Source organism: Papio anubis, chromosome 16 (assembly GCF_008728515.1).
Source record: "Papio anubis isolate 15944 chromosome 16, Panubis1.0, whole genome shotgun sequence".
In the NCBI taxonomy this organism is placed as follows: domain Eukaryota; kingdom Metazoa; phylum Chordata; class Mammalia; order Primates; family Cercopithecidae; genus Papio; species Papio anubis.
Genome location: NC_044991.1, coordinates 72,454,135 through 72,595,272, shown reverse-complemented (window position 1 = coordinate 72,595,272; position 141,138 = coordinate 72,454,135). Strand labels below are relative to the sequence as shown.

Sequence of the window (141,138 nt, the reverse complement as noted above, 5' to 3'; positions counted from 1 at the left end):
ATTTGTGTCATGGGAGTCCTCGGTGAAGAGAAAAAAAGAAGGTGGAGTTAAAAAAGTGTTCAAAGAAATAAGGATGAAAATTTCCCAAATTTGATGAAAGACATACACACACAGATTCAAGAAACTGACTAAACCCTAAGCATGATAAATCAAAGAAATCCATTACAAGACACACCATAAACAAATTTCTGAAAACTAAAGTCTTGAAAGCAGTTGCAGAGAAATGAATCTTACCAATAAAAGAGCAACAATTTAAACTGCAGCAGATTTCTCATCAGAAACCATGAAAGCCAGAAAGAAGTGGCACAACATGTTTAAGTACTAAAAGAAAAAACTGTCAACCCAGAATGCTAAGCCAAGTGAAAAAATCCTTCAGGTATAAAAATCAAGACATTCTCAAGTGAAGGAAAAACTAACATAATTTGTTAACTGAAGAACTATAGTAAGTCCTTAATATCATCAGTAGTTTATTGGAAACTGCAACTTTAAGCAAAATGATGTATAATGAAATCAAGTTTATCATACACTAATTTATATTAACAAGGTAAGTCCATACAGTATATTTCTGGTCACAAAAACAATACCATGCTTCTAAATAAATGCCCAGACACATCTAGTATTAAACGTTAAAATAAATGTGAGCTATACATACACTTAAGAAAGATTAATAAAACAAGAAAGGTAATTATTTACTCACCTGTTGGTGATGTAATTAAAGTGAGGTCATGCTGGATTAGTATAATCAGTGAGTGACAGCAGTCATCATGGTGGTGGGTTTAACCAAGGAATAAATCTTTGCAGAGCAAAAATTGTAATGAGTATCTTCTACCACCATGCAGTTCAAAAACAATAATAAATGTGGCAGGCTGGCTGAGTGCTCTTATACCAAATTATTTACTGTTATGCATTTGTATGATTATTACATACCTCACAAATTTTTATTTTACAATAATTCGTATTCACTTATTCTTCATTTCCAACCTGCTTTTTCCATTTCAGGGTCCTGGGTGGCTGAAGCTTATTCTGGCAGCTCAGGGTGCAAGGCACCCTGGACAGGATGCCATTCCATCACAGAGCGCATGTGCACACGCGCGCGCGCACACACACACACACCCCTCACTCATACTTGGATAATTTAGATAATTTAGATACACCAATTAACCTAATGTGCACATCTCTGGGATGTGGGAGGAAATTGGAGTACCCAGAGAAAACCCACACAGACATGGGGAGAATGTACAAACTCTACACAGACAGTGGCCATGGCTGGGAATCGGTTGTTGGTTGTTGTTGGTTGTTTTTTTTTCTCGTCAACATTATAAAGAAATGACATTAAACAAAATAACATTATTTGAGGACCTGCTGTACCGTAAAAGAATGGCTAAAGGAAGTTCTCCAAACATAAAGGAAATGATGAAAGAAGAAAACCTGAAATTTCAGGAGTGAAGAAAGAAAAATGGAAATAATAAAAATATGGATAAATATGATGGGCTATCCTTCTTCACTTGCATTTTCTAAATTATGTTTGATGGCTAAAACAGAAATTATAACATTGTCTGATGAGAATTCAATTTATGTAATGAAGAGATTTAAGACAATTACATTATGAAAGGAGAAGGGTAAAGGGACCTAAACAGAGGTCAGGCTTCTGTCCCTCACTCAAAGTGGCAAAAGTGTCGATACCAGTAGATGGTCATAGATTATGTTATGTATGACGTAATATGGAAGGCAGCCACTAAAATACCTACACAAAGAGATACACTTAAAAAAAAAAAAAAACCTCACCATAGAGAAATAAAAATGAAATTCGAAAAACTGTTTAACCCATAGGAAGAGTGGAGAAATAGAAGAATGACAAGCAGAGGGAACAAAAAGAAAACAATCAAATGGCAGGCTTAAATCCTAACAAATAATTACATTAACTGCAAGTGGTCTATAAACATAATTTATAATTCTGAGACTGGCAAAATGGAGTGAAAAAATGACCCAAAGTAAGCTCTCTATGAGAAACTCACTTCAGATATGACATAGGTAGATTGAACATAAAAGGATGAAAAAAGACACACCATAGAAAGATTAATTAAAAGAAAGAAGAGTTGGCAATTTCAATATCAGATAAAATAGACTGCTGAGCCAAGAAAATCACCAGGGCCAAAAAAAGACATTGCATAATAATAACAGGGCCAAATCACAAGAAGACGTAGCAATCATACATGTGTATGTACCAAGCAACAGATCTTCAAAATCTATGAAACAAAAATTGATAGAACTGAAAAAAAAAAAAATAGACATCCACTATTAAAGTTGGAGACTTCAACACATCTCTCTCAACACTTGATAGAAATACTAGACAGGAGACTGGGCGTGGTGGCTCACGCCTGTAATCCCAACATTTCGGGAGGCCAAGGCGGGTGGATCACCTGAGGTCAGGAGTTCAAGACCAGCCTGGCCAATATGGTGAAATCCCGTTTCTACTAAATATAAAAATTAGCCGGGTGTGGTGGGTGCCTGTAATTCCAGCTACTCAGGAGGCTGAGGCAGGAGAATTGCTTGAACCCAGGAGGGGGAGGCTGCAGTGAGGTGAGATTTTGCCACTGCACTCCAGCCTGGGCAACAGAGCGAGACTCTGTCAAAAAAAGAAAACAAACACTAAACAGGAAAGCAACAAGGATGTATAAGAACTTTAAAAAAACCATCAACCAAAAGAATTTAACATTTAGAGAATACTTCACACAACAATAACAAGATTCACATTCTTTTGAAATGCCTATGGAACACTCACCAAGACCATATCTTAAGTCACAAAATAAAAGTCAACTAAAAAATTTTTTTTAAAGGGACAGGGTCTTGCTCTGTTGCCCAGGCTGGAGTACAGTGGTGCTGATCATGGCTCACTGCAGCCTTCAACTCCTATCCTCAAGCAATCCTCCTGCCATGGCATCCAAGAGACATGGGATTACAGGCATGACCCCTGTACCCGGCCTCAAGGAATTTTTAAAAATCAAAATCGCACAGCTTATGTTCTCAGATCACAATGAAATTAAACTAGAAATCAATAACAAAAAGATAATAGGTAAGTCTCCGAACATATGGAAATTAAACACCGCATTTCTGAATAATACGTGAGTCAAGAGGTGCAGTTGTGCACTGGGTCACCAAGATGACTCCCCCAAAGTATACTCCATCACACCTGGCCCCTCTGCCCACGACCCTCAATCCAGCTGAATATGACATATCTCCACAAACTGCAACCTGAGCAGTTGGCCATAAATCTGGGTTTAAACAGGGGTACTTATTCAGCACAATGACCCTAACCAATGATGATTCATCAAGGGCTCATCAAAGATCTTGGCTTAATTTGTTGGACTTGTGTAAGATCAGCAAATGTGTATCCCAATTTCAGACCCATTATCGAATACTCGTCCAGTAGCTCTATGTGAAATCGGATCCGTCTTTTTCTGGTGGTGTTTTCAAAACTGGTAGGGATAGGAAAGAAAAGCTTATCCAGGAAGAAAAAATGGGTCAAACATTTAACATCTCATATTAAGTCTAGTAATAATGACTATATGTATTCCTGCTTAAATATACTTCTATTAATCCAAAAATCCCACCACATTTCTAAATAATACAGGTGGGCTGGACTCAGTGGCTCACACCTGTAATCTCACTTTAGGAGGCCAAGGCCGGTAGATCACCTGAGATCAGGTGTTCGAGACCAGCATGGCCAAAATGGTGAAACCCTGTCTCTACTAAAAGTACAAAATTACCCAGGTGTGGTAGCACGCGCCTGTAATCCCAGCTACTCCGGAGGCTAAGGCAGGAGAATCACTTGAACCCAGAAGGCGGAGATTGCAGTGATCCAAGATCATGCCACTGTACTCCAGCCTGGGCAACAGAGTGAGACTCCATCTCAAAAACAAACAAACAAACAAATAAACAAATTTCTAATACTGGTAATTTGTATCTTCTTTAAAAAAAAAAAAAAATGGTTAACCTGGCTAGAGATCTGTTAATTTTATTCATAATTCAAAGAACCAGTTTTTGGTTTCACTGATTTTCTCTATCATCTTCCGGTTTTCAATTTCATTGATTTCTGCTTTGATTTTTATTCTTTCCTTCTACTTACTTTAAGCTTAAATTGCTCTTTCTCTAGTTTCCTCTTTCTGAAGCTTAGATTGATTTTAGATCTTTCTTCTCTAATATATGCATTTAATGCTATAAATTTTCCTCTAAGCATGGCTTTTGCTGCATCCCACAAATTTGGTAAACTATATTTTTCATTTTAATTTAGTTAAAAATATTTTAAAGTTTCTCTTGAGACTTTTCTTTGATCCACGTGTTACCTACTAGTGTGTTGTTTATTCTATAAATCCCTTGGGGATTTTCCAGCTCTCTGTTATTGGTTTCTAGTTTAATTCCACTGTGGTTTGAGAACATATTTTGTATGATTCTATTATTTTACATTTGTTCAAGTGTGTTTTGTGGCCCAGAATGTACTATCTCTTGAATGTTTCATGTGAGCTAGATATGAATGTGTATTCTATTATTGTTGGACGGAGTGCTCTATAAATGCCAGTATATCAAGTTGATTGATGGCGGTATTCAGATCAAATATATACTTACTGATTTTTCTGCCTACTTGATTTATCAATTATTGAAAGAGGGTTGTTGAAGTCTTCAACTATAATGGGATTTGTCTATTTCTCCTTGGAGTTCTACCAGTTTTTGCATCACGTATTTTGGTACTCCATTGTTAGTGACATACACATTATAGGTTGTATGTCTCCTTGGAGAATAGACCCTTTATTATTATTTAATGCCTCTCTTTATCCCTGATAATGTACGTTGTTCTGAAGTCTGCTTTGCCTGAAATTAACACAGCTACTCCAGCTTTCTTATGATTAGTGTTAGCATGATATACTGTTCTCCATCCCTTTATTTCTAGATTATCTGTCTCTTTAAAGTGTGGTTTTTTCAAAGGCAACATATATTTGGGTCCTGTATTTTTTTACACACTTTGACAAGCTCAGTCTTTTAATTGGTATATGTAGGCCATTCACATTTAAAGTGATTATTGATACAATTGGTTTTATATTTATCATGTTTATCATTTTTTAAAATTTGTTGTGCTTGTTCTTTGTCTCTTTTTCTTTCTTCCCTTTTTTTCCCACCTTTCTGGTTTCAATTGAGCTTTTTATATGATTCCATTTCTCTTCTCTCTTAGCCTATAATTATACTTTTAAAAACTTTTTAAGTGGTTCCCCTAAAGTCTGCAATACACATTTATAACTAAATTAAGTCCACTTTCAAATAACACTATACCACTTCAAAGGCAGTGCAGATACCATAAAACATTGACCCATATTCAATTGAATCCACTGATATATAAAACAAATTATACACCAAAATGAAGTGGGGTTATTCAGGGGTGCTAGTCTGTCTGGTCCAATATTCAAATTAAATTAACATAATCCACCACACTAATGAACCAAGGGGACAAAAACCACATGATCATATCAATTGATAAAGAAAAATCATTAGAGAAAATTCAATATCCATTCAGGATAAAACCTCTCAACAAACTAGGAATGGAAGATAACTTTAAACTTGATAAAGGCACCTACAAAAAAGTATGTCTAACGTCATACTTTATGGGGAAAGATTGGATGCTTTCCCCTCAAGATCAAAAATAAGGCAAGAATGTCTGCTCCCACCACTTTTATTCAATGTAGTGCTGGAAGTCTTAATACAATAAGAGAAGAAAAGGAAATAAAAGACATACAAATTTAGAAAGAAAATATTTGCAAATCACAAATCTTACACAGGACTCATATCTAGAATATATAAAGAACTTTCAAAACTCAAAAGTAAAAATACGAACAAACAGGCTGGGCACAGTGGCTCACACCTGTAATTTCAGTGCTTTGGAGGCCGAGGTGGGAAGATGGCTTGAGGCCAAGAAAAAGAAAAAAAATTAGCTGGGCATGGTGGCGAGCGCTGGTAGTCCTAGCTACTTGGTAGGATCACTTGGGTCCACGATTTCAAGGCTTCAATGAGCTATGATCATGCCACTGCACTCTAACCTGGGCAACAGAGCAAGACTCTTTTTCCGGAACAAACATCCAAACAGTCTAATTAGAAAATGGGCAAAAGAGGTGAACAGATATTTCACCAAAGAGGATATAGAGATGGTAGATAAGCACATTAAAATTGTTTGTTTTTGTTTGTTTTTTTTTTTTTGTTTTGAGTCTTGCTCTGTCGCCCAGGCTGGAGTGCAGTGGCGCAATCTTGGCTCCCTGCAACCTCCACCTCCTGGGTTCAAGCGATTCTCCTCCCTCAGCTTCCTAAGTAGCTGGGATTACAGGCACCTGCCACACACCCAGCTAATTTTTGTATTTTTAGTAGAGACAGGGTTTCACCATGTTGACCAGGCTGGTCTCGAACTCCTGACCTCAGGTGATCCACCCGCCTCAGCCTCCCAAAGTGCTGGGATTATAGGCATGAACCACAGCGCCCAGCCTAAAATGTATTAAACATCAATAGCCATCAGGGAAATGCAAATTGAAACTATGGTAAGATATCATTACACACCTATTAAAACAGCTAAAATAAAATAGTGAACATTCTAAAAGTAAGTCAAAATGCAGAGAAGCTGTATCAATGTATGAACATTGCTGATGTTCTGGAAAATTGTTTGGCAGCAGTCATACGCCTTGAAGTTTATTCCAGAGAAATGAAAATTATGTGTGGAGACAAAAACCTGCATAATAGCCCTAAATTGGAAACAAACATTCTTCAATGGGTGAATGGCCAAACTGTGTTATATGTAATTGCACTCAGCAAAAAAGGGACAAACTACTGATACAACCTGAGTGGATATAAAGGGCATTATATGGAAAAGCCAGTACAAAAGCCAATCTTGAAAGGTTACATACTATAATTCCATGTATATAACATTTTCAAAATGACAACACTATAGCGATGAAGTGGGATTTTTAGTGATTGGGGTGAGAGGAAGGAGGGGTGACTGTGTCTATGAATAGCATGAGGAAGCCTTGGGATAATAGAACAGTTCTATACTTGATTGTAATGGTGGCTACATGAATTTATACATGGTTCTGATATTATACCAAAGGTATGTAAGATTTTCTCACCCATTGGAGGAAAATGATCGAAGGGTACACAAAACCTCTATGTATATTTTTTTAAACTTTCTGTGATTTTTAAAGTACTATTGATACATGCAACTTGGATCTCAAGAGCATTATGCTGAGTGAAAAAAGCCAACTTCAAAAGGTCACATACTGTATGATTCCACTCATATAACATTTTTAATACCTTCACTTGCTTTTGTTCATATACTATTATTGAAATGACAACAATTATAGAGTGGATAACAAATTAGTGGTTTCAGGCTGGGCGCGATGGCTCACGCCTGTAATCCCAGCACTTTGGAAGGCCAAAGCGGGTGGATTACCTGAGGTTGGGAGATCAAGACCATCCTGGCTAACATGGTGAAACCCTGTCTCTACTATAAATACAAGAGATTAGCCAGGCATGGTGGCACATGCCTGTGGTCTCCGCTACTCGGGGGGCTGAGGCAGGAGAATCACTTGAACCCGGGAGGTGGAGGTTGCAGTGAGCCGAGATCATGCCACTGCACTCCAGCCTGGGCAACAGAGGGAGACTCCGTCTCAAAAAACCAACCAACCAACAAACAAACAAACAAACAAACAAAATCCAAAAAACAAATTAGTGGTTTCCAGGGATTATGTACTGGATGGAGGAGAGAGGTACAGATGGCACAAGAGAGATCTTTTTGGTGATGAAACACACAAATTAGTGCATGTAAAACTGGTTCAATCTCCATGTGGTTTGTATATTGTACTACTGCCTATTTTCTGCTTTTGATATTGTACTAGTTTTATCTGGTGTTACCTCTGGAGGAAACTGGGTGAAAGGTACACAGGACCTTTCTATTTTTGCAACATCTTTGAATCGATAATCATTTCAAATTTTTTTAAAAATCTTAAAAAGTGAAAAGAGGCCTTTGCATCCCAAAATTCTACTGGGAGGAAGCAAATTGAGAAAACAACTCAATGGCAAATGCACAGAAAAAGGAAGGAATGACTCAGAACAATGAATCCAAAGGGGAATCAAAATCCTAGGAGGATTTTATGTAGAAATCAGTACGTTGATTTTAAAATTCAAAGGAGAGAGGTAGTCTTTTCAAAAAATCATGTTGGGGCTGGGCATGGTGGCTCACACCATGGGAGACTGAGGCAGGTGGATCACTGGAGGTCAGGAGTTCGAGACCAGCTTGGTAACATGGTGAAACTCCGTCTCTACTAAAAATATAAAAACTAGCCAGCTGTGTTGGCACGCATCTGTAATACCAGCTGCTTGGGAGGCCGAGGCAGGAGAATCACTTGAACCCGGGAGGCAGAGGTTGCAGTGAACTAAGAGTGCAACACTGCACTCTAGCCTGGGCAACAGAGAGAGACTGTCTCAGAACAAAACAAAACAAAATCCTGTTGAAATAATTGGATATCTATAAGCAAAAGAAGAACCTTAATCCATACCTTAGACTATACGCAAAAGTTAAACAAAAAATAGGTCAAATATCTAAATTTTAAAAACTAAAACTATAAAATGTATAGAAGAAAATATAGGCGTAAGCCTCTGTGACTTCAGGTTAGGCAAATATTTCTTAGATATGACACCAAAAGCACAGCCCATTTAAAAAAGTGATAGACTGGACTTCATCAAAATTAAGAATTTGTTCTTAAATAGATAGTCAAGAAAATGAAAAGATAAACCACAGGCTAGTGGAAAATACTGGCAAGTCATATATCTGATAAAGAGATCCAGAATTAGTGAAGAACTCTCAACACAATTATATTTAAAAGAAGTAACTTAAAAATGGGCAAAAGAGGCCGGGCACGGTGGCTCAAGCCTGTAATCCCAGCACTTTGGGAGGCCGAGACGGGCGGATCACGAGGTCAGGAGATCGAGACCATCCTGGCTAACACGGTGAAACCCCATCTCTACTAAAAAAATACAAAAAACTAGCCGGGCGTGGTGGCAGCGCCTGTAGTCCCAGCTACTTGGGAGGCTGAGGCAGGAGACTGGCGTGAATCCGGGAGGCAGAGCTTGCAGTGAGCTGAGATCCGGCCACTGTACTCCAGCCTGGGCAACAGAGCGAGACTCCGTCTCAAAAAAAAAAAAAAAATGGGCAAAAGACTTGAACAAAAACTTCATCAAAAAAGACAGATGGCAAATAAATACATGAAAATATGTTCAACATTATTAGTCATTGGGGAAATGCAAACTAACACTACTATAAGATATGATGACATACCTACTAGACTGGCTAAAAACAAAACAAACAAATAAAAATCTAACAGTACCAAATACTGCCAAGAATGTGAGTCAACTAGACCTCGAATATATTGCTGGTGGAAATATAAAATGGTAAAGTCACTTTGGAAAATTCTGGCAGTATCTTCTAAAGTTAAACATATAATTACCATATGATCGAGTAATCGCACTCCTAAGTATGTATCCAAGTGAAATAAAAACTTGTATACCCACAAAAACCTGTACACAAATGTATTTAGTAACTTTATTCATAATCACTGAAAACCAGAAACTAGCCCAGATGTCCTTTAATGATTACATATACAAACTGTAGCATATTTATAGAATGAAATACTACTTAACAATGAAAAAACCCCCAAATTATTGACACACCCAACATGTGCAAATCTTAAGTGAAAGAAATCCAGATTCAAAGGGCTGCATACCATATGATTCCACCTATATGGTGTTTTGGAAAAGGCAAAGCTATGGAGACTGAAAACACACATCAGTTTGTTGCCAAAGCTGGGAGTGGGAAGAGGAGTTAACTACAAAGAGGTGGCTTGAGGGAACTTAGGGGGGTTATGAAGCCATTCCATATATTGACTGTGGTATTCTATGCTAGAATGCATTTATCGAAACTTAAAGAACTGTATACTAAAAAAGGCACATTTTACTGTATATAAAATATACCCCAGTAAACCTAACTAAAGAAATTAAAGAACGAAGTATGAGAGGAAACAAAAGAGTGGATCCACCTTTCTTGGCCTCACCCATTAAGATGGCTAGGATTACAGGAACGTGAGCCTACCAAGTGCCTGGCCAAGGAGATAGAGAAATTCTGGAATCACATGCTACAACATGGAAGACATGTTAAGTGAAATAAGGCAGTCACAAAAAAAGACAAATATTGTATTATTCTAAACATTATATAGAGGATTACCGTATGAGTCAGTCAAATTTATAGGGACAGGAAGTAGAACGGTGGTTGCCCTGGGCTGGGGGAGGTAAAACGGGCAGTTATTTTTAACCTGGATCACAGTAGCATTATTCACAATTTCTATCAGGCATAAAAAAGTTTACAGATGGATATCCATGATGGTTGTACAAAGAGAAGGTAGCTTATACTGTACACTTGAACTACTTATTCAGCCTTAAATAGAGTTAGGGCTTGAGCTGTGCACAGTGGCTCATGCCTGTAATCCCAGCACTTTGGGAGGCCAAGGTAGGTAGATCACTTGAGGTCAGGAGTTCGAAACCAGCCTGGCCAACATGGTGAAACCCCGTCTCTACTAATAATACAAAAATTAGCTGGGCATGGTGATGTGGGCCTGTAGTCCCAGCTACTGGGGAGGCTGAGGCACGAGAATCACTTGAACTCAGGAGGTGAAGGTTGTGGTGAGCCAAGATTGCACCACTGCACTCCAGCCTGGGCGACAGTGAAACTATGTCTCAAAAACAAACACAAAAATGGTTAGAAGGTAAATTTCATGTTATCCATATCTTATTATACCATATTTTTTTAAAAAAAGAGTGGAGGTTTTCACTCAACAGCCTTGGATTTAGTCCCCAAGGCTTACCAGCTGTGTGTCATTTACCCACTTCTCCAGTTTTCTCCCCCGCCACTCTTGGCCCCTACTTTCTATTCCAGCAACATCCAACATATGACATAATTCCATTCCACACTCACATTCTTTAAATTCCCTCTTTTGAGAATGCTCTGCCCACCTCCCCCAACTGGCCCCATACCCCTATGCTTGGCCAACATCTACTCATCCTTCATTCCTCCTCACCTTCTCTAGGAAGAGTCCCTGACGTCCTCAGGCTGGGTTGGGAGGCTCCACCTCTGTGTTCCCACAACCCTCAGTATTAGCCATATCATAGACAATGCTATTTATTTCATTTTCCAAAAAATACTTTTTGGGCACCCACTGTCCACCAGGTACCGTTCTAGGATCTGGTGGCTAATCAATGAATAAAACAGACACAAATACCTGCCATTGAGGAGTCTACATTCTAGGGGTACCTATCCCCTTGGTCTGTGAACTCAGAGGCATGCTCTGCCTATAATGTTGCTGTCCCTCAGTGCCTCGCACACAGTGATTCCCCAGCCCTCGAAGCTCAGGAGATGAGTATCGAGTATAGGTGATTCTGATACAGCCCGCCAGGCACCAGGGCCTCAGAGCAGCATTGTTCAGTGAAGTCCAGTTGATCAGAGCTGAAATTGTGTGCAAGGAAGGGAATGTCCGAGCAGGCAGAGCAGCCAAGGAGTATGGGGGTAGACAGGAGAGAGAGAGGGTGTACCCTCTGTGTCTTCCTTGCCAAATCATCACATTGCTTTCTTCCCTAGGCCACAGCAGCAGTTTAACCCACTACCTAACCTTCACTCTAATAAGAAAGGATATTTATATGTGAGAAGCTGTCCCACAGCCTAGGGTTGGCCCCTCACCCCTCCATTCAGAGCTAAGTACCCCCTGTGCATGTACATCTCTCCCCACTAGAAGTGGAAGGGTGTGGAGTGGGTCCCACATTTGATTGGTTATCTGATTGGCCTACTGAATGGGGTGGTGCCCACAAAAATGTTTTTCACAAGCTCTTCATACTATTCTGATGCAGCCAGCTGGGCACCAGGGATTCAGGGCAGCCAGTGCCCTTTAAAGCCTGTTGTGATCTGCCTAACCCACCACAACTCCCTCTCTGCCTCATCTTCTCCCACCACCATTCATTCTCCTCTTCCCTCTCCCTCTCAGGTGTTTGTTCTAATCTCATCCTGTTGATGAATCTTTCCTAGACCACCTTTTTAATATACCAAACCCTCTACCTCTGCCCTCCCTATTCCCCTTACCCTGTTTGCTGTTCTCCAGGCACTTATTTCCATCTGACGTAGCATTGGCGTGCTGAAGCTGACTCATAAGGGCTCACAAAAGTCTACTGTTACATTTCTAGGAATTCTGCAGGCTGGTTGTTAGGCATGGCCATCAGTAAAATGTAATTTATAGCAACTTCCAATTAAATACGTGACATTAAAAACAAAGGTGAAACATGCTTAAACTTGTCACTCTATTTTTTACCACCTTTTACTATTACCTATGTTCTTAGAATTCTTTATATCTGTATATCTGTACAGTAGAAATATATCATATATAAATCATATATAGATCTGTAAAAAGACCCCCCAAAAACAACAAAAAAGAGAAAACGTAAGCAAGTGTCCTGTCCATAGCTGTTCAATTGTAAATAACAAAAAGAATCTGAAAAATATACTTCCAGTATTCAAAAACTATGGTCCAATTCAGCAAATAGGTCAATGAAGTCATTGATAAATGAGTTAAATTTCAATATCTCTGTTGTTTCACTTTTTCACCTTCTTCTTACTATTTAGTGTAAATGAAAATGCCAACATTAATGTTGGTATTATACTTGTTTATCCACTACAACCATAGGTTGGCTACAAATAGAAGGGTTAGGCAAAATCCAAGAAAAGCATACTGTAAGAAGCAACTCACTAATAGAAGTTACAATAAAGAGTATTATAGGACTTTATTATTTGTTGGTTTTTATCAGTAAAATTTATAATACAAACACATATACATTTTGCTTCAGAGAGCCAATTATTAAACATTTACAAGCATACACACAGTTTCCCCTCCACTAGAGAATGTAAGCTTGAGGGCAAGAATTTTTCTGTTATTCTAGCACTTAGAAAAAAGCACCTGGCAAGGCCAGGCGTGGTGGCTCATGCCTGTATTCCCAGCATTGTGGGAGGCGGAGGTGGGCGGATCACGAGGTCAAGAGATCCAAACCATCCTGGCTAACATGGTGAAACCCCATCTCTACTAAAAATACAAAAATTAGCGGGGCTTGGTGGCGGGTGCCTGTAGTCCCAGCTACTCAGGAGGCTGAGGCAGGAGAATAACTTGAACCCAGAAGGCGGAGGTTGCAGTGAGCAGAGATCTCACCACTGCACTCCAGCCTGGCGACAGAGCAAGACACTGTCTCAAAAAAAAAAAGAAAGAAAAAAGAAAAAAGAAAAAGCACCTAGCATGTAGCAGGCGCCCAGTCAAAACAGGCAACATGACTGAATGGATGAGCATGGTTTGGGAATCCCTGGTTTCATGGGTTGACTATCAGACTTTGTTAGGTTTCCAGCCCACTATAATCTAGCTGGGTTAGATCTAGTGTGGCCTTGAGTACATTATTCAACCTCTTTGAACCTTGGCTTCCTCATTTAAAAAGAGGGGATAATCCTCTTACCTCACAGGGAGGTAGTGACAATGTACACAGCTGTCTGTCACCTATTGTCTGTATTTCTTTCTCACCCTCTACCCCTCACCTCTGCCACATGCACACCTTGGAGACCCAGCCCTGCTACTGTCACATTTCAGTGATGTCACAGCTGCAGGTGGTACAGAGACAGCACCACCATCTGATGCCCAGCCTGAGTGCTGGCTGAACTGAGAGGAGCAGGGTGGGTGCCTGGCACTGGTGTTGCTCCATTCGTCTCTGAGGTCTCACAGCCCCAGCATGAGTCCATCAGCAAAGAAGAGGCCCAAGAATAGCAGGGTTTCCAAGGTCAGACTTGGGACTAGACCCTGGGGGTGAGTCCCTAGAGGGGACCTTAACAAAGAATCACCGTGACAAGGACGGGACTTTCCAGCAGGGGAGAAAAGGCAAAGGTGAAGGGTGAAGGGAGGTCAGGAAAGTTAAAATGGTCTCCAAGTTCTGTCCCCAGACCAAGATGACAAAACTCCCAGCCTAGGATTGGTCAAACCATGCTCGGCCAAATGGAGAGGCACATGGAGGAGTACAGGAGGATTTCTCCAGTGTCTCACTCTGTCACCCAGGCTGGAGTGCAGTGGCGAGCTCTCAGCTGACTGCAGCCTTCACCTGCTGGGTTCAAGTGATTCTCCTGTCTCACCCTCTTGAGTAGCTGGGACTACAGGCACATGCTACCACACCTAGCTAATTTTTGTATTTTTTTCAGTAAAGTCAGGGTTTCACTATGTTGGCCAGGCATCTCAAACTCCTGACCTCAAATGAGCCACCCACCTCGGCCTCCCAAAGTACTGGGATTACAGACATGAGGCACCACGCCTGGCTGATTCCTCTGGGTTTATGTCTCTCTCTTATCCTCTGTCCCTCAGATGCAAGATGAGAAACCGCAGGACAAGACAGAGCAGCCTCTGAGCAAAGTAATTGAGCGGAACCGTCTGAGAACGGTGAGATGCCCTGTTTTGGTCCCAGCTTGGGGAAGCTCGTATACTTATGCAGTGCTGCCCCTGGTTGCCAGGCTGAGTGGCCCAGGGGAGCCAGCAGGCCGGCCCTTGGCTGAGCGGAGCTAGAGGCAGGCAGGGGAGAGGGAGGCTGTCCAGGAAAGCTGAAGCTTCTATTTATCTGGTTTCTCGACCCCGGCAGGTGTTAAAAAACTTGTCGCTCTTGAAGCTACTCAAGAGCTCGAACCGCCGGATCCAAGAACTGCATAAGCTGGCCAAAAGGTGCTGGCATTCACTGCTCAGTGTTCCAAAGATTCTCCGAATCTCCTCTGGGTAAGCTGGGGCCTGGCCCCCATAATGGACCCAAATGCCGTCTTACTGGGAACAGGCATTGTGCTAAGGAATTTAGAGAACAAGTCTAATTTTCACAAAGCCTCTGTGAGAGAGGTATTTATTAACTCTGTTTTACTCTTGGAGAGCTGAGGCTCAAGAGGTGAAGTGACTTGTCTCAGTTAACTCAGCTGATAAGTGGCAGAGCTAGGATTTGAAGCCATTCCTGTCTGATATCAGAGCTGTGGCCATAACAATGGTTGTAGTCATCCGATTGTGGTGCTCACTCCACCGTGGGGCACTGAGACAGGTCACTCCTCCTCCTCCTCCCCTTGCAAGTCAATATAACCCAGACAGTCACCTGCAGACTGACCCCTCAAATCTGAGGATTAACCTTGCTGAGGCTCAGTTTCTTTATTTATATATATATATATATATTTTTTTTTTTTTTAACCATGCCTCCGAGACAAGTTCAAACCGTTTGCTCGTAAGTCACATGAGAGTACTAAGAAAGCTAACATTGATTGGTGCCTGCTAAGTGCCATCTACTATGCTAAGCACTTAAGAATTTTCCCATGTAGTTTATTCGTCACAACAATCCTGTTAGGTAGACAGAATTATCCAAGTTTTACAGATAAGGAAGCTAAGGCTCTGAGAGGTTAAATATCTTGCCCAAATCACACAGGTGGTAAGAGGCAGAAGCAGAATCTGAGCCCATTTGTCTGAACCTAACAACATCTGTGCTCTGTAAGCCACTCTGCTTCACTGCCTTCTACTTTACAGAAGTAGTAAGGATCCCAAGTTGTAAGGATCCCAAGTCTGGCATAGAGTGGGGACTCAATCAGCGGGAGCCATTATTATCATCACAGTATTGCCATTATCTGCAGCCCAAGGCCTCATCTCTCTCCACACCCTTGGCTAGGATGGTGTTGCCACTGGGGGGTTTGCAGGGGGCCCAGTCTGTTACAGACACCCTTTGGGAAAGTCTCAGCATTTAATATTTCTGTCAAGGCCATCTTTCTGGGCTCCTCTTTCTCATTTGGCCTCTAGTTGCAGGCAGTCAGGAAACACAGAGCTAGAAGGATCAGGATCATCTAGCCCCATCATTTTCCAACTTATTATTATTATTATTATTATTATTTTTTTTTTTATGGAGACAGAGTCTCACCATGTTGCCCACGCTGGTCTTGAACAGTTTCCCAACTTTATTAAAGTAGTGAAACCTCTGTTCAAATATCTATTCCCAAGCCCCAGTTGTGTTGTTATGGGCTGGGGGGAGGTATCCTGCCCCCATTCAGTCAGGGGAAGTGACATTGAGACACCTCCTCAGAACCCTAAGGTTTCTTGGAGCACAATTTAGAAAAACTACTGGACTGTTCACCCTCCCACCTGAAGTCCAGAGAGACAGAATTCTAATCTAGTGGCAGATGATGTAGACAATATCCATTCCTAGGGGCCTTAACTACTAGTCATGGCTCTCACCTTCCCAATCTCTCACATCCCTTCTGCCAGTGCTCATCACACCCCCTCACACCAGCACAAGGCCTCTGGGCAACAGAGAAGTGTCTTTGCATGCCCCTCTAGCTTTATTAACAGGCTCCCCTGAGCTGACTACATATCAACTGTCTCGGGGCAAGGCTAGGCAACCAGGGCCTTAGTCCTGCTCTGCTGACTGCCTTTCCTCTCCCTGCCAGGGAAAACAGTGCCTGCAATAAAGCGAAACAAAATAATGAAGAGTTCCAGGAGATCGGGTGCTCCAAGAAGGAACTCAAGTCCAAGAAATTAGAGTCCACAGGGGACCCTAAGAAAAAAGAGTACAAGGAGTGGAAGCCCCAGGTGCAGTCAAGGATGAGTAACAAGGCAAAAACGTCATCGGCGGCAATGCCATGGAAAGAAAAGCATGTAGAGCCTGAGGTTCCAAGGACATCGAGGGATCATGGCTTGAACCTTGGAGCCCAGGGGAGGCAACTACTCACTGAGGGCCCCCAAGTCATCTTCATTAAGCCCTACCACAATAGAACTCCCATGGGGCACATGAAGCAGCTGAATGTAGCCGACCAGTGGATCTGGTTTGAGGGGCTGCCCACACGAATCCACCTCCCGGCACCCCGGGTGATGTGCAGATCCTCCACCCTGCGTTGGGTCAAGCGCCGCTGCACCCGCTTCTGCTCCGCATCACTTGAAATGCCTATGTGGCATCCATACAAGGTGGGTGTGATAACAACACTGCCAGGCTAGGTGAGATGCAAGCCCCAAGCCAGGCCCAGATCTGGGGCCCAGAGTCAGGGCTCAGGATCTGGAGTCTTGAGTGGTGTGTGGATGGCAGTGCTGGGAAGCTCCGCCTTCATGTCCAGAGATGGGGAAGCCTTAGACCGTCATACAGCAGGGTAGTGACTAGGTTGAGGCCTCTCAGGATACAGCTAGGAGACCTGGGGAAGGAGGCGCACTGAAGTGAGCCTTCATTGCCTGAAGGCCTTAGCAGAGGTGGAAACTGCTGTGGCTCTGAATCTCACAGTCAGAGGCCTACATAAGTGGGTTTAAGGATTTCCAAATGGGGGAGGGGGAGATGGTCAAGTAGGGCTTTGCTGCATCCCATTCCCTCTTAGATCAATTCAACTCTCCATTCATGTTTGATTTATTCATGCCTCAAATAAGATTTACTCTGAACAGACTAGGCATGGTGGCTCACGCCTGTAATCCCAGCACCTTGGGAGGTCAGAGCAGGAAGACTGCTTGAGGCCAGGAGTTCAAGACCAGCCTGGGCAAGATAATGAGACACTGTCTCTACAAAAAATTTAAAAATTAGACAGATGTGGTGGCTTGCGCTTGTAGTGTCAGCTACTCAGGAGGCTGAGGTTGGAGGATTGCTTGAGCCCAGGAGGTCGAGGCTGCAGTGAGCTGTGACTTCGCCACTGCACTCCAGTCTGGGCAAGACAGCAAGACCCTGTCTTAAAAAAAAAGAAAGGAAAAAAAGAAATTTACTCTGAACAGAAAGTTCCTTAGCAAAAAAAGAAGAAAATACTCCAGCCCTTTCATGGGAGGATTAAAGTCCCATGAAAGGAAGGGGGTGAGTGCCCACCGGGTCTAGCTTAAAGGGAGGCTTTTCCTTTTTAGCAAAGCCATTTCCAACCTACCACAGACACCACAGCACCCTTGTCCCTGCGCCCGCTCCCCAAACGACCAGTGCCCCCTGGGGACAGTCTTAGCATCTAACACCGAGGTTTCTGCTGGCAGGTTGATGTGACCTGGACGGGAGCCAGAGGTGCGAGCAGAGGGTGGAGATCGCGCAGTCAGCTTAAGGGGAGGGATGGGTGGCGAAATTCACGAGTCTACAAATAAAATCTTCCATATGGCACCTAAGATGAATACTGCTTACTCTGCCTGTTTGTCTGGGGCTAGGAAGGATGAAGGAAGGAGGCCTTCGGTAGAGGGAGCCTGTGTCGCGACTTCAGGCTTCCCCCACCTCCACCCCCTGGCCCCGAAGGTCAGTCTAGAACCAAATAAGCCAGCGAGCTGCACCCCTCCCCCACCTCCACGAGCTGGTCTCCTGAGTGGTGCGCTCTATGAAGTCAGGGAGCTCGTGTGCTTCCTGGATGCAAGGTGCCTCACAATCGCCCCGTGAGCCCACAAGAGGAAACCGCGGCACGGAGGCGGAAAGTAACTTGTCCAGGCTCACTCAGCTAGAAAGTGGCAGGAGCAAGGGCTCCTGGTTGCTCCCCATTCCATTTTCCCAAGAAAGGGGAAAGGTGAAATGAGAGCCTGCTCAGAAGTCACGAGGCAGGAGGAATAGCCCCAGCACCCTGTGGGTCATGCGCGTGCATTGCGACCTGATTGTCAAAAACTGATTGTCAAAAACTGATTGCATTGCGGCTGGTGTCAAAAAGTGGATGTCAGCTGGGCCTCCAAATGTGTCGTGCCTTGGTCACAGATCATAGAAGGCACCGGATCAGGCAGAGGAGCTGGTACTACATCTCTACTGCTCCAGCATGACATGGCAGGTCCACCCTCAATCCGAAGACCTCAACCCCAAGCCCTGGTCGACCCCATCTGGCCGGGGTCACCCTCTGTCGGTAGCAGTCACAGGACCCTAACTTAGATGTTGCGGAGAGGAAAGCCAAGGGAGCCCGAGTTTTCTCCGGACAAAGGCCTCCATATTCCCCAGAGGCAGGCTGCGTGGAGTGGGCGCCCTCGGGAGAGCAGTGGAGCCATTGAGGGGCACACAGCTCTCTGGGGGTGAGGGTCAGGGCAGCGATGAAGATAGATCTCCAGTTTGGGAGAGAGGGAGAACGATTGGATGGACTTCGCCCCCCGCCCCGCCCACTCACACACTCCTCCCCACTATTTTTTTTTTTTTTTTTGAGACGGAGTCTCGCTGTGCTCCCAGGCTGGAGTGCAGTGGCGTGATCTCGGCTCACTGCAAGCTCCGCCTCCCGGGTTCACGCCATTCTCCCGCCTCAGCCTCCCAAGTAGCTGAGACTACAGGCGCCCGCCACCGCGCCCGGCTAGTTTTTTGTATTTTTAGTAGAGACGGGGTTTCACCATGTTAGCCAGGATAGTCTCGATCTCCTGACCTCGTGATCCACCCGCCTCGGCCTCCCAAAGTGCTGGGATTACAGGCTTGAGCCACCGCGCCCGGCCTCCTCCCCACTATTACTGGGCATCAGCAGCCGCGCGGACCAGCCTGGGCAGAGCCACGGTGCGGGGACTGCTTAGCACACGGAGTGGCTGCTGCGCGCTCCCGAGCTCCACCTCCCAGCGCAATCTTCCTGGAGCTCCCCTACGGTGCCTACCTCCGCCCCCACCACCCCGCCACTTCCCGCGCCACCTCCACCCCAGTAACCTCCACTTCCACGGGTCTTCCCACCCAGCTTGCACTCCAGCCCATTTCCTGAACAGTCTCCATTGCGGTTCCCTTGCTGGGTATTTTCAATTCCATCAACTTTCGAAAATAATCTCTACTCACTCTTTCATTCCCTCAACCTTTGCGTGAACTTCTCTCCTGAGCGCGCTGTCAGCGACAGTCAAGACAGCGCCCTCCCAGCTAAAAAAAACCCGACCCTTTCTGGGGAGCCCCCTTGCACTAGCCTTCATGGGGGCCTGCCCAGGGAGCCTCAAGTGGAGGCTGGATTGGGGTGGGCCTGAGTGAGACTGGCAACTTCACTTTGCTCCAGAGAGCTGGAGTTGGGCCCCAGTTGCCCACTGGGAATGCCACCGAGTATAGGGGAGGGCTGTGTGTGAAGGCGGGGACCCAGCATGGCCAGGGCAGCAAGCGGCAGGCCTGGGAGTGAAGGAATCCCAGCAGTAGGCTCCTTCCACCTCATCCCACCTGCCCAGGCACTTAGGCCTCTGGCCACCTGCCTCCCACAATTCCACAACCGGGGTCTCCCCACTACCAACCTCCCTTTGTTTAACCATTTCAACCTAAAGCTCCTCCTCTGGGCCCAGTAACACTGATTTGGAGAGGAAGCCACCCCAGAAATGGCTGCTTAACAGTTAACTGGGAAAAAATTGAAGTGTGTGAATCTGATTTTATATTGAGTGACTTTTTTGAAGTCACCTGACCTCTCTGAGCCTATTTCATGTTTATAAAATAGTGATACTAATGTCTGTTTCAGGGGGTTTTAAGCAAATCAAGCTTGATGTAGGAGAAGCCAGTTTGTGGGGCACTGAACAAATGTTTGGCCTTTTCTTACGCCATACCAGGGTCATCATCATAAAGCCCTGTGGCCAGTCAGTCCTGGCTCCATTTCTCATCAGCAGCTACCTAACTACCCACCTTTAGGGAGCTATCTACTTGTTAACAAGCCAAATGTATGTTTACATTCACAACCTTTTGCTAATACGGCATATGGCATCTAGATCCCTAAGTCTGTCTATCTCACAATTGTCTGGATCACACATAAACGTAACTGGAATGTGAAAAGAGGATGAGGCAGACAGGCCTAGTTTCCTACCAACTTTGTAACGGGGAAAAAGTTGTTTACTCCCAATCCTCAGTTTGTCTGCAAAATGGGGGAAATAGTGGTGCTTACCTTATTGGACTGAGTAAGAATACACATAAATCACTTTGAAGTACATGCCAGATAGGAGCTCAATACTTGGTAGTGGTACCTAGAGGACTGGCAAGACTATCCCCCAACATTTGAAAACACAGGCTCAGAAGAAAAATGTCTCCTCTTCTGTAAAATGGATAGGGGGGCGGTAGCCTAATAATTGCCTAGAATTATGGATCACTTCCTACATGTCAGGTGCTGGGCTAAGCGCTTTACACATGACATCTCATTGCATCTTCACGGTAAAACCAGGGAGGAAACACTTTTTCCATTTTATAGAATTAAGTGTTGACTTACCAGAAAAGAAGGCAAAACAAAACCCAGGGAAATAAGTACCATTATTACGCTCATTTTACATATGAGGAAATCTAGGTAAGGGAGATAACATAGCTTACCCAAGATCTCACAGGTAGTAATGGGACTCCAGGACTTTCTACTCCACTGCAGCTCTCTAAAGCCTTTCAGCATTGGACCCCTATGACTGTGACTTGCCCAGGTAGTGGCAAGGCAGGGATTAAAACCCTCAGCTCCCTCTACTCCCTCCTGCCTCAATGCTATTTCTACCACCCTTTACTACTTTCCAACAGAAAACCTTAAGACGGTGGTTTTTAATCTCTCCACAGAAGAGTTCTCTTGTACGCTGATTCTATCCCTATTCCTCCTGCCCTAGGTCCCCAGGGCCCTGCTTCTGAGATTCCGTGGTCCCCGGGCTGCCAGCACAAGGTGTTCCACACCTGTGCACTGACTGCCCTCTGGGCCTGGCAGAAGGAAGCTACTGACCTGGGAGTCACTGAGGAAGGAGTCCAAGGGGATTCCTGTCCAGGGGAGCCTGTTTGAGCTGTGTACCCTCCAGGATGTTGGGAGTCCCGGAGCTTCAGATTGTACCCCCTGGTGTCTGCTGGCTGCCATCCTGGCTCTCATTTGGCACTGATATGGACAGGGCTGCCTAGAGCGAGGGGTTAGAAGTACCCTCTGAGCCAGACATCCCTTTTTCCTTTCCTGTTCTCCTTTAAGGGTAATAAACTATTCTGAGCATCAGCTATGTAGGAGTCTCCAGTTTTCTTTCTGAATGGCCCGAGTTCACGTGGTGGGTGGGAAAAAGGGAGGTCAACTTCAGACACCTGGAGAGTTAAGAGAGATGCCAACTCAGTAGTGGGCTAGTACTCTCTTATCTAGGTACCACCCTTTATCCTTTGGAAATAGATTTCCCACATTCCTAAGATCACTTGAAAATCTCTGGCCAATGCTGGGCACAGTGGCTCAGGCCTGTAATCCCAGCACTTTGGGAGGCTGAGGTGGGTGATCACTTGAGAGGCCAAGAGTTCGAGACCAGCCTGGCCAACACGATGAAACCCTGTCTCTACGAAAAATAAAAAAATTAGCCAAGCACGGTGGTGCACACCTGTAATTCCAGCTACTTGGGAGGCTGAAGTACGAGAATCGCTTGAACCCGGGAGGCAGAGGTTGCAGTGAGCTGAGATCAGGCCACTGCACTCCAGCCTGGGTAATGAAGGCGGAGTGAAACTCTGCCTCAAAAAAAAAAAAAAAAAAAAAAAAAAGGCCAGCTGGGCTTGGTGGCTCACACCTGTAAAGTCCCAGCACTTTGGGAGGCCAAGGCAGGTGGATCTCTTGAGCCCAGGAGTTCGAGACCAGCCTGGGCAAAGTGACAAAGCCCTGTCTCTAAAAAAATAAAAACAAAAAATAAATAAATAAATACAAAAATTAGCCAGGCATGGTGGCATGTGCCTGTAGTCCCAGCTACTGGGGTGGGGGGCTGAGGCAGAAGGATCATTGAGCCTGGGAGGTTGAGGCTACAGTGAGCCAAGATCACACCACTGCACTCCAGCCTGGGTGACAGAGTGAGACCCTGCCTCAAAAAGAAAAAAAAAAAAAGGAAATGTCTGGCTATATTTAATGTACTGCATATCAGCTTTTCTTAGAAAGCTAATAATGTTTATAAGGTACTATTCATCCTTGGTATTTAAAAAAAATATGACAGGATAACATGATATGATAAGGTGATAGACTATTTAACCAGACTGTTTAACCAGTCAGAACTTATACATCCCTAACTATTGACCTCTTCAAAATGAGCTTATTAATATCACTATCAAAGCCCAAATCCTGGCTCTGCCAGCTCCTAAAAAGTCACCTTGAGTAAGTTCCTTACAGTTCCCTCATCTGTAAGATACAGATGACGTTACTTCTTACTTCAGAGGGTTCTTGTGAAGATGTTGAAAAGAGACATAAAGCACTCACCCCACGCTGCTGGACACCTCTTAAGTACTCAATAGATGTTATTTATTATTAAAATGACAAACATGTCACTGCCATTGCCCTGCCCTCTCTGGAACTCAACTCTAAAAACTGCTTTTATTGTTACTTTAGAAATCACAAAAATCTCATTAAGGTCACATATTTTTGATCCCCAACTATCATGCAGCTCAGTCTCCATAGAACTGAAAAAAAGTTTGGATCACATGACTTTTGGCCATTTCTAAAAATCAAATTAACACTTAGGGGACAGAGATTTGTCATCACAGAAGATATGCAGAAAAAGTGGCACAAGACCTTGAAGTGAATCCCAAAGAGGTGCTCCAACCACAGATGGAGTAACCACCACCACAGCTGGTCAAGGGTGACAGCAGCCCCATGATGGGTGTTCTTTCAAAGTCAGTCACATGCCTGTAGAGTTTGTGTTGTTTAGAGGGAAACTGATCAACCCAGGGAAGGTCATCCCAGCTGGTCTTACCTTCTAGACCCTGCAGCCAGGATTACTGCGCCCCATTAACAAACTGCTTCCTTCCAACTTGGCCAAGGCACCATGAGTTACTGAGGTGCCTCACCCTAGAACCTTCCCAGTCTCTTCCCAGGCATATTTACTCCTAAACTTTCATCCTGTCAGTATCAACTCCCTACTCTGTAGGGCTGACAGCCAGGAGGTCGGATGGGCTTCTCAGGGAGATAGCAAAACTCATTTGTGTTACCATAACACTGACAGCTGAAAACTGACAGCTCTCTTGGGAAAGCTCCCAAGAAACCAAAGAGGAACAGTGAAGGTTTCAATGCAGAAGTGGGTCTAGACTGTGTGCCACTCCACTGAACATGTTCAGAAATCACTAGCAAGTAGGAAAGGAAACTCAAGAATCACGTGGTTCACCTGAGGCATAGCAGGGGACATTGCAAGTGAAGGAGACAGGATGTAAGAGTTCCCTGCACTGAGTATTGTAACCAAATGGAGGAATGACTCTGGGGTCCAGGAAAGGGAGAAGGTGGCCTAATAATTCTTTAAAGTTCCCTTGCCTGGCTGCGCTGATCTCTCTCAATCTCAACCATGGCATTACAAAGTAAGTACAGGCAGAACCGTGGAAAATACTGTATTTATATACACAGGAAGGACAGCTGCAAGCCCCTCACAGAGGAAACTCCACCCCAAAGAAAAATCTTAGCAGCAAATTCCTATCTCCCTCAGCACTATCAGCACAGTCCAGGCCAGAAGGTTGGGCTTCTTGTCTCTGGGAACCCATCATACCCTTCCCGCCACAGAATTCTAAATAAGGCAGGAAAAAGAACTGGAGTCCAGTGGGAGTTGGGTGCCTGGTCATTCCTAGAAGACAGGCAGTGTCTTTATGATGGTTAGACTTTGAGCAACGCTGGGATTCTTCTCTGGGTCCTATGGCCTGCTATGTTGAGAGCTGGCAGCAGGATGGGGACCTGGCAGAAGGAACTGGAAGAAAGTCATAGGTTCTTGGGTGCACACGAACGTGCGTGTAACAGGGCACAGGTTGTGCATTTTCCTTGTGCTTGATGCATCCATCTGCCATCCTCTCCCTGACAGCAGCCTAATACTTGACACCTACATTTCTTTCTGTGGCTCTGGATCCGGAAACCAAGCGTTTCTCCAACATAACTGCTGTGATTTGGCAACAATGCAAAGGTAACAGCTGTCCCAGGGAGGTAAGATAGATGACTAAAGAAGTGGTTTGCTCCAATCAGATATCCTTGATATTTTTTCTCTCTTAAAACAACAAGCTGGTGACAGGTATTGTGGCTCAAAAGTGGCATGGTTCCAATTCTGTTATTACCCTCAAAGAGGTCCCCTTCCTGACCTCTCAGATACCAAGGCTTCAGCAGACAGAGGCCATTCTTGCAGCTGTCATGCTGACTGCTACCTGCCTTCTTTGACAGGCCCTCACTATGTCTCCCACACCAACAGACACTTCACATTTCCAGGGTTCCTCTCAGATCTGGGCTGGACCTCATCTGTAGGGTCTGGGCAGCCCAAGGTGTTAAGGGGCCCAAGTGTCAGCAGGATGTCCAAAGGGCCCGATTCTAGACATTGGATTTAGGGGCTGAGTTGAGGGGTATCTCCTTGAGCTCCGTCCGCATGCACAGGTACTCCCCGATGACAGCCATGAGTGCAATGCACACGGCTTGGACCAGCCACCAGGTCAGCGCCGAGGGGAAACGGGAGCTGTAGAACCAGCAGCCCAGGAGGTGAAAGAAATGGACAGTGACAGTGAAATCCAGACACTGCTTTCCTCGCCGGATGAAGTACAGCAAGCCCAGGGCACTGTGGGGAGAGGACAGCAGTGAGTTGTCACTGGGTTGTCCTGGTCTTAGGTTATTTGGGAGGGTAGGGACAATTAGGATGGCAGCATAGTGGTCAGAAGTGACAAGGTAAGTGTGAAGCAAGGGTTATGATATTAGATGCCTGGAAGAACGTGGCGGGTAATTTCAAGAGTGAAGCTGACTGAGTATGAGCTTGATGATTGATGGCAATTGTCACTAAGGGATACTAGGAATTGGTGGGGATTATGACACCCTGAAGCACACATGTTCTAGCTAAAGTGGGGGCAGTAGTTACTTGCGTCTAGGCAAATCTTATCATGCTAGAAGGTTGGCCTAGAATCAATCAGTCATTCCATTATTCAAGAGAAGCCGGAAATCTGGATTTTTATATAAAATAGCCTGATTTTCAACTAAGTGAAAAAAATGTTTTAAACACCATGTGTGGGCTGACATCTATGTAAGCCAAATAGAACCTATCTGGAAGACAAATTTAGGTCAAAGTCAGCCCACCAGTTTTCAATCTCCAGTGTAAGGACAAGAATAATAATAACGTGCAAGGCATTGTTCTAAGTCCTTCTTGTGAATTAACTTATTTAATCCTTACAACTATGAGGTAGGTAATATTATTAGCCCCGTTTTACTGATGAGGCAACTGTGGTTGATTAACTTGTCCAAAGTCACTAGACTAGTGGTAAAGTTGAGGTTCAAAGCCAAATAAGTCTGCCTCCAGAGCCTGAGACCTTGATCACTATGCTAAACTGCCTCTTAAGAGACAGGCAATGATTATGCGTGACCTTAGACGTCACCGAGTCCAACCCCTCATGGACAAAAGAGGAGCCTGAGGCCCATGGCAGGTAACTTGGCCAATGGCACACAAACCAAGAACAGAACTCAGCTCTCCTGCCTCTCGGTCGAATCCTTTCCTCAGCTCACTCCACATCAGGGAAGTTATCTAAGATGGAAGTTGTCTTGCAGGCAGCACAAACATAGTGACATAAGAGCTTTCCAGGTAAGTCAAAATAGCAATGGAAGGAAGCCCATGATACAGCCGGTCCCAGAACTGGCCTCTGTCACCCACCTTACTCCACCACTCCCCAGAAACAAACGCCAACCTGTCTCATGCTCAAACTTAGGAAGTTAGTCCCAGCGCTAAGAGCCCAAAAGCTGGATAGCCAAACTGGTGATACTCACCAGGTGAGGGCGTTGAGGATGAAGGACATCATGGAGAGCCGGCCTGGAGGGGTGGAAAAGCCCAGGATCTGAGGGGGAATCACAAATGGAAATATGCTGGAGAAGTGACTTGGCAGAGCCCCAGGATCTTAGCAAGCCTCCTAAGGAACAAGCATTCTTCCCGGAGCACAGAAGATAATACCTCCCTTCATTTGTACGGCAGCCTATTTCCAACTAGGTGCTTTCATAGACATCCATTATGGGATTTCATTTGTTTCTCACAGCAGGTGGAAAGGGATTATTTTCATTTTACAAAGGAGGATGTAAAAGCTCAGACAAGTTAAGTTGCCCAAAGTAATAAACACCAAGAGTAAAGTCTAGAACAGCGTTCAGCTGACTATGGCTCCATAGGCCAGGCATCTACTCCCGTACATAAAGTTTTATTGAAACACAGCCATACCTATTCACTTATGTATTTGTCTATAGAAGCTTCTGTGCTACAATGGCAGAGCTGAGTAATTGTGACCTAAAATCCTTACTACTTCACCCTTAAAGGAAAGGTTTGCTGATCCCTAATCTAGAACCCAGGTGGTGTGCATCAGATGGCTCTTCAACAAAGCCCAGCATTCCCACAGCTCTTCCCAGGAGGATAGAGGCTCCTACGAGACTACAACTAGGCACATGGTGGGTGTGCAACCTCCACTATCTAACACAATACTATCAAATGCCAAACATCTGCACCACACTTTCAGCTGACAAAGAAAGGTCTTTGACATACACAATCTTGTATTATCCCTAAAAAAACCTCACAAAGCCATTTTTCTTTTGATTCTTACCGCTTTTTGGACAATAACTTGCCCACAGGCTACACAGAGAACAAGCAGCAGGAGCAAGGACTCCACCCCAGGTCTCCTGGCTTTAAGAACTGTGCTCACCACCACACGCCACAGCTGCCTCTTAGCTGTAACAACTTACAGGCCTCCTTTACATTTTACGAAGTACTTTCTTATTCCTAAACCCCTCTGTGCCTTCTAACATTTTGTTGAGGGTGACATGACAGGCGTATTCTGCCCACTTTTCAGAAAAGGCTCAGAAGGGGAAGCAACTTGCCCAAGGTCCCACAGCTAATATTATATGGTTAGGCCTAGATTGAACACTTGCTTTTCTGAATCCAACGCACATGCTCTTTATATTGCAGTCCACGACCTCTTTGCAACTAGTCTCATGGTTTTGAAGACAGGAAAACAAGTTCACAGAGGTGACATTTGCCCCAGGTCACACAGCTAGTAAGTGGATCTTAAACGGAGGCCTGTCCTGACCCCAAAGTCCAGGCAGTTTGCACTGTACCCGCATGAATGCTCTTTTATCTACTCCTCTCTCCGGTGTGGCACCTGAGAACCTAGCTCAGAGAAGTTAAGTCACTTTCCTAGAGTATCAGAAAGGAAATGTATCACAGTTGCCTGGAACACAGACGTGTTTATTGTATTAACATCCAGGCCCTTTCCTTTGTACTAATCAGCCTCTGCTGTCATTCCATTTTATGGATGAGGCAACTGAGGCTCAGAAACGTGAAATCCCTTTCCCAGGGCTACAAAGCAAGAAGGTGACCCAGCCAGGTCTACAGCACAGTAGTGCTGGATCACAAAGCCTAGTCGGGGAGGCCGAGACCCCACCCGCGCCAGCCCGGGGACCCTACCTCGGCGTCGAACATCTGGTCCAGCGAGGGGCTGCTTCGCACTAGTCCGTCCACCAGCGCCAGCCACAGGCCCAGCGAGCCATAATACACGGTCTGCATGAGGACGATCTGCGACAGGATCAGCAGCGGGTCCCACACGTAGCTGCGGAACTGACCCGCCATGCCCTGCAGGGACACCAGCCGGGCCTCAGCCAGCGGCCCGTCGCCATGGCAACGCCGCCCCGCCCGGGAGGAGGGACTGGAACCAAGGGGTGAGCCCATTCCAAGAGTTAGGGGGAAGGCGGGGCGGACAGACCCATTCTCAGAGTGAGGGGAAATCCAGCCCATTCCGGCTGCGCGGCCCCCGCCCGTACACGAGCTCCTCTGGGGTCTACTCACCAGTGACAGACTCGACGATCGAAGTGTTCGAGCGTGGCCCGGCCTCACCCGCTGGCTCCCAAAACAGCGCTGACAGACATGACCATGGAGGAGAAGCGCTGCCGGCCTAGAGAGGCAAAGCTCCAGCGACCGCAGCGGCGGGAGCGACTCCGTAGGAAAGAAGCGTTTCCGGGGAAAGCTGCGGAGGGGCGGGGCTGAGGTTGCGCAGGCGTAGTGGGTGCAACTTTTGCCTGAACCGCCTGAACAAGCTACTAGCAGCCGGATAGCGAACTGAGCACATGCGCAGAAGGAAGAGTGAAGGCAAACGGAAGTGAGGAACGAAGGCCGCAGAGCTTGCGCGCCCTCTAGAGGGAAATTTCTTTTTAAAGGAAGGCGGCTAGGGGAGAGGGAGGTGGGGTGGATTAGGACGCAGTAATGATGTTTGGGAATTAACGAGGTGATAAACTGTGTCGCTATTTTCAGCCTAAATTCTCAGTGTTTTCTCCCAGTTAGAGTCTGATAGCTTGAAATGGACCTGCAAGCTCTTCCAGTTAGGAGTTTGCCACTGTTCCCGCTATATGGATAGTTAAGCTAATGGCCAGAGAAGGAAAGCAACATACTGTTTCAACGACACAGTTAGTAGCAAAGTAAGGATTAAAATTCAAGTGTTGGCCGGGTGCGGTGGCTCACGCCTGTAATCCCAGCACTTTGGGAGGCTGAGGTGGGCGGATTACCTGAGATCGGGAGTTCGAAACCAGCCTGACCAACATGGAGAAACCCAGTCTCTACTAAAAATACAAAATTAGCCGGGCGTGGTGGCGCATGCCTGTAATCCTAGCTACTCGGGAGGCTGAGGCAGGAGAATTGCTTGAACCCGGGAGGCAGAGGTTGCGGTGAATCAAGATCGCGCCATTGCACTACAGCCTGGGCAAGAAGAGCAAAACTCCATCTCTAAATAAATTAATTAATTAAATTCAAGTGTTCCTCAACACTACAACATTGATTTCGCACCCACTGGGTGGCAGGAAGGCTAGAACATGTACATGTAAGACAGTCCCTGCCCTGAGACACAGTTGAACTACATTAGAAGGCAGAGTAGTGGGTGTTTTAAAATGTGGGTGCCAAATGGGAAAAAGCACAGATTCTGAAGTCGCACCTAGGAGTAAATCCTGACCCTCTCTGCTGCCATGACTATTTTATCTATCTTCCAAATCCGAATGGTGGACAGTCAGTAAATATTTGCTGAATGAGTCAAGAACAGAGAAAGCAACAGCAAGTCAATGACTCACTTATTCCTACTCCAGCGGAAGAAAACCCATCAACTTCACTGAATCTAGGTTCCCCCTCTCTGGAGTGGAAAGAAGGGAAGTAACTGGTTCCAGGAAAAGAATTTGGGTTTTAGGGCCAGCTATGCCACCCAGTGTGACCAGGAAGCCACTTCCTTCTTTAAACCTCAGCTTCCCTGTTTATGAAATGAGGAGTTGGACATGATTAACGTTTTCCACCATTTAATCTACCTTCCAGTAATTATTTTCTTATTAAAAAAAGACTTAGGCCCGGCGTAGTGGCTCACGCCTGTAATCCCAGCATTTTGGGAGGCTGAGGTGGGCAGATCACGAGGTCAGGAGATTGAGACCATCCTGGCTAACACGGTGAAACCCCGTCTTTATTAAAAATACAGAAAATTAGCCGGGCGTGGGGGCGGGTGCCTGTAGTCCCAGCTACTTGGGAGGCTGAGGCAGGAGAATGGCGTGAACCTGGGAGGCAGAGCTTGCAGTGAGCCAAGATCGGCCACTGCACTCCAGCCTGGGGGAAAGAGTGAGACTCCGTCTCAAAAAAAGAAAAAAAAAACTTATCAAAGAGCCATGTAACTGCCAATCAGAATTTCTGAACGGCTTGTGTTAGCCATGTTATCACCTTGAGCTGATACAATTCCAGACAAAAGTAAAGAAACCTGAGACTTTATTGAGAGTATGCGATTGTCCTTATCATTTGGAAATACCCTGAACAGTTGACTTGGACACCAGTTTGGGAGTTACTAAGGCCCAAAGATCTCTTAGGTGCTTTCCAGCTCAACCATTCTTTAAGGCACCTCAATTCAGTTCAACAAATATGTATTCAAATTCCTCTAGTTCACTGATGATGCACATGATCTAGTGTTTCTGAGAAAACATCTGTTTCTTAAGTGTTTACATGATCTTGTTTAATCCTCACGATCAGAAAATACAGCTATTATCCCCTTTTTATAGGGGAGGAAACTAGGCTATGGGGGAGGTGGTGTGACTCTCTAGGTCAGAGAGCTCACAGGGAGCAGAGCTGAGATTCAAATTCAGGACAACTGACTCCAAACATCAAGATGCCTTTTAGTTTAGTTTTGGTTTGGTTTAGTTTGGTTCTTTGAAACAGGGTCTCACTGTGTCACCCATGCTGGTGTGCAGTGGTGCAGTCATGGCTCACTGCGCCCTCAAACTCCCAGGCCCAAGCCTCAGCCTCCCAAATAGCTGAGACCACAGGCATGTGCCACCACACCTGGCTTTTTTTGAAATGGACTCTTGCTCTGTCGCTCAGGCTGGGGTGCAGTGGCATGATCTTGGCTCACTGTAACTTCTGCCTCCCGGGTTCAAGCGATTCTCATGCCTCAGCCTCCTGAGTAGCTGGGATTACAGGCATGTGCCACCATGCCCAGCTAATTTTTGTATTTTTAGTAGAGACGGGATTTCACCATGTTGGCCAGGCTGGTCTGGACTCCTGACCTCAAGTGATTTGCCCCTCTCAGCCTCCCAAAGTGCTGGGATTATAGGCATGAATCACCACGCCTGGCCCACACTTGACTTTTTTAATTTTTCAGTTTATTTTATTTTATTTTTTTGTAGAGACAGGGTATCCCTATGTTGTCCAGGCTGGTCCTGAACCCTGGGCTCAAGCAATCCTCCCACCTTGGCCTCCCAAAGTGTTAGGATTACAAGCATAAGCCGCTGTGTCCAGCTGAGATGCCATTTTAGAATAAAAAAAGAGGAAAGAAGGGAGGAAGGGAGGGAGAAAGAGGGAGATGAAGGAAGGGAGATAGTAAAATAGTCAGGTGCCGGGCGCGGTGGCTCAAGCCTGTAATCCCAGCACTTTGGGAGGCCGAGACGGGCGGATCACGAGGTCAGGAGATCGAGACCATCCTGGCTAACACAGTGAAACCCCGTCTCTACTAAAAATACAAAAAATTAGCCGGGCGTAGTGGCGGCGCCTGTAGTCCCAGCTACTCGGGAGGTTGAGGCAGGAGAATGGCGTAAACCCGGGAGGCGGAGCTTGCAGTGAGCCGAGATCCGGCCACTGCACTCCAGCCTGGGGGCGACAGAGCGAGACTCCGCCTCAAAAAAAAATAGTCAGGTGGTGGAGTAGCAGGAAGTGGAAAAGGGGCAGTGAATCTCTCTGCTCAGTTAGCCCTGAGGTGAGGGATTAGGGAGAAATGGGAGGAAAGGCTTAGGAAAGGCTTAGGAAAAGGGTGACAATAGCCAGGGCCGATGTCTTCCTTGCAGGTGCTGGAATGTGTGGCTCTTCCTGGACTCTGCCCCCTTCACGTCACAGCTGGGCCCACTCCACCCCATCTCCTCCCAATAGGGAAGCCCCTCCCTACCCATTCTGCTGAACTAGAAAACACAGGTAGCTTTCGACATTAGGGCTGGTTGGAATGTCTGATGTCATCCCTGGAGTCCGGAGCTCACCTCTGGGCAAACCCCAATGGGCGTGCAAGCTAACCTCCCACCCTTTCCTTTTCCCTTCAGGAATTCAGTTCTTGGATTCCCGCCTTGCCAAGCTTCAGAAATGCATACCATCCTCTGTCTTAATTTGGATCCAAGAAGGAAACCAAGAGCTGGGGAAAATCATGGCAACCCCCTTGTTTAGCTTCAGTGGCCCATCTTGAAATTTGAACACAAGCAGTCTGCTTCAGGCCACAGAGTCTGAACTAGAGCCCCACTGGCTTGCTATGTCACCTTGGGCGAGTCCCCGGTGGGTCCCAGTATCCCAAACTATCAAATGAAAGAAGAGGGACTTCAACTTGCAGATGTTGTCGTGGAGCTGTGCCATCTGAATCACCTGAGGAACATATTGGATATTCAAATTTCCAGTCCTTGTTTGCAAACCTAAGTCCAAATCTCCCAAAGCAGAATTGTGGAGATCTGCGTATTTAAACAGCTCCCCAAGTGATCCGGAGGTGCACCCACATTTGGTAACTACAGCACAAGATGATCTGTAGTTGACCCTAAACCAGCTCCTTCATCCAACAGAAGACTGTTCTGTGACCTTGGCGAGTCACATTCCGGCTTCAGGGTTTTTTTCCATCTGTAACATGAGGGGTTTGGATTTGAATAGCTGGTCTCCAAGGGTTCTTCCTACGCTGCCAAGTCTGTGGTTCCAAACTTATGAATGAAATGTTAAACTTTAGGTCAGAGGCAGAGTGACGAACAGCCACAAGCTGGGACAAACTGTCCTCTGGGTGGAGGGGAGGGGAGTGCCTCTGGTCACTTGGTCTCTTCCGTCACTCTCACACTGGGGCCCCACTGCGTGCATATAAGGACAATCACTAAGGTCACCTTCTGAATCCACCCCCATAAATCCCTTGGGAAATGTTCTCCCATAGGTCCATAGGCTTGAGAGCCCTGCTCAGATTCGAATCCTGGCTCTCCAGCCGTCTTGCTGTCCTGCTGGGTGACCTTGGGAAAGTTACTTCATGTCTCTGAGTCTCAGTTGGTTTCCTCTTCTATAAAGTGGAGTTCAGAATAGTACCCATGTTATGGGCTGTCCTGAGGGTCAAACGTGTGCCTAGTCCACCGCCTGATGTGTAGTTGGTGATATGTTAACATCAGCAATGATAATATGATTGTTGTTATTTGTTCCTTTGGAATGTGGGAACGGAAATGCCTGATCTCAGATTTATGGCAAGGATCTAACAATGTATCAGACAAAACAAGCCCGGTGGCTGGCCCATAGTAGGATCACATTAAATGTGGTACCTTCTCTTCCTCCTGTCACCCCTACTCTCGTGTTCTCTAGATCCCTCCCTCTCTCCCTTCCTCCCTGGCTAGGCTGCCCTACTGCCCTGCTCCCATGTTTCCTTTCTGGGAATATTTGATGAAGACACTTCAGTAGAAACACGTGTCTCAGGGACAGGTTATGCAACTCTGTGCTCGCAGTTTTTTGGAAATCCCACGTGGGAGGCTTGGAGTTGGCTGCCTGTCCTCTGCATCGGTGACCATCCTGGACTCTGGCCAGTGAGTTCCTCTCTTAGAAGGGAAACTGGAGAGAGAGCTCATTAGCTGCCTGTTTTCTCCTCAGACTGAAAACCTTGTTACCCAGGTTGCTTTAAGTGCTGTTTGTGTCTGTGTTTGGGGAGGAACATTTGCTGAGCATCTACTGTACGACAGGCACTTATATAATTTAATCCTTATTTAATTTCTAAAACAAGCCTGTGAGTTGAGAACTATTAATAGCCCCACTGAACACATGCAGATTCTGAGGCTCAGAGAAGGGGCATTTACCCAAACCCATGCTGCCAGTGAGTGGTAGAGCTGAACTCCAACCCAGGTCAGTTTGACTCCACACACTATTCCTTTTCAGTGTGTAACAAAAAGTGCACTGGAGGCTGGGCGAGGTGGTTCACGCCTGTTCAACACTTTGGGAGGCTGAGGTGGACGGATCTACCTGTAATCAGGAGTTCTCGGCCAGCCTGGGCAACATGGAGAAACACTGTCTGTACTAAAAATACAAAAATTAGCCAGGAGTGGTGGTGCATGCTTGTAATCTCAGCTACTTGGGAGGCTGAGGCAGGAGAATGGCTTGAACCTGGGAGGCAGAGGTTGCAGTGAGCTGAGATCGCACCACTGCACTCCAGCCTGGTTGACAGAGTGAGACTCTGTCTCAAAAAAAAAAAGGGCACTGGACATTACAGTCACATACAGCTTACATCTACCTGACCTTATCTTATTGTCACAACAGCCCCAGGGATGTAGGTATAAACATTGTCCCCATGTTACAGATTAGGAAACTGAGGCTTGGAGAAGGAAGCGACTCACACTCAGTACACATTGAGGTGTGGCGTGTCTTGTCAGCTGGAATAATCAAAAGTTAAGAAACATCTGGAGTGTCTGTCTTTCCAATCTAACTTTCCACCCCAACCTCCCTGTTCTTTCCTTCACACCAGAGGGAGTCAGGAAACTGGTTTTCTGTATTCTGTGTCTAATGATCAGGGGTTTTCCGCAAACCTCTCTCTATGCAGGGTGGATGATGCCAGGCATGACAGCGGGTGGAAGGACCTCTGAGTACAGCCATCCTTCAGCATCCATGGGGGGTTGGTTCCAGGACTCCTGGCAGATATGAAAACCCAGAGAAGCTCAAATCCCTTATATAAAATGGTATAGTATTTGCATATAGTCTATGCAGTCCTCCCACATTCTTTAAGTCATCTCTAAACATCTAATACAATGTAAATAGTTGTGATATTATATTTTAATTTTTATTTGTATTATTTTCATTGTTGTATTGTTGTTTTATTGTTATTGTTTTATTTTATTTTTAAGACGGAGTTTCACTCTTGTTGCTCAGTCTAGAGTGCAATGGCGTGATCTTGGCTCACTGCAACCTCCGCCACCTGGATTCAAGCGATTCTCCTGCCTCAGCCTCCTGACTAGCTGGGATTTACAGGCATGTGCCACCACGCCCGACTAATTTTGTATTTTTAGTAGAGACAGGGGTTTCACCATGTTGGTCAAGCTGGTCTCAAACTCCTGACCTCAGGTGATCTGCCCACCTCAGCCTCCTAAAGTGTTGGGATTACAGACGTAAGCCACTGTGCCGGCCTTTGTTGTTATTTTAGAGACAGGTCCTTGCTCTGTCACCCAGGCTGGAGCGCACTGGCGTTATCATAGCTCACTGCAGCCTCGTACTCCTGGGTTGAAGCAATCCTCCCACCTCAACCTCCTGAGTAGCTGGGACTACAGGTGCACACCATCAGGCCTGGCTATTTTTATTTTATTTTATGTAGAGAAGGGGTCTCACTATGTTGCCCAGGCTGGTCTCAAACTTCTGGGCTCAAGTGATCCTCACACCGTGGCCTCCCAGAAGGCTGGGATTATAGGCATGAGACACTTTGTCCAGCCTCACACCTTCAAGTTTTCTTACCTTGATTCTTGACCCCATCATGTACTAAACTTTCTGTCCCTACCTAGAAATTATTCTTTATTCTGACCTTAAAGGACTCAGGGCTTTGTTTTAAGATGAAAAGTTGTTTTTTCCCACCTTCCTTTTTATCATCATTTATTCATTCAATCATCTACTTGATGAATATTCATTGAGCATTTATTATGTGCCAGAAACTGATCCAGGTGGTATGGATATAAAAATACAGTGAATAAAGAGAAAATTTTAATCTCGTAGAGGAGAGAGATGATAAACAAGTCAATCAACAATATAAAATCTAGCACCAAGGAATGTCAGTGTACTCAGAACACCAACAGTGCGGGATTCTGTTATAACATCAGAAAATGGATGAATACAATATTTATCTCTGCTCGATTTAGGACAGGACACTTGAGAATCAGGAACAGGAATCAGGGCTGTAAGCTCAGTGAGACAGCATGGTGACACAGACAGAATCAAAGAAACCTGCGTTTGAATCTTGTATCAGTCAGCTTTTGCTGCATAACAAACACCCCCACAAATCTCAGGGGCAACAGCAATGGATTTTTCAATCATAAGTTTGCAGGTGGGTTAGGGCAGCTTTGTTACAGTTACAGTTTTGTTGTCATTTCTCCTTGCTCAGCCTGTTTTCTCATCTGTAAAATAGAGATAAAACTACTTACTTCACAGCATCCATGTGAAGATGATGCTCAACACTCCCTTCTGATTAAACATACCCTCTGCTCAGGGTACCTGAGAAGCTAAATGTTCACCCTCTAGGCCGAATAGTAATCCAAAAAGTGGTCTGGGCTGTAGGTGCTCACTTAAGGAATAAGGAAGGCCATTGGCCAAGCCAATGAGTCTTGTGGTCCCCTCCCAAAATTTAGAATAGAAGAAAGAACCAGTAAGTCAGTAAAAGAGAGAGAAGCACACATCCAGGAAAAAGAAGAGACACTCTTAAAGAAAGACAAAGCAGGCTTAAAGAGCAGCCAGCCTGTGGCATCATCTCAGTCCTTGATATTTCCCTTTCAGTTTTAGCCTTTAGCCCTTCTGGTCATCCTACTAACTCCTAAGCCTTTTCTTAAGGAGTCCTGAGTGAGGCATGTTTCCTTGCAATTGCAAGAACTGTGCTAAGACCAAGAAGATGCATATAAGTTACCAGCCCACAGCTTGGCATATAGTAGATCCTCAGTCTACTGTATAGCTGGCAGCTATTGTCCACTAATCAGAGAGCTGCTTAAGAACACGGACAGATCTTGTTCACCAGGATTTATTGAAAACCTTCTCACACACAAGATATTCATCAGATGATTTTTGGATAAATGACCAAGTGAGTGAATTGTTACATCTGAGCCTCTAAGGGAAAATGTCCAAATGGCATTCTTCCAGTTATCCATGCGACAAGTATTCACTGAATGTAAACCTGTGCCAGACCTTGGACAAGGTGCAAGGGATGCATTTGTGAACACGACAATGTTCTTGCCCTCATGAAACTTACACCTAGCAGAGGAAACAGAAAATAAACAAGTAAAAGAATAAGTGCGTGATGGCAGGTAAGGGAAATGTTATGACAAAAAGCAAAACAAGTGGAAAGAGTAATTGGAGATGTTATTTTTAGAATTCTTCAAAATGCCTGTGGTGGATGCTGACTTACTGAGTGGGCCTCGGTTTGCCTATCTTACAATGCGAGTACTGTTGGACTGAATGATTTGAGAGGACCCTTCTGGGCCTAGTGTTCTCAATTTCTGTGGTTATGCAAGGCAGTGCCTGGACATTCCATAGCCCCTGGAAACTCCAGGCTGTCATTAGCTGTAGCTGGAGAGAGATTTACATAAAATGAGGAAGACCAGAAAGGGTTGGCACCGTTCCAGGAGAAAGCCCCACAGCCCAATCCCTTTTCTTTTCTGAAAACAGTAATGTGATTACCTGTTATTTACCATGTGTGAGGAGCTGCTGGGGAGGGGAATAAATCAAGACTCTTATGGGGAGGCCCCCTTGATTATAAAAATAGATAACACTTTGATGCTCCATATTATGCTAAGTACTGTAGTCTTAACATTCTTATGATGTTAAGAAGTATAATAACCCTAAAATTACATGGGGGGACACATGAGAAAACTGAGGCACAGAAAAGAAAAGTGTCTTGCTCCATACCAGCCAGTCATGATTGCAATCTAGGTCTCTCTAACTTTGAAGACTCTGCTCTTAACCTAAAACTAACATGAGTGAGAAAGGGATGCCTGCCCAAAGAGTGGGACAGATAGAGTCCTAGAAACCTCAAGGCAGGAAGAAATGAGAACTAAAAGAAGAGGAAGGAGGCTTCCAGGAGAAGGCAGCATTTAAGGTGTCTCTGGATGTACCAGGTGTGCACCTAGCCTTGGTTAACTGTGGGCTAGGAAGTCTGAGAAAAAGGGGAAGGACACCTTCACTTCTGTTATAGGTTGGATCTCAGCTCATTTTTTAGCTCCATGGGAGGGGGGCTGCCTGTGGATGTCTTGGATCATTTCCTTTTGCTTGAAAGGAAGCTAGGGGGAGGATGTAAAGTGTTTGACCAATGCCATCTCTCAGACTCACTCACTCTCAGGTTAGAATATACAGAAAGGGTGCTGAACCCAACATAGGTACCTGAGTATGTATTATGCGCTCGCCACTTCACCTTACTCCATTCTCCTGATTAGTTCAAGAGGGAATTATCTCCATTTTAGGGAGGAGCAAAGGACTCACAAACTTTCCTCCAGTTGGCAAGTCCTGGAAACAGGATTTTAATGAAGAACTTCTGGCTCTAAACACTGTGGGTTTTGTTTGGTTGGTTGGGTTTTTGTACCTCAGCCCCATGCAGGAAATTGGGAACTCCTATTCAGTATTACAAACCTTTGACTACTGCATTTTGTTTTTTGGAGGCCAAAGAAGAACCCAATAAAACTTCTCAAAGAATCTCAGGTTTTGGACAAATTATTGTTAACTCTTTGGGGATCAGGATCACCCAAAAGGAGGATCCCCCAAACATACTCTTTTTGTGGATATAAAGAAAGAATCTGAAGTTTCTTGCCCCAAAATAATGTATGCAGAGACACATAACCTAGAGGAGTACTGACCATTCATGTGTCCTCTGCCCCCAGTCATGGAGCCCAGGTTAAAAACCCATACATCCACAGATAATTATATTCAAACATGTTGCATCCCTTTAGAGATTCTCAGAACTTGGGGAAGGAGAAATTATTAATTATTTCCTTAATTCCAGGAGGTTAAGATAGTGTTATAGGAGAACTTCCATTAACTGTCTAAACAATCTGTTTTCAGTTTTATGTTTTTTGTTTTTTTTGCTGGTGTACTTTCTAAATAATTATTTTAAGACTATGTACTCCTTGGCACAATTTTTAATTGATAGCTTAACATTTTTCTTTTTTTTTTTTTGAGACGGAGTTTCGCTCTGTCGCCCAGGCTGGAGTGCAGTGGCCGGATCTCAGCTCACTGCAAGCTCCATGCCTCCCGGGTTTCTGCAGCCGTTCTCCTGCCTCAGCCTCCCGAGTAGCTGGGACTACAGAGGCGCCTGCCACCTCGCCGGCTAGTTTTGTATTTTAGCTAGAGAGGCGGGGTTTCACCCCGTGTGGGATAGTCTCGATCTCCTGACCTCGTGATCCACCCGTCTCGGCCTCCCAAAGTGCTGGGATTACAGGCTTGAGCCACCGCGCCCGGCCGGAGCTTAACATTTTTCATCAAAAGTTTACATAATTGCAAAGGTTGTAATTTCTGGCATATTGTAAATTTATACACTTAAAAGTAAAACAATTACATCACTCTTTTAAATGTATCCAGTTAAATTAAATGCCCTAGGAATTCGATACCCACAATCATCCATTTAAAAAATAGATGAACACGCTCTTTTCTAAGGATCAGACATTTTGTATCATTTCTTTTTCTATTTGAACTCAAATTTCTGCTCCATGGTCCACCACAAAATTTTATCATAATGTGTGTGTGTTTTTTTTTAATGCATCAGAGGCTTACTGATGACTCTTTTAAAAAGTCCTACAGCAATTTAAACAGCTTTATTAAGGTACAACTGGCATAAAATAAGCTATACATATTTAAAGTATACAATTTGACGTAAATATATGCTTGCTGTATTAGGCTATTTGCATTACTATAAATACATGAGACTGGGTAATTTATAAAGAAAAGAGGTTTAATTGGCTCACAGTTCTGCAGGCTATACAAGCATGGCTCCAGCATTTGCTTCTGGTGAGGGGCTCAGGAAACTTCCAATCATGGCGGAAGGTAAAGGGGGAGCAGGCATCTCACATGGCAACAGCAGGACCAAGAGACAGGGAAGGTGGAGGTCCCAGACTCTTAAACAACCAGATCGAGCATGAACTGAGATTGAGAATTCATTTATCACCAAAGGGATAATGCTAAACTATTCATGAGGGATCTGCCCCAGGATCCAATTACCTCCAGGCCACACCTGCAACAGTGGGAATCACATTTCAACATGGGATTTGGAGGGGCAAACATCCAAATCACATCACTCTCTAAACCGTCCTACAAACTTTGGTAAATAATTATTAAATAGAAAAAGTAAAATTGTTTAAGAAATACCTGTCTTAATTAGGTGGCTGGGGCAATTTTTCTCTCCAATTAGCTCACTAAAACCTCCATGAGGTTGTGTATAGTGGCTCATGCCTGTAATACCAGCACTTTGGAAGGCCGAGGCATGCAGGTCACTTGAAGTCAGGAATTTGAGCCTGGCCAATGTGGCGAAACCCCATCTCTACTAAAAATGCTAAAATTACCTGGGCGTGGTGATGTGCACCTGTAATTGCAGCTACTCAGGAGGTTGACGCACAAGAATCACTTGAACTCGGGAGGCTGAGGTTGCAGTGAGCAGAGATTGTGCCACTGCACTCCAGCCTGTGTGATGGAGTGAGACTGTCAAAAACAAACAAACAGACAAACGCCTTAATGAATATTGCTAGAATGAAATTGGTTTTAGCAATAATTTTATTTCTATCTTTCATTTATTATAGCTGTCAAACCATGTTGTGCTAAAGCCATCTTGTAGTGATTCCTGAAAGTCAATTTTTAGAAATTTTGTGCCTGGGTGCCATGGATCGTACCTATAATCCCAGCACTTTGGTAAGCTAAGTTGAGAGGATTGCTTTAGCCCAGGCATTCAAACCCAACCTGGATAACATAGTAAGATTCTGTCTCTACCAAAATAATAATAATAATAATAATAATAATAATAATAATAATAAGCTGTGGGTGGTGGCGTGTGTCTAGTCCCAACTACTCAGGAGGCTGAGGTGGGAGGATCTCTTGAGCCTGGGAGGTCGAAGCTGCAGTCAGCCATAATTTTGCCACTGCACTCCAGCCTGGGCTACAGAGAGAGACCCTGGATTTGTTTGTTTGTTTGTTTGTTTTATGTCAGCCAGTTGTTAAATATAACTGTTGCTAAAAATTAAATTATATGAACATACAACTATGTTAAAAACAAAGGAGGCTGGGTGCAGTTGCTCACACCTGTAATCCCAGCACTTTGGGAGGCCGAGGTGGGTGGATCACGAGGTCAGGATATCGAGACCATCCTGGCCAACATGATGAAACCCTGTCTGTACTAAAAACACATAAATTAGCCGGGCGTGGTGGTATGTGCCTGTAGTCCCAGCTACTCAGGAGGCTGAGGAGAATCGCTTGAACTTGGGAGGCAGAGGTTGCAGTGAGCCGAGATTGCGCCACTGCACTCCAGCCTGGGTGACAAAGTGAGACTGCGTCTCAAAAAAACAAAAACAAAAACAAAACCATAAAGGAAATAAATACTCAAAACTCATCACTTACTAATTATCTCACTACAGTTTACTGTTATCTATGCTTTTGAGATTATTTGCACCTATTGTATCTGTGTGGTAGAAATATATCTTCCCAGCTCCATGTTCAGTGACATCTCATTGGTAGCTTGAAACCAGCCATTGCTGGTGGTATTTACACTACAGAAATTGGCAAATTAGCGCTCGCTACTTCCCCTAGCCAATTGTCAAACATTTGCCAGCACACTACTGGCTGTAAGTGCTGAGAAACTTTCTTCACTTATAAAAGTTAGTAGGAACAGAAGAACTCTTGTTACAACAATGTGACAATAGATAACTAAAATCACATAGTTATCTATTCTATATTTAATGATCTATCTACTGACAACTAGATTAGGCCACCCTGCAATTTTGTGGAAAGCAAAGACTGCAAACCATTTAACTTGCAAAAAGATTTCTTATTCTGGCATGAGATTTCTTCATTTTCTCAGTTTTGTTCCAAATCCTAGGGAAGCATGTTAAAAACCACTGAAAGTAATTGCTTACCTTTAAATCTGTGGAAACCCCATGGTCAGCATTTGAAGCTTGCTTTACTGCCAAGGTTCTCTGCCACAAGAGACTTTTATTCTTTGATAATCAAGGGGTGGAAAAAGGGAAGTCACTACAAATTCTCCACTCCACAAAGTGTATGAATTCATAATATGCCAACAGAGACCAAAATGCCCTACTTCTAAGGCTATGTTACACCCTTAGAAAGATTTATACGTAAGTCAGGGAGAAACAGGGTTAGGCTTCTTTTGTACTTTGATCATCATAGGATGCCCACCTTCACACCCTGCGATAATTCCAACAGTACCTGTGCTTGGGGCCCCAGATAATTTTACAGTCTCCATATAGCAACCCCCTCCACTTCTTCCCCCAACCTGCTCCCACCAATGCACTGTTAGGAGGATGACGAGTAAGGAGGACACACAATTTTCACTTATAAAGAGTGGAAGCTGACCTAAGGATGGAAATAAACTTGCAGACCAGTTCTCAGAAAGATCAAACTTTTAAGAAAGTTCAAAATCTGGAAGATGAAGCCCTTAGAACAGACGTCAGCCACTCTGAGACCAGCGTCAGTGGTCACTAAGTGGTCTCAGAGTGGCTGAGGCCCACTGCCTATTTCTGTTCAGCCCACTGCTAAGAATGGTTTTTACATTTTTATTTTTTATTTTTTTGAGACAGAGTCTTGCTCTGTTGCCCAGGCTGTAGTGCAGTGGGGAGACCTCAGCTCACTGCAACCTCTGCCCCTCGGGTTCAAACGATTCTCCTGCCTCAGCCTCCAGAGCAGCTGGGATTACAGGCACAGGTAACCATGCTTGGATAATTTTTGTATTTTGTAGAGATGGCGTTTCAGCATGTTGGCCAGGCTGGTCTCAAACTCCTGAGCTCAAGTGATCTGCCGCCTCGGCCTCCCAAAGTGCTGGGATTACAGGCATGACTCGCTACATCCGTCCTGCATTTTTATTTCAAAATGTTATTTATCTATTTATTTATTTATTTTTGAGACAGGGTCTCACTGTGCAGTGAGCAATCATGGCTCACTGCAGCTTTCATCTCCCTGGCTCAAGCAGTCCTCCCACCTCAGCCTCCAGAGTAGCTGGGGCCACAGGGGTGCACCACAATGCCTGGTTAATTTCTTAAAAAACTTTTTGTAGAGATGGGATGTCATTATGTTGCCCAGGCTGGTCTCCAATTCCTGGGCTCAAGGGATCCTCCTATTCCTTGGCCTCCCAAAGTGCTGGGATTACAGGCCTGAGCCGTAGAGCCCAGCCGATTTTTGCATGTTTAAATGGTTGGGAAAAAGGTTAAAAGAATAATAGTATTTCGTGACACATGAAAATTATATGAAGTTCAAATGTCGGTGTCTATAAATAATGTTTTATTAGGACCTAGCCGCCCTCATTCCTTTAGTATTTATGGCTGCTTTTGAGCTAGGACGCTGGAGTTTGAATAGTTGTCACAGTGATCTTATGGCCCGCACAACCTAAAATATTTAGCCCTTTACAGAATAGTTTGCTGTCCCCGGTCTTAACACTGTTCACATCCCATTTGGGAAGTTCTGTATCTTCAGAGGGGAGCACACCCTGTTTGAAGGCTGGTCTAAACTCGACACCCTAGGCAAGTCCTTCCCGTCCCTGGGCCTTAGTTTCCCCAACTGTAAAATGGGGTTAGACGCAGTAATCTCTGGGGACCTGCCTAGAAGTGGGTCAAATAAATAAAGGAGGTTGTAGCTCCTGGAGGGTAGGACTAGGGGTTGACTAGGAGCCGGGGGGGCGCTGGCAGGGTGGGTCCCTTGGGGTTTCCAACTCCGCGGGCGGGCGCAGTGCCCCACAGGCCTCGCTTCCACTGGGGAATTCCGGGCGGGGTGCAGGCGGCGGGGCGGGGGCGGGCCGGGGCGGGGCCGGTAGGCCGCCTATAAGATGGGTGGCGCGCCCGCCTGGGGCCACTTGCTGCAGCCTGCGCGCCCTCTCCAGTCTGCGGTGCCATGGCCCCCGCCCGTCTGTTCGCGCTGCTGCTGCTCTTCGTAGGCGGAGTCGCCGAGTCGGTGGGTGCTTGGAGGTCCCCGGGGGGGCGGGGGGCCTCAGGCCGGTGCCTCCTTTGTTCCTCGGAGCGTGGGATGGGGGAGCAGATCAGTGGGTACGCCAACCCCAACCGGACACCGGGGCCCGGGAAACTTTGTTGGAAACTTTGCTCCGGGGTCACGGGCCATCTCCGGGATGGCTTCACGCGCCGTGCGCCCCTCGCCTGTTGCTCTTCCCGCCTCCCCTGGCCCTGCAGGCTCGTTAGTGACTAAGCCGGTGTCAACTCTTCAACTCCCACACCCTCGTCCCTTCCCTGGTGACCCTGGGGCAGGCTTGGAGCGCTGAATCCCCTCCTCGCTTTCTAGGCGCCCAGAGCGGACAGCTTTAGGATCCGAGATGGCCTGGGGATCCGGGGGCTGCGTGTACTCGGAAGGGGGAGGGGTTTAGGGTTGTGCGAGGCCCTCTCTCACACACCAGCGAGAACTGAGCCCTGACCTCAGTTGTGGCCCCAGCTCTGTCATTGACTTGTGACTTAGGGCAAAGTCCTGCCCTTCTGAATCTCTTCCCAATACTGCACCACGGATCTGAGGGAATGGGGCAAGAGGGGACTGCTACTGCTTTAGGGTTTCTAGAAAGTTGGGAACTCTGCTCTTTTCAAGGACAGAGGAGAGGAATGGTTTAGACTCAACATTTAGCCAGGAGCTGAGCTTCTGCTTTCTGCAAGAAGTGTGTTCATTCTTTCTCAATTGCAGATAAGAAAATTGAAGCATCCACCTTGAGTGAGGTGAAGAGGGTTGGGGGAGAGAAGGCCTCTATCAGCCCAAAGAAACATTCTCACTGCCCACTGGTCCATGTCATAACTGTCCCTGGGCCAGCAGAAGCTCTATCCATCCCCACAGCCAGCTGAGGAGGAGGGGGTCAATCTCATCTGGGAGACTGGGGGCATGGGAATTACTGGTGAAGGCAATCTGTCCCCCAGTGCCTGAGCTTTGTGCCCCTTTTGTGCCCTTTAGCTCCAGTTTTCAGAGAGAGTGAGTCCTTGCAGTTTAACCATTAATGTTAATTTCTTTGAAAGCCTTGGGGCTCCTATTCCTCTGAATTTACTTAGGGGAAGGTTGATTCTGCCTGCAGGCTCTTCTTGAGGAATGAATGAGACCCTAGGCAATACTTCAGCACAATTCCAGGCATGCCATGATGATTGCAAACATTTAGCGCCTTTGTGGGGGGGCCAGACATTGTTCTAATAACTTTCTAATGGGTATATCAAGGAGCTTAATTCCAACAACAATCCTACTGTGTATTGTTCTTAAACTGGTCCTGAGGCTAGAGAGGTTAAGTAACTTGCCCAGGGTCACACAGTTAATAAACAATAAACGGTGAGTCAGATTGAAATTTAGGCAGTCTATGCTTTGTGCTACTCCAAGCGTCCCATACTTGGTAACTCAAGACGGGTTTAGAATCGGTTGAGATTTTAGGCTGGAAGGCAAAGGAATTCTGAGGTGGGAAGGAAACAAGGCCAGTAAGGTGATGACTTAACCTAAACCAAGGGCTACCTTGCCTGAAAGGTTAGTGGCTGAGGACCCAAGCCTTCTGCCTCTGGCGCAGTGCTCTGAACTAGGCCCTGAAGGATGTGTTGGGGTCAAGCAACTGGGGAAGCATCCGAAGGGATACCTCCTGGGCAGTACAGGGAAAAAGAGGAAAGGACCCAGGAGGTTGCTGAGGTCACCATGTGCCCAATCACATGCCAGTTTCCTCCCGGGGCTGTGAGTCTGCAGGTGCTTCGGGGTGCTGAGCAGACAGCTGTGTCCTGGGGACATTCTGAAGGATGTGGTTTGGGGGAAGGGGACTGTGTCAGTCCTGCCTGGGTGACCCATCAGCTGGAGGAGACATCAGCCCTGGGCAGCTGCTTCCTGAGAAAGGTATCAAGTCTCATCCTGACCTCAGCTCTCTCCTTCCTGGCTAATATCACAGACCTCCTGCCTGTAACTGGGGCACAGGGCTTCCCCTTTGGCCTATCCCCTCCCTCTTTTCTAGGTTGTGGTTGGAAAAATCAGACCTAGTCACAGTTGGCTTGGACTGAAGAGATGATCCAGCATGTCCTTTTCTTTTTGCAGGTAGAGAGAAGTGAGGAGGCCCAGGGAGAAGGACTTTGCTAATAGCAGCTAGGATTGATAGAGTACTTTTTGTATGACAGATCTGGTGCATTTTATCCTCACAAAAAAGACCTATCACATGGGGATTCTATTATGCCCACTTTCCAAATGTGACAGGTAAAATGGTACTACTTTGAGTTAGCAGAGAGCGTCCAGGACCCCAGGATCTCTGACTAGTAGTCCTCCCATTGTGAGTGGTGTTCCCCCCACTGTTCCATCATTCCCCTTACCACCCCCATGTTTTGGAAGGGAACCCAGGCTCAGTACCCAGCTGTCCTCTCCTCTGTTTGGCTGGGCTTGCTATACTAAACCAGTTCTTCCTGTCCAGCTGGGAGCATTCCCTGATCTGCCTTCCTGCCACTCCCTCTCAGGCCAATTAAAGGCAGCCTTGTTTAGGGAGTCCCCTCCACCCAAAGGTGTTTCTACCCAGGGGCAAAGCCTACTGACTTGGCCCCAGGCCCAGGCAGTTCTGGGGAAGTGTCCCCCACCTATCAAGTGTACTTGATAGTTTAAGGACATTTCTGGTCTTCTACAGCGTCCTCTTCTTGAGCGGGGGTGGGGCGGAAGCCTAGGGACTTCTAGGACCCTTGAGTGAACAGTGAGAGCTCTTGGGACTTCTCGAGCCCAGGGAGTTATCAAACATTTGGGCCATGATTTGGAGGGTTCCATGAGGTTGGGGGGAGGCTTCTTTCCCTGCTGGGCTGACATCCCTCATCATAAAATGAAAGATTTGAACAGGGTGGCCTCGAGTCCTTTCCATCTCTGAATTTGATTAATAACTTAAGTACCTACTATTCAAAAGAGGTCTCTCTCTTGAAGGAATTAAGAAGGAATGAACATACTCCACCAAATTCTGAATCCCCTCCCCCTCCACCCCCACACACCCAGGGCAGGAACTCTGCTCTATTTGTTTTTGTGAAATACCTGTCCCCTAGTTAGTACTCAGGAAATGCTTGTATGAATGTAACTTTATTCTAAATGGTTCATTAATGTTATTTATTTCTAGTATGAATATCTCCCCGTACTGCAAGGTACTATTTTCTCTATTTTTACAGGAAATGGATGCTCAGAGGAATGCAGTGGCTTGCTAAGGTCAGAATCAGGTCCAACTGATAGGGCAAGGTGTCTGGTTTGAGTGTCCTCAGAATATTCCAGATGAGGAAATTTGCTGGGTTTGAAGGTAGATACCTTAGGTCCTACTTCTGCATTGCTGGGTGACCTTGAGCAAACATGCCCTATTTCTGGGTCTCAGTGTCCCCAGCTCTAAAATAAGGAGGCTGGATCATTGCCTTCTAAGGTCCTTCCTGCCCGGAGAGCCCATTGATGAGGGGAGGGGCCCTTTCCTGGTCTCGTTGGTAAAGTCTAAACAAATCCCAGTCTCAGAAGAGAAGTGGGGGTGAGGGGACATTCGGCTCCTGCCATCCCCAGCTCCTAGAAACAGAGGGCTTTTCCAAGGACTTTGAGTGCTGAGCTTGCCTGAATGGGGAGCTGGGGAAGCCAGGCTGGGCTCCCAGCCCCAGCTCCCTGTTGGGAAAAGTTGGCTCCTAGCTGTCCTTCAACCTCCGAGACTGGACAGGCAGGTATGATTTCCAAATGATGGCTTAAAATTGGGGTAAGGGGCTGCACCGAGCGCTGTGAGTCACTGCATGCTAGCGTAGCCTGCCTGAGTCACCCATTTCCTTTCAAACTCTTGGCTAATAGGACAGCTGTGTGGTGGGGGTGTTGGAATGCGCTCAGAGTTTTACCTCGTCCTTTGGGAGTCATTGTTTCAGTGTCCAGGGCCTTGAGGGGACATACAGGAAATGTTTGTACTAGGGCCGGCACTTTCACGTGTGGGCTTTGACATTGTACATTGCCTGCGTGTGGACTTTGACATTGTACGTTGTGCAGCCAGTCCTCAAAATTGGGCTTTAGACCTCTGCAGAGCAGGTAGTACTGTTTTCCCCTTTAAGGCAAAACTGAGGCTGCAACTGGCCTGCATTTTTTCATCGAGCAAAAGCTGGTACCGTTCAGGTTTGGTTTGACCCCAGGATTTTCTGATATTTGTGATGACCCCTCTTTGCTTCCTGGGGGGCCAGAGGGCATTGAAACATTGGCTTGGTGTTAGGCAGACCTAACTCCAGACGTGCTAAGTCCACCTCTTACTAGTTACATGAACTCAGTCCTGCTACTCAACCTCTGAGCCCCAGCCTCCCAGTCTGTTAAGAAGATCATGATACCAGTGTGGCGAAGCTTAAAGGAGACGACAGGCCTCTAAATAAAGGCACCTAGTACCATGCCTGGTAGGGAGGAGGTGTTACTTAGTGACAGTTCCCTTCCTTGCCCAGGCCACCTTCATGCCAGGGGGTCCTATCTCCTCCTGGAAAGCTTTCTCCCATTCCCTTTATCCCCCTTATCTACCCCCACACTGGGAGGTGGGAAGGGAGAAGTCCAGGGTGGGGCTGTTGGAGTCCGAATCTCCTATTTGTTTATCTTAAAAGTGGGCTGTTTGCTAATTATTGAATGGGTTTATGTTTAAACAAGAACCAGTTCTGGGCAGCCCCACCTCTCCTGCTGGGATTTGCTGGAGCCTCGTGCTGAACAGTTTGCAGCCTGGAGGGAGAGGGGGCAGGGGGTTTAACAAGGGTAATGGACCACTCTGGACACTGCCCAGGACTTGGGGTCACCCTCCTGTGCTGGAGGGGCAGAGTTTCTACTCTTAAGGAGGCTGAGTAATTGCAAATAGCACTTTGGGGGGTGAGGTGTTGGTGGACAGAAAAGGTACAGTGTTCTGAAAAGCCAGTTTCTCGTATATTTTCACTGCATGGTGCCCTAGAGAGGGAAGAGAGAGAACACGTATGTCAACAGTTGGGGTCTCATTTAACTTTAGAAGAACAAGCCTGACTTCTTGGGCTGGTTTGTCATTAACAGTGGTGACCTTTGGGCGCATTCTTGAACCTCACTGGGGCCTCTCTGGTCCTGTCTGCTGAAGGCTGGGTGACTGAAAAACGGTACAGAAAACTCCAGTCCCTGTCCTAGCTCTGCTGCTCACCCAGGGACACACACAGTTAATACGTCACTTTGTTGATGTGAACCCTAGTGTCCTCTATAAAACACCTGTGGCACTCAAAGGTCATAATCGGTGTTTGGCAAACTTGTAAAGTTCTGGCTTTATTAGCACCTGGACAAGGGTTCTTAACCTCGCCAGAGTTTAGCTTTGGGGAGGTGGTGTCTGTGCATGTGTTGAAAATGTAAACTAAGAGTTACAGTTATTGAGGTTTAGACCTTTTTATCCTTTTCAGGGGGCTTCAGTACTCCCCAAAAGGTCACTCTGATCTCAGCAGTTCTTTCTGGCTTTGACCTTTCTACAGTCATCCTTCCTCCCTCCCCCACTTCCCAGCCTTGTTCATGCCTCCCGTTTCCCCCAACCCCCACCATCAGCCCAGACCTTCCTATTCAGCAGCTCCCACCCCTTCAGGCTGCGTCTCACCCCTCCCCCGTCCTCCAGGCCAGGGAGCTCGGCTGCTCCAGTTTTCTCTGGCACAGTAGAAGAGGCTGCTGGTCAGGTGACACCTGGGGTAATGGAAAGGGGAGGCAGGGAGAGGCTGGTATGTGTGGAAACAGTGACTTGGTGAAGCCCAGCAGTCAGTGGCCGGCCTGCGGGAACTGGCGGTGTCACTCCAGCCTCTGGGCGTGGGGGCAGCTGTGGCACATGGCTGGCCCGGCTACCCAGAGTGGGGATACTCCTTGCCTTGGGGAAGCCCTGCCGGAGCCGTCTGTGAGACAGACTGACCTGGTCTGGAGGATGGCTTCTCTGCGGGGTGGTGAGGGAGGCTGGGAAGAGGCAGGAAGCCAGACCCAGGGCTGATCTAATCAACTGAGACAAGGCTGCAGCGTGGGTTCTCTGCTCTGAGAACACAGGAGGTTTGTTTACATCCCAAGAGCCTCCCTAGCCCTCGGATCCAGCAGGGATTTCGGATCTGCTGCCTAGATTACAAGCTCCAGCTTCAATGCACCTCTGTCTCCGAGGCCCTGAGGGAGCCAGCCCCCTCCTGGCTGTCTCCACCAGTAATCGGAGCAATGCCCAGCTTGGTTACCGGGCTGGGACAGAGGGAGGCTTGTCTCTTTGAGACCTTTTACAGATTGGGAAACTGAGGCTCAGAGAAGGGAATTGTCCACGATCATCCAGGGAGTTGATAACAAAGGTGCTGGATCAGCTCCTGGCAGGGAGACGTCCAGAGGCTCCTGAACCCTTCCCCCATTTCTAGCTGGTACCCTAGGATCCTGGAGTTCTTGCTATGGGAATGGACTGCCTTGGGGCTTGGTGAAAAGCTGGTTGCTGGCAGTGCCAGGCCTGGCTCTCTCCTGAGTGATTGTGTTCAGAGTAACCCGACCTTGAAGGCGACATTTGAACCCTCACTCCACCCCCACCCCAGACCTGGTTTAACCATTCAGGCAGGCACCAGAGCACCAGACCATGGATTGGTGTGTAGTTTCTTTTTACCTTCTAAATACTTTTTTTTTGTCCCTGGGGACCCAGGTCCCCAAGTAGAATTTCAGGTGTTTCTGATCACCTGTCGTTTTTATTTTCGGGGAAAATAAAAATGGTCTTTACCTCTATCTGCTTAGGACAGGTGGTCAAAGCTGTGTGATCTTGGGCAGGTCTCTGACTATCTGCATCTTTTTTTTTCCACAGTCTGAAGGGACCTGATTGGTTGTTGAAAAGTCTCTGGGCTCAGAAGCAAAATGATAACCCATTATAGGTTATATTCCTTTACAGTTTGCAAAGCACCATCTCCCTGTCCCCAGGCTAGCTTCCTTCCAGCAATAGAACTGCCTCTGCAAGTTTTCCCAGGCCTCTGATCCTTTGAGCACTAATCCCACTGGCCAGGAGGAAGGCAGGTAGGGGTTAATCACAGCCACTATTCATTGATCACCTGCTGTGTACCAGGCCACGTGCTGGGTCCCTTGCACACACACAAATGCATTCCACTTACTCCTCATCACCCTGCAAGGTGCTACCAGCCCTAGTCACAAAAGAAGAAACCAAGGATTTCAGAGATGAAATAAACTCCCAAGCTCATATAGTTAGGAAGTGGCAGAACTCACACTTGTGAATCTGCCTTGATGCACGACCACTCCGGGTGGTAGAGTCACAGTTGTGGGCCCCAGGTTTTAGCCATTCTGGGGAATGTCTGGCCCTTAAAGAAGTGGGTGGGGTGGGGAAGAACAGTTACTACTAGTGTACACTGCTGGGGGTCGCCTGCCAGAAATCATTCTGGTGGGTCCAGGTGTTGGAGCCCCAGGTACTTGCCATCCCTCTCCCCACTAAATTTGGCTTACCCAATTATTACCCTTCTGGTCTTGCCTCCTGAAAGAAGGGTCAGGTGTGTCCCCAACCCTACCTCCCCTGGGGGAGCCAGGTGGGGGGAGGCTCTCATTAGTTCACAGTTATCCAAGCCCAGACCCTGAACTCCTCCCTGGTGCCCCAGCCAAGTTTCTGTTCCTTTGTTTAAGCAATATCACTTTCATCATTGTTTACTCCTGGGCAGGAGCAGGGGTGCCCTGGAGCCCTGGCCCAGGCAGTGTGTTGTGGACTGGCGGGTTAGGCTGGAGAGAAGTGAAGAGTGGGTGGCAGTGAGAAGTCTAGTTGTGGTTAGGATGTGGTCTTGAGAAAGATCTGGATTTGAATCCCAGCTCTATTGCTTTCTAGTTGCATGACATTGGATAAGTGACTCAGCTGAACCTTAGTTTTCCCGTCTACAAAATGGGTAGAGCACCTTGCAAAGCTATTTTGCCAATTAAATGAACTCGTATAAACGAAATACCCAACATGGTGCTTGGCATGTAGTGGATACTCCTTTTAGTCACTCATGCTTTTCCTGGAGTGACAGAAGCCATAGGATTTGGGGATAGGGTTGGGATAGGATCTTTTTGTAGCTTCATGCCTATAGCCAAAAGACTAGATGGGGAGTATAACTGTAATGACAGCTGCTGCCTGTGGATTTGCTGAGACCCTCAGGGGCAGCCAAGACCCTCGAAGGGGAGAGAAGGTAATTCCAGTCTGGGAACCAGGAGACCTGGGTTCTAAGTCCATCTCTGCTGCCAGCTGCTTGGATGACCTTGGCAAAGTCCCTTGTCGTCTTGTCTGTTTGCTAGGTTATAAAATCAGATACCTTCTGTTGGCAGGTGTTAGTTTCTATAGAACAAAAGAGCACTTGCCCTCCCTTCTTTCTCCCCAACAGTCTGGGGAAGAATCTAGGATCTCTAAACCCCAGCCACTGATCCCAGATCCCCACCAGCCACAGGGCTGGCAGGGTCTGTGGGACCCAGGCCCACTGCCCTATTTTTTATTTTTTGGAGACAGGGTCTTCCTCTGTCACCCAGGCTGGAGTGCAGTGGTGCAATCATAGCTCACTGCAGCCTTGACCTCCTGGTCTCAAGTGATCCTCCCACCTCAGCCTCCCGAGTAGCTGGGACCACAGGCATGCACAACCACATTTGGCTAATTTTTGTAGAGATGGGGTTTCACCATGTTGCCCAGGCTGATCTCAAACTCCTGGGCTCAAGTGATCCTCCCACCTTGGCCTCCCAAAATGTTGGGATTAAGCCACTGTGCCTAGCCACCACTGTCTTATTTAGTTGGTAATTTCTGTTGTGTGTTCATGAAAGGGACAAAGATACAAGGAGACTTGAGGGCCCAGAGGGTGCCTTTGCATGTACACACATGAACACACATGCCTGGGCAAAGGTGGGGTGAGCTGAGGAGAACAGACCACATTCTTAGGCAGGAGCAGGGCGGGGTCCATCTCTGGTCAGGGCTGGGTCTGGCTGCTGGGTGGCCTGGTTCTTCAAAGCCATCCCAGACTGAATGGGCTTTATCTGAAAAGAGGGCGGAGGAGAGGAGGGCCGCTGGTGACTTCCCAACCTTTACAGAAAAAAGAGCGATTGCCCACAATCCCACAAGGCTTGGTCCCGTCTTGCTGGCCTAGTCCTAAATGGCTCTTACCCACTTGGGAGTTTCCTTCCTTCTTGTCAGAGGTCATGGGTGGAGAAGGGACCAAAACAGGGCAGAGAGGGGACTTCCAGAGCTGAAGGAGAGATTTAATTCCCTCTGTCCTCCCATCACCACTGGGAGCTGGAAGAAGTTTCTTCCCAGCCCCTTGACTTGCTGTAGGAGGGAAATCCTGGGCTCATCTAAATGCAGCCTTTGAAGACTCCATCTTTCCAGAACTTTGGAATAGTATCGAATCCCGGCCATGCCACGGAGCCCCGGGGTGACTTTAGACTAGACTAGTTTCTTTTTTGAAAACTGAATATAAAAATGAAAGGTTAAGGATGAACAGGTGCCCACAAAGAAGGCTGAACTGGAAATAAATCTTGGTTTCAGCATTGGTTTTGCTGCTGACTTGGCTGCAAGATCTTCACACCCCACTTTCGCTCATAGCCTTCATTTCTTTAATGTAGAACGGAGGTAATTCCTAACAGCCAATGGGCATGCTAATCCCATGGGTTGTTTTGAAATATCTCTTAGCACTTTCACATACTGAAGAGAGGCTGGATGCATAAACAACATTCCGTGGCTCCCAGGGGCAATGAGGAGTGGGAAAAGGTCTCTCAGCCGGAGACAAATCTCCTGATGGAACTACAGCCCCTATTGAGGACTTTCACCTGGTCAACAAGTGGCCAAAGTGTACCATTCTTTCTTTCTCCTGGCTGGATTTGACCCTCCCCCCCCCACCGACTTAACAGGGCTCCCTTGGAGCCTGGGGCAGGCTGGTGGCCCCGTGTGCATATGTGTTCATGCATGTGTTTATGTGTTTGTGGTTAAGGATCCAGGTGAGTGATGCCTGGGTTCTGGTCCAGTGTGGCTACTTCCTGCTCGTGTGGCCTTGGACAAGTGACTTTACTTTTCTGAGCCCTTGTTTCCATCTCTGCAAAAAGGGACTATTCAAAGGACCTAGAGAGGCTGTGTGCTTGTTTAAGGCCTGTCACTTGGGTTCTTGGGGGATTTGCCACCAGAGATGGAAGTAGGAGCCCAGGGACCCTGCCCTTAGGTATAGGCACTTGGGCAGCCACGGGGAGCCTTCCTCCTGCTCTGCCAAACCAAAGCCACAGGCACGGGCTATGTGCGGGGGCTTGAATTCCAGCACCAGCAGCCCAGCAGCTCCTGATTCCCGAGTCATGAAGTCATCTCTGACCAGGACTTAACCTCTCTGGCTTTCCACCCCCACGGGTGCCAAGCGTTCAGCAGAGATTCTCCCCACGCCCTGGGGAGAGAGTGATTCCTGGCCACTGCCTTTCTTGCAGCCTGACCCCGCTCCCTTCCGAGAATCCAGCGTCCTCCCACTGTGGGGGTGGAAGAGGGGCATGAGGGTCAGGCTCCACCTGCCTCTCCCCGGAAGCCCAGGGGGAGAGTACAGGAGTGGCTCCGAGGCAGCTTTCCTGGGCCTCTCCTGCAATGACAGTAGCCTTATCTCAGGGACAGATGCTCCTTCTCACACCCCCTTCTTTGTCAATGGCAGTCTCAGCTGAGTGAAGGACAGGCTGGGGTGTCCGAAACAGAGACCTGACCTCTTTCTATCCTGAATTATGTAGCGAACGCTCTGTGTGACCTTGGGCAAGTCCTTGCCCGGTTCCAGGCTCAGATTCAAGTTGTGTGGAACGGGAGGACAGGAGCTCCTTGGGTCCTGGAATTCCGTGATTCTAAGCAGACTCCCAGCTCCCGCAGTTATGGGGTCTGGAGATGGGAATGTCTTGCAGCGGGAGGGGCATGGTGTATTGAACTTAATGAAAAACCCCAGCTCTCCTGGCAGATACTAGGCACTTTAATGTTTGAATTAATTAATAGAATAATGAACTTTGCTCAGAGCAGCTGTTCTCTGGGCAAACAGAAGCCTGAGCCCAGAAGCTGGAGGAAGGGTGATGGGCATCCAAATGCTTCCTGTGCTCTTGAGGGTGCTTTGTTCCCACTCCGTGGAGCTGCAGGATGGGAGCAGGGTACCTGATGTACTGTAGGGCTGCCCGGGACCTTTGACACTTTCCTTTGGCAAGCTGTTTGGTGGGAGCGGACCTGAGACTGTGTCATGATCAGCTGTGTCTCCATGGGGTAGTGGCTGAGTGACGTTTATGGGTACTGGAGTGGATGGTCTGTGAAGGTGAGGATTGTGCCTCTTGGTGTCTGCATGGTGCTGGCAGCAGAGCCGATCTGTGGGAGATGTTTGGAAGGCAAGACTGAATCCAGGAGTGCACTCCTGAGTCATCAGGTCTGGGCAGCGCCCTGACCTGAGGCTGTCTTAGGGTGTGCGTGAGGCAGCCCTGTCTGTCCCGGCCCAGACTGACTCAGCTGGGAAAAGTGTCCCGGACTGGGCAAGACCCGAACCAGCAGCCCACTCCCTGTCCTGTGTGAATCAGCTGCCCCTGCATCACAGAGCCCTGGACTGTAGCATCCCAGGGCCCTGTGCATGGAGACTCCTGGCTCTGAAGTCAGGCAGCCCTGTGTGTGCAATCCTTGCTCTTCCATCCGCCAGCTGTGTCACCAAAAGAAAATGACTCTCTCCCATCCTGGCTAACACAGTGAAACCCCGTCTCTACTAAAAATACAAAAACTTAGCCGGGCGAGGTGGCAGGCGCCTGTAGTCCCAGCTACTCGGGAGGCTGAGGCAGGAGAATGGCGTGAACCCGGGAGGTGGAGCTTGCAGTGAGCTGAGATCTGGCCACTGCACTCCAGCCTGGGTGACAGAGCGAGACTCCGTCTCAAAAAAAAAAAAAAAAAAAAAAAAAGAAAATGACTCTCTCGGCTGTAAAAATAAGTGAATAACATGCCTCCAGAGTTATTAAAACAGGGCCCGGCACACAGCAAGTGCTTGGTAAATGATACCTAGCCATATTAATACTTTGATTATTACCTCATTTACTATTTTTATTTTTTTTTGAGACGGGGGTCTCACTCTATAGCTCAGGCTAGAGTGCAGCGGCGCGATCCTGGCTCACTGCAACCTCCGCCTCCTGGGTTCAAGCAATTCTCCTGTCTCGGCCTCCCAAGTAGCTGGGACTACAGGTGCAAGCCACCACGCCCAGCTAATTTTTGTATTTGTAGTAGAGATGGGGTTTCACCATGTTGGCCAGGCTGGTCTTGAACTCCTGACCTCAGGTGATCTGCCTGCCTCAGCCTCCCAAAGTGTTGGGATTACAGGTGTGAGCCACAGTGCCTTGCCTCATGTACTATTTTTATTTGCCCAGAATGGGTAAGAGACTTGCCTAAGGACACACGGGGAGTTAGAGGTAGAGTGGGATCCAGGACGCAGGTCTCCAGGCCCTGGCCTGGTCTCTTTTTAGTTTTTGAAATGCCCACTTCACTAGCTTTCGGGCATCGGCTGTCATGGAGCACTGGGGATGTTGGCTGATGTGTCTCCTTTCTTTATCTTAGATCCGAGAGACTGAGGTCATCGACCCCCAGGACCTCCTAGAAGGCCGATACTTCTCCGGAGCCCTACCAGATGATGAGGATGTAGTGGGACCCGGGCAGGAATCTGATGACTTTGAGCTGTCTGGCTCTGGAGATCTGGGTACGGAAGGTGTGGTGGGCAGGCGTAGGCACAAAGCTGGAGGGAGTGGTGGCCTAAGCAACCAGGAGGGTGCCCATGCCTTGAGACTTGGATTTTTGTGGGACTTTTCCTAGAATGCCCTTCCTCCTTCTCAAAAAAAGGGGAGACAAAAGTAATGGATTAACCTTTCCATCCCTGAGAGCCCCTGGGGACAAGCTGTGTGCTGCTTTGAAGTCATTGGTAGCTCCGGGTTTTCTGAGCTCCAGCCTGAACCTGTCCTCATGGGCTCTTCTCTTTGCTGCGGGGCATGGTGGGGGTGGGGTGAGGGTAGGCTGGGTGGCAGGACAGGGTTGGGGTGGCGAAAGAGGACCCATAGAGTGTTTTCCTTTCTCTGAAAGGAAAAGTTCCAGCCTGTGCCACATGGTGAGAACTTGTCTCTACAAAAACACAAAAATTGGCCGGACGTGGTGGCATGCACCTGTAGGAGTCCCAGTTACTTGGGAGGCTGAGGTGGGAGGATCCCTTGAGCCCAGGAGGTTGGGACTGCAGTGAACCAAGATCATGCTACTGTACTCCAGCCTGGGTGACAGAGTGAGACCTTTGTCTCAAAAAAAAAAAAAAGAAAGAAAGAAAAGTAGCAGTTTAGAAGTGGGGATGGGGTGGGAGGGGGCATGAGTGGGCAGAGATGTAGTTGGGAAACCAAGAACAAGTCCCTGCTACAGTGGGGGTGGGGTGGGTGAAGGGCCCAAGGCCTCCAGGCCAGACAGCTGATAAATGTCCCTCCTATGTGCAGAGAGGTGTTAATGATTGCAAGTTTTAGCTCTGGAGTCACATGGTCCTGAGTTTAAGCCTCCACCCTGTGTGAACTGAGCCTCAGTTTTCTAATCCGTAAAATGGGAATAATAAAGATAGTAAGTACATCAGTGTTGTGGGGACTGAACTGACAAAGCTTTTGGCACCCACCAAGCACTCAGTACATGTGTGTTTGGTTTTTTAAAAATATAAATTTTATGGTCAGGTACAGTGGCTCATGCCTGTAATCCCAGCACTTTGGGAGACCAAGGCAGGCAGATCCACGAGGTCAGGAGTTTGAGACCCACCTGGCCAACATGGTGAAACCCCGTTTCTATTAAAAATACAAAAATTATCCGGGTGTGGTGTCGGGTGCCTGTAATGCTGGCTACTTGGGAGGCTGAGACAGAAGAATTGCTTGAACCTGGGAGGCAGAGGTTGCAGTGAGCTGAGATCGCGCCGCTTGCACTCCAGCCTGGTGACAGAGCAAGACTCCATCTTGAAAAAAAATAAAAATAAAAACATAAATTTTATTATGTGCATTTAAGGCATACAACATGATGTTATGGGATACATATAGATAGTAAAAACGTTACTACAGTGGAGTTAATTAATATATCCATCATCTCACATAGTCATCCAGTAAATGTTTTAATATTGCAGTTAGAGTTTTCTTTCTTAATAGTTAATTCCCTGGGGATCTTGTTAAAATGTAGATTTTGGCCGGGCATGGTGGCTTACACCTGTAATCGAAGCACTTTGGGAGGCCAAGGCAGGCGGATCATGAGGTCAAGAGATCGAGACCATCCTGGCCAACCAACATGGTGAAACCCCGTCTACTAAAAATACAAAAATCAGCTGGGCATCATGGCGCACCCCTGTAGTTCCCGCTACTTCGGAGGCTGAGGCAGGAGAATCCCTTGAACCCAGGAGGTGGAGGTTACAGTGAGCCGAGATGGCACCACTGCACTCCAGCCTAGGCGACAGAGAGAGACTCTGTCTCAAAAGAAAAAAAAAAAAGTAGATTTTGATTCAGTCAGCCCTGAAATTCTACTTTTTTTTTTTTTTTTTGAGACAAAGTCTTGTTCTGTCACCCAGGCTGGAGTGCAGTGGCACGATCTTGGCTCACTGCAACCTCTGCCAACCAGGTTCAAGCGATTCTCCTGCCTCAGCCTCCCGAGTAGCTGGGATTACAGGCGCCTGCCATCACGCCCGGATAAGTTTTGTATTTTTATCAGAGACAGGGTTTCACTATGTTGGCCAGGCTGGTCTCGAACTCCTGATCTCAAGTGATCTGCCCGCCTTGGCCTCCCAAAATGCTGGGATTACAGGTGTGAGCCACCGTGCCTGGCCTTGAAATTCTACATTTCTAACCAACTCTCAGGTGTTGCTATTGGTTTTTGGATCCACACTTTGCAGAGCAAGGGTTTAGAGCAAATGAAGCCTCTGCCCAGCGGCCAGCTCACACATTCCTGTGAAAGAGCCAGGGGGTGGGTCTGAGGAGCCCCATTTTACAGATGAGATGACTGAGGTAGGGGTGGGGAAGCTTGCTTGCTGGACATTGAGCATTTGGAGGCTGGTTGTAAGGTGGAGCTACCACCAACCCTGGCTGAAGGGGTCATTTTCCTGGGGTAATGGGCCTCACACTCACACAGCTATTCTGACCTTACAGATGACTTGGAAGACTCCACGATCAGCCCTGAAGTTATCCATCCCTTGGTAAGTAGCTACATGCTTCTGCCTCTTCCACTTTTCTCCTCTACAGCAGACCTATTAGGAGAGGCAGAAAATACAGCCCCCATAGGCAGAATAAGTGAGGGGTCTTACCCCATTATGCGGGAAGGCTTTTTAAAAATCTGGCCCTGGGCTGGGTGTGGTGGCTCAGGCCTGCAATACCAGCACTTTGGGAGGCTTGAGGTCAGGAGTTTGAGACCAGCCTGGGCGACATGATGAAACCTGTCTCTACGAAAAATACAAAAATTAGTCAGGTGTGGTGGCATTGTACCTGTAGTCCCAGCTACTTGAGAGGCTGAGGTGGGAGAATGGCTTAAGTCCAGGAGGCAGAGGTTGCAGTGAGCCAAGATTGTGCCAGTGCACTCCAGTCTGGGTGACAGAGCCAGACTGTGTTAAATAAACAAAAAAATCTGGTCCCAGCCTCATTTTGCAGGTTGCTGGTAGGCCATCCTCCCTGCAGGGATAGTCACCATCAATACCAACTCCTTTTCTCTACATTTATAGCTATTTCCTAGCATTGATATAAAAGTATATATACAGGCCAGGCGCAGTGGCTAATGCCTGTAATCCCAGCACTTTGGGAGGCCAAGGCAGGCAGATCACCTGAGGTCAGGAGTTCAAGACCAGCCTGGCCAACATGGTGAAACCCTATCTCTACTAAAAACACAAAAAATTAGCCAGCCCTGGTGGTGGGCACCTATAGTCCCGGCTACTTGATTGGGAGGCTGAGGTAGGAGAATCGCTTGAACCTGGGAGGCAGAGGTTGCAGTGGGCAGAGCCATTGCACCCCAGCCTGGGCGACAGAGTGAGACTCCCATTCAAAAAAAAAAAAAAAAAAGTATATATATAAAATTCTGTGAATTATGTTTTTCACTTAGACTGGTCATGAGTATTTGCCTGCATAATTTAATGCTCTTGTCATTTTTATAGGCTGCATAATAGTTTACCTGATTCCTTTTATTGATGGAAAAATGGTTTATAATTTCTTAACATTTCTTAACATTTTTAAATGATAACACTGCAGCAAACATCTTTTTTATTTTTACAGAGCGATAACAAGTTTATTAAGAAAGTAAAGGAATAAAAGAACGGCTACTCCGTAGGTAGAGCAGTGGCATTGGCTGCTGGTTGCCCATTTTTATGGTTATTTTTTGATTATATGCTAAGCAAGGGGGAGATTATTTATGAGTTTTCCAAGAAAGGGGTGGGCAATTCCCAGAACTAGGGGGTCCTCCCCTTTTTAGACCATATAGAGTAACTTCCTGATTTGCCAGGACATTTGTAAATTGTCATGGCATTGATGGGAGCATCTCTTAGCATGCTAATAAAGTATAATTAGCATATAATGAGCAGTGAGGCCAACCAGAGGTCAGTTTCATTGCCATCCTGGTTTTGGTGGGTTTTAGCTGGCTTCTTTATTGCAACCTGTTTTATCACAAAAGTCTTTATGACCTGTATCTTGTGCAGACCTCCTATCTCATACTGTTACTTAGAATGCTTAACTTACTGGGAATGTGGCCCAGCAGGTCTCAGCCTTATTTTACCCAGCCCCTATTCAAGATGTAGGCACTCTGATTCAAACACCTGACATTTTCCCCCTCCCTTTTATAAGAGAACCCTTAATCCTAAAGGTTGCAGCGGGACAAAGATCCATCTTCTGTAACTTCTTCATGCTGAATAGGGTGATGATATTCCTGCTTAACTATTAGGGCCTCTTGTAGGGAGGAGCTCAGTCAGAAAGCGCCAGTATGGTGAGGGCCATTCATAACTTTTAGTTCTGACAAAAGGTGATATCCAAAGTCCTTCAATCAGTGCTGCAGTTCATTTCCTTTGGTTCCGGGGTCTCGTCCGTCTTGTCCCTTCTGTGGTTCTCCAGAAAGATGTTACCAGAAAGGTTCCTGATCCAGACCCCAAGGGAGAGGGTTCTTGGATCTCGCACAAGGTAGAATTCAGGGTGAGTCCATAGAGTAAAGTGAAGGCAAGTTTATTAAGAAAGTAAAGGAATAAAAGAATGGCTACTTCATAGGCAGAGGAGCTACAGCAAGCATCTTTAACACGCAGTCTCTGAAGAGCTCCTTACGATAGAGTTTCCAGGGCAAAACTGCTACTTTAAAGCGCAAATGATGTCTAAGGTTTTGCCAAACTGCTTCCAGGGTGGTTGGTCTGGAATAACCAGTGGCCAGCAGTGCAGGAGAGCACCTGCTCCCCTGTTCCCTTGGTCGCATTCATTTTTCATTTAAGACAGATATACTAGAAAAGTTGGGGATAAGCACTTTGGCAGCATAATTGTGGAGAGGTTGTTGCCAATTCCTGCTCCAGGACCACATGGTTCAGCTGAATATGGCAGAACCAGATTCTCTGCCTGGCTGAATGTCCCTGTCCCCTTTGCCCTGAGTCTTCCAAAATATGCTGAGTGTCTCTTCTCCTTTCTGCCCATCCAGGTGCCTCTAGATAACCATATCCCTGAGAAGGCAGGGTCTGGGAGCCAAGTCCCCACTGAAGCCAAGAAACTGGAGGAGAATGAGGTTATTCCCAAGAGGATCTCACCCATTGAAACAAGTGAGGATGTGTCTAACAAGGTGTCCATGTCCAGCACTATGCAGGGCAGCAATATCTTTGAGAGAACGGAGGTCCTGGCAGGTAAGGCCCCATGCTGCTTATAAGATGCCCTGAAGGTGGAAAGGGGCTCAGTGGGGGAGAACACCTGCAGGCAGGGATGCCTCCAGCCCATGAGGCTCCTTGGTGCCCCTTCCTTTTGCCCATTCAGGTTCCTCTAGAACATTGAAAGACTACACCTCCCTTATGGGGTGGCTCTGACTGTGCAGCCTGGTGGAGGGAGAGGAAAAAGTGCCTATCAAAAGCTTCTGGAAAATAGGCATTGAGTCATTCTCTTGCCTTAAGTCCTTCTCATTTATTTTTCAAAGGACTTTCACTGTATAGGTTTGGCATCTGGGAGTTAATCATTAAAAGTTAATTTCCCTTATAAGTCTGGAGGCTCCTTCGAATTGGGTTAGCTCCCCCTCCCGCTACTGTATCACTTGGCAGCCTTGTGACCTTGGCTGAGAAGCTTTCGAACTTGATCAGCCTCAGTTTCCTTATCTGTAAAATGGGTACAGTGATACCTCCTGGGGTTGATATAATGAGTCCATGAAAAATAAAATATGAAAGAACTTTGCACACTGTAAAGGACTGTTCTGATTTGGCCTCAGTTGAGAGTTCTTTACTGGAATGTGCATCGTGAGGAATGTTTTGTCCCAGGGTGTTGACAAGAGGGATGGAAGGAACTCCTTAAGGTCATGGCTGAGGGCCTGTCTGGATGAACTGGCCCGGCAAGTGGGCACCCTGGGCCCATGCTGGGTAACTCCTGTCTCCTGGGAATCAGCAGGGCGAGCAGCTCCGAGGAGGCTTGAGCTATAGGGACAGAGCCTGGATTCATCCAGGACAGATAAAAGGTCTCACCTGCCTCTTGTAAAGAGGGTTCCTGGGAGCACAGCCCCAGGTGACTGGGCCCACTTCAGCCCTGACCCCGGCTTCCTGGTATCGGAGCCAAAGTTCTTTTTGCTTTTGTTTCAGAAGTAAAAAGATTTGCATAAGGCTTTGGGTTTGCATAAGGTTTTGCTCTAATTAACTAAAGGTGCTATTGCTCCCAAAGAAAAATTTGAAAACCACTGGTTAACACAAGCACCTGCTTCTTACACATGGGGAGACTGAGGCCCAGGCTTTGGGCCACATAGTAAGAAAAGAACTGAAGCCAGGTTATCTATTTGATCTTCCATTTGAGAATTATACAAGCCTAAGAGCCTTATGTGAAAAGTTACATTGTTAGCTGGTATGGTGGAATCCCTCATTCCAGAAGCTTTAATCAGCACCCAGGAGCTTTATTAAATGCTTGCTGTATGCTGTGTGATTCCTGTGCCCCTCATTGAGTCCCTACAACACAAAACTGAGTCTAAAGAACTTACCCGAAGTCACAAAGCCGGGAAGCGGTAGACCTGGCATTTGGACCGAGGACCACGGTCAGCTTCTGAGCCTCTGCTTGAAACTTGACCCTGTGGGTCGTCCCAGCGCAGACCTAGGGCCTCATGGAGCAACTGGGGCCGTCAGAGGGAAAGATGATAGAGACAAGAATGGGGTTGATGCCTGATATTCCATGTGCTTTCTCTGGCACCTCCTGGGGGTACTTTATTGTTGCTTTTTCATAGGATTTTACCTAAGAAAGAACCTTGCTTGACTCCTCTGTGCCACTCTGTCCCCATTGTGTACATAGATTTGTAGTGTGTGCAGGGATGGAAAATTAATCTTCTTAGCCCGAGTAAGACCGAATTAGGGGATTCAATCTGCCACAGAAGGGATTCTGTGAGGCATCCCCGCCCCTAGCAAACAGGAAAGAGTCATTCAGGCCACCTGGCAGAGTGGACAGGCCAGACCCACTCACCGTTAGACGCCCATCTTTGCCTGACACTAGGCAGGTTCTCCTCTCAGAGCCTGAACGTGTCATTTATTAAGTACCTCCTGTTGTGCACACCTGATTCCGGGGGTTTGGGACACAGATACAAACCTCAAACCTTTTCAGTTAATGAATCTTGAGAATATGCTATGCACTAGGCACTGTTCTAAGCACTTTGAGTGGATTAATTTATTTAATCCTTAGGACAAATGTATGAGAAAGGTATGGCTATTCCCATTTTACAATAGGGAGATGAAGGAAACTTGCCCCAAATCACATAGCCAGGAAGTAGGAGAGGTAGGAGTGAAAACCAGGCCTTAGCTACTGAGTTCTGTATGTAATTGTAACATAAGAGCTTGGAATTAGTATGTTCTGCATGTGTGCACTTTGAATGCACATACTTGTCCATGAAGGGTAGGCTATATAGGTAAATATGCACACAGGGAAAGCTAGAGAGTGCCCTGTGCTAAGGACTGCAGGATAAATATGTCTATAGGGATAGCCATAGCCTACCATTTTCTCCTGTTCCTAGCTCAGTTAGTGCTAGGCTGTTGCAGGGCAGTCTGCTTGGTGTTTGGAAAGAGCCTGGGCTTTAGATTCAGGCAGATGTGTTAAAGTAGTGGCCTTGGCCGAGTGCGGTGGCTCACGCCTGTAATCCCAGCACTTTGGGAGGCCAAGGTGGGCGAGGTCAGGAGTTCAAGACCAGCCTGGCCAACATAGTGAAACCCCATCTCTACTAAAAATACAAAAATTAGCCAGGCATGGTGACATGTGCCTGTAGTCCCAGCTACTCGGGAGTCTGAGGCAGGAGAATTGCTTGAACCCGGGAGGTAGAGGTTGCAGTGAGCCGAGTTCACGCCACTGCACTCCAGCTTGGGCAACAGAGTGAGACTTCATCTCAGAAACAAAACAAAACAAAAAAGTAGTGGCCTTGGCACTAGCCCTGTGGTCTTCAGTGACTTAAAATGCCAACAAGCCCCTTCTTATAACTGGGGTCATGAGGTCAACTTCAATAAGGCGTCAGCTTGCCTGGCACAGGCAGTGGTGACGGTGAGGACGCCTGGTTGTAAGAGAACTGATGGTGGGGGAAAGAGGGTCCCTAGGTCCTGATGAGGAGCTCTCACCCGCACCTCTTCTCTCTCCTCCTCTCCAGCTCTGATTGTGGGTGGCGTCGTAGGCATCCTCTTTGCCGTCTTCCTGATCCTCCTGCTCATGTACCGTATGAAGAAGAAGGATGAAGGCAGCTATGACCTGGGCAAGAAACCCATCTACAAGAAAGCCCCCACCAATGAGTTCTACGCGTGAAGCCTGCTTGTGGGCACTGGCTTGGACTTTAGCAGGGAGGGAAGCCGGGGGATTTTGAAGGGTGGACATTAGAGTAGGGTGAGGTCAACCTAATACTGACTTGTCAGTATCTCCAGCTCTGATTACCTTTGAAGTGTTCAGAAGAGACATTGTCTTCTACTGTTCTGCCAGGTTCTTCTTGATCTTTGGGCCTCAGTTTCCCTGGCAGAAAAATGGGTTCAACTTTCTGGCCTTTCTGAAGGCAAGCCTGGGATTGGATCACTTCTCAAACTTCCAGTTAAGAATCTAGGTCTGGCCTCAAGCCCATACTGACCATGCCTCATCCAGAGCCCCTCTGAAGCCAGGGGGCTAACGGGTGTTGTGTGGAGTCCTGGCTGGAGGTCCTCCTGCAGTGGCCTTCCTCCCTTCCTTTCACAGCTGGTCTCTCTGCCAGGAACTGGGGGAAGGAACTGGAACCACCCCCGCCTTGAGATGTTTCTGTAAATGGGTACTCGTGATCACACTACGGGAGTCTCTGTGGTATATACCTTGGGCCATTCTAGGCTCTTTCAAGTGACTTTTGGAAATCAATCTTTTTTATTTGGGGGGGGAGGATGGGGAAAAGAGCTGAGAGTTTATGCTGAAATGGATTTAGAGAATATTTGTAAATCTATTTTTAGTGTTTGTTCGTTTTTTTTTTTACTGTTCATTCCTTTGTGCAGAGTGTATCTCTCTGCCTGGGCAAGAGTGTGGAGGTGCCGAGGTGTCTTCATTCTCTTGCACATTTCCACGGCACCTGCTATGTTTCTATTTAATGGTTTTTGTTTTTGTTTGTTTCTTGAAAATGAGAGAAGAGCCGGAGAGATGATTTTTATTAATTTTTTTTTTAACTATTTATAGCTTTAGATAGGGCCTCCCTTCCCCTCTTCTCTCTTTGTTCTCTTTCATTAAACCCCTTCCCCAGTTTTGTTTTGTTTTGTTTTGTTTTGTTTTGTTTTTTATACTTTAAACCCTGCTCCTCATGGCCTTGGCCCTTTCTGAAGCTGCTTCCTCTTATAAAATAGCTTGTACCGAAACATAGTTTTTTTTGTTTTTTTTTTTTTTTTTTTAGCAGATCCCAGAATATAATGAAGGGGATGGTGGGATATTTGTGTCTGTGTTCTTATAATATATTATTATTCTTCCTTGGTTCTAGAAAAATAGATAAATCTATTTTTTTCAGGAAAGAGTGTGGTATTTCCAGTTTGATGTGGCTGGGTGGTTGAGCGAGTGAATTTTCATGTGGCTGGGTGGGTTTTTGCCTTTTTCTCTTGCCCTGTTCCTGGTGCCTTCTGATGGGGCTGGAATAGTTGAGGTGAACGGTTCTACCCTTTCTGCCTTCTGTTTGGGACCCAGCTGGTGTTCTTTGGTTTGCTTTCTTCAGGCTCTAGGGCTGTGCTATCCAATACAGTAACCACATGCGGCTGTTTAAAGTTAAGCCAATTAAAATCACATAAGATTAAAAATTCCTTCCTCAGTTGCACTAACCACGTTTCTAGAGGCGTCACTATATGTGGCTCATGGCTACTGTATTGACAGCAGAGAGCATGTCCACCTATTGAACAGCACTGTTCTAGAGAACTGAACTGGCTTAACGAGTCACAGCCTCAGCTGTGCTGGGACGACCCTCGTCTCCCTGGGTAGGCGGAGGGGGAATGGGGGAGGGCTGATGAGGCCCCAGCTGGGGCCTATTGTCTGGGATCCTCCCTCTCCTGAGAGGGGAGGCCTGGTGGCTTAGCCCAGGCAGGTCAGTCATGTCTCCTCCTGACCCCAGTGGCTGGGGTGAGGGGAACCACCCTCCCTTGCTGCACCAGTGGCCATTAGCTCCCGTCACCACTGCAACCCAGGGTCCCAGCTGGCTGGGTCCTCTTCTGCCCCCAGTGCCCTTCTCCTCGGGCTGTGTTGGAGTGAGCACCTCCTCTGTAGGCACCTCTCACACTGTTGTCTGTTACTGATTTTTTTTGATAAAAAGATAATAAAACCTGGTACTTTCTAAACTGCCTGCCTCTGTCATTTTAGTCATAACGAGTCATCCTTTTTGGGCTGTGTATCCCCTTGATCTCAGTGGAGCATGAAGAAACTCCCCTGACCAAATCCCCATGGGGTGCCAGACATGCCGGGGGTGGGCAGAGGGTGGGAGCAGAGATGTAAGAAGGCAGGAAGGGGCCTAGAGAGGAGGGAAGACTTCAGAACATGCACCCTGATGGCCTATGCAGCATATCACCCCTACTTCAAGGTTTTGTTTAGGTGGCACTGTGTTTAAATAGCAAACACAAAAATCTTTGCATCAGTTGCCATCTATAGAAATCAGGAGGTTTCTCATAAAAATCCAGATTTCTCACTTTTCTTGGGAAAAAAAAAATTTAAAAATTGGCGACTGTCAGCCTGCAGGGCAACAAGAGAGAGCTGCTGAGTGGCAGGCACCCATCTAGATGTGGGCTTTCCACACCAACATCTCTGCCTGCTTCACTCAGGTCGCCGCTGCAGCCAGGCAGGCTGGCAGGCTCTGGAAATAGCATTGGCCATCTCTCTTGACCACCATAACAATCCTGTGAGGTGGGGAGGATCCTTGTTACCAAGAGGGCAACCCAACCTGCCCCTAGTGTGTCTGGAGAGTCAAACCTTAATTTCAGGTCCTTGGACATTGGTGGTCTTCCTTGGGCACCATGTTGCCCAGTACTTTACTGGGGTTGGGGAAAGGACGCAAAGAGGAATTGGTGGTAGTTGGAGCAAACCCTCGCATACACATCATGTGGCCATGAACCCATTCTCAGGGCTTTATATCAGAGCCCATTTAATTGTCAGAGCTCCAGAGTAGCTGCTATTGGTAACTCCATTTGACAGATGGGGAAACTACATCTCAGAGGTTAAATACCTTGCTCAAAGCTACACAGCTTATCAGCTGTAGAGGTGGGATTTGAACCACGGCAGTCGGGCTCTAGAGTGCTCACAACCGCACTGCCTATCAAGGGGTTCATATCTCTCAAGGCTCCTTCACTGGGGGCTGTTCATGCTCCCACAAACTCCCTATGAACCAGTGAGTCTGGTCTCAAATCTCGTGTCCGCTTAAATCTCTCCTGAGACTTTGCTACACTGTTTTTCTGAGTCCCATGAGGTTGAGTGGGTCTCTGTTCTTGTAACTTGTGTCTTGTAGAAGGCCCTCACATCTGTTAGATGTGTGCTGTCCACTATGGTAGCCACTGGGCACTGTGGTATATTGTAAATTTAAATTAATTGCAATTGTAACGATAAAAATTCTGCTTCTTAGTGGCACTAGCCTTGTTTTAAGTGATCAATAGCCACATGTGGCTAGTGGCTACTGTATCAGGTGGTGCAAACACAGAACATTTCCAGTTGCAGAAATTCCTGTTAGGGCTGCTTTGGATGGTGTGAGACTGTGAGTCAGGACCTCTGGGTTTGGGTTTCAGCTTTTACCAGCCGTTACCTTGTGCTCCAACAGCCTACAGGGAGGTAAGTCAGAGCTCAGCACCCAGTACGTGCTCAGTATATGGTGTTTTTGTCATCAGTGCCATCTTTTTGGGTAAAGCGTTAGTTTAAGAAGACCCCCATATTATCCATTGATATTTAAAATTACCCCCAATCTTAGGGGCTTATAAAGACATAAATATTATCTCGCATTGTTTCTGTGAGTCAGAATTCAGGAGCATTAGCTGGGTGATTCTGGCTCCATCTTGTGAGGCTGCAGTCAATGTCGGCCAGGTCTTGCTGTCATCTGAAAGCCTGACTGGGCTGGAGGATCCACTTCCAAGATGGCTCAGTTACATTTCTGACAACTCGGTGCCGGCTATTGGCAGGAGGCCTCAGTTCCTCATTGCGTGGACCCACATAGGGCTGATTGCCAGTCCTTGTGATGTGGCAGCTGGTTTCTCTCAGAGCAAGTGATCCAAGAGAACCACCAAGTGGAAGCTACAGTGATCTGTGTAGCTATGACCTAGCTTGGAAGTCACCCATTATCTCTTCCATAATATTGCATGTGTCACACAGGTCAGCCTTATTCATTGTGAGAGACTACCCAGGGGCAGGAGCACCTGGATACAAGACTCATTGGAAGCCATCTTAAATGCTGGCTGATATAGCCCCATCAGTGGTCAACCTTGAATAGGGCTTTGTCTGGAGAGCCAACTCTGATTATTTCTGAAAATATATAATATTATTTCTGAGAATTGGGCAGTGGATGCAAAATGGATTTTGGACACTATTGGTCCACTTTTTGTTTTTTTATTTTTATTTTTTGAGGTGGAGTCTCACTCTATCGCCCAGGCTGGAGTGCAGTGGCGTGATCTCAGGTCACTGCTCCCTCTGCCTCCCAGGTTCAAGTGATTCTCCTGCGTCAGTCTCCCAAGTAGCTGAGATTACAGGCACGTGCCATGATGTCCAGCTAATTTTTGTGTTTTTAGTAGAGACAGAGTTTCACCATGTTGTCCAGTCTGGTCTCAAACTCCTGATCTCATGAGATCTGCCTGCCTCAGCCTCCCAAAGTGTTGGGATTACAGGCGTGAGCCACCACGCCTGGCCAAAATGTAGGCACAGGTTTAACTAGTTTTCTGTTTGTTTCCAATCTCGATTAAACTCACTAAATTTAGGGGGAAAATCTCGTGTTTTGGCCCAGTCTCAAACCGGCAACCTTTCGCGTGTGAAGCGAATGTGATAACCACTAAATTACAGAAACCAGGCATGGGCCCACTTTTTATTCATGAGCTTGCCAGTCTTTGGAGGCAGCAAAACCATGGGACAATGCCTGCATGGGGTGTGGGAAGGCCTACAAGCGAAACACATTTCCCCTACGTATGATTTGCTATGTTGTTTGGGGAGTAGACAGAATTCTAAGATGGCCTGCAAGATTTCTGCCCTGTAATATATACAACCTGTATAATTCTCTCTCCTTGAGGACCTGTAAATATGATGGGATGCCACAAGGTTTGTGATTAGGTTACATTAGATAGCAAAGGTGAAAGTGCCCATCTGGTGGCAAGCAGCCAGCTGTAGTGGGGGTTTATCACTTTGCCCTCTAAATGTATTATTGTGCCACTGCTACCCTGCCTGCCTTTGTCCCTTAGGGTCTGGAACAGAGCCAAGCCTGTCTAGGGGGCCGTTTTGAGCTGGTCTGTGGAAGACCTTAGAGATGGCTTTGTTTGTTTGTTTTTCTTTCTTTAGACAGTCTTGCTGTGTTTGCCCAGACTGGAGTGCAGTGGCACAATCTCGGCTCACTGCAACCTGTGCCTCCCAGGTGCAAGCGATACTTGTGCCTCAGCCACCCAAGTAGCTGAGACTACAGGTGCATGCCACCATATCTGGCTAATTTTTGTATTTTTATTTTTTGAGACAGAGTCTTGTTGTCACCCAAGCTGGAAGGCAGTGGTGTGATCTCAGCTTACCGCAACCTTCGCCTCCTGGGTTCAAACGGTTCTTCTGTCCCAGTCTCCCGAGTAGCTGGGATTACACGTGTGAGCCACCGCGCCCAGCCTATTTTTGTATTTTTAGTAGAGACGGGGTTTCACCATGTTGGCCAGGCTGGTCTGGAACTCCTGACCTCAAGTGATCTGAAGTGATCTGCCCGACTCGGCCTCCCAAAGTGCTAGGATTACAAGCGTGAGCCACCATGCCTGGCCACAACCTTATAGATGTATTATGGGTTTCACTTCCCTTAAAACCACTTCCTCTTTCCCTTGCCATCTTCACAGGTCTCTGCCCTACCCAGGGGGAAGCTATCAGATAATTTTACCTATGTTGTGGTTATAACTTAATAAAAGTTAAAAAAAAAAAAAAAAAGAAAGAAAGAAAGAGAGAAACCCCAAGGTCAGTACTTAAACTGAAGAACTAACTTGTTAATAATGGTGGAACACCAGGCAGCATGAGAGCTGGTAAATTGGGAGATTTGGGCCTTATCCTCACTACATGCCCCATCCTCACCCTCCGCAACACACGTCACCTACACACAGCAGCGTGGTAGAATGAGAATTAAGAGAAACTCAGAGCCCCAGATTTAGCGGTAGGAGTGCAGGATTCGAATCAATTGTAGGCTTTGCCATCTGCTGTGACCTTCGCCTCCTCTCTTGGAGCCTGTTACCCCATCTGTAAAATGAGGAGGAAATACTGACTAGGGCCATGATTCTTAACCCTGGTTGCTCACTAGATTCACATGAGAGTGTTTCAAACAATACAGATGCCTGAGCTCCACACTCAGAGATGTTAATAGAATTGTTCCATGGCATGGCCAGTATATTACTTTTTTTTTTTTTTTGAGACGGAGTTTCACTCTGCTGCCTAGGCTGGAGTGCAGTGGCATGATCTCGGCTCACTGCAGCCTCCTCCTCCTGGATTCAAGCAATTCTCCTGCCTCAGCCTCCCGAGTAGCTGGGACTACAGGCGCCCACCACCACGCATGGCTAATTTTTTGTATTTTTTGGTAGAGACGGGGTTTCACCATGTTAGCCAGGTTGGTCTGTATCTCCTGACCTCGTGATCTGCCCGCTTCGGCCTCCCAAAGTGCTGGGATTACAAGTGTGAGCCACTGCGCCCGGCCCAATTTTAAAATTTTTTGTAGAGATGGGGGTCTTGTTATGTTGCCCAAGGTGGTCTCGAACTCCTGGGCTTAAGTGATTCTTGCGCCTCGGCCTACCAAAGGGCTGGAATTAAGGCCCAGTTTTTAAATAGAAATAAAACGAGAACTTAATGCTTGGATGGAGAACAGTGCCACCTGCTGGTTTCACTTTGCATTAGCAATATCTAAATATCTGCCAACGCCATGTAATGCAAATCGCTGTTTATTGAGCACCAACGCAACATGCAAGGCATTGTGATGCACCCTATAGGTCATGCAGAGATAAAAGCTCCTTTCCCCATGAAGCTGACAACCTAGAGGGGACAATCGGCATGTACATAAAACCTTTGATCCAAAGTGGGCAGCCGACATGGTCCCACTGCGGTTCTGTGGTAATACAAGAAACAAACCTGGGGCCAGGGCTGGCTTCATGGGTGTGCAGCCTGTGCTTGAAAGGGCTGTGCACTTGGTTTCATCATTTCCTGTGGCTGTCTTGAAATTCTTTTCTTTTTTTTGATCCTGTGTTCAGTCGAATTGAAATTCTTTAATACTTTTTGGACAAGGGGCCATTTTGCACTGGGGCCCACAAATGATATAGCTGGTTCTACCTAGGGTAGTTTGGGAAATTTTGGAAGAGGCGACATATGACCGGGCAGGGCAGTAGTGGAGGGAGAGGAAAACAGGAGGCACATTGTAGTGTGGAAGGGGAGGTGGGATCCTTAGGCCTGGGTGCCTGGGTGGTGTAGGGGAAGGAGTTAGAGCTGGTGCTGCAAGGCAGGTGGAGAGGGAAAGGGGTTCGATATAAGATGGCTTCAGACTCAGTGCAAGGAAGACCTCTAAGGACAGTTTCAGCAGCTGGAACTCAGAAGGTAGGCCAGGGCTGGAACTTTGGTCACAGACTTCCAGATGGATACCTTGGTGACACCAAAGGTTATAGGATCCCCAGAGATGGGTGAGGACTAAGACAGAGCTGTTTGGCGGGGCCTTGGCTTTTGGCCCAAACTGGATTGTTGGCTTCTAGGACTCCTGCCTTGAGGAGTGGTGGAGGAAGACTTTGGGGCAGGGCTGGACAATGAGCGCTTGAGCCCCAATTCCCCATGTGATGTGCTATGACACTCTTCTCAGCCTCTTTCCTCCTGGCTGCCTGCTTCAACACCACCATGGATGGTGAGTCAAGCACTCATTTCAGGGATATTTCCCATTCAACTCATTCGCTGCATTCCTCCGCCAAGATTCACCTTCAGGGGCCACAGACTTCTTCCTCACCTCTCACAGTGGGCTGCAGCCTGCTGACCGCAGATGACAGAATTTAGTCAAGACTTTGGGAAGGCTAAAGAACACACCTTGTTTCTTCTCCTTTGGGTATTGTTAGTTTCTTTTTTCTCATGGGACTTTCCATACCCTGTTGGGGGAGGAGTTTTACAAGAAATCAGCTCTTCCTTAGGAGGTCAAGTTCTTCCCCAGCAGGTTAGAACCTGGAACCCACATTTCAGACCAGTTTTCCCATCAGGCACCACCAGAGGCTAGTACAGGTAGCTGGCACCCATGATACTTATCTGTATCCTTGATTCCAACAGTCCAAGCCAGTGTTCTGCCTGTTTTTTTTTGTTTTGTTTTGTTTTGTTTTCTTCCCTACCTAGCACAGACTAGGTAGAGGGTGGGTAGGGTGGTCAGGAATAGATTGTGATTCTGTCCATCAGCCCCATGTAGAGAGGCCCCTCTCTCAACTACGTTATTGCCCAGACAATCCCAGGAGTTCTGCCCAGGGCTATCCTGGGAAAGCTTTGTTTCGAAAGGGTCCTGTGGTCACCTCTGGGCCTGGGGTGCACCCTTGCTTGGGATGGAGAGATAGCTGGTAGGGTAACATCCCCAGGGCAGGGACGAGGACTCAGGATGCCAGCTGCCTCTGCACCCTGTTCCTCCTCTAGAAAATGTCAAAAAGGGCTGGGCGCGGTGGCTCAAGCCTGTAATCCCAGCACTTTGGGAGGCCAAGACGGGCGGATCACGAGGTCAGGAGATCGAGACCATCCTGGCTAACACGGTGAAACCCCGTCTCTACTAAAAAATACAAAAAACTAGCCGGGCGAGGTGTCGGGCGCCTGTAGTCCCAGCTACTCGGGAGGCTGAGGCAGGAGAATGGCGTGAACCCGGGAGGCGGAGCTTGCAGTGAGCTGAGATCCGGCCACTGCACTCCAGCCTGGGCGACAGAGCGAGACTCCGTCTCAAAAAAAAAAAAAAAAAAAAAAAAGAAAATGTCAAAAAGGTAGGTGCTCTGCTCCATCAGACTTGTGGTTATTTTCTTTCTGTGCAGGTCCCCTTTGTGTGTGTGGGTGCGAGGGTTGGGGGAGGCACACTTGGGGAGGTGGCTCATACAGACCAAACTCTGCCTTGGATAGGGTTAATTTTAATGCAGCCGTGGAAACCCTGATCCTCAGGACTGCATCCTGCTGGGCCTGTGGGAGAAGTAACTTGGGGGACAGTTAAGGCGGCAAGACCTCATCACTGTTCAGGCACCTGCCCAGCCACCAAAGCTGTAGGCCAGGGAGCAAACACAGGCAAGGGTACTATGCTTGGCTGCAGTCAGAGGGATTCTCAGGAGGAGCAGGTCTTTGTGCTCCAGGGAAGGACACAGTGCTCTAGGTGGGAACTGGTGTCCCAGGTGGGACCAAATGCCCCAGGTGAGACTCAGAGAGACCCAGTGCTACACGTGGATCTAATATTCCATGCAGGACCTGGTGCTCCAGGGTCCTCGTGCCCCCAGAGCTTGCCCCCCATGCCTGGGTGTGTGAAGCTGTGTGTTTTCTCTTCAAGAGAGGACACAGATGCCTGGAGGGTAAATGTCTCGGACTTGGCTCCTCTGGGCATGTGAAATTGTGTGTGAGAGGCAGGGAGAGCTGAAGAGAGAAAAGGACAGAGGGATAGGGCCACACAAATAGATCCGTAGACTAAGTACTGAGGGGGAGAGGGGAGAGAGAGGTTTAGAGACAGAATGAGAAGAGATGAAGACAGGGAGAGCCACACACAATGGACACAAAGACAGCACCACTCAGGTCGTGTCTTCCTGTATATGTAAGGACGAGGGAGGAAGTAAGCCGGGTAAGAGCCACCAGGCCCGCTTTCTAGGGTGAGCCTTCAGCTGCCCTTCTACAGCAAAGGGGCAAGGAAGCAGGGCCTAGATCCCAGAAACACGTCCCCGCGCCTGGCTCGGGCACAGCCCTCCGCGGTGGGCAGCCGGGATTCCCGGGCGCGCCTAAGTCTGGATGAAGAGGTGGAAGTTGGTGCGCGTGAACTCCTGATGGATGCTCTCCAGAAGCGCGTCGGCGTCGGTGGCGGGCTCGGGGACGCCGGTGTGACCCGGCCGCGCGCTGTATTCCGGGGTATAGGTGAAGGAGAAGGCACTAGGGTAGAAGAGCCCGTCGGAGCGCACCAGGCTCACGGGGACTGTGATGGGAGCGCGCAGCCAGCGCCAGTCGCTGCAGAAGGCCGCCACGTCCGGCACCACGCACACCAGGGACCGCGGGCTCCTGGGAGTGCAGCACCAGGGTGAGAACTGTGGCGACTCTGACGACGCGTGCGCCCCCTTCCCCAGCTCCCCGGGGCCCAAGGGAGGCTGCCTCCTCACCCCGTACCTGTACATGGTTTCCGCCTCCACGTCCCCAAACCACACCTTGAGCCCCGCATGGAAGTTCTCTCCGTGGAGCTCCAGCGTGGCCACGTCGCCCCCGCCACTCAGCTGGGGGAGGGTGGGACCAGGTGAGGTGAGAGAACCGAGCAGGGCGGGAACCTGATGCCTCCCACTCACTAGCACTCCCACTCTCCACTGCAGGCAAGGTCCCCCTGCCCAACGCCCCTAGCGCCCGGCTTCACCTCTAGGGTGCTGATGAGAGGCACCGGAGTGACCGGTTCCAGGGTACACGCCAGACTGGTGCTGAAGGAAAATTCCACCGACTCGGTGCCGATGATGGTCCAGCAAGAGCTGTCATTAAGCAGAGCCCTGTTCGCCTCCTTGGGGCAGGGAGAAGCCTGGGGGGAGACCCGAGGGGACGAGGCCGAAGCTTCTCATGGTGGCCACCAGCCTAGGGAGCCAGCATGGCACGTGGGCTTCTGCATTAGACTGAACTGGATACTAATCCTAGGCTCTGGGGTTCACTTGTCCCCTCAGCTTGGACAGTGCCCTTAAGTTCTCTCACTTAGAGTTAAGTAAGCTTGTTGGGCTAGCTGATTTTTCCTTCCTTCCTTTCCTTTCCTTTCCTTTCCTTTCCTTTCCTTTCCTTTCCTTTCCTTTCCTTTCCTTTCCTTTCCTTTCCTTTCCTTTCCTTTCCTTTCCTTTCCTTTCCTTTCCCTTCCTTCCTTCCTTCCTTCCTTCCTTCCTTCCTTCCTTCCTTCCTTCCTTCCTTCCTTCCTTCCTTCCTCCCTCCCTCCCTCCCTCCCTCCCTCCCTCTTTCTTTTTCTTTCTCTCTCTTTCCTTCCTTCCTTCCTTCCTTCTTTCCTTCCTCCCTCCCTCCCTCCCTCCCTCCCTCTTTCTTTTTCTTTCTCTCTCTCTTTTTCCTTCCTCCCTTCCTTCCTTCCTTCCTTCCTTCCTTCCTTCCTTCCTTCCTTCCTTCCTTCCTTCCTTCCTTCCTTCCCTCCTTCCCTCCCTCCCTCCCTTCCTTCTTTCCTTCCTTCCTTAGTTTTTGAGACTGAATCTTGCTCTGTCACCCAAGCTGGGTGCAATGGCCTGATCTCAGCTCACTGCAACCTCCGCCTAGTGGGTTCAAACTATTCTCCTGCCTCAGCCTCCTGGGTAGCTGGGATTACAGGTGCCAGCCACCACACCCAGATAATTTTTTTTTTGTATTTTTAGTAGAGACAGGGTTTCACCATGTTGGCCAGGCTGGTCTCAAACTCCTGGCCTCGTGATCCTCCTGCCTCAGCCTCCCAAAATGTTGGGAGCACAAGTGTGAACCATTGGCCCGGCCTGGGATAGCTGATTTCTAAGGGTCTTTTTTCTTGGGATTCCAGAATTCTGGTTTTTTTTTTTTTTTTACACTTTGTACAATTCTATGCTCTAATAATCTACAATTTTAATATTCTTTGGGAAGGAATATTGTTCCTTTGGGAAGGAATATTCTTGGGGAAGGAATAATACTTGCTATTTTCCACATATTATAATTCAATCTCCTAACATTCTATGATAATACTCTTTTGGGAGTACTACTGCTTAATGATAATTATGATTTTCCACATTCTATAATTTCCTACATTCTGTGTCTTTATCTGTGCTTCAAATAGTCTTTGCTCAGTAACTCTCTGCTCTCTATTACCTATCATGATTTTTATTTACATTCTACAATTTTATATCCCAATTTATTATTATTATTTTTTGAGATGGAGTCTCGCTCTTGTCACCCAGGCTGGAGTGCAATGGTGTGATCTTGGCTCACTGCAACCTTCACCTCCCGGGTTCAAGCGATTCTCCTGCCTCAGCCTCTTGAGTAGCTGAGATTACAGGCGCCCATGACCATGGCCAGCTAATTTTTGTATTTTTGGTAGAGATAGGATTTCACCATGTTGGCCAATCTTAGTCTCAAACTCCTGACCTCAGGTGATCTGCCCACCTCAGCCTCCCAAAGTGCTGGGATTATAGGCGTAAGCCACCGCGCCCAGCTATATCCCACTATTTTATGACTCTAAAATTCTTTGGGAAGGAATATCACTTCATACTATTACTTATTACTATTTTTCTACATCCTATGATTCTGTCCTGGGGTCTATGATTTTAATGTTCCATGGGAGGCTGCTCAGGAAGTAGCAACCGTGGTGAGGTGATGATCTTACATTCTGTGGTTCTCTGCATTCTCACTTTCCAGGACACTTGGTGCTGGTATTCTCTGCTTCTTACCTGAAATTGCACCACTTTCTCTGTGGCAAGGCATAAGTAGGTGCCACCCCCTCCTGGGGGACTGCCAGGAAACTGCAATGCACACTTGTGCAGCTGGGAGATGGGCTCATCCACATCAAGGAGCGCACACTGTTTGGCTACTTTACGAATGATCTGCAATGGAAGAGTGGTAAGAATGGTGGTGGCAAGGAGCCTGGGTATCCAGAGGCTGCCCTCCCAGCCGGCTCTCTGCTACTCCAATAGCCACACAGGCACTAGCAGGCTCCCGCTGAGCTTTGACTTCTGTCTGGTCCTAAGCGACACTGGGTGAGAATAGCTGTCTCCCTGCCTTGGGGCCTCACTCTCCAGCCCTGCCTGTGTGCGCCACATTCTCTGCATAGATCTGAGGGGACCCCTCCACGCATACCCTCCCTTCCTATACCATGGGAGGTAGAGTGATGCCGGTGAGCGTGCAGACGAGCTGCACCAGGGAGCCATAGCGAACGTAGCCCTCTCGCGGTGGGAAGTCTCCTTGGGAAGAATGCCCATCAGCTGGGGGTCAAAAAAAAGCAAGAGACAAGGTTTTCAGCTGCTCCCAAGCTTCTGCCTTAAACCCTGCCTTCTTGCCTCTGGCTCTTCCTCACATCACACATGGGCCCTGCGGGAGGGGGTGGTTCTCAGGGGAGCCGCTAACACTGAAGTTTTTAATTCTGGAGAGGCCATCTGAGGCCATCCTCACAAATGTCTGCCCTGGGGGCAGGGGTTGGGGGCAGGCAATTTAGTTGATATAAGGGGAAAGGGCATGGATAACAGAGTCAGAATAGCTTGGAACAGTCATCAGCTCATTGGGACTGTGGTCCAGTCTTTTTGTGTTTCTGTGCCTTAATCACATGGGGCAGAGTTTACCTTCCTTAAGGAATTGTGGTGGAAGTTAAATAAGCTAATGTATGTGAAGTGCCAGCCCCAGGGCCTGCAGATGTCATTACCCAGGTGGAGTGTGAAGGCAGCCCACTGTCGCGCACTGGCCACAAAGGCCCCGTCCTCCACAGAGAGGTAGCGTGTGGAGACTGTCTGAGAGCGCAGGCGGTTGAAGAGGGAGACCTTTGAGCCGGAGGATATGCACACTGTGAGGGTGAGGGTGAGGGTTAGGGTGAGGGTGAGGGTTAGGGTGAGGGGAAGGGTTAGGGTTAGGGGTTAGGGTGAGGGTGAGGGTGAGGGTTAGGGTGAGGGTGAGGGTGAGGGTTAGGGTTAGGGTGAGGGTGAGGGTTAGGGTTAGGGTTAGGGTGAGGGAGGGGGTGAGGGTTAAGGTTAGTTGGTGCTATCAGTGCCCTGGCCTGGCTTGGTCCCTTGGATGTTCCAGACAGTTTCCAATCCTCTGGCCCTGTGCCGGCCTGGCTGATGTGCCTATGGGCCTAGACACATCGGGCAATGTGAACTGGGCATTCCTAGTTCACAGCTAATTTTCTAGGGCCTGCTGCAGTCCTGGTTTGGAACCTTTGCCTGCTCCTTTTGCTGCCTGGACATCGTTCAGTTCATAAACAAAAGTAAAACTTATTTATTATTTATTTATTTTTTTGAGACAGCATCTCACTCTGTCACCCAGGTTGGACTGCCGTGGTGCTATCACAGTTCACTGCAGCCTTGACCTCTTGGGCTCAAGTGATCTTCTGATCTCAGCCTCCCAAGTAGCTGGGACTGCAGGTGCAGGCCACCATGCCCAGCTAACTTCTTTTTTTGGTAGAGACAAGGTTTGGCCATGTTGCCCTGGCTATCCTTGAACTCCTGAGCTCAAGTGATCCGCCCACCTCGGTCTCCTAAATTGTTGGGATTACAGGCATGAGACACTGTGCCCCCTGTATGTCACTTTTAGTCTGTCCCTAGTTCAACCCCCCTGCCTAGTTCAATCTCTGTCTAGTTCAACTTTTGTCTGTTCTGGGACCCCAACTCCCAACCTGGAATTTGGTATCTGTCCCTTTCCTCTCTGCTTTTCATCCTCCAACTCTTCTCATCCCCAGGCCTGGGCCGCACCCTCTCATCCAGACTCCTTCCCTTCGAAGCTCCCACTCTACCTTTTCCACTCTGACCCCACCCCTATAGTGCAGCCTACCCCCACCTGGGGTAGCTGCTCTGGGCTTGGATGCACCTCCCGCATCAGGCCCCGCCCTGCTCACGATCGGTGTTTTTGAGCGACTGCTTCTTCTGCGAGGGCTTGGAGATGACCTTGATGAGGCGGCTGTGGAAGGTTCCCAGTTCCCGGCCCCCGCGCAGCACCAGCCGCAGCACCAGCCGGAAGTGCTTCCTCTTGTCTGCATCTGAGATGTACAGGGTCTTGGCGCAGCCGAATTCCTAGGGGGCTCGCGGGGACAGGGCCGTCTCATCCCAGCCCTCCCCTGTCGGATGAACCAACCTCTCCCAGATATCGGACGTCCGCCCCGTCGGAGGTGACCAGAAGCTCCACCATCCAGACTCTCAGGCTCTGCCTTAAGGCAGGACCCTGGCCTCCCGGTCTCCCCACCTATCTCTTGGCTTTCGGAAGGGAGTAATAAAGGAGACCTCCTTTCCCAGGAGAGGCAGGGATGGGAGCAGGAATCGGACCCCTTCCCGTGCGCTCTCACCCTGGAGTCTGGCTGCTGCTCGAAATTCAGCTTCTGCGTCTCAGCGGCGCTGCCGGACGCGCTGTCCAGTCCCATGTAACCGCAGACCGTGGGCCCCGTCTCCCCGGCCTGGTGAGCTGGAAAGGGACGCGAACTGGCTCTGGAAGGACTCGGGAGGACGCAGGTGCCAGGCAAGCTTAGCGCTCGCCGCCAGAGGGCGCGGGGAAACTGCGCCTGCGAACCGCCCCTCTCTCGGGCCCAACCTCGTGCTTCTCCCTACAGAGCAGGCGGCCGGCAGCCCTTGAGTCCGCCCTCACCTTGGTCCTGCCCTGGCTTCACCCTCCATCCGGGCCCTGAGAGGTAGACACAGGGCGGGGGGCAGAAGAACCTGCGGAGATAAGTGAGTGATGGATTCGTGCATCCATCTCCACTCGGCTGTCCTGTAAGCACCGCAAGGTAGTAGCATAAACCCAGCAGAACCTTCGTTTCCTCCTCCCGCTCCCACTCCCCTCCCCACGCTTTTTCATGACTGCAAACCCCATTCATATCCAAACCCTTATTGTTTTTACATCCCTCATTCAACTCATCAGAAAGTCTTATCCACTCCACCTTCAAAATATAATATATTCAGAATCCACTGGCTTCTTACCACCTAACCCTTCATCCCAGCCGCCATTACTTTTTGCCTGGACCACAACATCAGCCTTCAAACTGGTCTATTTCCAGAAAGTTCTGTTTCTATCTCCTTCCCATTTCACACAGCAGCCACAGTGCTCCCTCCTTCTCCCCTCCCCTCCCCTCCCTCCCTCTCTCTTTCTCTCTCTCTCTCTTTCTCTGTTTCTCTCTTTCTCTCTTTCTTTCTTTTTCTTTTTTTACTTTTTGAGACAGGGTCTTGCTCTATTGCCCAGGCTGGAATGCAGTAGCTTGATCTCGGCTGTCTCAGCTCACTGCAACCTCTGCCTCCCCAACTGATCCTCCCACCTCAGCCTCCTGAGTAGCTGAGACTACAGACACGAGCCACCACACCCATCTAATTTTTGTATTTTTTGTACAGACATGGTTTTGTCATATTGTCCATGCAGATCTGGAACTTCTGGGCTCGAGCAATCTGCCCACCTGGGCCTGCCAAAGTGCTGGGATTACAGGCATGAACCACCAGGCTGGCCAGAATGTTTTGTTAGAAACGTCAGTCAAATCATGTTAACTCCTTAAAATCCTCCACTGGTTAAAAATTAAAAGTCCTCCTGCGATCTGACCTCTGCTTCCCTCTCCAACTTGTTTCCTACAACTCCTCTCTCTGATTTCAGCCACTGTGACTTCTTTTGTACCTCAAACAGGCCTAGTTGGTACAGCCTCAAGGTCTTCCCATTTTCTGTTGCCTTTTTTTTTTTTTTTTTTTTTTTTTTTTTTTTTTTTTTTTTTTGAGACTGAGTCTTGCTCTGTTGCCAGGCTGGAGTGAAGTGGCATGATCTCGGCTCACTGCAACCTCTGCCTCCTGGGTTCAACCAATTATCCTGCCTCAGCCTCCTAAGTAGCTGGGATTACAGGCTCTCACCACCACGCCCAGCTAATTTTGTATTTTTGGTAGAGAGGGGGTTTCACCATATTGGCCAGGCTGGTCTCGAATTCCTGACCTCAGGTCATCTGCCCACCTTGGCCTCCCAAATTGCTGGGATTACATGTGTGAGCCATTGCGCCCAGCCCTTCTGTTCCTTCTAATTGTAGCATGCTTTCCCCAGATTTTCTCCTGTCTGGCTCCATTTTAACATTCAAGTTTCAGTTCCAATGTTACCTCCCAAAAGGTCTCTTGACCTCCTTGACCTTTCTAGCTAATGTCTCCCCTGCCTCCAGTTTCTGTCAAATGGCCTTGTCCAGTTTTCCTTCTAGTGCACATCATAATCTGCAAGTGTCTTGTTTACTGATTTGTGGGGAGTTTACTGTCTGTCTCTTCTACACTTGAGTGAGAGTGTGGGCTAAGGAGCAGGGGCTGTTTCTGTCTTGTTCAGCTGTATGCCCAGTGCCCAGCAGTACCCACAGTACCTGGTGCATACATGATAAACACTCAGTAAGTAGTTGTTGAATGAATCAATAAGTGAATAAATGGGAGAATGAGTGAATGAATGGAGACAGGAGATTCACAGGAAATCTCCTGCTATAGAACTATAGACCAAAGTGGGGGCTAATGGTGGCTGAGGGTCAAGGCCCTGGTCGACCAATAGCTGAGATTTCAGCCCTGAGGCCTCTTCTGGGTCTAAAAGAGGCCCAATGGGTGGATGGAGGGGTGCATAGGGCTGACAGTTGCAGAGACTTGGGAGGGGCTGCTGAGGCACCTACCGCTTCTCATTTCCATACGATTTCTGGGCCACCTTGGCATGCACGATCCGCACAGTCTGTTCACACTGTTGCTGCAGGCACCTGCGCACGCCTCCCCTCAGAATGGTGGTGTGCTCTGGGGATGACCTGGGAGTGGGGCAGGCAGGTCGACTGGCCACAGGAAGAAGGGTCAAGGTGGCACAGGGTCCAAGTACTCAGGTTGAGTAAAATGAAGTGGGCAGGGGGTTAGAGTAAGTGGGGGGGGGGGCTGCTCTATATTCTGCCCCCGTGGGATCAGGAAGAGGAAGCATTAGGTAAGGAGGAGACTTGGCTGAAGATTGCAGGCTAAATATTTAGGCTGCGAGGTGCTCAATGAGGCCTGCATGGAGCCCACGGGACCACCCAGGTTCCACTCTGCGGGTCTGGCACCATGCCCATTGGAGCCCAGGGCCATAGGGACACGTGGCTGTGACACAAAGGCCACACTTATACAGGCCTTGGGATGGAGAAGAGTATTTTAGGGCTGATGGAATTAGTAGAGATGAAGCTTCCCCATCCTAGGCAGCAGGGAGGGGAAGGGGGAGCCTTTGTTGGGCTCCTGGCCTGGAGCGCTCTCTAGCCTCCTGCCTGCAAACAGAAAAGGGCCCAAAACCTTGTCCCCAGGATGGGGGGTGGCCTGGGGGAATCTGAGCCTTTCTGAGGCCAAAGTCATATTCTTCCTTTTCTCCCATGAGAAGTGACCTGTTGCTGTGTTGGCTTTCCTTCCCTTGATTACAGAAGTCAAGGCAGATGACATTGGTTCTGCAGTTAGCCAGGTTAGAGCCTAGAGGCCTGGTGGCTTCTCAGTCTGGGGTTCTTGAGCGGTGTGGGTGGGTGGGTTCAAGCAATTGCAGGGAGTAAGTAGAGGAGGGGAGGTGGGAGACATTTGGGGGGTTAGCAGGTTGAGGCCAGGAGAGCCATGAAAACTGAGGCTGTCCTTCTGAGCCCTTTATCCTCTTGGCAGGACCGGAGTCTCTCCTCACTCCTGGAGGGGACAGCGTAGGACCGCACCCTCGAAAGCCAGGCCAGACACGCAGCAGCCACAGCCAGAACCGCTCCACCCCTTGGGGCTCTCCTTAGGGAAGTGCCTTCTAAGCTTCCAATGAATTCGGGCTGCGGAGTGTGGCTGCCCCAGTCTCCCCAGTCTCCTGCTGTAGCCGAATTCCAGCCTGGCCCGCAGCTAGCCCTGTCTGCAGCTCCAAGGGTGGTAGGAGCAGGGGGTGCTGGGTTCGCCCCGCCTCAGGAGGAAGGGGGGGATGCCTCCCTGCCAGTGGGAGGGGTTGCAGCCTGCACTTCCCCTCCCCACCCACCAGCCCTGGGTTAAATGCAGCCGCCGCCTCTGCGTGCTCCAGCTGCCTGGCAGTCCCCACCTAGGGCACGCTGCCACATCGTTACCTGGTCCAAGTGCCCGGGAGGCTCCGCCTGTCGGCTTCGCTCTGCAGTTGCATCTCTGATCTGTCCGGCAGGCTCAGGTGAGTCAAAGGGTTGGGAGGCATTGAGGGGTCTGCAGGGGAGTAGGCATCAAGCCAGATCAGGCAACTGTATTTTAGCAGAGGCACCGCCTATGGTGCCCTGTCTGACCTGCAGTGCCCTTCCCCACTTCTGCAGGGTCCTTTCCAAATCGAGCCCCCACCAGCAAAGCCATCAAAATAGGGTCATCCCTTTTCTACTCTCGTCCCTCCAGGAACCCCCTGAAATGTCCCTAAGGGACATTTGAGAAATTATTTACAGGCCTCTCCTCCCTTGCTGCTCCACTCCCTCAGCCCCACCTCAGGGCATCTCTGAATCTTTCTTTTTAATGCAAGGATTAACTCCTCAGAGGAATCCCGAGTTCTAGTGTCAATCCTGCCAGACATCGCTGTGTGCCCTTCAGCAACACACTACCCTCTCTGGACCTAGTTCCTTTCTTTGTAGAATGAGGGGTTTGGAAAGGTGATGAACTTCGAGGCAGTCGCTGTTGTGACTTTCTAGGATTCCTGGGGTGGAGGCAGGGTGCCAGGTGAGAAGTTGGCTCAGACCAGGAATGGGATGAGGGGAACCTTAACCAAGATTTGGGGGCCCAGAGGCATCTCCGGGTGGGAAAGTATGGGAGGTGGCAGAGGCCCCTTGTGCCTTAGCCCTCATGCTGCCCAGGGATGCTGGCCTCACCTGTGGCCCAAACCAGAGAAGGGTTCCCCGCCCTCCCATTTCCACCAGTGCTGCCACATCTTGCTTGGTCACCCTCCCACGACCGGCCCTGCCAGAGGGATTTCTGTTCTTCTACCAGGCCTGGGAGGGGAAAGGGGAGAAGAATCCAGGATGAGAAGGTCGCCTGGAGTGAGAAGCAGGCCCTGGCCTTGCTCAGAATAGGCGCATTCACAGAATTGGGGGGCGGGGGCGGGGCTGCGGTTGGGTTAGGGGCGGCTGGCTCTCTCTGCCAGGAAACAGCAACAGAAAAATGGCTAACACAGCTTCAGCATGGGGCGCGGGGGTGGGGTAGGAACTGGAAGGAAAAGAGGTTTAGTGACTTCTAGGCGCCAGGGGGCCTCAAGAGGGAGAAGGGGAACCAGGAGCCCTAGGTTCTAATCCTGCTTTTGCAGCTCGGCGGGCTGCCTTCTTGAGGCTTAGTTTTCCTATTTGTACAGTGGGGCGGGGTGTGGGGGGGGGTCCTTCGTAGTTCTCACGGGGCGTCTCCGGGCCACGGGAGGGTGAGCGCTCACCTGCTGCCCCTGCAGTGTCCATGGCGACTCTACGGGGCCCCAGCTGCTCACTCGTCACCCCTGGACGAGTCCAGTGCTGCTGTGGCTGGAACCCTGCACACCCCTGCTCCCTAGCTCCTGCGCGGGATATATCCTGTCCAGGCCTTATCTCCAAGGCCCCGGGCCCCAGCCCCCTGTTTGCTCGGGGTTGGCGCACCTGCTGGGCAGATGTGGGCTTCCCACGCCCCCTGCCGTCTCGGGCGTCCCCTGGCGGTCGCTCCTGAGAGCAGGCGGGAAACAGGCGCCAAGCCGCGCGTTCTTGTGCGCGGTGGGTTTTGGTCCACTCGCTGCCGCGCCACCGCGCTCAACCTCCGCAACAGGGCGCAGCCCCTCCCCGCCGCCTGCGGTTGGGCAGTACGTGTCTGTGTTTGTGTGTATGGAGGAGTCTGGCGGGTGGGGGTGTTGGCGAGTTGCAAAGACAGCCACACAGAACCTTGTGTGCGTAGGGGAGTGGGCCGAGGTGGAGAAGGGCTTCTGTCTGCAGAGATTCGCCTGGAAGGAGGAGAGGCACCAAACGCCCAGAATGGCTCACAGAAACCTGCAGGCGTGGGATTCTGTCCTGTCGCAGCCATTTTTTGGCCGAATGACTTTAGGTACCAGCGCTTAACTTTTCTGAGCCTCAATTTCCTTGTCTGTATGATAGGGACAATCACAGCCTTACTCTTACAATTGCAGAGAGGATAAAATGCCACAATGCGTGACGAGCATTTAACACTGTGCCTGACATTTAAGAAAGACCTGGTTTTTTTGTTGTTGTTGAATTTTTTTGTATTTGTATCTATGTATCTATTCTTATTTAGTATTCTGCAGTTCCACAAATCATCTCTCGTGGGCTGAGCGCGGTGGCTCATGTCTGTAATCCCAGCACTTTGGGAGGCCGAGGTGGGAGGATCACCTGAGGTCAGGAGTTGGAGACCAGCCTGGCCAACATGGCAAAACCCCCTCTCTCTACTAAAAATACAAAAAATTAGCCAGGTGTGGTGGCAGGAGCCTGTAATCCCAGCTACTCGGGAGGCTGAGGCAGGAGAATCGCTTGAACCTGGGAGGCAGAGGTTGCAGTGAGCCAAGATAATACCACTGCACTATAGCTGGGGCAACAGAGCAAGACTCCATCTCAAAAAAAAAAAAAAAAAAAAAAAAAAAAAAAAAAAAGAATCTCTTGTGTTTCCCACCAATTCCACTGTGATGAGAATTTTTAAATTCTGAAACATTTCAAACATGCACAAAAATAGAGAGATTAGTAAAATAAACCCCTAACTCTCTTCCTGCTCCAAGTGCCTATCACCCAGAATAAGAGCTCTGTAAATAATGTTTCTTTTCTGTTTTCCGTCCTCCCTCCAGGCTCTCACAGCTCCATTCTCTGTCCCCAAGCGCCATGAGAGGCCTTCTTTGCTGGCTCGTGTTGCTGTTCCTTCTTCAGCCCTGGGAAAGCCAGCTCCAGTTGGCAGGTGAACTGGGGCCCAGACCTCACCAGTGGGAGGAGGGGAGCGGAAGCAGGTCCTTCTGCAGCCAGCTCCTCCTGCCGGGGAGAGGGAAGCAAGGGCTTTGCAACATATGGGACTGGGTTTAAGTTTCCCACTTCAACTTTCTGGGCCCCAGTTTCTTCATCTGTAGGATGTGGCTTAGTTTTGGGCACATGCAGTAACTGCCCATTGGGTTTTTAATTTGGAAAAATTATTTGAAAACATGAAAAAACCAGGAAATTTTACATAAAAATCCCTGTTTAGTACTTCTCTTGAAAAATCCAGGAATCTGCTAACATCCAGTTTGCAGGCGCATGGCAGCATTTGGATGGAGCTTCCTGCCCAATTAGGAGTGATAGGGGCTCTTTGGGTCTCCACCGTCCTAACCCAACCAGTTCATCCATGTTCCCTGCCTGGTCCCTGCAGGCTTTGAGTTTGCGACGCTTCCTTGCCCCCTCGTCAATGGGTAATACCTCCTCAGAATAGCCCTCAGAGCTGTAAGATGAGGGAATTTGTGAAATCTCCTAGCCCAGGTACTAGGCACATGCCGAGTGAGTGCATCTATCTAATCTGCGTTTGCTGTGCTGGGCGCTGTTATGCCGGCATAGCAGCATTTCCTCTGGGTTTCCCTGGGGTTCTCCTCGGAGGTGAGGCTTTGCTGACCTAGGAGAGTCCTCACTGATCTCCCCGCAGGTCCCAGGTGTCACACTGGGCCCCTGGATCTGGTGTTCGTGATTGACAGCTCCCGCAGCGTGCGCCCTTTCGAATTCGAGACCATGCGGCAGTTCCTCGTGGGCCTCCTCCGAGGCCTGAACGTGGGTCCCAACGCCACGCGCGTTGGCGTGATCCAGTATTCGAGTCAAGTGCAGAGCGTCTTCCCTCTCCGTGCGTTCTCGCGCCGCGAGGATATGGAACGCGCCATCCGTGACCTGGTGCCGCTGGCGCAAGGCACCATGACGGGACTGGCAATCCAGTACGCCATGAACGTGGCCTTCAGCGTGGCCGAGGGCGCGCGCCCGCCAGAGGAGCGTGTGCCGCGCGTCGCTGTCATCGTGACAGACGGGCGGCCCCAGGACCGCGTGGCCGAGGTGGCGGCACAGGCCCGCGCCCGCGGCATTGAAATTTACGCGGTGGGGGTGCAGCGCGCGGACGTGGGCTCCCTGCGCGCCATGGCATCGCCCCCGCTAGACGAGCACGTCTTCCTCGTAGAGTCCTTCGACCTCATCCAGGAGTTCGGCCTGCAGTTCCAGAGCCGGCTGTGTGGTGAGTTAGGAGGGTGCTGGAGTGAAGCTCGAACTCTTAATCCAAATGCTTGGATTCCTTTCCCACCACAGTAAATCCCATCCCGTGGGGTGGCCCCGCGCTTTCCCGTTAGAGCTGCTCTGACCTACCGCAGGCTGTGTCAGATTTCAGCGCTGACCACTTCTGCTCAGGCTCCATCAACAAGGAGCAAACTATAGTTTCTTGCCCTGCCCGCCACAGCTTACCACAGGCTTAATGTCAAACTCCAGCACCAATCCCCTGCACACAAGGAACCAGTGATTCTCAAAGCTAAGAGAGATGGGCTGCTCCAGAGTCGTGGCCCTCCCACATGGGGATGGCTTCTTCCGTTATCATCTTAGCTCCTCCCACAAATGCTACAAGAGCTGTTCCAGTCACGTTTTGAGTTTATTCCGTCCATCTCGATTTAACACCTCTCCACCTCCTACCCACTCCTGCCCCTGCGTAGTCCTGTCTTAGCCCACTGACATGTCTAATTGGGTGCCTCCTCTTCTGAGCCTACTCACAGGGGCTCCTTAAGCCTTATTATTTCCCTAAGCCCTCCCATTTGGTATGGCCTCTCGCAAATTAGTTATTTACTTCTGAAAGCCGTTTGAAGGTGATGCCTGCCTCTGACCCCATCCCCATCCAGCTCTCTCTTGTTGGAGACTTCTGCCCATCTGTTCCCTGCTGATTCTAGTCCTGTGTGTCCTCAGGGAAGGACCAGTGTGCTGAGCCGGGACATGGTTGCCAGCACCAATGTGTCAATGCCCCGGGCATGTTCCACTGCACCTGCAACCCGGGCTACAAGCTAGCAGCAGATAACAAGAGCTGTTTGGGTGAGAGCTACCCCTGTCCTGCAATCTCACTGCTCCTGAACTTTCTTTAAATCTCCATTGCCCCAACATCAGACCAATGAGTCTGGAAGGGCCTTTGGCAGTAAAAGCACACATCCATCGCTTTACAGACCTAAGAAAGAAAGTCCCTGATGGGAGCCCACAGTTCAGTGTGCTTTCTGCCCTCTTTCTCGCTGTTTTCAGACCAGTCTCCAATTCTCCTCCCAAACTTGTTTCTGTTGTCCTCTCCTCTCCTCTTCTCTCCTTTCCTTTTTGAGACAGAGTCTTGCTCTGTTGCCCAAGCTAGAGTGCAATGGTGTGATCTTGGCTCACTGCAACCTCTGCCTCCTGGCTTCAAGCGATTCTTGTACCTCAGCCTCCCAAGTAGCTGGGATCACAGGCACCCACCACCACACCCAGCTATTTTTTGTATTTTTGGTAGAGACAGGGTTTCACCATGTTGGCCAGGCTGATCTCGAACTCCTGACCTCAAGTAATCTGCCCACCTTGGCCTCTCAAAGTACTGGGATTACAGGCATGAGCCACCGCGCCCGGCCGTTTCTGTCTTCTTACAGGCACGTCCTTACAGTTTCTCTTCTTAGATACTGTTGGGGGGTCTTTAGTTAGGTGGGACTCCCCACTCATGCCGCCTGTGAGCTCTTTGTGTGCTGCTTACCTGAGCTGCCCTTGCTGCTCCCCTCTGCCCTTGAAAATCTTTCAAGATTCTCTCTCTTTTAAGAGATAGGGTCTTGCTATGTTGCCCAGGCTGGTCTCACACTCCTGGGCTCAAGAGATCCTCCCGCCTTGGCCTCTCAAAGTGCTGGGATTACAGGTCTGAGCTGGTTCTTCATTTTTGTCTTCTGAAAAGCTATGGCACAGAATACCTTGCTTATGGAATTGGGTTTTTTACTGAGTGCCAAGTTAGTATTAGACATTGTGCTAGGAGCATTACACACATTATTATCTCTCAGCCTCACAACAACCTGGGAAAAGAAATCATGTAATCCTGATAACCCAGATGTCAGCTGGGGTCTTCTTGTTTCTAGAAACTAAAAGTTGGCTTGAACTCTGATTTGATGACTGTTTAACATTCAAATCCCTCTCCAAGACCTCTGAAAATCCCCCAAGTGCTTACGTTCTGGTGGTCGCCTCTTGCTGTGAGCCTCTGCTAAATTCATTTGATTTATGGATCCTCTCTCATTTCTCAACCCTGCACATGCTGTTCTTGTTCCATGTGTGTTCATCAACCTCTTCTTTGGTTTACATACTTGTATGCAGGCGCACACACAAGTGTGTATGTGCTAAGTAACTCATAGCGCACGCACACACACACACACACAGAAAAACTCATTATAATTGAATATTAGACAGCTTTGTTTCTAAAAGTCCTCAGTCAGCCCAGTACAAGGGATTTTTCACGGGCAGCCTCAACCCACAGAGTTACTCATCTTCATACTGGCTCTCTTGTTCTTTTTTTTTTTTTTTTTTTCTCTCTCTCTCTCTCCACTCTCATCTCCTTTCCAGGAACCCCAAATACTCACTTTTTTATACAGGGTAATTATCATGTCTCCAGTCCAGCTCTCGGCCATCTTTACCTGTCCAGACCATCAAGATGCTCAACAGGGCAATAGTTCCCCAACTTCCACAGAAGGAAGCTGTGAATAGCAATCATTCTTTTCCATTATATTCCCATTTTGCAAATAGAAAAATGGAGGCTCAGACAGGTAAAGTGGCCAAACCTGTCCTCTGTAAGTCAGAGAGCATCTTGAGGACAGGGGCCCTGACTAATTAGGTCAGGATTATTGGGGTTGGGGCCCAGGTATAGGTATTCTTACAAATTTCCTCAGGTGGTTGTGCTACCAGAGCTGAGAAGGGCAGCCCTGGGCATAGACTGACCCCATCTTTTCCTCAGCCATTGACCTGTGTGCTGAAGGAACCCATGGATGTGAGCACCACTGCGTCAATTCCCCGGGCTCCTATTTCTGTCGCTGCCAAGTTGGCTTTGTACTCCAGCCGGACCAGAGGAGCTGCAGGGGTGAGCAACACCCCCGCCCTCCCACCACATCCTGGACTGTGGCCTCCGAGGTCTCCAATCAGAGGCAACATCTTGCTGTTTCTTCCCTCCTGCCAGCCATTGACTACTGCAGCTTTGGCAACCATAGCTGTCAGCATGAGTGTGTTAGCACCCCTGGTGGGCCACGGTGCCACTGCAGAGAGGGCCATGATTTGCAGCCCGATGGGAGGAGCTGTCAGGGTGAGACGGCCTCTCCTACATTTGTGGGAGGGGTAAGAGATCTTAGCTGGTGGGGTCCATCCTGACTCATCCTAACCTGTCTCTCCTTTCAGTCCGGGACCTTTGCAATGGCGTGGACCATGGCTGTGAGTTCCAGTGTGTGAGCGAGGGCCTCTCCTACCGCTGCCTGTGCCCCGAGGGGCGGCAACTTCAGGCAGATGGCAAGAGCTGCGACCGTGAGTAACGGGTGGGAGGGCGTTCTATTGGCTTCTGCCCCGTTGCCCACATTCAGAGTGTCCTTGACTTTGCCCTTGCTGTGGCCCTTAGGCTGTGTGTGAATGTGTGTGTGTGGTGGGGGTGACATTGGAGGGTATGCCATTCCCTGCCTCCATCTCTTTTCTACAATCCTCTATTCTGCTGTCAATGTTAATTTAAAAAATACATACTAGATTACATTCCTCCTTCGTGCACAAGCCTTATATGGCTCACCAATGCCTACAGAAGAAAGATCAAATGACTTACCCCTAAGTATTTCAAATGGTGAGCAGAACCACATTAATGAATAATGAAATCAAATCTCTGGGTTACAACCAACATTAAAAAAATAAAGAATGGAAGACAATATAGAGTTTACTGCCTGTAGAGTTATATTATTTCTGAAACTTTAGTTCTATGTGAAATGTCTCATGATGTATTATCATTATTATTATTTTTACTGTGGGCTGTGATAAAAATTTTGAAACCACTGCCTTAGGTCATCACGATCTAGTTTCAGCCAACTCCATCTGCCCATCTCCTGCCACACTTGAACATTTCAGTCTTACTGGCCTGCCCCTCCCTGAATGTGTCAGGAACTCCCTAGATCCCAAGCCTCTGCACATGCTGCATCCCACCTTCTAGACTGTCCCTTACTGCTTTGACAAACTCCTACTGATCTTTCAAGACTGTCTTGGTTCATTCAGGCTGCTATATCAAAGTACCATAGACTAGGTGGCTTAAACAACATTTATTTTTCACAATTCTGGAGGCTGAGGAATCCAAGACCACGGTGCCAGCAGATATGGCGTCTAATGAAAGCCTGTTTTCTGATTTTTAGATGGCACACCTTTCAAAGCCTCCCCACGCCAACACACACACACACACACACACACACACACACACACACCAGTCTTCTTGCTGTGTCCTCACATGGCGAAGACAGGAAGCAAGCCCTCTTCAGACTCTTTTTTTTTTTTTTTTTTTGAGACTGAGTCTCCCTCTGTTTCTCAGGCTGGAGTGCAGTGACACAATCTCGGCTCACTGCAACCTCCGCCTCTGGGGCTCAACTGATTCTCCTGTTTCAGCCTCCAGAGTAGCTAAGACTACAGGTGTGTACCACCATGCTTGGTTAATTTTTGTATTTTTAGTGGAGATGGGGTTTTGCCATCTCAGCCAGGCTGGTCTCAAACTCATAACCTCAAGCGATCTGCCTGCCTCGGCCTCCCAAAGTCCTGGGAGCCACCAAGCCTGACCTCTTCAGATTCTTATAAGGACAGTAATTTTACTCATGAGCGCTGTACCCTCATGTCCTCATCTAATCCTAATTACCTCCACAGATCTCACCTCCCAAGACTAAAATTAAAACATAGGGTTTCAACAAATGAATTTTGGAAAACACACTCATTCAGTTTATAACAAAAATCAGATAGAATGCCATCACCTCCATGCAGCCTTCCTTAACAACTCCAGGAAGAATGCACTATTCCTACCTTGGGGTCCCTGAATGCTCTTCTCTTCTAGCACTTTCCTTGACCAGAGCATATGGCGTGTCTGACTTGCTCTGCTCCGTCCTCATGGATCAGGATTATGTTTTAATTCTTTCAAAACGTTTCAAAACCTCCCCACGCCAACACACACCACATTTTGGTCCTAGCAAATTCCCTGGCTCGGAATAGGGGAGGTGACATTGTAGAGTCATTCAGGAGCATGGGTTTTGGAGTCAGACGGACCTGGCTTCATGTCTTGGCTTAGTCAGTACTAGCTATGAAATCGGGGGCAATCACTTTATCCATCAGAACCTCAGGTTATAGAAAATGGGGACAATACTCAAGCTTATTGGGAGGATTGAGAATATATATAAGCACTTCACCCAGTACCTGGCACATCGTAAGCTGTCGGTAAATAATGGTTTTGTTATTATTATTGTTAATACTGGTACATGCTTAGAAGTGTGCCTGATACATAGTAGATGATCAATAAATGGTAGTTATTGTGGTCATTATGATTGTTGTTAAAAAGATGCTTTTAGCAGAGTGTCTGGTTTGTTCTAAGCACTGAATAAATGTCAAGGGCCATGATGATGATGATAATGTTGATAATTATTATTATTTAGCACACTGCCTGGCACAGGAAGGACTCAGGAAATGTTATCTGTTATATAATAAATGTTTGCGAATGAACGACTAGATGGATAGACAGCTGCTGCCAATCAAGAATCTGGTCCCTCAATTCAAGCTCTTCTGGCTGTGCAGGGTGCCGGGAAGGCCACGTGGACCTTGTTCTGCTGGTTGACGGCTCCAAGAGCGTGCGTCCACAAAACTTCGAGCTGGTGAAGCGCTTCGTGAACCAGATTGTGGACTTCCTAGACGTGTCCCCGGAGGGCACGCGCGTGGGACTGGTGCAGTTCTCGAGCCGCGTGCGCACCGAGTTCCCTCTGGGTCGCTACGGCACCGCAGCCGAGGTGAAGCAGGCGGTCCTGGCTGTGGAGTACATGGAACGCGGCACCATGACAGGGCTGGCGTTGCGGCACATGGTGGAGCACAGCTTCTCAGAGGCACAGGGTGCGCGGCCCCGTGCCCTCAACGTGCCTCGCGTTGGCCTGGTCTTCACAGATGGCCGCTCCCAGGATGACATCTCGGTGTGGGCAGCGCGTGCCAAGGAGGAAGGTGGGCTTGGCATGGGACACAGTGGGCTGGGGTTGGGTCAGACGCGGGCAGGCAGCTTTCCCGAGGCCTAGGGCACCCTCTGAGTCCCTGGCCCTGTAGGCATCGTCATGTATGCCGTGGGCGTGGGCAAGGCGGTGGAGGCGGAGCTGCGTGAGATCGCCTCGGAGCCAGCTGAACTGCACGTGTCCTACGCCCCCGACTTCGGCACCATGACGCACCTGCTGCAGAACCTCAGAGGCAGCATCTGCCCAGGTGAGCGCATCTCTCTCGGGGCTCCTCCTCTCTCTCATTGCCCGCCCTCTGATATCTCCCCTTCCTATTCAATCCGTACCTCCTCTGTAGTTATAGCCAGAGGTTAGGCTTACTAGACAGAGCTTTGCTACTGCAGATGTGGTCCGCAGGCCAGCGGCAGGGCGGTCACCCAGTAGCTTCTTAGAACTGAGGCATTTCTGGTGCTCTCCAGACCGAATGAATCAGAATTTGCACTTCGACAAGATTCTCAGGTGATTTGTAAGCATATTAAAGTCTAAGAAACCCTAGCCTAGGCTACCAGTCCCCCAAATCAGTGGAGGTTCAGAATAATTTGGGAATTTTTTTTGAAGGCACAGCAGACAGCATTTGTAAGTGGAGTCACAGCATATATCCCCTGAACTTGTTAGAATTCAACCCTATGAACTTGGCAAAGTGGCAGGACTGGGTATATTTTAAGTATGCAAAGGCATGTTTTTTCTTTTCTTTCTTTTTTTTTTTTTCTTTTTCTTTTCTTTTTTTTTTTTTATTATGTGGACAACATACCTCATAAGTGCAATCCCTCTACTTCATCATCTGGTGCTCAGCTGAGGAAAAGGAGACTAACTCTACTTGTGGAGGAGAAGGGGGCTCTTGAGTCCTGTGTACTGTGCTCTAGGTGATACAGGGAATGTCTCCAGGGTAACTTTTACCCTAGAGACTTTAGACACTAACCCAGGCTTAAGAAGTGATTCTTCTTCCAGTTTATCAGGCTCCAGCTCCAGAAACAGACGAAGTAGGGCTGGTCTGGGTCTGGAGAATCTGTCTTTTTTTTTTTTTTTTTTTTTAATATATGTAGTGGAGCTTGGCGCAGTGGCTCATGCCTGTAATCCCAGCACTCTGGGAGGCCGAGGCAGGTGGATCACTTGAGATCAGGAGTTCGAGACCATCCTTGGCAGCATGGTGAAACCCTGTCTTTACCAAAAAATACAAAAATTAACTGGGCAAGGTGGCGGGAACTGAGGCAGGAGAATTGCTTGAACCTGGGAGGTGGAGGTTTCAGTGAGCTGAGATTGCACCACTGCACTCCAGCCTGGTGACAGAGTGAGACCCTGTCTCAGAAAAAAAAGTATATATAATATGCTATATGTGCTGTATTATATAATATATATGTGTGTATGTGTGCACGCACACACACGTGCATGTATATATATACACAAATATACACACACACTCCTTTCCCCAACTCTCCTCCCTTCCTGCCTCCCAGCTAATTCTAATTATTGTGGCTCTTTCAGATTAGGGGCTCTTTCAGAGCTCTTCCTGTGCTGACTCTTACAGGCCCTGCAGTGTGACTTTGGACAAGTCAGTTACCCCCACACCTACCTACCTTAACTTTTCTGTAACAGGGAAGGCACTAGCTGTCCAAGGTTACCTGTAGCTCTTGAGTTCTAAGAGAAGTCTGGGTTCTGTGGTCAAAGCTCTTTACCAATTAGTGGTATGACTGTTCCCTGTCTCCAACCCTTTGTTTCTCTATCTGTGAAGTTAGGGGTCTTTGTGGATTGTTATCAATAACAAGACTTACAGCCGTTTGTTCATAGTACATATAAGACTAAGATGAAGACACAACTTTTAAATCATTACAGCAGTGTTTTCAAAGGTTAAATGGCAGGCATTGTGTTTATTATTTCAGTACCTGTAATCCTTTTTCTTTTTTTCCTAAGGTACTTTTGTTGTAGCATTTTTTTTTTCTGCGTTATTCCCTGTAATCTCTCTCTCTCTCTTTTTTTTTTTTTTCCTTTGAGATGAAGTCTCATTCTGTTGCCCAGGCTGGAGTGCAGTGGTGCGATCTCGGCTTACTGCAACCTCCGCCTCCCAGGTTCAAGAGATTCTCCTGCCTCAGCCTCTCGAGTAGCTGGGACTACAGGCGCGTGCCACCACACCCAGCTAATTTTTTGTATTTTTAGTAGAGACAGGGTTTCACTGTGTTAGCCAGGATGGTCTCGATCTCCTGATCTCATAATCCACCCGCCTCGGTCTCCCAAAGTGCTGGGATTACAGGTGTGAGCCACTGCGCTCAGCCTCCCTGTAATCTTAACAATGGCACATGCTTATAGAATTTCAGTGAATCTAAGATACCATTCATTTTAAGATTCACCACTATTTTATGTACTGCTAAGAAAAAACATGTGCCAATTTTAATTGTAAGACCTCCTGCCCAACCCCCAAGATGTTGATATGTGGGGAGATAGAGTTGGATCAGGGTCAGTGGTTCCTAAAGATTAGGTCACACCAGAATCACCTGGTGGGCCTTTAAAAACAAATTGCGGCTGGGTACGATGACTGACGGCTGTAATCCCAGCACTTTGGGAGGCCGAGGTGGGGGGATCACGAGGTCAGGAGATCAAGACCATCCTAGCGAATACAGTGAAACCCTGTCTCTACTAAAAATACAAAAAATTAACAGAGCATGGTGGCACGCGCCTGTAATCCCAGCTACTCGGGAGTCTGAGGCAGGAGAATCACTTGAACCCAGGAGGTGGAGGTTGCAGTGAGCTGAGATTGCGCCACTGCACTCCAGCCTGGGTGACAGAGCTCAAAAAACAAAACAAAAACAAACACAAATTGCTGGGCTTCAATTCTAGATTTTCTAATTCAGTAAGTCTGGGGTGTTGTCTGGTAATTTGCATTTTTGATAAATTCCTACACGATGCTGATCCTGCTGGTCCAAGGACCACACTTTGAGAATCACTGGTCTAGTTGAAATACACTATAAAGCAGTGGTTCCCAATCTTTCTGGCACCAGAGAGTGGTTTTGTGGAAGACAATTTTTCCATGATGTGGTGGGGAAGATGGTTTTGGGATGACTCAAGCACATTACATTTATTGTGCACTTTATTTCTATTATTACTTTGTAATATACAATCAGTAATAAACAGATCATCAGGCATTAGATTTCCATAAGAAGGCTGCATGCACTAGATCCCTCACATGCACAGTTTACAATAGGGTTTGTGCTCCCATGAGAATCTAACAATGCCATTGATCTGACAGGAGAGGAGCTCAGGTTGTAATAGGAGTGATGAGGAGCGGCTACAAATACAGATGAAGCTCCCTTGCCTGCTGGCTGCTCACATCCTGCTATATGACCCAGTTCCTAACAGGCCATGGACTGGTACTGGTCCATGTAATGTGCTGGTACTGGTCCATGGCCTGGGGGTTGGGGACCCCTGCTGTAAAGTATTTACTTGAACAAGGCAGTGTTCTAGATCTGTGCTTTTTCACAAAGGTAGGCAGTATCTATTTAATTACAATTAATTAAAATAAAATACATTTTAGTCCTTTAGTAGCACCAGTCACATTTAAAGTGTTAAACAGCCACATGTAGCTTGTGGCTACTGCTTTGGACAGGGCGGGTGTAGAACACTTTCATCGTTGCATAAAATTTTATTTGGAGAGTGCTACTCAAAGTGTGGTCCGCAGACCAGGAGCGTCAGCATCATTTGGGAGCTTGTTAGAAATGTACCTTCTGAGCTCCTTCTCCATTCTGAATCAGAATCTATATTTTAACAAGCTCTCCTGATTACAATGAGCATTAAGATTTGATAAACAGTCTTGTAAGTTTCGCGTGCGCGCACGCGCGCGCGCACACACACACACACATACACAAGTGAATGAATCATCGAAGCCACTAATGCATACATTCTTTCATTATATCCATTTTATAGATGAGGAAACTGAGCTTAGAAAGATTAATGAGTTTTTCAGGATCTCACAGCTACTTAGCTTGGGACTCAGCCCAGGTCTCTCTGAATCCAAAGCCCATATACTCAACCGTAGGCCCAGTGCAGGGAAATCAGAGGGCCAAAGCTAGCGCAATTTCTCATCCCCCTGACCCTCTGTGCCCGGCTTACAGAGGAGGGCATCAGCGCAGGGACAGAGCTTCGGAGCCCATGCGAATGCGAAAGCCTCGTGGAGTTCCAGGGCCGCACTCTGGGGGCGCTCGAGAGCCTGACGCTGAACCATATCCTTTGGGGCTGGTGGCGCGGGCTGGAGGGAAAGTGAGGGGACCTCGGCGAACCCCAACGGCCTCCTTAACCGCTCACTGGCCCAGCTGACGGCGCGCCTGGAGCATCTGGAGAACCAGCTGGCCAACCAGAAGTGAGGGCCACGGGCGGCCCAGACCCAGGCTGGGGCGCGGCACCATGGACAGTGCGCCGGGGCCAGGCAGAACCTGGGCCCGTCGGACTTGGGCTGTCGGGGCGGAGGCGCTGGCGGGCTTCCGACACTGAGCTGAGCTGGCCCCGCCCGGACCATTAGGCGGACTGCTGGGCCAGGGGGATAGCGGGTGGTGGCGGAAGGGGCACGTGCTAGACCGGCATGCCCTCGCCGCGTGCTGCGCTCAGTTCTTTGTTGGATTTATTTGTTTTCTTAAAAAAAAAAAAAAAAAAAAAGAAAAAAAATCTGATTTCCACAGGGTTCGTTTTTGGGGCTTGCTGCGCCGCCAGGGGGAGGGGAAGCCAGACGGAGCGCACTCTGGCGGCGCCCGGGCGGCGTCTCCTTGGAGAAAGGCGCATTGTGAGGGGGTCGGGCTCGGGGGCAGGAGACCCGGCGCTGCTGCTTCCCCCTGCTTGTTTATTCAGCCGAGAACAGATGGCTCCTTATGCAGGCTGCAGGAAGGGAGGGGGCTCAACAGGAATCCTTGGGGTCTGAGCAAGCCTGCGCCATCCCATTCCCCAGAGGATTGAACGCTTTGCTCTCCGGCCAGGCCTATCCCATAGTGCCCCCAAATCTGGCTCAAAAGCTGCTAGGACTGTGTGCTGGTGGGGGTGCGGGGTGGGGGTGGCATTGGTGGGAAAGTGAGAGGCAGTAATTGAACCCCTAAATGGATGGGGTGGGAGTGGATAGATGAGCTTTGCCCGATTTTAACTCCCTCCTGTACTAGGTAGGAAGAGAAGGAGGTATCAGGACCCCTGTCTGCCCAGCCTGTGGCCTTCCTTCTGTCACCCTGCCAACCCCTCCCAAAACAGCTCTATCAGCAAAGAACACAAACCAGTACCATTTCCCAGGTGCAGGCAAGAAACCACGAAGTTTAAAATGCTTCCAGTCCTAGAGTGATTTGGGGAAAATTATTTTGTGTTTGTTTCCTCATCTGCAAAGTGGAGATTGAAATTTTTACCCCCAAGGGTGATGGGGAGAATCAAGGACATTCTTCTAAGGCATGTGACATTGTGCCTGGTACCTATCAGGCCCTCAATTAATGGTAGCTATTAACTATTCTTATAGTAACAGCTAACATATTTAGTGTTGGGCGTTATTGTAACTGATTTGTGGGTATTTTCATTTTATACTTGCAACCACCTTGGGAAATAAGAATTATTGCCTTTATCATCCCCATTTTACAGATGACACCGAGGCATAGAAAGGTTAAGTTTCCAACAGTAAAATAACCAGTACGAAGCTGAACCAGGATGTTTCCTGTGGCTGCTCTAATAAGTTACCACAAATTGCGTGGCTAACAACACACATTTATTACTTTACAGTTTTTAAGTCAGAAGTCTAAGATATGTTGGCAAGGGTTTATTCCTTCTGGAGGCTTTTGTTTCCTGGCTTTTTCCAGCTTCTAGAGCCTACCTGAATTCCTTGGGTAATGGCCCTACATCACTTCAGCCTCAGTTTCCATCAGTACATCTCTCTCTGACTCTGAGCTTCCTGTCTCTGTCTAATAAAGACCCTTCTGACTGTATTGGCATGACCTTGATAATCAAAGATAATCGTCCCATCTCAAGCTATTTTTTTTTTTTTTTTTTTTGAGATGGAGCTTTTGCTCTTGTTGCCCAGACGGCTGGAGTGCAATGGCGCGATCTCGGCTCACTGCAACCTCTGCCTCCCCAGTTCAAGCGATTCTCCTGCCTCAGCCTCCTGAGTAGCTGGGATTACAGGCATGCGCCAACACTCCCAGGTAATTTTTTGTATTTTTAGTAGAGACAGAGTTTCTCCATGTTGGTCAGGCTGGTCTTGAACTTCCGACCTCAGGTGATGCGCCTGCCTCAGCCTCCCAAAGTGCTGGGATTACAGGTGTGAGCCACCGTGCCCGGCCTTAAGCTCTCTATCTTAACCACATCAGCAAAGTCCCTTTTGTCATGAGAGGTGAAATCACAGGTTCCAGGGATTAAAACGTGGACATCTTTGCAGGGAAGGCCATTCTGCCTACCACATGAGGCTTGAAGCCAGGCTGACTGACTTCAGAGCAACTGCTCTTAAGCACTCTGTGCCGGGCACCTTGCTAGGCTTGGTGAAGAGGGAGAAACTGACGATTGAGAAAAACTCTTGAGCTGAGGGAGCTCCTGGCTAGAAGGGCTGAGGTCCACCTGACTACACCTGTAGCAGAAAAAAGGAACTTCAGATGAGAGGAGGGAGAAATCCTGGAGAGGTGATCCTTAAATGGTGGCTGGAATTTCTGCAGGAGGCCATGGAGGACTTTACAGGTGAGTGAAGCACGAACTATGTGTGCTCAGGAGAGTCTGGAGTAGGGGGGGATGGGAATGATCATCTTACTTGGTCATGAGGATCAGATGAGCTAAAGACCTATGGACTTGGCATGTGACCTCACCTTGCCTTATCATTCATTTTACAGTTGGGGAAACTGAGGCCTAGAGGCCAGAGTTGCCTGCCCAAGATCACACAGAGAGAAAACATCAGTTGCACCAGGAAGAAACCTGGTGGGGAGGTCAAACTGGAGCAGGGTAGTCAACTGATAGGGGGCACTGAGAGCAAAGGCCAGGCTCCTTCTCTTCCTCCTCCCTGGAGGTGGCCGGCACTGGCTTCTCTGGGGATTCTTTTCTCATGTTCTTTTCTCCTGCAATCTCGCTAGTGGCCACTGGATGGTGCCTGGAGCTCTGATTTGGAACTGGGTCCTAGAGCCTTTGCAGGCCTTTGGCATCTGGCACTTGGGCTGCAGAGCCTGTCCTTCTTTAATTCCCCCACTCTGGCAGCCCCACCGCCGAAGTCTACAAGCTGCTTCTGTTTCCATGCATTGGCCCCATAGTCCTGGATTTGAAGACCAGCCCTGCTACTTACCAGGTGTGTGTTGGTGTTGACAGGTGCTGGTTCCCTGTCTTGGTTCCTTTCTCTCATTTCCTTTTCCTCCTACCCCCTTTACCCTGCTGGATATAATGGAATTCCTGTTCCCTAACCATGCCCCACATAAGGTCATCTAGCCCTTGCTTCTTTGTTTATACCCCCATCTTACGTCATGGGATAGAAGACTTACAAAGGACTTATGAATTCAGGAAAACAAACATCCACTAACCCAAGAACAGAAAGTGAGAACCCAAGAAACAGTGTGAGGAGAGTAAAACTGCCAAGAAAGCTTAGATGCAGAAGGCACTGAGCCCAAAGAAAGACCCCCGGGCCTGGGTCTCTTGGTGCTCAGGCAAGCAGGGGTTTATGTGACTCTCAGAGCCGATTAAAATCAGGAACAAAGCACATACATATTGGGGGAGTCCTGAGCCCAGCTGTGTGGAGGGAACTTAGCGCCCTCAGCCCCCTTGGTTCCCTGGAGAGTTTGAATCATTAAAAAAAGGACAATATCTTCCCTAGTGGTTGGCAGAGATGCCACTTCTGAAGCTGTTACTTAGACTTAATAGCATGAACTAGACATGGCCTTGGGTGGGAAAGTGCAGGGCAGGAAGGGCCTGTAACTTCAGCCAAGTGCTGGACTCCCTTTCTGAATTTCACCTCTGTGCTGTCTGGCTCTGTTTCTCCGTGGTTTTTGGCCTTTCTCTTCTTCTATTCTAGCTCACAGCTCTCTCCATTTCTGCAGCTGGCACAGATGCTGTCTCCAAGGGCAGTCTCCTTTTCTGGCTCTTTGGACCTAGGATAGTGAAACAGGAGAGAAAACTATCAATTACCACACTGGCCCGCATGCTGGGGGCCAGGCTGTGCCTTTCATCTGCATTGTCTTGTTGAAACCTTTCAACCTACAGGAGGAAAAACAAACTTGAAAGAGGCCAGTTAGTTGCCCAAGGCCCAGAGCTTCCAAGTTAGGGTTTGAACCCAGATGGTCTTGATCCCAGAGTAGGCCCATTTCACATTTCTACCCTTCAGTTATTAGGGACAAATTTGGACTTTTTCAAAGAAAACTTTTTCAGGAAGCTTATGGAGCAGACCAAAGCAAAGCCCCAAGATACATTGCAGGTGAATGGCAGGAGCCGCTCTGCCATTCGTCAGCAGCGCAGCCTCCACGGGATGCTTTTGCCTCAGTGTTCCCTCTTGTAAAACCTGTGGGCAGGCCAGGCATGGTGGCTCACACCTGTAATCCCAAGCACTTTGGGAGGTCGAGGCAGGCAGATCACAAAGTCAGGAGTTCAAGACCAGCCTGACCAACATGGTGAAACCCCGTCTCTACTAAAAATACAAAAATTAGCCGGGTGTGGTGGCATGTGCCTGAATCCCAGCTACTCAGGAGGCTGAGGCAGGAGAATCGCTTGAACCAGGAGGCGGAGGTTGCAGTGAGCCAAAATCACGGGACTGCACTCCAGCCTGGGTGACAGAGGGAGACTCTGTCTCAAAAACAAACAAACAAAGCCAAAAAACAAAACAATAGCAACAACAAAAAACCTGTGGGCAATGCCCACCTCATAGGTTAAAAGGAAAGAGCAAAGTCATTGATGAATGTGAACATGCATAGTGGATGATCAGGAAGGCTCCCCTTCTTTTCAGGCCATTACTTGCCCTTTTTTCACACCCTCCCACTCATTTGAAGTGGTGTGGCTTCAGATCCCCAGGCCCAATGAAGAAGCTGGGCCACATCACACAATGAAAAGCAAATTGCTGTTAAATATACAGAGGAGGGTATGAGCAGCTCAGCTTTATGGATCCCAAGAAGGCTTCCTGGAGGAGGTGGCAAGTGAGCTGCACCAGCGAGGAAGGGTAGACATTCCCCAGACGATAAAGGAGGAGAGGGCTCCTGGGCACAGGGCTCGAGTGGCTTTTCAAGGGCATGTGGGGAGGGTGAGGTTGGAGAAGACAGTTGCCCTCAGTCCCCAACGTGGATCATGCTGCATCCCATGACAAGGGCTTGTGGGTTAGTGGCTGTAACCCACAAGACTTCATGGACTTATGAATCACCTGAGGGCCTGTTAAAAATGCAGCATCCTGCAGTGGGGCCCAGGAATCTTTGTTTGTCCCAGCTCCTGGGTGACACTGTGCAAGTGATCAGAGGAAGAAAGGAGACACAAAGCTTCTGGTGATGGACATGAGAGCTGGGCAAGGGCTCAGTGTCCTCCACCAGGCAGAGGAGCAGACTAGGGTCTCAGGATCTTGAGTGTGGGCGTGTACTAGACCCTGTGCCCCGAATTAGCAGATGTGAGGAGCTAAGCTGAGAAACAGCAAATGGGAAAGCAAGTGTGAATGCCAGGGCAAGTATTACAAGTTTGTTAGGAGTCCCCAGGGGCTGGGCAGAGAAGACAGGTTCAGTCACAAGGGTTTTAGTCCAGAGACATGTACTGGAGAGGAAAGGGAAGGCTGGAAGGGGAGGTATAATGAGCAACCGCTGGGAAGCAATTTTTTTTGTTATGGGAGGTGAGTGGCAGCCCTGGGGCTTTGGAAAAGGTGACAAAAAAGAATGTATACCAAGGGCCTGAGATTCTAAGGACTTATGAAGAACCCATTTAATTCCCATGACCATCTTAATTAGAAAAATACATTGTTATTTCTTAATTTACAGACAAAGAAATCCAGTCCCAGAAAGTAATTTGCACAGCAAATAAGCCGTGGAGCAGAGACTCAAGTCCAGACTGTGTCAGTCCAGAGCTGGGCACTGATTTTTCATTCTAGGGTATCCCAAGCACATTTAAAACACCTGGATTCATGAGCCACTGCTTCCTTCTGTTCTTCATCCTGCCCTGGACAATCCTATCTTCAGCCCACCTCATCCCTTGCTCTGCTCTTTCTAGGTCCAAGATGATTCTTTTTCCTGAAGTGGTGAATGGAACTGCTGCTCTTCATCCCTCTCTGGGCAGCCAGGGCATGTGTGTTCTTCCCAGCAGCTGAGATGAGGATGGAAATTAATAGAGAATATAGACGGAAAAAAACTAACAACTAACTAACTACACTATGCAGATAATAGTTGAGGTGTATTTTCTCCCAGATGAACAAGATAATCTGAGTGACCCCTGTTCCCTATTACAGGACTCCAATTCCGAATCTTGGCAGTTGCTCCAACATTCCAGTGAATGTTTCTTGAATACCTGTTTTGGGAATATGTGAGGTACTGTGCTAAACACTGGAGATTCAGTGGTGAAAGAGTCCTACGCTGTCTTTAAGAAACTTGTGTTCTAGGAGAGGGCAGGCAGCAAATAAGTAGACAAATAAGGTTTCAACTAGTGAGCATTGCTGGGAAGATGATGAAATTGAGTAAGGGTAGAGAGCTGCGCTGTCCGTAGGATTTCCGTGTTGGTGGAAAGGTTCTATATCCTTGCTGTCCAACATAGCAGTCAATATGTGGAACGCTTGCAATGTGGCTAATGTGACCAAGGAACTGAATTTTAAGTTCTATTTTAGAGAATTTAAATTTAAATAGCCCCATGTGGTTTGTGGCCACTGTGTCACTCATCACAGGTATAGAGAACACCTGGGAAGGGGAGAGTGATTAAGTGAGGTGGTCAAGGGAGACTCCCTGAGGGAGCAATACTTGAAGTGAGGTCTGAGAAGGAGGCAGCCTTCCATTGTTCCAAGGGGAGAGAGTGCAGGGCCTTCGGGGTTAAACAAAGCTCGAAGTTCTGGGACGGAGAGAAGTCTTGTGGGCTGGCAATAGTGGGTGAGGTAGTGTAGTGGGAGCTGATGGTGGAGGGGTGGTGGGGACCGGATAACTGGGGCATGGCAGGCTGTGGCGAAGTGGGCACCCCTCGTTCCCCTTAGCAACACAGCAGGTATGGCTGCCCTGCCCTTGCCTGCCCCCTTTTCTCTCAGGGTTGTGGGGAGGACTAGATGAGAGCAGGTGACATGCACATGCTCTGTAAATTGTACAGAGCTGCTGGGCGCGGTGGCTTATGCCTGTAATCCCAGCACTTTGGGAGGCCAAGGCGGGCAGATCACCTGAGGTCAGGAGTTTGAGACCAGTCTGACCAACACGGTGAAACCCCGTCTCTACTAAAAATACAAAAATTAGCCAGGTGTGGTGGCAGGCGCCTGTAATCCCGGCTACTTGGAAGGCTGAGACAGGAGAATCGCTTCAACCCAGGAGGTAGAGGTTGCAGTAAGCTGAGATCTTGCCATTGCACTCTATCCTGGGCAACAAGAGTGAAACTCCATCTAAAAAAGAAAAAAAAAAAAAAAAGTACAGTGCTGCCAATAAGGGTAGAGCTGTGGTTCTGAGTGTGATCTTGGACCAGCAGCATGAGCATCATCTGGGAACACGTTAGAAATGAACATTCTTGGGCCACATCCTGGATCTACTAGTTCAAAGCTCTGGGAGCGGGGCCCAGCAATGTTTCCAAAAGCCCTCCGGGTGGCTGTGATGCAGGCTCAAGTTTAAGATCAACTGCAGAAGACTGGCGGCAATCACCTCCTCCTCCTCCTTCTCATCTCAGGCCCCCAACAAATTGTCCTTCCAACTCCAACCCTGGCAGAATTCCTTGGTGGCTCATTGCGCACACTAGCCCTCCTTTCCTCAGAGCTAGCTCAATTTTTGGCTTCACATACACAGAGTAAAACAAATGAAAAAAAAATCAGATAGATAAAACCTTTGTATTAAAAATATTTTCACCATACAAGCCACCCAGGGTCATCATTAAAATAAAACTTAGGCCGGACACAGTGGCTCACGCCTATAATCCTAGCAGTTTGGAAGGCCGAGGTGGGCAGATCGCTTGAGCTCAGGAGTTTGAGACCAGCCTGGCCAATGTGATGAAACCTCATCTCTGCTAAAAATACAAATATTAGGTGGTCATGGTGGCATGCACCTGTAGTCCCAGCTACTTAGGAGACTGAGGTGGGAGGATAGCTTGAGCCTGGGAGGTGGAGGTTGCAGTGAGCTGAGATTGCACCACTGTACTCCAGCCTGGGTGACAGAGTGAGACTGTCTCAAAAAATAAACAAACAAATAACTCCTATGTAGCATAGAACCTATCAAGTGAAAAAAAGATCCCCTGCTCCCGTTAATCCTATTCCCTAGAGATTACCACAGAATGATTTCTTGTGATTCCTTCTAGATGTCTCCTATGCTTATAGCGGCAGCTAGCGTAGTGCTCCGAAACCAGTTTGCTTGGTTTAGAATCCCAGGTTTGTTTATTTGTCAAATAAATTGGACAAATTGTCTCAGTGTCATCATTCAGAAAATGAAGTTAATAATAGCACCAACCTCATAGAATTGTTGTGAGGATTAAATTAATTCAAATAAAGCAATCGGGAGACAATCTACTTAACATTCTTACAACGGTGCCTGGCGTATAGTATGTACAAACATGAGTGTCTGTTAATAAATACAATGCATGGCTGAGGTTTAATTATTCTATGCCTTTTCTTCAGGGATATAGTCTTGAGAGAATAAGGCAAAGGTGCAGGAACAGTTGGAAAGTCATTTACAATGGAGATGATATTGAGAGCCACTGAAAAAATCCTGACCAGTTGATTCTTGCCAGTGACTTTGGCTGAATTTCTTGGTTTCTGATCATTATTTCTTATTTTATTTTATTTTTATTTTTATTTGAGATAGAGTCTCGCTCTGTTGCTTGGCTGGAGTGCAGGGACGCGATCTTGGCCCACTGCAACCTCCGCCTCCTAGGTTTAAGCGATTCTCCTGCCTCAGCCTCCTGAGTAGCTGGAACTACAGGCACACGCCAACACACCCAGCTACTTTTTGTATTTTTAGTAGAGATGGGGTTTCACCATGTTGGCCAGGATGGTCTCGATCTCTTGACCTTGTGATCCGCCTGCCTCGGCCTCCCAAAGTGCTGGGATTACAGCCATAAGCCACTGCGCCCGGCCTCTCATCGTTATTTCTATAAACTCCTTGGTATCTTTGCAAAGCTTCCAAGTTGCACAGTTTCAAAAAACATAGCAGGAGGGGGGTATATACATGGAACCCAGTGTGGATGGTGCACCCTGGAGTTATGAAATGGTCTCTCTGATATCAGCCACATGTGGCATGTCTGTTGCTTGCAACCAAGAAGTCTGACTATGCCTTGCTCCATTCTTTCTAAGGGCTGCATAGTATTCTACTCTGTGTAGGTGTTGTATTTCACTTAATCATTTCTTATTGATGGATATCTGGATAGTTTAGCTATTCTACACTACACAGACAAATGCAATGACAAGCTTCTCAGAGCCTATTTCCAGCCCCCACCTGCACCCTATCCCCACCGGCTTTTTTTTTTTTTTTTTTTTTTTTGGAGACAGGGTCTTGCTCTGTCACCCAGGCTGGAGTGCAGTGGCAAAATCACAGTTCACTGAAGCCTTGCTCTCGCAGGCTCAAGTGATCGTCCCACCTTAGACTTCTGAGTAGCTAGGACTGCAGGTGCATGCCACCACACCCAGCTATTTTTTTCATTTTTTGTAGCAATGAGATCTCACTATGTTGTCCAGGCTGGTCTGAAACTCCTGGGCTCAAGTGATCCTCCCACCTCAGCCTCCCAAAGCACTGGTATTATAGGCACGAGTCACTGCGTCTGGCCTGAAATGGGCTCTTTATCTTACATGATCCTGTGTAGTGCTCATGCCAACACTGTGAGGTTTGCATCAACTTTCCCTCTAGAGATGAGGCAGCTGAGGTCAGAGAGAGGATGAGATGTGCCCCCAAACCATCAGTGAGCCCCTTGATGGGCAGGGCTCTTCCCACTTCATCAGGGTGGTCAGTAGTGGGGAGAATCTTTGGGGTGAAAACAGGGTCCTTCCCTTGACTCAATACCAGCTGGCAAAAGGTGGAGTTTCTTAGAGGAGAGAGAGAAGTCAGGGAAGGACTCGTGGGAGTGCTGGAGAGCCTTCCACTGTCAACTCAGCCGCATTCCAGAGGGCAAGAGGAGAGAGAGGGTGGAGGACAGTTGGCATGTGGATTGAGGAACAATAATGATGATGATGCTAATAATCACAGTGACTAATGTTTTGGGCGAGTCGCAAAGCAATTTCCTTTTGTGAATAGTTCAGCAGAGCCACACAACCATCCCCTTGGAGGAAGACAAGGCAATGTGGCTATTCCCGTTTTACAGAAGGGAAAATTCAGGACTGGAGAGGGAGAGTAACTTGCCCAAGTTAACATGTCAAGATAATCGCTGTGCTGGGTGGGGCCAGACCCTTTGGGCCGCAGCCTGGGATCTATGGGCCACAGCTGTGGCTGGCAGAGAGGTGCGGCCTTTGTCAGGGCTGAAGCTCAGCCACACCCTCTCTCCAACCTCAGGTTGGGTGCCGGGCAGAGGGTTTGCCTGAAGGCTGGGGATGTCAGAAGACAGAGGGGTCTGCTTCGAGTGGGGGCCACCCCCCAAGTCATCCACATGTCCTCCAGATCTCCCTGATCCCTCCCACTGGCTGACTCGTGGCTGGTTCTGCCCCAGGATCTGATTCCATGGGTTTGGCCTGGACTCTGTTCCTTCTCTTGGAGAAAGTGTGTGTGTGTGTTTCCATGTATATGTGTTTGTGTGTGTGTATATGTATTTGTGTGTGTGTACATGTGTATGTATCTGTGTGTTTCCATGTGTATGTGTTGGTGTGTGTGTTGTGTTTGTGTTGTATGTTTGTGTGTGTATTGTGTTTGTGTTTGTGTGTTTCCATGTGTATGTGTGTTTTGGTGTGTGTTTGTGTTGTGTGTGTGTTTGTGTGTGTATGTGAGAGAAAGAGACACCTCTCCTGGCAGTGGCCCTCACTCATGCTGGCTCTTCCCTACACCCTTCCTCCTAGCCTGGCTCAAGCTTAGAAGTCCCTCTGCTTGAAGAAAACAAGCATCCTTCATGAATAAGGGTCATGGAACACCTACTATGTGCCAGGGTCTGTGCTTGGGGCTTTCACCTCTGTTGTTTTCACTTGAGGTGCACTTTAACCCTTCCCAGTGGGTTTCCCTGTTACCCTCCCATCCAGATCTTCAAAACCAACTGCGGCCCAGGATTGAAACTGCTTTCTAATTTCATCAAAGAAGGAAGGCTGTGGGTTTCAGAGAAGAAAGTGGAGCTACATCACTTTCATTTTGCCATCTTTAATCAGAAGTTCTTGTATTATTTTTCTTATAAAAAATCACTGGCTAACAGGTGGGACCTGCACCTGGGCCCTGGGCATCATGGCCAAGTGCAACAGAAGCCCTAATGCAAACCATCCTTCTTCGACTATGTTTAATTTAAATATTTGTATCAAATATAGAAACAACAGGATAGGAGAGAGAGTAGAAAGGAAAAAACAGTAAGCAAACAACACCTTTAAAATTGTGTGAGGTAAATTCAAAGGGGCTGGTGTGTTATTGGAAAGAATTCTGGATGATGACATTTTGCAACAGAAATGAGAAAATTAAGACCCTAGTTACTTTCTCCAACAGAGATTGTTCATGTCGCCCTCCCCCAGAGGGTGTCACATCTATTTCAGAGTCATGTTGCCCCTGGGAGGCATGCAGAGGAGGTGTGTTCTCTTTGTTCCTTGATGTCTTGTATACCCATTGTAATTTCTTATGCCATGCAACCCAGAGAAGGGAGTGGTCTTTTATCTTTTTTTTTTTTTTTTTGAGACAGAGTCTCACTCTGTTGCCTAGGCTGGAGTGGAGTGGCTCTGTTGCTCACTGCAACCTCTACTTCCCAGCCTCAGGTGATCCGCTTACCCGAGTATCTGGGACTACAGGTGCACACCACCACACTCAGCTAGTTTTTTTTTTTTGTTTTTTGTTTTTTTTTTGGTAGAAACGGGGTTTCACCATGTTGCCCAGACTGATCTCGAACTCCTAGACTCAAGTGATCCACCTGCCTTGGCCTCCCAGAGTGCTGGGATTACAGGAGTGAGCCACTGAGTCTGGCCAGGAGTGGTCTTGAGATAGCAGAAATAGTAATTGACTGTAAAACATCACGTGCAGTTCCACAAGAAACTAATAATATCTTGTTATACATAACTCCAACTGTTTTATTTAGGCATTTTATAAACTGTACAAGCATCTGTAAGACTTTTTGGTACATATTTCCATATTACTTTCTATTTTTCTTTCTTTTTTTTTTTTTCTTTGAGACAGAGTCTTGCTCTGTTGCCCAGGCTGGAGTGCAGTAGTGCGATCTCGGCTGACTGCAACCTCCGCCTCCCGGGTTCAAGCAATTCTCCCGCTTCAATCTCCTGAGTAGCTGGGATTACAGGAATGCACCACCATGCCTGGCTAATTTTTGTATTTTTAGTAGAGATGGGGTCTCACTATGTTGGCCAGGCTGGTCTTGAACTCCTGACTTCAAGTGATCCACCCGACTTGGCCTCCCAGAGTGCTGGGATTACAGGAGTGAGCCACCGAGCCTGGCCCCTCATTACTTTTTAGAAGGAGTGTGCATGTATGTACATTTTATGGATTTGCTCTTCCCCAGAGAAAGTCATTTTGAGGATACAGTATATCATATAGCAAGGGCTAACACTTTAGGGCCAGGTCCACCCGAGTTTGAATCTCTGCTTTGCCACTTTCTAGCTGCAGTGTGTTGGAAAAAAATTTCACTTGAAACCCCTCTGAGCCTCAATTTCTTTAAAAAAAAATGATAGTACATCTTGAGTTGTAAATCTCAACCCACAGCGCAGGGATTATATTAGAGCATGCATGTGAATGAAGCATGGTGCAGAGGGCAGTAGTAACAGCAAGGTAACAACAACAAACGCCTATTGCGTGATTATTATGTGCCAGACATCTTATTTAATCCTCAGAATTGGTGCATGAAGTAGGTGTTGTTATTTTCCCCATTAAACAGCTAGGAAGGTGAAAGCTAGGACCTGAACTCACCTCTTGGTGCAGCTTCGATAAATGGGAGCCATATAGAAGAGAAGCTGGGACAACCTCATTGGCTTGTAAGGTCTTAGAAAGAGACTTTCTGGGACCTGGCAGTGGCAAAGAATTCAAGGAGGCTTGTCTAGATTGGCATATAATCTGGGATGAGAGGCCAGCTGGGGACACCTCCTATTTCAGAGGTGAAGTATATGGGAAGATGTACGCATTGTGGGAACAGGAGGGATCCAGGGTAGCCAAGAGCAAAGGAACAGGGAGGAAATGGCAGGAAGGGAGGTGGTAGCCCAGGCTGGGGCAGGAATGAAGGGCACATCAGAGTGAGTACAGGACATAGAAATTAGGCGGGGTAGAGCTAGAACTTCAGAGGGTTGTAGGCTAATGTGCTATAGTCATGTGCTGGGGTCAGGCAGCATTCAAGCTGGGAAGGACTCCAGGGTCACTTTGTGTTACATCCTAATATTAAGAGACGGAGGGAAAGGTGGACCCCTTCCCCTACCCCACTGTGTGGGTTAAGAATATTCCAATTTAGGAAATTACAGGTACTTCATATATACTTTTATAATCACATTTTGAAGGTAGGATGAATTAGATTTCCTAACGGATTGGATATGGAGTGTGAAAGTAAGTGAGGAGTCAAAGATGATGTCAGGATTTTTGGCTGGAGTGACTGAAAGGATGATGTCATCATTCAAAGAAATTGAGGCTCAGGAATGCAGTTTTGGATCTACTAAGTTTGAGATGTATATGAGGCATCTATGTTGAGACATCAGGAAGTCAGCTGGATATATGAGTTTGGAGTTTAGGTGAGAGGGCTGGGCTGGAGATGCAAATGTGGGAGTCATCAGCATTCAGCTGGTACTTGAAGCTATGATACTGGTGAGAAAAGAAAGAATGAGATCATGTCCTTTGCAGCAACATGGATAGAGCTGGAGGCCATTATCCTTAGCAAACTAACGCAGGGCCAGAAAACCAAATGCCACATGTTCTCACTTATAAGTGGGAGCGAAATGATGAGAACACAGGGACACATAGAGGGGAACAACACACACTGGGGCCTGCCTGAGGATGAAGGGTGAGAGGAGGAGGATTAGGAAATGTAACTAATGGGTATTAGACTTAAGACCTGGGTAACAAAATAACCTGTACAACAAACCCCTATGCCATGAGTTTACTTATACTACAAACCTGCACATGTACCCCTGAACTTAAAATAATAGTTAAAAAAGAAAAGAAATTAGTATGGATAAAAAGGAAGATCAAGAGTTGAGCCCAGGGATTCCCAGAATTTGGCCTTTGGGGAGGAGAGGAGGAATCAACAAAGGAGACCTAGGGAGCAATCCATGAAGAACGAGTAAAACCAAGACATCATGCTGTCCTGAAGCTAAGTGAAGAAAGTAATTCAAGGAAGAGTGAGCAATCACCCATGGTAAGTGCAGCTGGTGGGCCAGCTAGGACTAGAGATGAGAACTGACCATGGACTTAGCAAGCTGGAGAACAGTGGTAACTTTGACAAAGACGTTGGCGGTGGAGTGATGAGAAGATGGTGGTGGGGTCACACTGGTTGGAGTAGGCATAGGCGAGAGAGGATGGGAGGTAATATGGTTTGGATCTGTGTCTCCACCAAATCTCATGTTGAACTGTAATCCCCAGTGTTGGAAGTGGGGCCTGATGGGAGGTAGTTGGATCGTGGAGGTGGATTTCTCATGAATGGTTTAGCACCATCCCCTCGTGCTGTTCTCATGATAGCGAGTGAGTTCTCATGAGAGCTTGTCATTTAAAAGTGTGTGGTCAGGTGCGGTGGCTCACGCCTGTAATCCCAGCACTTTGAGAGGCCAAGGCGGGCAGATCACCTGAGGTCAGGAGTTCAAGACCAGCTTGACCAACATGGTGAAATCCCGTCTCCACTAAAAATACAAAATTAGCCGGATGTAGTGGTGGGTGCCTGTAATCTCAGCTACTAGGGAGGCTGAGGCAGGAGAATCACTTGAACCCAGGAAGCGGAGGTTGCAGTGAGCTGAGAGTGTACCATTGCACTCCAGCCTGGGCAACAAGACTGAAGCTCCGTCTCAAAAAAAAAAAAAAAAGTGTATAGTACCCCCACCCCCACACTACTCTCTCTTGCTCCTGCTCCTGTTACGTAAAATGCCTCCTTCCTTCCTTCCTTCCTTCCTTCCTTCCTTCCTTCCTTCCTTCCTTTCCTTCTTTCCTAACACTGCTAAGGGGGGCAGTGTAAGGAAAAACGGAAAGCCCAGCAGTGAGTCTTGTCTCATTCCCCTATTAGAAAAGCAGAAAGGCACTAACATGGAAACACCCACCCTGTGGGGGGCATCCTGAGTGGAGTGCAGAGTAGACAGTGCTCAGAGCTCTCTCTCTTTTTACACAAACACACACACACACACACACACACACACACAAGGCGGGAAGGTGGGAAGGGGGAAACATTGAGTTCAGACTTTTGAAGTGTTTGTGCTAAGAGCAGAAAATGTTGGGCTTTTGTGGTGGAACCCCTGAGTTTAGGAGGTTTCTTTTTTTTTTTTTTTTTTTCTTGAGATGGAGTTTTGCTCTCGTTGCCCAGGCTGGAGTGCATTGGTGCAATGTTGGCTCACAGCAACCTCTGCCTCCCGGGTTCAAGCAATTCTCCTGCCTCAGCCTCCCGAGTAGCTGGGATTATAGGCATGTGCCACCATGCCCGGCTAATTTTTGTATTTTTAGTAGAAATGGGGTTTCTTCATGTTGGTCAGACTGGTCTCGAACTCCTGACCTCAGGTGATCTGCCCGCCTTGGACTTCCAAAGTACTGGGATTACAGGCGTGAACCACCGCACCTGACCGGGTCTAGGATTGAGTCTTCAACTTTTCTCATTCCCAAACTTGATCTTAGCAGCTTAATCGGAGATGCTGATGTTCTAGGAATGGAGTGCATCAACTAAATACAGAGAAGACTCAAGCCTACACAGGAGCTTGTGGTTTATAACACAGTGGGAACATACACGGCATCATTCGCTCTTTGCGATCCTCTCCAGATAGAGGCATTATTGTCTCCGTTTTGCAGATAAGTTAAAGGGAGGTTGAAAGAGGAAGCAGTGACTTGCTGAGGAACACATAACTAGCAAGTGTCACCTAGAATCAAAGTCAGCTGAAATCAAGCCCAGAGTTCTTGCCACTCCTGGAGAAAGTCTGGAACATACCCTAATAATTTATTCCATGGAGTATCTACCTGACCTCTGTTCTCAACACTCAAGTATGAGGTCTGGAGCCTGTCCCCTGCCCCTCCTTCTATTACGGTACATGGAAAACCCAATCAGTCACTGAGAATGTTGCTGAGTCTCCTTCAGACATGCAGATGGGACTGCAAATTAGTACAGTTTTCCTGGAAAATAATCTTGCAATCAACACCAAGGAATTTATAAATATTGGTATTCACTGACATCATAGTTTTACTTCTGAACATCTGCCCCAGGAAATATGGACCAATGGAAATACATAAAATATAGGAAAAAGTTTTGTGCATGATGAGATGATATTTATGTTAGGGCTTTTATAATAGGGAAAGCTAGAAATAACATGAATAGGCAGTTGGGGACTGGCTAAGTACACTGTGGTGGACATTTTTACTGGATGGAATGTCATGTGGGTATGAAAGTGATGTTTATGAAGGGTTCATAAGAGAACTGGAAAGTGCCTGTAAGGAACATATATATATGATATATATTATATTATATATAATATATATTTTATGTTTATATATTTATATATTATATATTTATATATATTTTTTAGAATATTTGGATGTAAGAAATGTTTTGTTTGATTTTTTTCTAAATTAAATTAAATCTTGTCTTACCCCACCCCACCTACTGGTGTGGTATATAAGTCATTTACATCATTGAGTCTCTCTCCCACTTCTATTGGCTCCTACAAGAATCTCAAGGTTTATTAGGACCCTTCAAATCAGAGCAATACCCTTTTCCTTAGCCCTTGATGGTCAGTACTGTCTACCATTGTGCTTTGGCACACAATGCCACTGTCAAGTGTGTCTCTCCAAGATCTGCTTCAGGAAAACTGCAGGCAACACCCCTCCCAACAGTCCTCTCCTTTGACCATGGAAGTGGCCATGGATACCATTGCTTTTGCCTCAAGTCTGAAATATCTCTTGAACTGTGACATAGGAACACATCCTTACATCTCAGTTTTCTTATTGGTATAACAAGACCATAAAAGTAGCTAGTTCGTAAAATTTACTGTGAAAATTAAATGAGAGATAGCATGTGGAATTGGACCTCAGCTCACTCTGACGTCAGAGTCTATCTTCTTTTTGTACCTGGGGCAGACAGCCAGTTGGATGGCCTTGGGAGCTGTTATTTTTCAGGCTGCAGTTGATTTTTAGATTTAAAACTTCTGCACTTCAAAAAAAAAAAACTATTAAGAAAGTGAAAGTCAGTCACCAGGACTTGGAGAAAATATTCACAATACATGTACCTGACAATGGATGATTATATTATGCAAAGGATGTGTGTATATTAACATAATATAGATATATAAAGAGCACCTACGACTCAGTCTCACAAAGACAAAACACAAAAAAGGGCCAAAGACTTAAATAGGTATTTCACAAAAGAAGATACATGAATGGTCATTATTGGCACATGAAAAGATGCTTGACATTGTTAATTACCAGAAAATGCAAATGTAATCCACAATGAGACATTACTTTGTACCCACTAAAGTGGCTAAGACAAAATGAACTGACAATATTAAGTGGTGGTGAGGATGTGAAGTAGCTAGAATTCTTATGCATTGCTGCTGAAAATGCAAAATGGTACAACCACTTTGGAAAACTTTGGTAGTTTATGATGAAGTTAAATATACATCTACCCTATGACTTGCAATTTTACTCCTAGGCATTCACTCAAGAAAAATGAAAGCATGTGTCCATATAAAGATTTGAAAAGAATATTTAAAAATGTTCTACTCATAATGGCCCTAAACTAGAAAAAATCCAAATGCCTGTCAATAGAAGAATGGATAAAAAGATAGTGGATATCCATATAATGGAATATTACTTAGCAATAAAAAGGAACAGGTTGTCAACACAGGCAACAACATGGATGAATCTCAAAAACATTATGTTTAACCAAAAAAACTAGACAAAAGATTACATACAATATAATTGCATATATCTGATATTCTAGAACAGGCAAAACTAATCAATAGTGAAAGAAAGCAGATCAGTGGCTGCCTAGGGCAGGGATTTATTCCCTAGAGGGTGGCAAAGTTACTTATAAAGGAACACAAAGAAAATATTCCGGAGTGATGGAAATATTCTGTATCTTGCTGGGGCGGTGGCTACATGTGTGTATACATTTATTAAAACACATCAACCAGTACATTTGAAACCCATGCATTTTATTGAATGTAAATCACATGTATAATAGAACCAAAAATGATTTGTGCTTTAGGGTTTAATAGTTTAGAGAATCCCCCTCTGGTCCCAGGCCTCTCTTGTGGATAGTGTTCAGCTCTGGTTGACAGACACTTAATCTCCAATGATCTTTTTTTCAAGGTCTTGTCAGAGCTCCAAATATCAATTCCTCATGACAGATTGCAGCTTCCTTCATTAGCAATTTGCTTAAATGGGATGCCTTCCTCTAAACTCTTGAGAGATTACCAGAAACGCCCTAGTATATCTCTGACACAAATCATTTCTGGGGTGATTGTTGGTGGAACTCATTCAAGCTCTCCCATTACCAGTCTCTTTCCCTATCTTCTAACACAAACCTTTTCTGCCTTTGCCTCAGGTTCGAGGTCTCATCTTCCCTGAGACCTCAAGCTCCCCTCTGTAGGGATTTCATCTCTGAGGAGAAGCACCCTCTTACCAGCCTACATAGAATTTTATTCTGGGAAATCATTGAGGGCGGGGGGAAATTTAACAAGTACAAGTCAGGAATGGTTTAGGTGGGAAAACCCCAGCTGGGGAGTGGTTGGACCACACGGTTGTCATCTGTGTAGGAGGAGATGTTGCAGTCCCATCTGTCATCTGTCACCCATTGATTATCAGGGAGGATTTGAATGATCTGATCTTTCCTTATTTTTCCTCATTTCCCAATCTTTCTCTTTGTCATCCAGCTTAGCAGAGATTTTTTTCACTGTGGCCAACATTACCATGAGGGCATCTGGCCACCAACCCAGTCGCCTGACCCCAGACTGGGGGTGATATGCCAGTGCCTTTATCCCAACTTGGTATAAGTTATCATTTTTAAAGGACCCTTGTAATTAGGAACAAAGAAAACCATAAATGTCCAAACACTGTTTAGGGGCCCCAGGGATGGGCAAAGATGGAGAGCGAAGTGGCTTCTTTCTGAATGCATTCATTTGTTCATTCCACAAGTTATTGTCTGCATCTAATGTTTATCGAGCACTGACTATGTGTCAGGTCCTATGCCTTGCATCTAAGATAAAGATATGAACCAAACACAAAAGGTTCCTACATTCATGGAGCTAGCATCCCTAGTTATTTGGTACTGGATATGTGTTAGTTTGCTATGAATACAGAGGTGAAAAAGTTTAATACAGTCCCTACTCTCAAAGGGCTCTCAGTCCAGTCCAGGGAGATACAGATTAACAGGTAGATGTAATGTAGAGCAAAAAAGGAGAAGGTTGGGGAACATCAGAGGAGCAGCCAACAGATAAGGAAATCAGAAGTTAAGTGATAGAGGGATGAACTAGACTTCCAGCAATGGGTCTTAATCTTTTTGGGATCTAAGCCATTTTGAGAAGCTGAGGAACTCACTCCTCTGAAAAATGCACATGACAATGGCATATCATTTCCTGGGATTTAGGGATCCCAGAAGGGATGTATGGACCTTAGATTAAAAAGCCCTGATAGAGAAATAAGGCCTCAGAGTGGAGTCAGGGGACAGCCAGAAGGGCCTCATTTAAGAAAGAACCCCCTGCCTTTCCGAAAGAACCTTGCTTGGAGCTAGGAGCTGGCTAAGGGTTCACCTCTACTGGGGCTGGAGTATGGAGAGTAATTTTTTTAAAGAATTAAAGAAAGATGTGAGTGATTGCCTCTAAAGCATACATAAAATATGGAGCATAATGAATTAATTAACATCTATAGAACAAGATACTTGGCTTTGGTTACAAGTCCATGGAAGCAAATAGACCAGAAGCTGACTAACATTATGGATTGTATTGCCAAGGAAAGTTCAACATTGGCCAACAGGGTGGTTGGTTGTTCCTGAAGGCAATCCTCAGGCTTGATTGCATCCACAGAAAGTGGTGGGGCAGAATCCTAGGGACAGGGATGACATATGGTCTGGCTCTCTCTTGTTATGCTGAAGGTCTGAAAGTACCAGAGGCCAGTATGTGATGCCCAAATCCCCAAACAACTGTGAGAAGAAAGGTCAGTGCTAAGATGAATTCTAGTACTGTAAGGGCATGTTTGGAAAAGCATGTATTCACATTGTGAAAAATCCAGGACAGGCTGACTTCATGTAACTCACTTATGACCACAACTGCTGGTGCCCTGGGCCATCCATAAGAGAGGTCACCTGCTTATTTATCCCTTAGAGGGAGTATCTGCCTGGCACTGCTATCTTCAACACTGTTTTTTTCTCATCATCTCAACAATTTTGTTCAAGGAGATGTGGTCCAAGATTTAAAATTCAAATTCAATCTTATCTGCTGCTGTGACATCTGATAAAATCAGAAGGGACCTGGAATTTACTAACCTCAGGTTTCCCTCTTTACTGTACTCCCATGGGAAAAGTCTTCTAGCTAAACAACCTCCTTATTAAGGGAGCAGCTACAGGTCCTGCTTATTCCTGATGAATGGGCTTCAGTTTCCTGACAGGCTGCAGGATTATTCAAGCAAGCCAGTCATACCCTCCTGTGGGAGGCAGAGAACATCCCACCCTTGTGACACTATAAACCTTGCCTCTCACAGCCCCTGGTGGCACACGGGGTTCCCAAGTGCAATCTCCATGTGGCCCTGGGTGGCATGCAGTATCCTTGTCCCCCAGACTGGGATGTGAATAATAAACGGCTACAGATCTCATCTGTTCAGTGTTGGGTGTCATGTGGTTGGCCATCCTTATAACCCTAGGCCAGAAATTCCTCCTTCACCAATGGGGTGAAGAGGAGTCAGCTAAAACCGGGACCACAGGATCTCCCTAAGAATTCCTTTTACCCTAGCTCCTCTGATCGGTGTCCTGAGAGTGCAGGTTACTTGGGGATTGGGAGCAGAAGGCCACATCCTAAGATTCTTGAGTTTGAATCTCAGCTCTGCCATCAACTGGCTGATTGACCTCATCAAACTCCTGTATCTCTCTTATCTTCTATATTGGTTAAGCATCAGTTACAAAACCAGGAACTACTCTAGCTAGTTTAAACAGAAAGTGATTTATTATTAGGATTAGGTGTCCTACAAAATCACTTGGAGGGCTGAAGGAGAAGCCTGGACACTGAGTATCAGGAAAATTTCCTCCCCCTGAGTCATGGTGCCTTGGCCACAATTCAGGAAACTCTCGGCTGGAGAACCATTCTGCTTCGGCCATGGTCTCTACCAGCAAAATATGTGCCCTACACTCTGCTTTCCTCCAACTTACTCTTGGTTCAACCCTTGTGAGTGTGCATCTGATTGGTGAAATGTAAACCACAGACAGGCCCTAGCTTCAGGGAGTCTGGAGAATGTAGCTTTTAACATTCTAGCCTCTGCATTATAGAGAGGTACACAAAACATTGTTGAAATGGATGTGGAGTGCATCAGTCTGTAGATTCTGCCATAGTCTCTGCTCTTCACTTAAAAAATGGTTTGCTAGGATCTCCCAGATTTACTGGGATCTCTGGGTGGGTTGGGAATGTACATGAGATGACTGCTGAGTCAAGCCTAGACTTGTATCATAGTCAGAGTCTCTAGAGATTATCTAAGTGTTTTTCCACCCTGTTAGAACCAACATTTTTATTTATTTATTTATCTGTTTGTTTTTAAGAGACAGAGTCTTACTCTGTTGCCCAGGCTGAAGTGCAATGGTGCAGTCACAGCTCCCTGTAACCTTGAGCTCCTGGACTCAAGGGAGCCTTCTGCCTCAGCCTCCCAAGTAGCTAGGACTACAGGTGCATATCATCACACCTGACCTTCCTTCCGTTCTTCCTTCCTTCCTTATTTTCCTCCCTCCCTCCTTCCTTCCTTTCTTTTCCTTCCTTCCTTCCTTCCTTCCTTCCTTCCTTCCTTCCTTCCTTCCTTCCTTTCTCTCTCTCTCTCTCTCTCTCTTTCTTTCTTTCTTTCTTTCTTTCTTTCTAGATAGGGTCTCATAGGCTGGTCTTGGGCTTCCAAGTGCAGGATGATCTTTAACAATGCAGCTCAGAGTGATTGACCCTGCCTGCAGCCCCAAAACATTGGGATTACAGACATGAGTCACCGCACCTGGCCCATGGTCTAGGACATGGGGGATGATAGAGGAAGAGAAGTGAAAGATAGGTGGGACCCCAATGGCTAACTCTCTAATATGTGGGTAGAAACATGTAATTATGGGTTTTGGGTGGGGCAGATCCTTATCTTGAATCATAATTGTGTGAGTTATGTCTGAATTGCTGGGGAATTCATCTTTCTGAGCATCAGTTTTATCATGTATGTATGGGGTTAATAATAATTCCTTTCTTGTATGGTGGTGAGGATTAAAGGCATTGTTTGTGACAGACGAGTGCACAGTGACATAGGTCAACAACTAGTAGATATCTATTTTCCTTTAGAATCAGCTCCCAGTTCCTTGTGGCACCAATCCTCACTCCACCTCCTATTGAGAATGTTGCTATTGTTGGTCAGGTTTAGCACTTTCTTTTGGGAACTATTTGGAAATTACTGTAGTGGGTGTGATCCTCTTTGGTTTTATTTATCAGGAGTTGTAACACAGATCTGAAATGAATTGCTTCAGTGGTTACCAGACATGACAAGTTTCCTCTTCTTTGTTCTTTCTGGTTTCAGAAGAAATTTAAAACCTGAATAAATGTCTAATCATTAAATTTCTCCTTTTATAAAAGAAAACAGATTAAGAGGCTTTTATTTGATAATTAAATCTCTCATTTTAAAATGGGAAATATTATGAAATGTATTCATTTTTTACCAAACTTACAAGAAATTTCTATCCCAAATGATTTCAGAGACTAAAAAAAGGGAAAGCACAGGTGGAAACTTTGTGGTGCTTATCTTTGATATTGTGTGTTTGATATCATAATCAGAGTTTAAGAAACTAGACATTTTTTTCTTATGAGAATACATGGGGAAATCCTAAATGTTAGGGAATTGTCAGTGTTGAATTTCCTGAAGTTGATAACTGTACTGTGGTTATATAAAAGTATCCTTATTCATAGGGAATACACACTGAAGTATTCATGGATAGAGGAGCATGATGTATACAGCTTACTCTCAATGGTTGGAATAAAGCATTCTATTCTCTCGCACACACAGAAGAGAAAGAATGACAAAACAAATGTGGCAAAATGTTAACATTTAGTGAATCTAGGTGAAGGGAATATGGTAGTTCTTTGTACTGTTCTTCCCATTTTTTCCATACATTTGAAATATTTCAAAGTGACAAGTATAATACATGCTAGGATATTTATTATAATAGTAGGGGATCCCTATAATAAGTATAATAAATAAATAGATATGCAAAGGTAGTTCAAGAACAGAAAAATCTATCAAGGGGATTAAGCAAATTAAAAGTTTAAAGGTGCCCCAAATGAGTCTCTAAATTGCTTCATAAAAATCATTCTATATTGTGTTCTACATTCATGCACAATAAAAATAGAAACACCCTAGACTAGGAACAAAAGTGAATATAACTAACCTGATAAAGAGTATTTACCAACTGTTGCAGCAAATATACTCAGTGATGGCATCCTTGACCTCGCGCGGTGGCTCACGCCTGTAATCCCAGCACTTTGGGAGGCCGAGGCGGGCAGATTACGAGGTCAGGAGACCGAGACCATCCTGGCTAAAACGGTGAAACCCCATCTCTACTAAAAGTACAAAAAAATTAGCTGGGCGTGGTGGCAGGCACCTGTACTCCCAGCTACTCAGGAGGCTGAGGTAGAAGAACGGCGTGAATCCGGGACGCGGAGCTTGCAGTGAGCCGAGATTGCGCCATTGCACTCCAGCCTGGCGACAGAGCCAGACTCCGTCTCAAAAAAAAAGTAAGTGGCATCCTTAAAGACAGTCACAAGGGCAGAATTCCTCCATCTCCATTCTCAGTCAATCTCATATAGTGATCTTAGGCCAATGCAATAAAATTTGACTTAAAAATAAAGAGGTGTAAGGATTGGAAAGGGAGAGATAAAATTGTGAGTGTTTACAAATGATATGATTGTCTTAGGATGAAATCCAAGAGATTCAATGGGTAAACTATTCACAACAGCCATAAAATTTATGAGTACCTGGAAATGAACCAAGGAAAAACTTGCAAAGATTATATGATGAAAATAAAATTTTATTAAATGACTTGAAGATGTCTTGAATAAATAGAGTGATACTTATTTTTTTTTATACTTGGGAAGACTTACTGTGGTAAATATTTTGGCTCTTCCAGGTAATTTATAACATTGATGCCATCATAGTAAACATTCAACAGAGTATTTAAGGACCTTGTCAAATTGACCCTAAAGTTTATATGGTAGAGTAAAAGCACAGGGATAGTCAAAACAATTCTAAATAAGTAAAACAGAAAAGACTTCTATTGTGAAGCACCAGGTTATAAAAAATATAGATGCAAGTTAAAAGAGTATGGTATTGTTCTGGGAACGAGCAAATTGAGTAAGAAAACCTAGCAGAGTGCATCCATCCACATATGAAAACTGGTACAAAATAAATACAGTTTTATGATCAATAGGGGGAATCAATGATATAGGGAACAATTTGGTATTTCATATTGGAAAAAAAATGAAACAATGTCTCTACTTAAACCTTTCACAAAAATAAATTCCAGATGGATTAATGACTTAAATGTGGAAAATACAACTTAAAAATGTGTTTATAAAATTGGAGATTGTCCTATTTTTAATCAAGATGACACCAGAGACAGTTTATGCTAACTGATGCTTCTATCTGGAGCTCACGCACCATCTGTACAGCAGGCACATTGATTGCATGAACTGTAGAGGTGACCCTCAGTGGTTCTCTCTCCTTATCCCAGCTTTAGGCACAGGGAATACTCTTGGCTGCTCTTCAGGCCTGGGTAAGAAGCATTATTTCTTAGACAGCCCCTGTCAAATTCACCCAAAGCATTCCTTCCTCCTGTCACCTTGTATAGGAGTCTGACTCTGAGCCTTATTTTTCCTGTTTGTAAAATTGGATACTGTAGTACCTGCTTTATTCATTGTCTTAAAGTTTAAATGTGAAAAAGCATGCAAAGCCTTTAGCACAGTGCCTAGCACATAACAGATGCTCAGTAATTATTAGCCGTAAGTATCAGAATTATCAAAGAGAGCATATTTATTAAGTGAGAAAGACAGGATTTAAAAGCTGTTCAGTCTGATTCCGAAGTCTGTAATCTTTTAATGAATGTCACTGAGATCAAGCAAAAGGATATAGGATAATTTGGGAGACGTTTGTCCAGGCTGTGGAGCTTGGGGTCTGCATCCTCCTTGTTCTAGAGTTTGATAAGTCATTTTTCTTTCTCCTCTTGGCCTCTCCTGTAGGTTCCAGCATTGCTGACAATTGCCTAATTTCCAATACTCATTCTTTCTCCCAAAACTTTAAAATTGTAAAACAAAACATGCATTAGGAAAAGCACATAAAAGAAGAGTAAGATTTAATGAACAATTACAAAGCAAACACATGTTCAACCACCACAGAGGCCGTGTTCTTTTTTTAGGTCTTATCAAGGCCCACACCACTTCCTTAGTGACAAGTGACAGCTTCTTTTCTGTTGGTCATTGAGTAAACGGATGTCTTCCTTTGGGGAGACATGCCAGCCCGGGAGGGGAAAAGTGTGAGAAATATCCTGGTCTTCAATCCAGCATTATCACACATCATTTCTTGGGCGGGGAGGTTTCCAATTCTCCTGCCACCATTGAATTACAATTGTTGGCTTCTACTTCCGGTTCAGACATTCGCTGCTGTTGCCCCAGATCCCAGCTCTCCCCATCCCTGAGTTCTCTAACTCTTCTTTGTACTGATTTTTTTTCTCTGAGGGCAACCACCTTTCTCAGTCTCTCCAGAATTGCTAAGAAGAATCCAACCTGGACAAATGGCAAAATTCGAGCCAAGGGAATTCAAGCCTTCTGGTGAAAGAGAAGGAAGTGGACACCCAGCCTCTCCCTTGAAGTGCATTGCTGCTCTTAGACCAACAGGGATGACTGGACGTGTGGCCCCTCCCATGTTTTTATTCCTTTCTCAGCTTCCTCTTGTCCTGTCTCCACAAATGATTTTTTTCTTTTATTTTTCTTTAGAGATGGGGTTTCGCTATTTTGCTCAGGCTGGTCTTGAAATCCTGGGCTCAAACAATCCTCCCTCCTTGGCCTCCCAAAGTGCTAGGATTACAGACACCAGAATAGAGATATAATTGCCTCCTTTCTATGGGAAGATCTTAAGGCACGCTCTAGGTTTGCAAATCATGCTAATTTCCTTCCTTTCCAGCCTGCACCGATTTGTAACTTGTATGTCTTCTTTTGTAGGGTCTGACCTTGGTTAGCTGTCTAATTGAGGAGGTCCTTAAAAATAAACGCACATAGAGGCATTGCTGATTGATAATTTGATTTATGTTCACAGGAGGAAGAACAAGATCAAACAAGAGAGCTATAGTTACGTGCTTATTGTTTATTGATGCTAAGTCTCTATTTCTTTTAAAACAAACATTGAGGCTGAATTTTCAGGGAATGCAGATACCTAGCAATTGTCCAAAGGGTTGTCCTGCCTAATTTGGTAAAAAGGTGGCAGACAACTGCACATTATTTAGATTTACCAGATGAACATATAAAAAAAAAGAACCAAGTGGAAATCCTGGAAATAAATGATTATTGAAATAAAAATTCATTACTCACTACATAGAACTACCATTTGACCCAGCAATGTCATCACTGGATATATACCCAAAGGAATAGAAATTGTTTTACCATGAAGACACATGCATGCATATATTCATTGTAGCAGTATTCAAAATAGCAAAGACATGGAATTAATCTAGATGTCCATCAATGGTGGACTGGATAAAGAAACTGTGGTACATAAATACCATGGAATACTATATGCAGGCATAAGAAAGAATGAAATAATGTCCTTTGCAGCAACATGGATGGAGCTGGAGGCCATTATCCTAAGTGAATTACAGCAGCAACAGAAAACCCAGAAAAGCCGAAAACAGAATATCACATCCTCTCACTTATAAGTGTGAGCTAAACACTGAATACATGTGGACACAAAGAAGAGAACAACAGGCATTGGGGCTTACTTGAGGGTGCAGGGTTGGAGGAGAGTTAAGACTGAAAGAGTCCCTATTGGGTATTATGCTGATTACCTGGGTGACAAAGTTATCTGTACACCAAATATTAACATGCAATTTACCCATGTTAACAAGCTGCGCATGTACCCTTGAATTGTTAGCTAGTACTGAGAAATTCACCCAGAGCCCAGCACAGAGAGATGAAGAGAAAAATATAAGAGAAAGGCAAAACAACAATAATAAAAATAGAAAGTCTAGTAGATATCCAGTGGAAAATCCAGAAAGGAGTGGAGAGAATGTCACAGAAGTAATATTCAAAGAGATAAAGAAAGGACTCTTTTTTTTTTTTTTTTAGAATTAAGACACGCATCTTCAGATTAAAAGTGCATATTTGGAGTAAAGCAGGATAAATAAAAGGCAAACATGACTTGGCAAGATTTCTGACAATAATTTCTAGTTCATGCTTTTATTTGAAGCAAATGGACCAGGAGCCAACTAAACATGAAAACCAAGCCTTATAATGACCACTGATTGCTCATGTCAATCCCCAGGTCCTATTGCACCTGTATAAAATGAATTCTTGAAAAGGCGCAGATGCCCTTCCTTCCCCAACAAAAGGGCATCCTCTGAAATACTTCTCTGAGATGTAGCCATGGAAGGCAAGGGAGAGGCTCCCAGACAGCAGAACTGAATTCTTCGGATTTATTGAATAAGGAAGTCACTCCAACATTAGGTAGGAAGTCCCCACATCCCTGTCTTACAGGATGTACAATCTATATTATGGGCCAGTGACAATTTGTATATATCTTCCTATGTTTCTCTTTTGCAAATAGGACTTTTTATTGCAGTCATTCCGCCCTCACTCTACCATTTTATATTGGGTGCATTTGAAGTGGTTAAATTTACTTAAGCTTATTAAACTTAATCTGTAAAGACTATAAATTTAACTGACAGAACTACTTTCACCCACATTTCAGAACTGGAGATGAATATAGTACTCAGAGAGACATTTTGTTGTCTTTCTTTGGGAGAGAGGTTGAGTGCATTTTATGTAGATGTTGGTTTAGAAAGTATTTGAAAAAAGTTACAGCTATGTAGATTTCAGTAACCAAAAGGGGTAGACTTAAGAGAACACTCACTACTATTTTTACCACTGAGCATCCTTTTGCCCCTCTTCTGATAGCCATATCCTAATTTACCCCAGGAGAATCATTCCTTCTCCCACTCTGAAATTCTACTGGATTTGGGGCATTCAATGGTGATGAGTATTGTGGCCTTGGCTTAAACCAATCGGTACATCCCATTTCCCTGGTCCCGATCATTGGTTTAAAGATTTAATTCTAGCCACTCCTAGTTAGTTGAGTCGCCCAGAAAAAGCCCTTACTAGACATGAATGTGGGAAGACGTGAGGAGATGCCACAGCCATATTATAAATGCTAAGAGGGAGTCTGACTAAGAATGAAGCCAACATGAAGAGAACTGTCATGGAGAGAATCTTGTGGGAGCTATAGTTTGAGCCCTTGCTCAAATTGCACCTGAAAATAACACTTATTTTTCTTGGTTTATTCAGCACTCTCACTTCTTGCATCTTTAAGATCATTTTTTAACTTTCCTCTGCAGGATTATCTGGACAGTGCTACTATCCCAGGCACCTCCAACTTTGGGTTTAGAACTAAAGATGTCTTGGAGGGACCATAATGAAGCAGTATGTGGCTGAATTCTGAAGACTTGGGTTTGAATCTTACTGTACCTCTGACTTGCTGTGTCATCTTGGGCAAGCGGGCTTACTCTCTGAGGTTCCATTTCCTTTTCTTTAAAATGGGATATAAAAGTGCTTGAACCACTGTGAAGTTCGGGGTCATGCATCTTGTCTATTCCTAGGCTTTTTCTTCAGGAAGGTAAACTCTCTGGGTCCTGAGAGTCCTCTATAAGGTAAAAACCCAGCTAGAATCTAAGACTTGGGGCCTCTAAACAGCATCTGTTCCAATGCGCTGATCTTACAAATAGGGAAACTGAGGCCCAGAGAAAGGAAGGTTCTACATCAAATTGGACAGAGCTGGGATTCCAGCACAGTCTCCCGAGTCCAGTGTCATCGTCATACTTCTCTAGCTGACCACAGGGCCCCGGGGGCCAGAAGTGATGCTGTCAAGTGTGAGTCTTTCATGATCTTTCTGGCGCTCTGCTCTGTTTGGGCCACAGAGGCGTCCACAAAGTGGTGCTCTCCACTGACCCCAGGCTTCGATGCCAAACTCTCCCACAGTAATGATCAACCAGGCATCGTCTGCCATGTCCATCCAAGATCCTGCCGTCTCCTGATCTGCAACAGGAAAGTTTCTCTGAGACTCATTTATTCTCATCTGTAAACTGACTTGACATTAGTATCTACCAAGTTTTGTGTGACGCTTAAATAATGTAATAAAACATGCTAAACCAAAGGAGATGGATTCCAGTGATTTGGGGAAATCTTTTCCCAAGCTGCTTCTAGCTCTGTTCTACAGTTTGATAATCCAGCTTTTCTTTTCTCTGTTTTCTTCCATGGGTAGTCATGATGGCAGTTTCTTCTTTTTTTTTTTTTTTCTGAGACGGAGTCTTGCTCAGTCGGCCAGGCTGGAGTGCAGTGAGGTGATCTCGGCTCCCTGCAAGCTCCGCCTCCCAGGTTCACACCATTCTCCTGCCTCAGCCTCCCGAGTAGGTGGGACTACAAGTGCCCGCCAGCATGCCCAGCTAATTTTTTTGTGTGTGTTCTTAATGCCCAGCACTTGTTTTTCTTTTTGTTTTACCAGGTCCCTAAAGCATTTCCTCATGACATACCACAGACTTTCTTTCTTTAACCTTAGGTTAACTGCATCTCTTCCTCTAGGGAGACAGACATGCAGCTTTTGAAGGAATAAAGTGCAGAACCCTGATCTGTACACCAGCCATCTCTTGCCTGGCAATAAGTAGGAAGACACTTGAGATCCACCATTGTTGGTTAATTTCTCCTGCTAATTCTTTGATGGATGGACGTTTTTCACCCTTGCCCAGATTCTGCTTTACTGCCCCTCACCCATTCACTTGTGGGCCTGAAAGGACAGCTCACATTTCCAGGTTTTATTAAGACTATGATGAGCAGCAGGGGAGGAAGTACGATCCTTGCAGAATTCAAACTTTCTTGGGTGGGGAAATGCTAAGGAGTGGCTAAGCCATCTGTTTCTCTGAAAGGTCTGGGGAGATCCGGCTACCATGTCCACCACCTGTGGATGACACCTCCAGAGGTGATTGAAATGACCCCACCTCCCTTGCAGTCATCTCTTTCTCATCTGCTCTTCCTGTCCCAGCTCGGAGTTTTTTCCCCCAGTACTCTCCCCACCACACCTGTTACTTCTCCATACTCCCTGGTTCGGTGTCTCCATTCCCATTTGGTCATTATTGAACGTTTTATGTATTTTGTTTAAGACAACATTTTAAGCTAAGTTATAAAGGCAACTATGAAAGTCAGGAAATTGGCTGAGGCTCTTGGGGTGAGTTCATGGCCTCAGAGGAAGCAGGATGAAACTGTTTCTTAGAGTCACAGTTACCGTCTTGGGACAGGTAGAGGAACTGAGGCCCTGTGAAAGGTAGTGGCTGCCTTATTCACGCAGGAATGAACTGTGAAAACCTGGTCGTCTGCCAGATTCCGAAAGAGTTTTTTGTTCCGTGTTGTTTTTTGGTTTTGAGACTTGGAAACATAGTGAATTTTAGGTAAGAACATAGTGACTTTTAGCTAAGGGTGAAGGTGGCATCTGCTATCAGAATGGGGAGACCCAAAACACGTCTCCCTTAGGCCTGAGCAATGGGGCTCCTTCCCTGCACCTCACACTTCAGGGCGCCTTGTGCCTTGGGGTATCTTCCTCAAAATTGTCTATGTTCCCCTCTAGTGCCTGAAGCCAGCCAGGATCAATGGTGTCACTGGGGCAGAGAATCCCAGCTTGGACTGAGAACTGCATGGGTACTAGTCCAAGGGGGTGCTTCCCACTCTATACTCCTCCCCCCATTGCTAGAATCTAGGGCAGTCATCCTACCGCCTTGGATGGCTCCTGTTGGTAGCCTGTGGCTGCTCCTGTCTCTTCCTCAGGGCTTTCCAGGCCATCTCTGTGCAACTCCAAAGGGCCTTTTCAGTTGATGTCTTTTTTTTTTTTTTTTTGCCTCTGATTGACCTGTGCTCTCTCAGGTCAGTCTTGAGCCATGATGGATTAGGGAGAGACATTTCTTGTATAAATGAGATGCTCCCCTCACTTCACCCATGAGCCCCTCCAGGGCCAGCTACATAATTTACAAGACTTAATGCAAAGTGAAAATGTGGAGTCCCTTGTTCAAAAGCAGGAAAAAAAGTGTTAAAGGTACTAAAATTAATTTTTTAATTTTCTTTGGCAGTTTCTCTCTAGATCTGCCATGGTGTTAAAAAACGTATTTACTGTTGCTCTTCCACAAGTATGTAGATACTCACAGGGAGAGTGCAGACCCTCAGAGGTGTGCAGGGTCCCTGTCCCACTACTTGGTGTGTGCAGGACCCACCAGCTAGCAGGTTCCCTCTGTCACCAGCACCCTGGTAGTCAGGGACAAGGGACCACATTAACAACATTTGAGACAGTAATTGGAAACCAATATTCAGAGGAGGCGTAAAAGATGATGCAGCCTCACAAGTAATGATGTAACCAACTTTAATAAATGGCAGTGGGAAGTGCAGAGGCAAGTAGGTTCCATCAACCAGGGTTCTCCAGAGAAAGAGAACCAATAGCTGATTATCTGGCTATCTATCTATCTATCTAATCTATATCTATCTGTCAGTTAAGATCTATCTATCTACCTACTTACCAATAGGTCCAATCAGGTCTATCTTGTCAAGAAATGAGACCACATTTTGTCAAACATTTAATGGGGCAGAGCCAGATGGGTCCAGACCCAAGGACTAAGCTATTCAGTTAAAGACTGACAGCTCCCTGTGCGCTTAATGTGTGCAGGGACACGCCGGTAATAAAAACAATATGTACTGTACTGAGAGGACCAGACATTGTGCTGAGTGCTTTCCAAATACTCCTCACAACAGCTGTACGACTCCAGAGGCAGCAACACTCTCATTTTACAACGGAGGTAGCTGAAGTTCAAAGAGGTTCAGTGATTTGCTTCCAACCTGTAAGTCTGACTTTGAAGTTCAGGTTCTCAAAACCATGTGGTGTCAACTCTGTGTGCGCGCTCTTTTCTGTAGCCCTAGGCCTAGTGCAATACCTGACATGCGGTAAGAAATGTGAAATAACTTTTGTGGGAATGGATTGTATAAATGAATGAAGGAATCTGTAGGATTTAGGTAGAACACAATAAATGGTGTGTGAAATAGATTTTTATTTTTTTATTTTTTTTTGAGATGGAGTCTCACTCTCATAGCCCAGTACTGTGATCTCAGCTCACTGCAACTCTACCTCCCGGATTAAAGTGATTCTCCTGCTTCAGCCTCCTGAGTATTACAGGCACACACCACCATGCCCAGTTAAATTTTGTATTTTTAGTAGAGATGGGATTTCACCATGTTGGCCAGGCTATTCTCAAACTCCCAAACTCAAGTGATCCACCCGCCTCAGTTTCCCAAAGTTCTGGGATCACAGGCATGAGCCACTGCTCCCGGCTTTGAAATAGATTTAATGAGTCAATCTCAGGTTAAGATTGGGTTAGCAGCGGAAGTGTCCTCCACCAAACAGGTTCTGGGGATCAGCATGTGAGTAACCTGTTTTAGAAAAGCTCAATCTTGTGTGTGTCATTAATCCGCTATGCAGCTTTGAACCTGGATCTTCTTCAAAGGGATTCAGTCTCTTTTATGCAAGCTGCGGGTTTGGTCTAGGAGTTAGCATTTTCTGTAAAGGACCAGACAATAAGTATTTTAGGCTTGGCAGTAAATATTTTAGGTCCCTGTTGCCATTGTAGTGGAAAAATAGCCGTAGACAGTACATAAATTAATGGATGTATGGCTATGTGCCAATAAAACTTTATAAAAACAGGTGACTAGGTGGAAATTTGGTCCAAGGACTATAGTTTGCTGATCTAGAAAACCCTTGAAGTCCTCTTTAGTCTTCACATTCTATGATGTAAAGATTTAGAACCAATTATGTCAAAGATAATAGTGATTATATATTATTATCCTCCTCTGACACCCATGGAAGACATTGCTAATTGGGCACAGGGTACTTTTCTGATGAGAAAGGAGTTGGCTCTAATCGGTCAATCACACATTAAGCAATCAGCCAATTGGAGATTAAAAAAAAAAAAAAACCTTAAGCTGTAGCATTCTCCTTTTAATTAATTAATTAATTTTTTTTTGTAGATGGAGTCCCATTCTGTTGCCCAGGCTAGAGTACAATGGCGCGATCTTAGCTCACTGCAACCTCTACTTCCAGGGTTCAAGTGATTCTCCTGCCTCAGCCTCCTGAGTAGCTGGGGTTACAGGTGCGTTCACCGTTTCACCATGCCTGGCTAATTTTTGTATTTTTAGTGGAGATAGGGTTTCACCATGTTGGCCAGTCTGCTCTCGAACTCCTGACCTCAAGTGATCTGCCCACCTTGATTTCCCAAAGTGCTAGGATTACAGGCATAAGCCACCATGCCCAGCCCCTTTTCATTCTTTAAGAAACAAATATTTAGAAAATTCCAGATAATTTCTTGAGTGTGGCACTGAGGAAAATAGGAACAAACAGATAGAGAGAGAACAGAAACTATGTGAGAGAAATCAAATTGTCCCCTGGGTGGTGCAGGTGAGAACAAAAATCTTGACTTGAGAGTGTCATTACCCACTGGCGGAAATCATATCCTCCATTTCTCTCTTACCTGCCCTACTAAATACCAACTAGGACTGAATGTACCTGGTTCATAGTAGTTACCTCGTGCATATTAATTTTCATCCTTTTCTTTTTCCACCAAAATTTGATTGATGATTGATTGATTATGTCCAAGTCTTCTGAGCCACCAAAATTTAAACCATGGAATGACTTTCATATAAACAGATCTGCTGCCAGTTGACTGTCTGGTTGTGGAATACTTAAATACTTCATGTTGGGCTGTCACTACTTGATAATGAGTGAGTCTTTCATGTCTGTGAAAAGTTCCACAAACATTCACTTTAGGAATGAATGGGAGAATTCTAAGCATGAAGATAGTGAGTCAAGAGCTTAGAGTTTGCAGCCAGATGAGCTTTGGTTGAATTTTATTTTATTTTATTTTATTTTTTTAAGACAGAGTATCGCTCTGTTCCCTAAGCTGGAATGCAGTGGCATAATCATGGTTCACTGCAGCCTCAAACTCCTGGGCTAAGGCCGTACTCCTGGCTCAGCCTCCCAAGTAGCTGGGACTACAGGCATACATCATCATGCCTGGCTAATTTTTAAAATTTTTTTGTAGAGATAGGGTCTCAATATCTGGCCAGGGCTGGTCTCAAACTCCTAGTCTCAAGGAATCCACACACCTCAGCCTCATGAGCAGCTGAGACTGTATGTATGTGACCCTACACTCAGCTATGGCCTGAATTTTAGAGATAATGATGACTCTCTTTATAATTAGAAGCAATCTATGCAGACTGGGTAGCATATAGAACGGGTTTGATTTTTTGGCTGTCATGTGAGATCTGTAAGGGATTTTGGGGAATTTTAGGAAGCAGTCCTCTAAGATCTCAAATTATCTCATAGCTAAATGTTGATTACAGTGACTGATGAGCTGCTTTCCCCCTTTATCTCAGATTCATTTCAGTTCTCTTTAGTGGGAAGGGATACAATTCATTTATTCTTTTCAGAGTCCCTTCATGCCCTTAATTTCATAACCCTCTGAGAAGGGCTGACTTGTTAGTATCATTTCATTTCACAGCTGAGAAAACTGAGCTCTGAAGAGATTTGCTGAGAGCAGAGCTCTTCTTCAGCTTTCATTTGTTGAGTGAATGCTTTTCCTGTGACAGGCACTGGGGATAAACGGTGTAAATATTTCAGGGAACTAAGTATCGGTTGGTTGAATGAGCTGAACTTTTGAGAAAGAAACTGCATTGAGCATTCAGCAGAGTTTCACAATGCCTTAGAGTCCAATAATGTGAAAATCAGAATTCGTAATGTGAGAATAGGATGTAATGCACGAAGCCTCAGCTGGGGGTCTGCATCTGGTTTCAGTTCCAGGTCCAGGTAGCACCTTTGCAATTGACCACTTCTTCCCCTCTCCACCTGTAAGGCTAATGGCCTGGGGTCTCGTGATGTTTAGGGCTCAGATGGACACTGAGATGGCCTCTTTAATCAGCCAACCTCTCAGGCCAACCTCTTCCCTTTCTTTTCTGGTAATTACTGTGTTGGCCTCAAAGCCTTACCTGGCATAGGAAAGATAAACCGTCTCCTTGGTGTCAGGATTTCTGGTCTCTGGCTAAGCTTCCTGCTTATGCAATAGTAGCTGGGAGAGGCCAAAAGAATTCTGGTTGGGCCACACCCACTGGTGAAAGAATAAATAGTGAGGTTTGGCATTGGCCATCAGAGTCACTCCTGCCTTCACCATGAAGTCCAGTGGCCTCTTCCCCTTCATGATGCTTCTTGCCCTGGGAACCCTGGCACCTTGGGCTGTGGAAGGCTCTGGAAAGTGTAAGTTGGGAGTCATTCTGGTCTAATCTGGGCTGCAGGGTCAGAGGTGCGGTCTCCTGGTGATGTGGGTGTGTCCCCTTCTGTAGGCTCTGATCTCTCAGCTTAGTTTCAGGAGACCTCCCTGAGAGTGGAATACATGTCTGGCTGAGCTCCAAGGTTTCTGTGAGGGTTTCTGAGCTTCTGGAAATGCTTTTTCTATGCAGCCATGCTGTCGGCCCAGATCCCACTCTCTCTCTGTCTCTCTCTCTCTCTCTCTTATCCTCTGCCTTCTTCACCTGTCTGCGACTCTCAAATCATTAGTTTCTGACTCTGCTTCTTCTTTGTGTCTTCGCTTCTGCTATTTTGTCTCTGTGTTTCTGCCTTGGGCTTTAGTTCTCAACTTCTCTCACACTGGTTCTATTTATCTTTGTTTATCTGTCTCCATCTCCATCACTCCCAGCCTTCCTCTCTGCCTTTGTGTAGCCCTGTTTTGCTCTGGGGTGGGAGGTCTTGACTAGAAGCCTGCTGCCCTTTTCTTGGGTCTGAAACATCCCCTGTCCATTTGTCCAATTTAATCAAGCCCATCAATCCACCCAGAGATCAGGCAGGCATGACCCTTTGGGCTTTGTGGATAGCTCCTGAGGTAAGGGTCTCTCCCCCTCAAAAGTGGTGCTTTGTTCAGCAGGCATGATGACTTCTCAGTGCCCAGCCTACTCCTGACCTCTTGACTTTCTCTTCAAAAGCCTTCAAAGCTGGAGTCTGTCCTCCTAAGAAATCTGCCCAGTGCCTTAGATATGAGAAACCTGAGTGCCAGAGTGACTGGCAGTGTCTAGGGAAGAAGAGATGTTGTCCTGACATTTGTGGCATCAAATGCCTGGATCCTGTTGACACCCCAAGCCCAAGTAAGCAGATTGGGGAACTGGGTAGAGAGGAGTGAGCCTGAGGACACAGCATTAGGGGGATGGCACTGGGTGATGGGTCCTGCCAGGCCTCCTTGTCAATCAGTCAATGAGTCACATGCCCTAAGCAGGAAGGTAGCCAGCAGGTGGTGAAGCAGCGGGCATTTAGATAGTCAGGTAGTTGGAAGCCTCCCACCTAGTCAGCACTGGACAACTGGCCCCCTGCATCAACGGGGGCCTGATGTTCTAGGACAGCCAGGTGCTATGTTTGGGGGGTGACTTACGGAGAAAGTGGTGGTGATAGAGATGGGGTGGGGAATGATCCAACCTGCTCAGGTTGCAGCAGGGGCTCACTCTAAAAAGTGGAGATAGGAGGGGTTGTGTAAAGTACAAGGCCTCTGACTGGTAGCCTCACTCTCACCCAGCGAGGAGGAAGCCTGGGCGTTGTCCACCGGCTTATGGCCAATGTATGATGCTTAAACCCCCCAATTACTGTGAGATGGATGGCCAGTGCGAGCGTGACTTGAAGTGCTGCATGGGCATGTGTGGGAAATCCTGCGTTTCCCCTGTGAAAGGTAAGCAGGGGCCGAGGGCACACTGAGCTCCCTCCATCTCAGCCTCAACCCTCTGGAGGCCCAGGCATATGGGCAGGGGGACTCTTGACCCCTATTCCAAGCAGAGCCTCTGTCTGACTCCCTTGTCCTTCAAGAGAACTGTTCTCTAGGTCTCAGGGCCAGGATTTCCATAGGATCACCTGTGGCTTTGATTCTATTCTAGTGTCTCTGGGTGGGGGTCCTGGGCAAGTGACTTTCTGAGTCTCAGTTTCTTTATCGGTAAAATGGACATAATGAGATTGAAAGTGCTCTGCAAAGCACTATGTGCACTAAGAATTTATTATTCAGGTTGTTTCTGTCATGTTTTCTGAGGTTAAATCCCAAACGATCCGTGGAGTTTGAGGATTATCTAATTCAATGCTTTCAATTTAGAGTTTTACGGTGAAAATGAGACTTGTCTCCTGACACTAAGTCTCTCTCAACTATAGCACTGTCTTGCTATTTTCTTTATCTCAGGAGGATCCTTGGGCAGAAGGAAGGATGTGAATATGATTTGGCTGGTTTCTATGCTGAAGCTCTTATCTGATTTTCTCTCACAGCTTGATTCCTGTGATTTGGAGGAGGCTCTGGAGTCCTGCTCTGTGTGGTCCAGGTCCTTTCCACCCCCAGACTTGGCTCCACCACTGATATCCTCCTTTGGGGAAAGGCTTGGCACACAGCAGGATTTCAGGAAGTGCCAGTTGATCAATGAATAAATAAATGAGCCTATTTCTCTTTGTACCCTGCTTCTGTGATTCATTGGGGTTATGAGTGGGGTGGGAGGCTATGAGGGAAGATCTAGCTATGAGGCCTTCCTCCTACGGATATATAGTGGGAGGAAGAGGCTTAGGGACTGGGGGGACTTGAATTTATATCATGAGTCTATAAGTACTGGCTCTGTGATTTTGGACAAGTGATTTTTATCTCCTAAATTTCAATTCTTTTGTCTGTGAAGTGGCAATAAAAGTCAACTTCTCACAGCATTTGGAACATTGGAGGAAGCATTGTGTGTGTAATAAATAGCAATGTTACTAGGCCACAGCAAGTTCTCAAAAAATAGGGGCTACTTGTGGCCTACTGGAGTGATTTTGAGTCTCTTTAATTTCCTCTCTCTCCCAAGACACTATTTCTTCTATTTTATGATGAGAACGTTATCATAATGGGTAGCATTTATGGCACACTATGGCCATACCATGCAAGGGTGGTGGTGTCCTTGACTCCACGGAGCAGGAGTAACAGGAACTGGGACTGCTAAGAGCTAAGGAGCAGGCAAAGGGCCTTGCTCCACATTGCTCTGCTCTGTGGACTCCAGAGGAAAGAGACAACTTGATTAGATAAGATTTTAAAAAATATTGTAATTCAATCCTTTCCTGGAAAAAGTCAGTAAACTAAAAATTCTTCCTTACTACTTTCAAACAATGCTCTAAGAGCAGCAAGGGAATATATTAAATTAACAATTCAATGAAGAGGAAAAAGAGGGAGAACCATTTTATTTATTTGATGAGTGTGGCAGTCACCCTTCACGTTGGCCCCCAGTGATCTCACCTGTTGGTATTCACACCTTTGTGTAGCCCCCTCCTGCATTTTTCCACAGTTAGTTTGTGTGACTAATAAAACATTACGAAAGTGAGAGATAGTTATGTCCTCACGAACTTAGATGATAAATGTTTGCAGCTTCCATTGTGGAGGCATTCTCTCTCTCCTCAATCACTTACTCTGAGGGCATTCTTTTGCCAGGTCATGAGGAAACTCAGGCCATCTGTGCAGTGGCCCACAGGGTGAGGAGCCAACACCTCTGACCAAGAGCCCATGAGGAACGGAGGCCCATCCATAAACACATGAGTGAGCATGGAGTGGGTTTTTCAGTCTTGCTCTAGTCTTTTATTTTTTCTGATAGAATCTCACTCTGTCGCCCAGGCTGGAGTGCAGTGGCATGATCACGGCTCACTGCAGCCTTGAATTCCTGGGCTCAAGTGATCATTCTACCTTCACTTCCTGAGTAGCTAGGACTACAAGTGCACGTCACCACATCCAGCTAATTTTTTAAAAACTTTTTTTAGAGACAAGGTCTTGCCATGTTGGCCAAGTTGGTCTAGAACTCCTGGGCTCAAGCAATCCTCCTGCCTTGGCCTCCCAAAGTGTTGGGATTACAGGCATGAGCTACTGCACCTGGCCCACTCTAGTCTTGAAAAGACTGCAGTCCCAGCAGATAGCTTGACTGTAATCTCATGAGGGCCCTGAACCACAACTACCCAGCTAAGCTAATCTAAGCGGATTCCTGACTCTCAAATTGTGAATTGATGTTAATGGTTTTAAGATGCTAAGTTTTGGGGAAAGTTGTTATACAGCAATTGATAAGCCATACAATGAATTTAGCAAAAATTTGATACTACAACCAAATATGGACAGTAAAAGAAAATTATGAGCCAATGTCATCTTCTACAAACATAAGTATGAAGATCCTAAGTAAAATGCTAAAAATTAGAATTCATCAAGGTTTTAAAAGCTTTCATAGAGTTCAATGTGAATGTGAATTTTTTTAATTAAAATTAAAAATAGAAATAAACCCAGAAAAGGTAACATACCTGAAATTCTGTAGCAAAATCTACATTAAGTTAATTTTTCAGAGGCATTGTCACTGAAGTAAGACAATAAGGATCATCAGTATTTTCAACAATGTATGAAATATTTAAAACTGTGCAGCTAAATGAGATAAAGGAAAAGATTGGGAAGAAAGATGAAAAATGGTCATTATTTGCAGACAGTATCATTTCCTGTATAACAATTTGAGACATTCAATAAGATTGATAAAATAAGATTTACCAAAGTTGCTGGGTATAAGGCCTACACAAAATTCTATAGCATTTCTACACATTGTTTATAACCAATCAGAAATAATAGAAGTAGACATAAATAGTCAAAGAAAGTAGCCAGAAGTAGTCAAAGAAACAAATGCTACAAAATACCTAGGAATAAGCCCCCAAATTGTGCCAAACCTTCATGGATTAAAAACAAATTTTAGAAATAAAGGTCTAAAATATGAACTCAGTAGATAAAAAAATAAGGTTTATGTTTGGGAAGACTTAATAAGGTAAAGATAATGATTTCTTTAAAATTATTTCTAAATCCAATGTGATTACAATAAAAAACCTAATACAATTTTTGAGAAGAACTTGACGAAGTGATCCTACAGTTAATGTATTATTATAAAGGTTGCAGTAGAGCCCGTAAAGTTTTTTAAAAGTACAAGAATGGAGGGTAGCTAGATTAGGTATCAAAACGTGCTGATGATATAATAATTAGTGTAGTATGATGTTGGTACAGGAATAAACAAATAGTCCAGTGGAATGCAATACCTACAAGGACATCATGAGAGTGACACTATATGAAAAAAAGACTATCTACAAGGAGACTTGTATATTTGTGGACGTTTATTATAAGAAAGAGAGGAATTTTTACAGCTGGGTAGAGCAAAGCTCATACTAGTAATGACAGCAATTGGCTTTTTTTTCTTTTAAAGTTCAAACTAATAACTTTTATGGAGTTTAACAATAATCTCTAACATGGTTATTTGATTTCCGTTTATTCTTTTCAGCCACTACATTTTAAATTTCTTTTTAAGTTTTTAATTGACAAATTATAATTGTATATGCTTATGGGATACAATGTCTTGAAATATGCATGCAATGTAGAACGATTAAATAAAGCTAATTAACATATCCATTACCTTATGTACTTTTTTGTGCTAAAATCATTAGAAATTTACTCTTTTTGCAGTTTTTAAATAGATAACACATTGTTGTAAACTATATTCACCATGCTGTGCAATAGAGCTCAAAAACTTATTCTTTTTGTCTAATTAAAACTTGAAATTTTGACCAACATCTTCTCTCCCCAACCCCAGCCTCTGGCAACCACCATTCTACTCTACTTCTATGGGTTCAACTGTTTTTCATGCAAGTGAGATCACCCACTACTTGTCTTTCTGTGCCTGACGTTTCATTTAGCGTCTCGTCCTCTGGGATGTTCATGCTGTCACAAGAGACAGGATTTCCTTCTTTTTAAAGGCTGAATAGTATTCCATTGGATATATATACCACATTTTCTTTATGCATTAATCCCTTGATGGACACTTGGGTTGATTTCACATCTTGGTAATTGTGAATAATGATGTAATGAACATGAAAGTGCAGCTATCTCTTCACCATACTGATTTCATTCTGTTTGGATACATATCCAGAAGTGGAATTGCTGCATCATATGGTAGTTCTATTTTTAATTTTTTGAGGAACCTTTATACAGTTTTCCATAATGGCTGTACTAATTTACATTTCCACCAACAGTGTGTAAAGTGTGCAAGGGTTCCCCATTCTCTACATCTTCTCCAACACTTATCATTTGTCTTTTTGATGGTAGCCATTATAACAGGCATGAGGTAGTATCCCATAGTGTTTTTCTCATTGTAGTTTTAATTTGCATTTCCCTAAGAATTAGTGATGTTGAACTTTTTAAGAAATATACCTGTTGGCCATTTGTATGTCTTCCACTTGTATACTTCCTTTGAGAAATGTCTATTTAGGTCCTTTGCTCATTTAAAAAATCACACCTGAGAAACAGCCTTATGGGCTACCCCTGGCAGGAACACTCCCAGGCTGGCCACGAAGATGTGTGCCAAACAAAAATTCTAGAGTTGAAGAATTCAATGAATAAAAAAAAAATACAACTGTGAGCTTTAACAACAGAGTAGAAATAATTTCTACACTAGAAGACTAGATACTTGAAATAACATCAACAGACAAAAAGAGAAAAAAGAATACAAATGAAGAAAGCCTACAGGATTCTGGGGACACCATTTGTTCAAAATCAAGTGAACAAATATTCACATTATGGGCATTCCAGAAGAAAAGAGAACAGAAAATGTATAAATAACATATTAAAAATAGCTGAAAACTTCCCAAGTATTGGCAGCAAGATGGACATACAGGTCCAGAAAGCTCAAAACACCCCATTTAGGTTCAACCCAAACAGGTCCTTTCTGAGGCACACTATTGTCAAATTGTCAAAAGTCAAAGGCAAAGAAAGAATTCTTAAAACAACAAGAGAAAAGCATTATGTCACGTATAATGAAATACCCATCAGACTAACAGGGGATTTCTTAGCAGAAGCCTTATAGTCCAGAAGAGAATGGAACAATATATTCAAATTACTAAAAGAAAAAAAAAACTAGTGGAAAAGAATACTTAGCAAAATTATCTTTCAGAAATGAAACAGAAACAAAATCCTTCATAGATAAGCAATAACTAAGGGGATTCATCACCACTAGACTGGCCTTACAAAATATTTTCAAGAGAGTCATGTCTAGAAGTGA

At 46.6% G+C, this 141,138-nt stretch overlaps 6 protein-coding genes and 1 long non-coding RNA gene across 11 annotated transcripts; 4 read left to right on the top strand and 3 right to left on the bottom strand.

Moving 5' to 3' along the window:
• The first annotated feature begins 13,803 nt into the window (after nt 1–13,803).
• Nucleotides 13,804–18,269, top strand: TP53TG5 (TP53 target 5). 3 transcript variants are annotated; one of them, NM_001168735.1, is made up of 5 exons: nt 13,804–13,932; nt 14,505–14,579; nt 14,776–14,906; nt 16,598–17,111; nt 18,138–18,268. In NM_001168735.1, exons 1-5 carry the CDS (start codon nt 13,885–13,887, stop codon nt 18,240–18,242), a joined length of 873 nt encoding a protein of 290 aa, NP_001162206.1. In that variant the 5' UTR covers nt 13,804–13,884; the 3' UTR covers nt 18,243–18,268. The 3 variants fall into 3 exon arrangements, with proteins under 3 accessions (NP_001162206.1, XP_009214308.1, XP_009214307.1); XM_009216044.4 differs by having other exon boundaries at nt 13,890–13,958; nt 18,138–18,269; XM_009216043.4 differs by lacking the exon at nt 13,804–13,932 and adding an exon at nt 13,964–14,036 and having other exon boundaries at nt 18,138–18,269.
• Nucleotides 15,325–29,029, bottom strand: SYS1 (SYS1 golgi trafficking protein). 2 transcript variants are annotated; one of them, XM_031655946.1, is made up of 4 exons: nt 28,773–29,029; nt 28,395–28,559; nt 26,720–26,787; nt 15,325–17,851 (listed from the first exon to the last, which is right to left on the bottom strand). In XM_031655946.1, coding segments are annotated over exons 2-4 (231 nt in total). In that variant the 5' UTR covers nt 28,557–28,559; nt 28,773–29,029; the 3' UTR covers nt 15,325–17,850.
• A 15,183-nt stretch (nt 29,030–44,212) lies between these two features.
• Nucleotides 44,213–67,261, top strand: SDC4 (syndecan 4). Its single transcript, NM_001169028.1, is given in 5 exon segments — nt 44,213–44,312; nt 56,851–56,989; nt 59,433–59,479; nt 61,936–62,134; nt 65,095–67,261. Coding segments are annotated over 5 exon segments (597 nt in total). The 5' UTR covers nt 44,213–44,252; the 3' UTR covers nt 65,247–67,261.
• Nucleotides 67,262–74,094: 6,833 nt separating this feature from the next.
• RBPJL (recombination signal binding protein for immunoglobulin kappa J region like) lies at nt 74,095–84,779 on the bottom strand. Its single transcript, XM_021921012.2, has 11 exons — nt 84,028–84,779; nt 82,615–82,740; nt 80,598–80,668; nt 80,302–80,417; nt 79,858–80,032; nt 78,673–78,810; nt 78,129–78,238; nt 77,708–77,860; nt 75,694–75,849; nt 75,449–75,559; nt 74,095–75,350 (listed from the first exon to the last, which is right to left on the bottom strand). Exons 1-11 carry the CDS (start codon nt 84,126–84,128, stop codon nt 75,225–75,227), a joined length of 1,383 nt encoding a protein of 460 aa, XP_021776704.2. The 5' UTR covers nt 84,129–84,779; the 3' UTR covers nt 74,095–75,224.
• Nucleotides 81,885–98,763, top strand: MATN4 (matrilin 4). 2 transcript variants are annotated; one of them, XM_031655954.1, is made up of 11 exons: nt 81,885–84,104; nt 86,712–86,818; nt 87,527–88,096; nt 88,810–88,932; nt 90,842–90,964; nt 91,061–91,183; nt 91,276–91,398; nt 93,673–94,086; nt 94,186–94,338; nt 98,231–98,338; nt 98,421–98,479. In XM_031655954.1, exons 2-11 carry the CDS (start codon nt 86,746–86,748, stop codon nt 98,477–98,479), a joined length of 1,869 nt encoding a protein of 622 aa, XP_031511814.1. In that variant the 5' UTR covers nt 81,885–84,104; nt 86,712–86,745.
• Nucleotides 98,764–127,234: 28,471 nt separating this feature from the next.
• Nucleotides 127,235–135,028, bottom strand: LOC116270813. The gene is made up of 2 exons (XR_004179088.1): nt 134,035–135,028; nt 127,235–128,007 (listed from the first exon to the last, which is right to left on the bottom strand). It is a non-coding gene; the product is annotated as an uncharacterized LOC116270813 (long non-coding RNA).
• On the top strand, nt 134,193–136,520 carry SLPI (secretory leukocyte peptidase inhibitor). The gene is made up of 4 exons (NM_001169026.1): nt 134,193–134,299; nt 135,022–135,180; nt 135,603–135,752; nt 136,331–136,520. Exons 1-4 carry the CDS (start codon nt 134,215–134,217, stop codon nt 136,333–136,335), a joined length of 399 nt encoding a protein of 132 aa, NP_001162497.1. The 5' UTR covers nt 134,193–134,214; the 3' UTR covers nt 136,336–136,520.
• The last annotated feature ends 4,618 nt before the right edge of the window (nt 136,521–141,138 follow it).

Bases quoted from the DNA above. Each gene is read 5' to 3' on its own strand.
- MATN4 (XM_031655954.1), top strand. From the start codon at position 86,746: ATGAGAGGCCTTCTTTGCTGGCTCGTGTTGCTGTTCCTTCTTCAGCCC. The intron at 88,097-88,809 runs GTGAGTTAGGAG...GTGTGTCCTCAG, and splicing joins GTTCCAGAGCCGGCTGTGTG to GGAAGGACCAGTGTGCTGAG. The intron at 91,184-91,275 runs GTGAGACGGCCT...CTCTCCTTTCAG, and splicing joins CGATGGGAGGAGCTGTCAGG to TCCGGGACCTTTGCAATGGC.
- SYS1 (XM_031655946.1), bottom strand. From the start codon at position 28,556: ATGGCGGGTCAGTTCCGCAGCTACGTGTGGGACCCGCTGCTGATCCTG. The intron at 26,788-28,394 runs GTAGGGTCCCCG...ATTCCCCCTCAG, and splicing joins ACCAGATGTTCGACGCCGAG to ATCCTGGGCTTTTCCACCCC.
- SLPI (NM_001169026.1), top strand. From the start codon at position 134,215: ATGAAGTCCAGTGGCCTCTTCCCCTTCATGATGCTTCTTGCCCTGGGA. The intron at 134,300-135,021 runs GTAAGTTGGGAG...TCTCTTCAAAAG, and splicing joins TGTGGAAGGCTCTGGAAAGT to CCTTCAAAGCTGGAGTCTGT. The intron at 135,181-135,602 runs GTAAGCAGATTG...ACTCTCACCCAG, and splicing joins TGTTGACACCCCAAGCCCAA to CGAGGAGGAAGCCTGGGCGT.
- RBPJL (XM_021921012.2), bottom strand. From the start codon at position 84,128: ATGCCTCCCAACCCTTTGACTCACCTGAGCCTGCCGGACAGATCAGAG. The intron at 78,811-79,857 runs GTGAGCAGGGCG...TCACCCTCACAG, and splicing joins GTCGCTCAAAAACACCGATC to TGTGCATATCCTCCGGCTCA. The intron at 78,239-78,672 runs GTAATGACATCT...TTTGACCCCCAG, and splicing joins TGCCTTCACACTCCACCTGG to CTGATGGGCATTCTTCCCAA.
- TP53TG5 (NM_001168735.1), top strand. From the start codon at position 13,885: ATGAGTCCATCAGCAAAGAAGAGGCCCAAGAATAGCAGGGTTTCCAAG. The intron at 14,580-14,775 runs GTGAGATGCCCT...CGACCCCGGCAG, and splicing joins AGCGGAACCGTCTGAGAACG to GTGTTAAAAAACTTGTCGCT. The intron at 17,112-18,137 runs GTGGGTGTGATA...TTCTGCTGGCAG, and splicing joins CTATGTGGCATCCATACAAG to GTTGATGTGACCTGGACGGG.